This window comes from Brassica rapa, chromosome A03 (genome assembly GCF_000309985.2).
Source record: "Brassica rapa cultivar Chiifu-401-42 chromosome A03, CAAS_Brap_v3.01, whole genome shotgun sequence".
Taxonomy (NCBI): domain Eukaryota; kingdom Viridiplantae; phylum Streptophyta; class Magnoliopsida; order Brassicales; family Brassicaceae; genus Brassica; species Brassica rapa.
In genome coordinates this window covers 34799650-34928290 of record NC_024797.2, presented here as the reverse complement: position 1 = coordinate 34928290, position 128641 = coordinate 34799650, and the positions used below count along the sequence as shown (strand labels likewise).

Genomic DNA, 128641 nt, shown 5'->3' with positions numbered 1-128641 from the left:
CGATCGATACTACACCGCGTACGTCGATCGATAACGTGTCGTCAAAAATGGTAAACATATTATTCTAACTCAGGATGAGAACGGAAACCTGTATGACCAGGCCGGTCATCTGCGTAATGCAACAGGTCAGAAAATAGAAAATAGATGCTCAGGGAACTGTAATCCCTGATGCTGATGCTACAGGAGTTGCTAACCTGTAGATGAGGACGCTCGATCGAAACCACTGGCGACTACAATCGCCCAGATGAGTACTATTCCAACAGATCCTGATTCGACTTCCGGAGATCCAGAAGCAGAATTTCGAGCTGAAGCCTCAATACTACACTCTCGTGTCGCAGATACCCTACTCTGGGTTACCGCACGAGCATCCTATGGACCATTTGGAACGGTTCGAGGATCTAATCGCTGCCATTCGGATGGAAGGAGTCCCGAAGATTACCTGCTGTGCAAGCTCTTCAGATACACGCTGAATGGAGAAGCGATGCACTGGCTTAGGCAGCACCCACAGGATCTTTAACATCCTGGAGCGACATCAAGAATGCTTTCTTACGAAACTTCTTCGATGAGGCGCGCGCTGAAGAACTTCGGAACAAAATTTCCACATTCTCGCAGAAGGCTGGAGAGTCCTTCAAAGATGCGTGGATTAGATTTAGGTTTTCCAGCGAGACTGTCCACACCACGGATTTAATGAAGTGCAGCTGCTAGCACTTTCTTCCGAGGTCTCGCCTTACAGTATCAAATGGCTCTTGATACGGCGAGTGAAGGAAACTTCACTACTCGGAATCCGTTGGAAGCTGTGAGACTTATCGAAAACCTTGCTAACAGCAGCAGCACCAAAAACACTGACTCTGAACGGAAGAAGTCTGTAGCCTCTATCGGGAAGGAACAGATGGACGAAGTAAGAGCTAAGTTAGATGTGGTGCACGAACTTCTTAGGAAGCAAGTCTGTTCAGCTGAAGGAGAAGTAGCAGATACTGAAGGAGAAGAAGATGTGACTACATCGAAGGTACCGGATTCCAAAAATTTGGAAACCAGGGCGGAACAGAAACTTCTTTGGAAATGGCAAAGAAGTAACCAAAGTTCACAATTTCAAAAACCCTTCAACAACAGCAAGAGCTACTCGAACTCTTACTATCAAAATCCACCACCCCAAACTCAGGAAAGCAAGATCGAAGAATGCTTGATCGAGTATTGTTGGGACAACAACAAATCACCGTGGATTTCAACGGTAAGATAGACTCTGCCTACAACAATCTGAACACCAAAATCGAGACCTTAGGGACTCAGGTGAGAAAAACTTGAAACCCAAGTAATTCAGACGGGCGAGACTATTAAGAGGCAAGAAGCTTTTGCTAGAGAAGCAGGAGCCGACAAAGGGAAACACCACGTAAATGCCATCATAGATGATGAATTCTGGCAAGTGGTGAGAAAATGAAAACTTGAGGAAGGAGATTTCAAAATCGAAAGCTCCATGAGTCTCGGCGGATCCCAATGGTGTCGACCGATGTCGATGAACTCGCATCGATCAACAGACCATGATGAAGATCGATGGACGGATTACTCCAGACATCGATCGACGTCGTCTGCCGATTCGACTGAATGCAATGCGGTTCGAATTCTAACTCATGAAGAATTCGCAGCTAAGCATCCTCACCCACCTCCCCTTTCTATGAAAAAATCGATCGATCGGTTAACTCAACCATCGATCGACAGAGTGAGTCCGACGTCGATCGTCACAACACACCTCCCATCGATCGACAGGCACCTCTGACATACCGAGTGCGGTTACCCTCAATCGATAATGATTATCAAGCACTCAGACCACCACCTAAACCATTAGCAAACCCACCCGAACCAAACCCAACCCTTTAAATAGTTCAACAGAACCTGTTCAAGAAGAACAAGAATCTGAAGGGAGAAGGTTAAGGAAAAGAAGGAGAAGATTCCTAAAAACCTTAAGAGGGAAGCTAACGATAAGGAGATGGATGGTTTCACTAAACGAGTCCTCAGAATCCCAATCGAAAAACCTTTTGATGAAGCTTACTTCACACACCGGTTGTGGATGTTCTTCAGAGAAACAAAGGTAACTGAGGAGGACATTAGGAGAATGTTTCATCAAGTCAGGAAAGATGAAACACAGGATCACATTGACGAAGAAGAGTGATCCTGGGAAGTTTGCAATACCATGCATAGTCAAGGGTGTTGAATTTTCCCATTCAATGTGTGACACAGGAGCATCGGTTAGTATCCTCCCTAGGATCATGGCGGACCAGCTTGGTTTGACCATCGAACCCTCAACAGAATCCTTCACCTTCGTGGATCTTTCAGAGAAACGATCGGAGGATCATAAGAGATCTGGAGGTACTGATTGGTAATGCCCTTGTCCCTGTAGATTTTCATGTCTAGACATCGAGCTTAACTGGAACTCTTCACTTCTGCTTGGAAGATCCTTCCTAGCTACAGTAGGAGCTGTATGTGACATGAACAAAAACAAATTGTGTCTAACGCTCATAGACCCAAACATCCACTACGATCCCATCCGACCTAAGAGAAAGGTAATTAATTCTGTGGATTATGGGAAAGAACTTGGCTTCATTGGCGCATGCCATTGTGGAGCAGAGTATGAATCGGAGTACGAAACAGAGTACTCGGAATCGATCGACACCCCAACCTTTCCATCGATCGATTCCAATGTGTCAATGGTGACCGATGACCACAACAACACGTCACTCGACGTAATGCACCCACTTGACCATTTCGCTTCACCTAATCATTGCTACCAACATTTTGCCTTCCAACCTCCAACAGGAGAGGACATGATGATTATTCCATAGGCAGTTGGGCAGACAGTGGTTTCCATGAAAGTTTTGCAGTTGACAATGTAATTACTTCACCTCATGAGGAACATACCGAGGAATACGATGAGGATTACTGGAAAGAACGTGCAATAGAAATGTCTTTGCAGGATGAAAGACTAGAAATACACAATTTCACCAACACATTTCCAACATCGTTCGACGCTGTGCACTCCACTTCGGTCGATACCCACCCTCGTCCAGCAAAACAACCGCTCACATCGATCGACACACCAAAAGGAACATCGATCAATATTCACGCTGCAGCGAAAATTCAGGAGCAGGAGAATATTGATACCTATATAAATCATTTTTCACCTTCGAAACCACCTACACACATCAGAGCAAACACACAAGCAAATAAGATGAACACTCTTCCTTCTACATCAACAGAAAAATCCATGAAGAGCAATCATCTCAAGAACACAAGTTCTACATAAATTACTCTGCCATCGATCGATGTAACTGTATCTACATCGATCGATACTACTCTAAACCCTAATCTCTCTATTTCTAAAAAAAATAATTATGCAAACATTGATTACAGTTTTCTAACACCTGATGAATTTGGTATTTTCAGGGATCCAGATGGCAACGCACGTGCAATGGATGGAAGGATTTTACAAGTGTCCAGAGAGGACATAGCAGACATCCTTCAAGTAACCAATGGACCCGACAACCTGTTCTCACAGCAACGTGGCACTCCAGACGTCATTCTAACAAATCCCAACAACCACGCAGGAGTCACCACAACAGAGACCAACCCAGATCTATCACGCCAACCAAAAGGGCAAGCATCGATCGACGGTATATGGAGACATCGATCGACAGGGTAACACCAACGTCGATCGATATGGATAATCCGACGTCGATCGACAGACGCTATGAATGTGGGAGCCGCGCTTTCGACATGTATGGAGCCAGAAAGTTCACTTGGGAACAAAGGGACGAATATGGAGTCTACAGAGATGAGCGTGGACACGCACGAAGCGCAGCTGGTGAGATGATACCTGTCACAAAGGACAACATCAGGAAAATACTGGAAAGAGCATCTCTTTTTGAAGAGAGCCACATCTGTCTTCCAGAACATGCCACTTCCTTCACACTCACAAGACTGGCACCAGAACTCTACACCAAAGAAGAAATCGATGAAATGGTGTTTGGTATTTGTGGAGCTCAGGAGAAAGTGGGAGAGGAGCTCAAAACACTGGTAGATGAAACACATCAGCCTTTGGATAGAGGCTACAATGAGCTTTTCAGATGTATGGCAGAAATGAGGACAAAAATTGATAGTTTACGTCAGCAACTTGAGAAGGAAGCTACGACCTCAGCATCGATCGACGCACCATTTGCAACATCGATCGACGTTAGTCTTCCTACAGCTCAGACCCTTGTAGAACCGCGATGCTCAACACAACACAAGGATGAATGGGAAGTCTCATACATCGACACAAGGATAAACGACGTTTACTGCCCTCTCAACAACAACGTGGACTGGCTAAGCACCAAAATCGAGCTACTACAGCAAGACCTGGACACCATTCGCAAGAAGGACCAACATCCAGCCACATCGATCGACATGTGCACCTTCATATCGTTCGACGCCAAAGTCTCAGCAATGAATGAGAGGCTGAGGACTTACGAGGATATGCATGCCAGTTTTATATCACCAGTCATGATAGATTTAAACACATTGTCTAGTCAATTACTTGATGCCCAAAAGGATATTGAGAACATTACTAATCAAAGTTTATTGCAGGAAAAATCAGCATCGATCGACAGGCTAAGAGGACCCTGGATCGATGGCAAGAAACATGTGGAGTTACTTCCTTACACAGCAGCAGAAGTTGACAAGATCACATCCAAGATCTACACTGCTCTAGACAACATGGAGGAACTACTTGACAAACGCTGCGATGACATCTACTTTCCATTCGACAACAAAATCAGTGGACTAGACAACCACGCAGAATGGCTACGGAAAGAAGTCAAAGCCATTTAGAGGCAACTCGCAGCTCAACATCAGATATCAGCATCGATCAACAGGACAAAGCAAAAATCGATACCAAGATCTACCAACGAACACATAATCGCATCGATCGACGCCGAGTCTACAACAATCAACGAGCAGCTGATACACAAGACAGTGGAGTCAATGCAAAAGGAACTGACAGATCTTTCAGCATACGCCTATGACAACATAGGCTGGCACCAGGTCAGCATTGACAACATTCAAGAAAGGCTACAGAACATCTCCAATGTACTTGGGAAGATGGATGACAAATGGACAAGAAATGATGAGGCCACAAGAAGTTTCATTGCATCTTGGTCTAGAATGCACATAGATGACGTGGATGCTTGCTTTCCAACAAGCAGCTGCTTCTCCACCCAATAGCCAATCACTACCACAGTCAAGCTAAATGACTATAACCAAGCGCTGAGTGGGAGGCAACCCACTATTAGGTATTTTACTTTGGTTTTATTAGCTAGCATTTAATTTCTTTCGTTTTATTTCTTTCAGATTTAGGAGACCCAAGTAGGAGGACCTGAATATCGACCGACGACGAGACGTCGACATCGTTCGACATAGGCAACCACACGACGATCGATGTAACACTTACCCATCGACCGATATCTAACCCGGTCAGATGTATCTTACCTACTTGTTACATTTCGTACATCATACACTTTTCATCATAACTCCAGCTGAGTTACACTGGGACAGTGTAATTTAAGTCTGGGGGGAGATTTACTGATATAATTTATTTTATTCTTACGTAAAAAGGAACTTCAAATAAATTATGCTTAGCTATCGAAAATAGGGACTATAATCTTATATTGGTTTAAACATGAATATCTAACCAATCTTTAGCACCATTTTAGATTTACTGATTGCAGATAGCACTAAAGATGCTAAAGCAGATCAACCTATCAACTACACACTTTCCTTGAACCGTATGGAGTAACCAAAGCTGATTTCCAACACTAAACGTGACATAACCGCTTGTCTTGGGGCTTGGTATACATGGGATCGGATTCTTCAGATAGGTCTGGAAGGTAACGCCTGGTTTAGATTATTTATCACATTTTCTCTCTCTAGATTTCGACCCTAGATTAGTTATAAAAAAAAATAATATAATAATAAATAATAATAAATAAAAAAATATAAGAAAGATCTATTGTTTAATTAGGATGAGTCTGAACAGGACTTGGTGGCTAAAACCATTAAGGCTTGATTCATAAAGACTCAAATAAAAGAGTTCGAAACGGGACTTGGAGGCGGCAATCTTCAAGGCTCGCTTTCGCAAAGAACTCTTGGATATAGGTCAAAAAGAAGTGAACAGAACTTGGTGGCAACCACCATTAAGCTTTGATTCATGGAAGCCTGTCCAATCTTGGTCACTGATCCTGCAATGGAAGCAGACTTTAACTCAAGAGAGAAATTTAGAGAGAGAGAAACTAGGAACTAACTTTTACCTGCAGCTCCAGATACCTGTCTGAAATCCTTGCATCCTGTGATCGATACTCCCAAGGTAAAGCATTCACTTTATATTTATGCTAAGAAATGAAATCAGTAGAGGGGATGTCAGACGTGAATTGATGAGTTGTGTTATGTTAGAAATGGTTGCTAAGCTATGATTTTGCATAGTGTGCTTTTGTGATTAGGACTGTTTAAATGTGGTTGCAAAATTGTTGAGGAATGATATCTATGTTTTTAAAATCTTAAGTTCCCAAATATTTTTAAACCTCTTTCAGAGAGACTGCCTGTATGTTTTGCTTGAGAACAAGCAAAAGGGTAAGTCTGGGGGAGTTGATATACCTTGGATTTGACCCATTTTTATCCATGGTATATTATTATTTAACTATATATATATATATATCTATGTTTTCTACTCTTCTAGGTATTTTTTCAGGTTAAGGTGCATTTCGGAGTAAGCCATGACTTTGGAGCATTTTGGAGCATAAAGGACATTTCATCCGAACTGACCACTTAGAGGTCGACGAGAGGAAGAATAGTCGATCGATACGCATCAGTGCTGACGATCGATATCAGAAATGCCTCGACAGATGAAGATTAATATCGATCGATGTACACAAGTACCGTCGATCGATGTCGAGACACCAGACGCGACATTTTGGATTCAGCAGACTTAAAAACCAAGGCCAAGCCAAATTACCAAAATGCCCTGACGAGTTTTTAACCTAGTAGAATATATACTGCCTAAGTTTTTTACGGTAAAAAGAGCTTTTTCTTTTCTAGACCTAGTTTTGTTACAAGTTTCATTTGGGAGAAAAGATCACTTGTGATTGGAACTCCTTGTTTCATTTTCTTATCATCTATTCTATGAGTTTCTATTTATCCATTGATATGAATTGCTTTGCTATGTCTGAGTAGTTCAACTGTTAGATCCAGGGTTCAGATAGGTTTGTGGGATTAGCTCCAAACTATAGATCTGCCTTGTTGTGATATTCATGATAGATTTGTCTTCATTCCTTGTTTTAGCCTAGCTAACTAGAACATGATCATAGGATTGCATATTCAAGCACCCTTGTTATCCCATCCTGACATCTATCTATCATATTAGGATTGCTAGAGAGGGCTAACCGCTAATTTAGGATCTTAGTAGAGCATTTTCATACTCGCGCATAGGCCTGGCTAGAACCCGTCGATCGATGTCCTCAACTGACAATCGATCGATGTTGGCAAAAGTGTATCGGTCGACGTCTTAATAGACTATCGATCGACACTCTCTTGTGTGTGCATCTAACCGGTGAGACACAAGATCTAGTCTGTTAACTAGTGGTACATGCGACAGCTGATCACTGAGTTAAGCGAATGAGCTCTAATATATCATGCATGCAACAGTTAGGCATCTATAGGAATTATAATCTCCAACACCTGAATAGTGGCCCTGCATCTAATATCATTTCCAACATAAGTTACATTTATCATTTACTCGCTAGTTACTATTGCTATTTATTTAAAACATTACAACCTTTAAAATTAATAAACACTAGATTTAATTGTTCCCTAGCTCCTTGTGGATTCGATCCCTAAGTACTACATCTGAATCTCTTTTAATGAGAGGAACACTCCTTAGGGTATTTTGAGTGGTATCAGAGATATAGAGCAAAGAGCGACTCTTGAGAAGAATATAAACTTCTCCATCATTCCTCTTGGAAAAAGAAGTCACCATCGATCTACAGATACGGTTCAACATCGATCGACACTCAACCTCACCAACCAAACCAGCTTCGAGCATCGACCGACAAGACCTACTTCCCATCAATCGACACTAACGTGGACGCTACCAGAGACAGAGATTACTCAATTGGCAGTTGGACAGATGATCACTATCACGAGAGCTACGCAGTAGAGACAACATACTGTGATCAAGGAGATGATGAACTTCATGAGGGTTTCACATACGAGGAACTTCTCAACATGCAAAGACGCTATGAAACAGATCAGAATCGAGCATATGCTTCTTGGGAAAGAACACGTTTCAGCCATCCAATCGACAGGGAGAGCCGTCCATCGATCGACATCAATCATTCAACATCGATCGACATCAAAAATACAACACAATCGACATCCGTCCAATACCAAAAACCGCTGTAAGCGAAAAAGATAAATTTGATAACCAATATTTAACTCCAGACGAATTTGGTATTTTCAGGGACCCAAATGCCTACACAAGAGCAATAGACGGACGTACACTACACGTATCTCGAGAGGACATCGCAGACATCCTTCAGAGAGCTAATGGAGCAGACAACCTGTTCATACATCAACGCAACATTCCAGAACACCAACAGAAGGCTACAAAAGAGTTCCTTGACACAGCAGGTGGCATAGACAAAAGCTTCAAACAAAGGACTCGCTATCCAACTAAACCATCGATCGACGTTAACGTCCCAACATCGGTCGACAGACGGCCAGAATTCATTAGAAGAGCTTTCGATCTTTTGGGTATCAGGAGATTCTACTGGGAAGAGAAGAATGAGTATGGAATCTACAGAGATGATCAGGGATACGCCAGAGATCTAGATGGATACGCCATTCGTGTTCACAACAGATATATCAGAAGACTTCTGGAAAGAGCTTCAAGAGATGAGCCAAGCTATATATGTCTTCCTGAACGTCCTAGCTCATTCACACAAACCAAGCTAGTACCAGAGATCTAAACCAAAGACGAGATCAATGAAATGTTCTATGGAGTCTGTGGAGAAAAAGAGAAGAACAAAGAAGCCTTCCAGATGAAACTTGATGGTGTCTACTATTCACTGAATGATAGTATCATCTGGCTGACTACTGGCATGGAGGAGATGAAGCAAGACATAGCCAGAAGTCAGCGTGCGGCCGACATTTCTCGCCCTACATCGATCGACAACCGCTTACACACATCGATGGACAGTCGCTTGAACACATCGATCGACAACCACATACCAGCATCGGCCGATGACAATCCACCACACCCACATTCGATAGAGTCTCAACCAGATTTCACACCAGGGCAGAGATCGATAAGATAGTAGAAGGAATCTACAGAGCTCTGGAATCTACATAAGAGAGGCTTGATGGGAGATGTGTTGACATCTATTTCCCAATGGATCTTAGTATTAGTGCTTTGATCTCAAAGATAGAAGCTATTCAAGGGGAATTGGTGGAGATTCAGAGTTACATTGCCCGTCGACCAGAAGCATCGCCATCGATCAACAGACGCAACAACAAATCGATCGACATTCATCAACAGATATCAGTCGACAAAGCTTCAAACCGAGGGAGGCTAGTACAAAAGATAACAGCAGACATGTATGATAGACACAACCATGGAGAGGAAATCTCAGCTGACACATACGCCTGACTTATGAGACATCAGTTCAATCTGGAGAGTCTTGGAGATAGATTGCTGAAATAGAAGATGCAACTACAATAATGAAGGACAAATGGCGCAGAGGAGATGAAGCAATGAGAGACTTCACTTTTTAGATTTTTGCTTGTTATCTAACCACTCTTTAGCACCATTCTAGACTTACTGATTGCAGATAGTACTAAAGATACTAAATTGGATCAACCTGTCAACTATGTTACACTTGCTGAGATTGTTTGAAGGAACCAAAGCTGACCTCCAACGCTAAAATTGACATAACTACTTGTCATGGGGCTTGGTATACATGAGATCATGTTCTTCAAACAAGTCTGGTAGGTAAAGTCTTGTGTAGATAGATTTATCACCCTCTCTCTCTATTTTGGAAATAATAATAATAATAATAATAATATTTATATCTATTAAAGATTTATTTGGGAAGGAATTCGAACAGGACTTGGTGGTTACAACCATTAAAGCTGCTTCATATGAATTCTATAGGTAAAGGATTAGAACATGACTTGGTGGCTACAACCATTAAGGTTTGTTCACAAATAATCCTAGGATATAGGTCAAAAAGAAGTGAACATGACTTGGGGCAACCACCATTAAGGCTTGATTCATGGAAGCAAGTCCAATCTTAGTCAATGATCTTGGAAATATAAGCAGACTTTGACTAGGAGAGAAATTAGTAGAAAGAGAGGATAAGAACTAATGTTTACCTGCAGCTCCAGATACTTGTTTGAAATTCTTTGCATTCTGTGATCGATACTCCCAAGGTAAAGACTACACTTTTATTTATGCTAAGAAATGAGGTTGGTTGAGGGGAATGTCATATAAGATTTACTAAGTTGTTGGCTAGGTGAATTTGGATGCTAAGCTAAGATATGGTATAATGTGCTTTTGTGATTAAAACTTTTTAGATGTGGATTGCAATATTGTAAAGGTGATGATTCTAAGTTTTAAATCATGTGAGTCCCTACTGTTTTCAAACCTCTTTCAGAGAGACTGTCTGTTTGTTTTGCTTGAGGACAAGCAAAATGGTAAGTCTGAGGGAATTGATAGACCATGGATTTGGCTCATTTTCATCCATGTTTTATAGGTATTTTTACTATCTATTATTATAATAGAGTCTATTTATTATATTTATAAGATCAGGTGTGATTTGGAGATAAGTGGTGATTTTGGAGCATTTTGGAGATATTTGGAGCAAGCACCCGAGATGACCATCGAGCTCGACCATCGGTCGATATTGGAGGAGGAATATCGATCGATGTTCACACCTGAATATCGATCGACAGCGAAGAGTGCAGAAAGCATGTTTGGTCACAGCCGACTAGAAGCCCAAGTCTTCACCAATTTTCAAGATTGCCCCTGGCGAGTTTTAACCTAACTGTATAAGCTTTGCCACCATGTTAGAGGCAAAGTATATTTTCTGTTTTTAGTTTTACTACTTTCAGCAAAAGGTTTTAGAATTGTGATAGATTGGACAGAAGATCCAAAGTTATAATTTGTGATTGGAACTCCATTAATATCTATTTTACTATTCTATGAAGTTTTCTAACCTAATTGCTTTCATGAATTGCTTGGTCATGTCTGAGTAGTTCCACTGTTAGATTTAGGGTTTAAATAGTTTGTGAGGGATTAGCCCCAACTATAGATTGTTGAGTTGTGGTAATTGTCATTAGGATTTTTCATTAATGTATGTTTCTAGATTAGCTACCGAGAACTTGTCCTAGGATTGATAGATAAAAGCGAGAGCTTCATTTTCATCCTGAAAACATTCTAACTGAGTTAAGTTTCTTGCTAAGAGTAAGGCGAGAGTTGATCTATTGAGCTTAGTAAGCATTATTCAACCCGCACATAAAGCTTAACTAGAAGCGCGTCGATCGATATTCATATTGGATAATCGATCGACGGAGAAAAAGGTGTATCGATCGATATCCCTTTAGGATCATCGATTGACACTGCTATTGATCGAACACATTTGTTTGGGTCATTAGATCTAGTTAATAGACAAGTTCAAACATGCGATAGCTGATGAACTTGTTGAATTGATAGTTGAACTTTACATTATCATGCATGCACCTCATTAGGCATCTGTAGGATTATAATTCTAAGTTTCCTGAATAGAAACCATAAGTATAGCTATTTCATTTTAAGCACCAAAACCTCAACCAATCTATCTAGCAATTACTTGCTCAACCAAAACTGCAAATTTTCATTTTAAATCTTAAACTTCCTACTTAACAAATCATATTAGATCCATTAGGTTTCCTAGCTCCCTGTGAATTTGATTCCTAAGTAGTACAACTCGACCTCTTATTTGAGAGAGTATAAATCACTCTTTAGAGTAATTTGAGTGGTATCACTCCGCATGAAATAATATCCAAAATGCACTCTTTCTGCATGCGTCCCTTCAAGTGCTCCACAACCTAATGTAGACTTTTTATGACTCAAAAAGAACTAAAAAGACTGAAACAATTTAGAAAACATATATTCAATGTGTCAAAAACACAATTTATCAATTCTTCCAAACATAGATCCTTGTTTATCCTCAACAAATGGCAAGTACCAAGAATGGGGGAAAGGTTTAAAAGCGTGGAAACTCGTCTATTCTAATCAATCTTAGTTCAACCACGAATCTCTGAACCATACAAGCTGCAAAACTAGAACAACACACCCTAACCAAAACCCCACTGAACGCTTTTCAAACCGCCTCCATACTTAATATCATGTCTACTCTAAGCAAGGTCTGTCTATTCGCGTGGGTAGTAAGCGACACTAAGGAAGAGATGTTGATCGACACCTCTTCTGAATCTCGGCTCTGACCTCTGATTTTTTAAATAGTTACGAGATTCCTCATCCATAAGCTCTAAAATACTCCATAATCTCATCATTGCTCCAACACATCCATGAAATTGAAAAGACTCTAAATAGACTCCAAACATAACATAAAGACTCTAAAAAGGACATATACTATAGTTAAGAAACTGATAAATTTTATAGTATATCAACTCTCCCAAACTTATCTTTTTGCTTGTCCTCAAGCAAATCATATAATAGTCTTGTGAAAGAGGCTTGAAATTGCAGAGACTTACATATATTTTAACTACTACCTTCACTTCCGCAATGTTGCAATCCACATCAAATTAATGCCAACTTTAGAGGCACTTCCATGTTCTAAACCCAAGCTTAGCAACCATAGCATCCAGCACACAATCCACTAATAGCGTTTAACATATTCCTCTACTGACCTCATTTCTGTAAATAAATGTGTAGACTAAATCTTGGGAGTATCCATCACTGAACACATGGACTCTCATGCAAGCAAGGATCTGAACACACATGTAGTCGTCTATGTCCCTTCCTCTCTTTTTTTCCTTATGAACTGTGACTATGACACAGTGTCTATAGTGTTCATTTTTTTTTCTTTTTCAAAGTGTAGGCAAAGGATGGGGGGAAATGTTCCAACCCCTCGATTCTAACAATGTGTGATCATCTCTTTGAATTAGAATAGTGGGGTCATAGAAAATGTTCCTACTCTTATGCATCTCACGAAATCATCTCAATCTTTTCTTTTCTTAGTGCTGAAGAGAGGTGAGAGGAAAACCAGAAACACACCGAGTTTTACCTTCCATACTTGCAGGGGGAATCCGATCCAATGTATACCAAGCCCCAAAACAAGCGATTGTTGTTGTTTAAGGTTGGAAGTCAGTTTTGGTTCCTTCAGACATTCTCAGCAAGCGTAGATGTTACTGGTATGTGATCCAGTTTGGTGATTCTATTCAGACTTGCCATTTTCCATTCCTTTTTCCAACTACGACGGCATTGGTCAACCATTCTGGTTATTGCATCTCTTTTTTAAACCAAGCATTTAGTAGATTACTTACTTCATTGTTGATGATGGCGTCCCTTTCAAGAACAAATTTCCCGTCTCACTAGCTGGTGCAGAGGGTCGATATAGCTTCTGCATGATGATTTTTGGGTCTATTCTAGACATGTCTACACAAGATCATGCAAAGCAATTGAAGTTGTAGTGAAGGAAATGTATTAATCTCTACCTTAGATGTCCTGTAAGTTTGGATCCCACTTTGATATTCATGTTGAATTCCCCTTCGATCAATGGTACCTCGTCGAGTTCTTCAACCTCAGCCTCCTCGGTACGCGGGGCCATGGGTTTTTCTGTAGTTGCTAAAAGACCTTGGTCTTACCTTTTAGAGTTATTTGGTAAAAGGAGTGGGAGTTCTCCATATTCCCTTTGATTCCTTTGATGCCTAGAATTGGAAATTTGACTATCTGGTGGAGAGTAGAAGGGACGGCTCCCATATCATGGATTCAGGGACGCACAATTATCATGTTGTAGGATAAGGTGGATTCAATCATCACAATTTTTTGGATATTTTTACTACTTCTGGCCTAGACATGAAGTGTAACCTCTTCTACCATTTGCTTGACTTCACCACTGAACTCAATGAGTAATGTAATTTTCTGGGTCAACAAATATTTTCCACAGTTTAATATTTAGAATGGAAAATACAACCACAATATAGTCAAGATTTAAGCACACAAATTTTTTTTTTATCAGCAACAAAAACAGACTCATGTAAACTCTGCGTACAAATATTTTGTGCCTTTGTATCTAATATAATTTCGGGCAATTGTCAATAATAGCACATTTTGAGTTTTTGTCTCAAAAATGGCACTAGAAGGAGAAAGTCACAAAAATGACATTCATTAAAGGTTAAAATATCCCTAATACCCTTGGTTTAAAATTAAATAAACAAACAAAAATAAATAAAAATAAATAAAATAAAAATAAAAAAAATGAAAAAAAGAATTTTTTTTATAGTTTCAGATTATATGTTTTCAGATTCGAAATTTTTTATAATTTTGTTTTTTGAAAACCTTTTTTTTGAAATTTTTTATTTATTTTTTTTCAAATTTTCTTTTTATAATTCAAAAATAATTTTTGAAACTGTTTTTTAATTTCTATTTTTTAGTATTTATTTTTTATTTTATAAAATTTTAAACCCTAATTCTAAAACACCCACACCCCTTAACTCTAAACCCTAAGATTTGGATTAATTAACCCAAAGGGTATAAGTGTATATTTACCTCTTTAATGAAACCTATTTTAGTGACTTTGAGCCTTGAGTGATAGTTTGGGAACAAAAACTTGGTTTGATGCTATCCTAGTCTTTTTCTCTATAATTTTTAAGGATAGAATATATTAATTTAGAGCAACCTTAGCAGGAGAATCCACTTTGAATATATAAGCATGTAAAAAATGATTATTATATTTACATTTTGTTATAAGCAATCAAACTTTAATTATAAAAATACATTAAACCAATGAAAAAAGACGTGTGGATACAAAGTATCCTGACGGTATTTCATAAAGTCAATTTGAGATGTTCTATCTGACCGTTTCTCTCTTTTCTTGCTTTTATAATTGGAAAATTTTCAAAACAAATGACTCAAAACTTGATTTTAAATACAAAAATGATGTCATAAAAAAATATAAAAGTGTACATCAAATTCAATCAAATGCAAAAGTAATCTTATAGGCTAGTAAAATTATAATAACTCCCTTATGACAAAACACAAAATGTGTATTTAGTTTTACCTTTATAATCTTCCGTGTGAGAAGATTTCTTTGTAACTGTTCTCGATTTTACCAGATTGAACACCCCTAAATATGAGAATTTGTTATAAAGATCTTATATCCTGGGAAAAATTTTATGAATGTTTTAAATTTATTTTGAGATATTTATGTACAAAAATTAAAAATACAAACTATTCAACAAACTTTACTTAAATTTTTGTTATAAAGATCTTAGATGCATAAGTAAATGCATGAAGAATCATAATTATAGTTTATTTGATTAAGTGGGTCTCTTGAATAATTTATAATTGGGCATGTGAGAAAAATTATCAAATAAGTGCTTAAAAGCACGTGGTCGTCTTCTTCATTTGATGAAGTATAAAACCAGTAACGGAACCGATCCGAGCTATCACTTGTTACTCGCCGTGTTTTGTATTTACACAGCTCAGGCAGACTAAACTTGGACCACCGCCAAATATTGCCGATCACCCCTAAGTCGCCATGTCTAACTCCGATCAACGTATTCTCGTCCGCCTAATTTGTGAAACGGTCGATTTTTAGATCATGGAACGACATCCCCATACCTCTATCTTCAGTCTCTAGATTCCAATCGAATTTCCTGTTGATTCACATTATATTCATTGCTTCCTTAGACCTTAACTATATCATCTTTTTCAGTAAATTTTTGGTGTAGAGAAGCATAAAAATTCTAGATCCTATGGCGTCACATTGTAAACTCGGTCTACCCATAAACTTTTTATCGTGCCCTCACTACACGGAACATCTTCTCTGAAATGTCTCTTACAAGAGACGGCTGATGTGTTACTATCGTGATTCGTGCATCGTATGTAAAAACAGGGAACGTAGATATACATATATGTGTAACAACCCAGTTTGGTTACATAATTTGTTAGCATGCTAAAGTCGTTGCACATATCTAAAGTCCAAAAGTTTCTCTATAAATATCAGTTCATTAGTTATTTTTGTTCCAAAAATCAAAAGTTAAGAGAGATAGAAAGAAAAGAGTGTGAACCATTGTAGTGGAACCATCTGAAGTCGTCGCCGGAGCTACCACATGCAGAATCCACGTTGAGCTCGTCACCACCGTTTGCTGCAGCTTAGAATCGCCGGAAACCGCCATACATTTAAGCTTAGTTTCGTCTGTTTAGTAATTCATCTATAACTCTCTAACCGTTGCGAATATCGTGCATGCAAGGCCATCATCATGTTCCTCTCATCGAGACGAATACGTAGACACCGACCAAGCCGCAATCGGAGCACAGACGAAGCCGTACGCGCCTCCAGAGTTTAGCCGCGCGTTTCGTCCACGCGCCGCCGCCGGAAATCGCTTCCGTCGTCGTCCTCCGCCGCAACTCTGCCGCCGGCGAACTTCCCGGTAAGACGCCGCCGCCATTCGCCGGTGACCGACACCGGTGACTCGATAAACTCGGCCGAGTCAACTCAGTGAGTCAACTCGATTGACTCGGTAAACCGGTTGGTTGACTGGTTTGACCGGTTAAAATTGATTTAGATTTGGTTAGGGTAAACCGGTCGGTTTAGTCAAATCGATTTCTGGTCAAAGATTGACCGGGTTGACTTTGACCAGCGAGTTGACTTTTCCGCAAACCTTGACAGTTCCGTTTTTGACCGTTCGAAAGGCGTTCTGACTCAGAATTTCGATCTGATTTCAGATATGGAGTCTATTTGAGCAGCTGGAGTTCATAGACATCACTTCTCCTAGTTGCTAAGGTGAGGGTCTATTCCTGAACTTCTCGTACACGGCTTAGGACCTCGAATAAGTATAACTTATTTCTAATATGTTCCGTCTGCTTGAAATCGAGTCTTTCATTGTTTGTTTTAGTTCTAGGTTTATTGCTTAAACCGGAACTAGGGAGTTAGAGGATTCAACATCGATTGCTTCGCTTAATGTAAATTCGTAGTTAGAATTGTTTTTGCCGAATACAGAGACGGACTTCTGTATGCCGGATTATATGAGAGGCTACGGCCAGTCAGTCGACCAGCTGGACCGTAGTCTGGTGTGGTCGATAAAGCGTCCGAGGGCGGTGACACCGAGCACTCTCTCGGAAGTGTTGATTGGCCTGTTAGTGGGCAGCGAGTGTGCACCTTGCTAGGACCATTGTTTGTTGCTTGGGTACTTTAGGTACCGTGTTTGACATGTATTAGAATAAAATTATATTTATTCGGAGTGTTATATCCGGGTCCATAGACTACGGGGTAGCATCCTATACCTCACTGAGTGATTCGCCTGTCGCTCACACCCCTCACTCTTCCCCTTTTCAGGTGAGACAAATAAGTATGTGATATTTGGACGGACTTGGTGCTACTAGACTTTTTCTACAGATTTTTATTTGGGTTTTGGGTGAGTGTAATTGGGTCTATGGGCTTTTATATTACGGGATATTGTTGGTGGCCCGTTGTCCTTAGTGAGAAGGAGACGAGTGTCACTTTGTTGTATGATGACGCGTCGGGGGTGACACGCTGTCCTCCAGATAGGAGGTGACGGGTGTTGCAATTTTGGTATCAGAGCGGGGTTCCATCCCGGTTCCGTCTGGGATGGCGGTCAAGGGATTCGGGTTTCATCGGTTTTCAACGTTCTTTTTGTTTAAAAAAAATATTTATTTATGTATTTGGAAATTCTTTTAGCACCATTCTGTCTGGTAATTACTAACTCAAATGTCTCTTTCCATGATGATGAGTAAAATCATCGTCATTCGTCCTTCGACTTACTGGGTTCTCGCTAGATGTTCAGCAGTTGGGTGATGTTTAAGTTCGTCAGTTTTCTCAGGAGTTATCAGTTTCTTCGGTCATGATTTCGAGGTTATCCAGGAGTGGATAAGTGACGTTTATGCCACCAGCCCACTTCAAGCAATCATTCCATGAGTTTTGTTATTGGAGATTATGTGATGTGACGTATGAGCCATTGGTTGGAATGTGTACGAGTATATTGACTATTTTGGAGGTATATTTGTTTTGTGAATTCGTGGAGATCGCTTTTGAATTGGGATGCAGCAGCTTGGGTTGTGTGGATGTTGGAGTTACACTTGGTATGTTGCCAGTTGTGGCAGTGTTGATCGTTCAGAGATGTGTCGGTTCGGATGGCTGACATATGACAATGGGAGCTATTTATATTCATAATGTCGCACCAGTTATGCTTGGAGGAGTCGAGTTATCCGGAGCTCCGTCAGAGGGATAGAGCAGAGTTTTATGATGTTATTTTTGGGATGGATTGGTTGTCACGACAACGAGTAGTGTTGGATTGCCTGAGGGCAAGAGTTCATATAGCCAGAGCAGAGGAAAGTTTTTATTGTATGAATGCTACATGCTGAGGAGTTATGGAATATACGAACATAGAGATTTTTGGCTACCATTTCGATGGTTAAGGATGATGGACATCATGAGCTGCAGGATCTTCCGGTTATTGCAGAGTATGAAGATATATTAGTGACCTTTGGAATGGTCACTACAAGACACATGAGACGCTCTTGCGAATTGTTTGGAGCAAACAGCACTGGTTCCACGAGTTTCTTATCGTCTATCACAAGCAGGGATGACTGAGTTGAGAAAGCAATTGGAGGAACTCTTTGATAAGGGATTTATCAGATCTAATATTTCACTATGGGGAGCATCATTGTTGTTGTAAAGAAGAAAGGTGGGAGTTTCAGATTTTGTATCGACTACATAGACTTGAACATGGTAGCCATCATATTGATGAGTTGTTAGAAGAGCTTAATGGAGGTTCATCGTTCTCGAAGTTTGTCTTCGCATCAGGATACCATCAGTTTGCTATAGCTGAGGAATATGTACGGAATGCAGATTTCCGTTAGGGATATTATGAGTTCGTAGTGGTACCATTTGGGTGGACAAAGGCACCGTTGCATTCATGAAGATATGGATGACGTTTTCGTGAACATTTGGATAGGTGTACGATTGTATTCATCAACGACATCCTGATTTATTTTGTAGTAGAAAGGAGAGTTGTGAGCATTTCATGGATTGTGTGGATGAGCGTGGAGAGCATCAGTTGTTCGCTAAGTGGAGGAAGTGTAGCTTCTGACATTTTTTTGGGAAACATGGTTTTGGAAGCAGAATTTTGATAGATCTAAAGAAGATTAATACTGTTTCGGGGAGGTCGAAACCTAACAACGCTACAGAGATCTGTCATTCTTTTGGGTTAACAGTGTACTACTGGAAGTTCATCAAAGGTTTCACCGTTATAGTAATGTTGAAGATGCGGTCTACATGTAAAGACGTTAAGTGTGGTTGGATAGATTTTGTTTGAAGAATTCACTGAATAGAAGCACAACTAATGAAGACACCAGTTTTAGTTCTATTGAGGCTGAGGCTTACTTTTATGTGTCAGATACTGGCTTGGATTTAAATTTAGATAATAGGATTAAATCATTCATATGCATCACGCCAGAGAGATTGTAGTGGTATTTGCATTATAATTTTGGAGATCGTAATTGTATGAGAAGGAAGTCCAGATTCTATGGGATCATTAGAGTCTGACATTTATCTATACTCATTAAAAATTGTAATTGGGCACTGCAGTCGGATTGAGTTGGTAGCAGGCTACAGTTTGGATATCGCATACCATATGGTAAGGACAACCATGTGACAGATGCCTTGGGTAGGAACCTGAGCGACATATCGACAACCAAAAAGATTTAAGAGCTTATTAGGAGACTTGCTAGTCTCAGATTGTGTGCCGTTACTGTCAAAGCAAAGACATATGGCCTTGAGGATTGGAGCATGCAGTTTTGCTATGGAGGATACGTCATGCGCATGTTAGCGTTATGGTTTTGGTTGAATAGATCGAGATTGGGAGTATTGGATATCATACAGCTTTGAGCAGGATGCACCTATATCGAAACCGAGTTTGGGTGTTGGACGATAAGCTGTTAAGAAAAGGGATCTTACAGCAAACACATCACTCGTGTTACTCTACCCATCGAAAATATCAAGGAGTTCAAAGATATAAAGCGTTACTATCATTGACCTATTATGAAAAAGATTGTAGCTACATTGTGTCTATGTCAGATGGTTATGACAGAGGATCAGTTATCGATCATGTTATTTTGAGCTTGCTTTTGCTGAAGTGGAAAAGGAAAGGAGACATGGATATTATGGATATCGTTACTGGATTTTTTAAATCACCGGATGTGGAAAGGATGCCACATGGGTAGTCATGGATAGACTTACCAAGTCTGTCCATTTCCTAAATAATTTAGGAGGCATAGAGAGAGCTGATCAGTTGGCGTAGATTTATATCAGCATGATTTTGAGGTTGCATGGAGCTCTTGTCAGCATTGTATCGGATTGGGATTCAAAGTTCACCTCTACATTTTGGAGTAATTCATAAGGCGTTTGGGACAAGGGTCTACATGAATACCACTTATTATCAGCATACAAATGATCAGTCAGAGATGACTACTCAGAACTTAAAGGATATGTTTAGGGATTGCGTCTTCCAATGGGATGAAATTTCGGAAAGCATCGACCTCTAATAGACTTTGCCTATATCGACAATTATCATTCAAGCATTGAGATGGACCGTACGAGGCTGTTTATGGTAGGCTTTATCGTATACCACTTTGTTGGACCAAAGTGGGGGAGTGACATGACTTAAAATTATAAATGGTTCAAGAAACGGTAGAGCAAATGGATATGCTCAAAGATTGGTTTTAGAAAACCCATAGCCGCCAGAGGAGTTATGCAGCTAACCGCTGTAAGGATTTGAAGTTTCATATGAGCGATGTAGTATACCTGAAAATGAGAAAATTTCAGAGAGGATCTAAGACTTAGAAGCTAAAGCAGCTTAAACCATGGTACATGGGATTGTATCCTTCGAAGGAGCAGATTGGAGCAATTGCTTGCAACTGTTTTATCAGCAGTGTATCAGATTTTCACAATGTGGTTCATGTGTCAGCGTTGGGAAAAGTTGAAGGAAAACCAGAGTTATTTTGCAGGAGACGTCAAATCACCGCATGAAGATTGTACTCGCCTTGTCAGCTAGCGTAGAATTTGGATCATCAAGCGAAAGCAGTTTAGAGAATGTCGACTGTGTTTTATCAGAGTTTTTGAGACTAAGATGAAACCTGAGAGACCGAGCATATTGATTATTCAGAAGTTCGTTTCAATAATGTTGGGGAATTAACGGACGACTCGAATTCGGGGACGAATTCTTTGTAGTAGGGGATAATTGTAACGACCCAGTTTTGGTTACATAATTTGTTAGCATGCTAAGATCGTTGCACATATCTAAAGTCCAAAAGTTTCTCTATAAATATCAGCTCATTAGTTATTTTTGTTCCAAAAATCAGAAGTTAAGAGAGATAGAGAGAGAGAGAAGAAAAAGAAGAAAGAGTGTGAACCATTGGAGTGGAACCACCTGAGATCGTCGCCGGAGCTACCACACGCAGAGTCCACGTTGAGCTCGTCACAACCGTTCGCTGCAGCTTAGAATCGCCGGAAACTGCCGTACAGTTAAGCTTAGTTTCGTCCGTTTAGTAATTCATCGATACCTCTCTAACTGTTGTGAATCTCGTTTATGCAAACCTATCATCGTGTTCCTCTCGTCGTGACGAAACCGTAGACACCGACCACGCCGCAATCGGAGCTCAGACGAAGCCGTACGTGCTTCCAGAAGTTACGCCGACTGCGCGCGTTTCGTCCACGCGCCGCCGCTCGAAATCGCCTCTGCCGTCGTCCTCTGCCGCAACTCTGCCGCCGCCGGAAATCGCCTCCGCTGTTGCCGCCGGCGAACTTCCCGGTAAGATGCCGCCGCCGCCCTTCACCGTCGCCGCCAGTGACCGACACCGGTGACTCGTCGGTGGCTCGGTCAACTCGGCCGAGTCAACTCAGCGAGTCAACTCGGTTGACTCGGTAAACCGGTTGGTTGACTGGTTTGACCGGTTTAAATTGATATCGGTTTGGTTAGGGTAAGCCGGTCAGTTTAGTCAAATCGATTTCTGGTCAAAGCTTGACCGGGTTGACTTTGACCAGCGGGTTGACTTTTCCGCAAACCTTGACCAGTTCCGTTTTTGACCGTTCGAATAGGCGTTCTAACTCAGAATTTCGATCTGATTTCAGATATGGAGTCTATTTGAGCAGCTGGAGTTCATAGACATCACTTCTCCTAGTTGCTAAGGTGAGGGTCTATTCCCGAACTTCTCGTACATGGCTTAGGACCTCGAATAAGTATAACTTATTTCTAATATGTTCCGTCTGCTTGAAATCGAGTCTTTCATTGTTTGTTTTAGTTCTAGATTCATTGCTTAAACCAGAACTAGAGAGTTAGAGGATTCAACATTGACTGCTTCGCTTAATGTAAATTCTTAGTTAGAATTGTTTTTGCCGGATACAGAGACGGACTTTTGTATACCGTAGTCTGGTGTGGTCGATAAAGCGTCTGAGGGCGGTGACACCGAGCACTCTCTCGGAAGTGTTGATTGGCCTGTTAGTGGCAGCTAGTGTGCACCTTGCTAAGACCATTGTTTGTTGCTTGTGGACTTTAGGTACCGTGTTTGACATGTATTGGAATTAAATTATATTTATTCGGAGTGTTATGTCCGGGTCCATGGACTACGGGGTAGCATCCCTTACCTCACTGAGCGATTCCCCTGTCGCTCACCCCTCACTCTTTCCCTTTTCAGGTGAGACAAATAAGTATGTGATATTTGGACGGACTTGGTGCTACTGGACTTTTCCTACGGATTTTTATTTGGGTTTTGGGTGAGTGTAATTCGGTCTATGGACTTTTATATTACAGGATATTGTTGGTGACCCGTCGTCCTTAGTGAGAAGGAGACGAGTGTCACTTTGTTGTATGATGACGCGTCAGGGGTGACTTGCTGTCCTCCAGATAGGAGGTGACGGATGTCGCAATATGGTTCAGAGAGGTGTGATTGAAGGGTTGTGTTGATTGATTGTGAATGAAACCATTCAGCAAAGATGCCATATACTAAGGGTTGTGTTGTTTTTGAAGAGGAGACGATTGGGGAAATTGAATGACACAACAATTTTTTGATGACGTAAGCGACTCAAAGGAAGAGAACTTTTCATCCCTTAGATCAAAAATAACAGCAAACCTGACCGCTAGATTAAATTTTTATTTTCCTGTAAAAAAAATGATGATGTCATTGATCACAAAAAAATGGTTTGCTATTATAAATAGATTATTGATTAGAAAAAGTAAACGCAAGAAAATTATTCAATCTTAATTATTAATGAAACAACAAAGGTTTAATCAGTAATATGAGTTTACTAGTGGCATGCCCGCCCTACGGGCGGGGCGGTTGTATTTTTGGTGATATTTTTTTGTTTTTGATGTAGCCATGTTTTGGTGTTAGTTGTCTGTGGTGATTGAGATAAGTCGTAAGTCATAAGTCATTTTAATAACCCTGAAAACTTGGTTTCAAATAGTCATCAAGATTGCTGCGCTCTGTTTTTTTTCTACGTTCCTGCGTTCTTCAGTGAAAGCAAGCAACAACAATCCAGAGACAAAATGAGTCTGCAATGAGTAGTGCGTCATCAAGAGAAGAAGAAGAAGAAGAAAATGCAGATCATTCAGATGAGGTCTCAGTAAGTAATGCAAGTGACATCAACACAGAATAGGTAGAAGAAGACAAGCCGGTGTTTACATCACAATCGGAGCTTTACCAGATGGGACTCGCGAGCTTAGACGCGTTCGCTCCAGGTAAAAGAAAGAAAAAATATTACCCTTACTCTTGCTAAGAAAGCCTTTAAAACAAACAATTAACTACATTTTCATCTTGTAGCGGGGAGAGGTTTGGAGAGACGAATGCAAGATTGTGGTGGGAAGAGAGAAAAGTTCGGATGCAGCAGCACTATTTATTAAGAGAAGTTCGGATGCAGCAGCATATCAAGCTAACAAAACGTTAACTAAATAGTAAATTATAATAATTGTCTATAAGTTATGAGAAAACAGAATTACGAAGAAACCTGAAACAGTGATATTTTGGAAAATTACTAAGCTGATTACTAAGCGAAGAACTAAGTTCATAAAATTGAAAATACCTTTCAATTATGATATGCATTTTTACATAAACATATATGTATCACATACATCTATATCTATAGACATGCATCAGACGGTTCATATATGTTCTGAGTGATGGGTCCATAAGAGTTAGTCAATGTAATAAACGCAAAAGTAGATATTGAAAACCTCAAATGTCAAGCAAAAACACCAACGAAATAAGAAAGAAAAAAACGACAACGACGGAAATAACTTAGATAGTGGACCAACTGTCCTGATACAGACTGAGGAACAAAAGACAAGCATTGATGCCAAAGCATTATAAAAACAGAGTAAAAACAAAATAAGATGAAACTTAATGAATAAAACAGGAAAAAAAAAGGCTTGAATGCTTGGTTCTCTCAGTTGCAGACGTTTTGTTCGTTTACATCATGTAAACAAACTTTGTCAATTGCTTATAATAGAAGCACGTATCACAGCGCTCGTGAATATTGTCTCTGTGGCATGTGATGGTCTCTCCTGTGCTTCGGTAAGCAGTCATGTAAGACTCAAGTCTTGTGACTCTTATTCCATGGAGTGAGCGCTTGACCCTTCTCCAGCACCTGTCAGCTCGGTTTTTGCTTTGTCTCCATCCAAAGGTATCTAACATTGCTTGTCCAATTGCCGTTTCACCCTTAGCTAGCATTATTACACCATAAAGGTAAACAGCTTTCTCGTACGATCCTTCTGCTGCGATCTGAAGATGCAGCAAGCCTCCATCGACGTTTTGGTGGTGGAAATATTGTTGTATCCCCCGTACGTAATGAGCTTGCAAGTTACCGCTTGCGAGAGAATTTTCCATAAGACTTTGGTACCTTTGTAACGCAGCTCGTGGATGAACGGTTAACGGGTGGATATTGAGGTTCCTATAGACAATAGGAACTGCGGCCGAGCGGGCAAGAGGAGGGACCGCAGCCAAGAGATTTCGGACTGCTCTCCTGGAGTGCCTTGCTACACGTTGAATGATTTCTGTTTGCATATCAATTGGCAAGAGTTCGAGGTTAGAGAGATCTCTGTTTCCGGCCATTGTGATATGAGTTTTTTTTTTTTCTTCTGGTTAATTCATGTGGAACTTGCAGAGTTTATATATAGGTGACAATGGTTTGGTGTGATCAATATATGTCGAGCCATAGTTAGTGCTTGACGTGATCTGCTCTGTGTAATTGATTTTTTTAAAAGTTATTTCAGGAAGTGTGCTCTTTTCGTGGTGACTGTTTGATATTTTTTTGATAATCATTCAAACTTCATATATATTAGATTCCTCATATAGAAAGTACTCATAAAATCTCGTGTTTGAATGTTTGAATGTCTTGTGTTTGGATATTTCATATATATTATATTGTATTTAATAGTATAGATATGTATGAGAATTGTATTAATGGATTGGTTTTTTTTTTTTGAATTTTGAATGGTTTTTTTTTTTTGGAACTTGAATTTTGAATGACTAAGATTAGTTTTTATAAGTAACTAAACTTAGATTTTGTTTATAAATTTTGAATGACTAAGATTTCGGTTATGAATTTTGAATGATTAAGATTTTGTTTATGAATTTTGAAATGATAAAATTAATTATTATAAGTCAAATACATAGAAGAAACCCGTTTGGGATTAATATATTAAATCAGGTATGATGGTTTAGTATGGTGGTTTAGTACATGTTTTTATTAGTTTGTTTTAATTTATAAAAATCAGATTTGGGCTAAGTATCAGAAAATGAAACCAAGCTTTGAAGTCATCTAACTCATCCCGAGTTATTCTGAATATTTTCCGTAATAAGAAAAAGGAACACATGATTCATGAGCCAATGGCCTCATAGGACGGACTCTTGGTTTACAGACATGACGGAAGATAGAATGAGACTATGCAGCTGCTTAACAGGACTATGTCGCTTCGGTTATTTTTGGAGTCATTCGTTTTCTTTCTTGAACGCGTGTTCAGGTATATTTTAAGACAAAACCTAGATAAGCATCTTCTGTGCATGCTTTTGCATGCAGACGCGTAATATACGTACGTGACAGTTGACAAATTTCTGGATGAAGGTATTATTTAAAAAAAAAAAAATTAATTAGCAATTTGAAACCATTGATAAGATAATGTTTTTTAAAAAATATTGGAAGATATAACTAAATTGATAAAAATTAAAGCAAAATGATATATTAAGTCGGTCAAACCACCAAACGTGATAAGGACGTGGGATGTGGAATATTTTTTGTTTGTAGTTTGGATAAATATTTTTTGTAATAGTTTGGACAAAATATTTTAACAGTTCCGGTGTGTTGTAGGAAATATTGAGTGAGTAATTGTAATTTTAATTCTGATAATAATCGTAAAGAAAATGATGATAATAAGAAAAAAACCTCACATAGATACTTTTTAAACATCATGCAAAATAAGAAACTGATTAAAGAAAAAAAGAGAAACAACATAATAGGATAGGTAAACATAAGGAAACTTAAACATAGCAGCATGAACACTGGAGTGGACTACTGGATGAAGATGATAAATTTTTGCATCTGTTTGAAAATGTAACATCTTGCACAGCGGGTGTCAAGATCGTTCCAGTGGCAGGTTAGCGGTGGTGCGTTCGTCATCATATTTTGTATGTACTCAGGCTTCACTGTGATGATGAAGGTCCTTAGCGATATCTTGTTTTCCCTCCAGCAACGATCACCTCGGCGTCTGCTCGCCTCCCAACCAAGGGAACGTAAAACCATTGTCCCTTCTTCTTGATTTCCTGTGCATAGCAAAAGAATAGCGTAGAGGTATGTGCCATTGCCATAGGAACCTTCCGCTGATTTCCGAAGGTGGTACATGCCCAAAACTGTGTTGTCATAGACAAAATATTGCTTCACCCCTTCGATATAGTGGGCAGCTGGGTTGTCACTTCTAATACACTTGTCCATCAGGCTGTTGTATTGTACAAACGTTGTCTGAGGATTCATGGTTTGGGGACGCAAGTTTAGTTTGTTGAAGACACGTTCATCTTCAACGGCAGAGGAAATGGTTTTTGACACCAATAGGCAATTGCCGATATCTTCTCGTGATGAAGAGGCAACTCGTGAGAGTATTTCCCCAAGGAGATCTTGTGGAAGTGATTCTAAGAGGGAGAGATTGTTTTGAGCTGTCATTTTGGTGGAAAGTGTTTGAGATGATATTGTTTTGCAAAGAGCGAGAGATTTGATTTTATAATGGTTCACTTTTTTTTAATTTATTATGATGGTTTGACTAATTGCCTTATTATAGGGATTTTTAGGAAATTTTGAATCTATAATTAAATGTATGTTTTGAATTTGATTAACGTAGTTGATAACGTTTGGGTGCTGATTAATGTATAAGAATATTGTTGACATATTTTTGGTAGGCGATGAGTTAATGTTCTGGATGGTAGTAGGTTCCGTTGTATATTTTGTCGTAATTTTCGCTGTGATATATACGTGTAGATTTAGACTAAACAAAGACTCATATTTTTAACGAAAGATACATACGTGTAGAGATAATTGGAATGAAGATAGCAATGAACGATTCTGTATTTATTATGATTTTCTTTTTGATTTGCCTGATTTGAGTAGATATTTTGAAATGCTAATTTTTCTTTATAATGTATTGAACATAATATGTTTTTTATTTATTAATGATTTTTTTATATATAGTCAGTGTAGGAGATCGTTTATATATTTTTTAACTTACTTCAAGTATGTTTCCGGAATAAAAATTGGGGATTCAAATAAGACACCTTATATGTGAAAACATGAAATACTTTAATTTAGTAAAACGGTAACAGAAATTCAAACAAAGCAATAACAGAAATCTTAATTAAAACTGAAACAGAAATTCAAAGAAGGAAAACAGGAATGATAGCAGTAGATGGGCTTGACTCTGAAGCTCCCATCAAATAAAGTCAATAAACTTCAGCACTTGCTTGTAGTGAAAGCAACGCTTGCACCGAGTATCCAGATCATTGACGTGGCACCTTTTGGAGGGTTTAAGGAGCAGCATGTTTCTGACATACCGCTTCTTCCTGGAAATGTCAAAATGGCGCAGAGACCTCCTAATCCTCCTCCAGCAACGATCAACTTGTTGCTTGTTGTCCCTCCAGCCTAGAGTAGCCATGTACCGTTTCCCTTCTTCCAGGTTTCATCTGGACAGCATAAGCAGACCGTACATGTACGTAGCGTTTGCGTAATCTCCATCGGCGGAACTGCGAAGGTGGGATAGTCCTTTGGCAGTGTTCCCAAAGTGAAAATATTCCTTCAAGCCCTCTATGTAGTGGGCTTCAGGATTATTTTCCTTCAGACACATCTCCATTAGGGCAGTATGGTCTTCGAGCGTAGTGAGAGGGTGGTCGGAGAAATAGCCAAGGTCCAGATTTTTGAAAGACGGCGGTGATGCTGATCCTGGAACGACATTGTAGGACAGCGCTGAGTTTTCGGTATTTTCATGTTGGGTTGACACAGCCAAAGATGGGATTGTGTCGAGGGATTGGTTGGTTTCGTCAGGGAAGATGAGGTAGTCATCTTGTGGGGAAGCCATCGCTTTGTGTTTGTTTCTGAGTTTGTATATTTTGGGAGAGAAGCTTCAGTGTTATATATACTGTGGGATGCTTATAACAAATATCTCGCGAGTTAAATGTATATCGTGCGTTTTAAAAGAGGGTCTGATCTTACTGCCTAGTTATAGGGATTTGATTTACGCATGATCTTACTGTGTAATTTTTATGATTAGAGTTTATAAATCAATAATAAGCGGTCCTCACTTTCCTGAACTGGCAATCCATACTCTGCTATTAGGAATATGTGTATGTCGTGTTTTTAATATTTTAAATTTTTTGTAACATATAGAACCATTTTTTTAAGTTTTCTGAATAGTTAATTGTGGACCGACCTTGTGTACGTTGTCGTAAAGAATGAATGTTTGTAACAACAAAACTTGCCGTCAACGTTTAGTAAACGGCACGAATGTTTGTTGTTAAGAAAAGACAGCATGAATGTTGTAATAATATATTTCTGTTTTGTTGTTTCAGTAAACACTAAACAGCGTGATTGTTGTAATAATATATTTTAATTTAGGTGGTGTCGTAAGATTTTAAATTTCCAATCTGAATGGAGGCAAGAATCATATGTGTTGTTGTTTCGCGTGCCTGACAAGTTACATAAGGTGAACCATTCGAACAAACAATATTTTTAGCATTGGGCGAATAAATTCTATATCTCAACAGAGGACTCATATGTATCTACGCTCGCGTATATGTCAAGTAACCTAAAATGTGGATCTTTTGAATTAAGGAAATTAGTAACTCCAATAGAAGACAATAATATGCGAAAACGGAACTTTGTAATCTTTGTGAAATTTTTTCTAAAATAAGAGATTATAAAACCTAAAATTTATTTTAAAAGACAACAGCGGCTAATATTAATGAACATCATCTTTTTTCTCTATTGTTTCTTATCTCCCCGATGACCGTGTGCTGTTGTGGGATTGACCGTTAAGCACTGGATTGGTCACCCATCCTGCTTCCTGCAATGTATAAGTGTAAGCGTGGATTATATATAGTTGTTACGATTAAAATGTCATTATGAGATAGATTTGTTAGTATCTAACCTGTATTGAGATTACTGAAGATCTCTCTGTACACGATATTTGAAACTGCTTCCTTTGAAGTAGTAGTTTCTGTATCATCGAGAATTTTGAGACCTCCAGGTGTTGTCACTCTTGAGAGAGCAACATACAGTTGACCATGACTGAAAACTGGTCTCGGGAGATAGAGAGCGACCTGTTTGAGGCTTTGTCCTTGACTTTTATTTATAGTCATCGCATAGCAAACTTTAATGGGAAATTGTCGCCTTCGAAACGTGAATGGATGCGATGCGTCGTTAGGCGATAACTGAATCCTCGGGAGCAGAACGCTGTCGCCTACATGAGTCCCAGTAAGCACCTCGGCTTGTATTATTCTGTTACCTAGTCTTGAAACCATCATCCTCGTTCCATTGCAAAGTCCGTTTCGTTGGTTCAGGTTGCGTAGCATCATAACTGGGACGCCAACCTTGAGACTAAGTTTGTGGGTGGGCAAGCCTGGGAACTCGAGTGAGTTAAGGTATTCTTGTGTGTAGTTTGATGTCCAGTCATCTTCTGGTGTAGATTCGAAGGCAACACTATCAGCACTTAAGTAATCCTTCTCTGCAGATGGTACCTTGGACAAGAGGTAAGCGTTTATATCACGTGCACTTGCATTTGTAGGTGCCAATATCGCTCGCTCTGTTAAGTAACAACGATTCAAATAGTTCTTGACGAAGTCGGGGTATGCTGCCTCTGATAAAGACTGATGTGGATCATCATTTGTGGGGATCACGAATTCTTTCCCTATTAAAACCTGGTCACTCTCGTCATTAGTACATTCTCTACATCTTGCAGTCGCAGCTGTGCCATTGCCAACACTTAGTATCCATTCTGCAAATTCTTTATCTGCTTGACTAAGTCTCATGTTGATCGACAAAGTATAGACCTCTGCAGACGCCCATAGATAGGACTTGCTGATCGATGCTGCAACAGTGTCTTGGCGGGTTCCTTGAGGAATTACTGGTAATATTTGTCTGAAATCACCACCGAGAAGCACAGTTTTACCACCAAAAGGTTTTGAAGCAGCTTCTGGGTTTGCAGTGGACTGAAGATCTCTGAGCGTACGGTCCAGTGTTTCAAAAGCTTGACGATGTGCCATGGGTGCCTCGTCCCATATGATCAAGTCTGTCTTCACAATCAGCGCTGCCAGCATTGAGTTTTTCGGGATTTCACACATTGTCTCGTCAGTCAAGTTCAGGGGTAACTTAAAACGTGAGTGCGCAGTCCTTCCACCCGGGAGTAGGAGAGCTGCAATCCCAGCAGACGCAACAGGAATAACCACTTTACCAATTGACCTCAGCTTCGCGATAATGGTTCTGTAGACATACGTTTTACCAGTGCCTCCAGCCCCATATAAGAAGAATAGCTTTCCTGCTTGTTTATCAACTGAATCGATGACAGCGTTGTATATCTTCTTCTGGTCTTCGTTGGTGGTTGTGAATAGTTTTTCATGCTCAATCCTCTCTTTCTCGGTATCGTAATTGAGCTCTTGACGAAGAACTGTGTTAGAAATCTCCTTGAGAATAGTTTCGTCTGGCCGAGGCATTCCAGGGAAATCAGTGAGTGATTTATCATTCTCTTTCAAGAGTCTCTCAATCTCCATCAGAGTATATTGCTGAAGTTGCTCATCCTGAAGAATCAATTCCGGAAACCCGAATTCTTTCTGTTTCATATAGAGAATGTCTTCAGACAAAAACTTCCATGCATGTTCCCAGAGTTTAAAAGGATTAGCGACTTCACAGTAGATCAGTATGATGATAAACAACCTCCGTAGCTGCCATCCTGTTGCCCAGTGCGATGGTTCTTCGATAGCTTCATGCCATTCCTTGTCGTCATCAAGTAGACCACGGGCATAGCAAGCATCCCTGAACTCTTCATATACTGTACTGCCAACTGTACAGAGATATTCAAAACCAGTAGGTCCTTTGACAACATGAATGAGCATTCTCAGATAGTAAAGAGCTCCAGATGCTGGATGCACATAGGTGACTCTTCCTATGGAAGCCCCCGATTTTCTTGGTGTCCAGGTTTTACTGTCGGGGTGGTATGTAAACCTTGTTGGGAACTGAATGTACGTGAGTTCTCTTGCCTCCTCATAAGTCTGGCATGCCACAAAGAACGCAGTTAGCATTGTTTTTTCTACGTCCTCTTTTGACAGTACGTCCCTTAAGTTTTTATCTTCGTCATACACGAGCTTCTGCTTCCCAGGAAGGTGTAGTGCAAGCTTCATGACTGAAGGTTGGTTGTGATGAATGTGGAACGAAAAAAGTCTCCATGATGCTTCACAGGCGGAGATATACCTACAATCTTGAAACTTCTCGATCTCATCAACCTCGATCTTTTGCTTTTTCTTTTCACCATCTTCAACCGATTCTTCTCGAGTCTTTTTAAGCAGAACAGTGGATCTGTCAACCCCTTTCGTGATGTACTTAAACAGATACTTTATTGCATTTGTCTTGCAGCACCATTCAATGTTTATGTGCGCTTGGTATTTCTTGAGAAGGCTGAGGTTATGAGGCACAACATACTGATTACCAATAGTGGTATCACCTTTCAGAACAGAGCTTCGTTCATCAGCTCGCCTTTTATAAACCACAAAGCCTGATTTGTCAATCCTCGTATTATCTGAGTAAGACTTTGGGTAGTTCTTGGTGCACTCTCCCTTTTCCATACAGGGGGATTTTGGTCTGTCCCGGCCGCAGGGTCCGTGCATCATGTGCCGCTCTACCAATTCAAACCCTTCCCTGTCTGTCTCTTTGTTTGGTAGCTCCGCTGAGATGTACTGGTCTATTACAGCAGCACTTGGTTCTCCTTTAAATCCTTCGAACCATAACAGTATGTGGGCATGCGGGAGACCACGTTTCTGAAACTCAACGGTATATACAACTGCATTCATTTTTAAAAATATAGCTATCAGTTCATTAATCCGTTAGTTAGCTAAGATGCTGTTTAAATTCACATGCACTGTGAGAACTAATATAATATTGTACCTGCAGCTGGCTTAGGAAAGAACACGCCCTTTTTGAAATCAGACATCATTTCATCGAGCTTGAGCTTAAAAATACGGCATTCAAGGTCCGGTCTGTTGTTAGCTGTGTCACCACCGTAGACATCAAGGTGTTGTCTGAGTTCAACCCAGTTTGGGTTGGCAGTGAACGTTATGAATAAGTGAGGATTACCATGCCAACGACAGATGGCCATGGCATCTTGGTATTTCTCAGACATGTACCTTGGCCCAGCTGTGAATGATGAAGGCAGGATAATTCTTTTTCCTAATTCCTTAGCATCAGTATCACCGCTATTCACGGCGTCACATATGTTTGTATATAATTCAGCTCTGAGCTTTTTCTGATTTAATCTGATAAACCGCAACCTCTCTTGCTCAGTTGCAATGTAAGAATCGACAATATACTGATGAAGCAACCGACCTGACTTGATGATTGTCATACCCTCTGATGGTCTTGTCTGAAGCTGATAGGCATAAAATTCTCTCATTGTCATACATTCTCTTTTAACTCTGGAGTTTTATGTAACATGATATGGGATCCTTTCATGATAACCATATTCGCCATAAGGAAAAAGCAAAGGATACTGGAAGCTCATGTAAAGAGGATGCAAATCACTGATCCTCTGCAACTTCTTCGATTTAAACTCCACGACAATATCCTTGCCAGCTGAATTTGAAGATAAATCACCAACTATGAGACCACCAATTTCGTCAGAACTTGGTAGATCATATTGTCTACCCATCTGGCGGTTGCTTACAAAAGTGATGGTGAAATCATCTGAGTTGTTGGTCTCTATTCGATCGCGAGCATGCCTGAATGTTTGAGCCAAGTGGTTATGTCTGTCTAGCATCTCTATCAACTGAGCAAGCAAGTTGTCGTCAACTGCCACTTCAGATGTCCCTTTACTAAAAGCTTTCTTCCGGTTCTTCAATTCGTTGAGTTTGTCAACGATATACAACTGTAAATACTGAGGTGTTTTCCCATCTTCAGGAAGGAGGGAGCCAATTTGATGCAGAACTTGGCCATATACTCTGAATGCAAAAGGACCTGAAGTTCCAGTGACAGAATGATCAACATGACCTCCCATAGAAGTGAATGCTAACATTCCATTGAAGACGCGTATTTGCAAGCGGAAACTTGGTTTCTCTAAGAGTTCCTTCAGGGGCGATGGTGGTTCCTGACGTGGTGGAAGCTTTACACGTCCTTGTTGACAGCATATGCTAAATCTACAGGTTGAATTTCGGGTCTCTTTCACTACTGCTTCAGCTCTCCACACGTAAGCGTGACAATCTGGACAAGTAACCAAATCCCAGTTGCTAACAGGAGGCCGCTTTGAATGCCCTGCAATGTGTATAAAATATTGATGAATATCTAATTCAAGAGATTTTGCTAATGTTTAGATTAATAGTATCAGTTTTAGTACCACGACGACGGGTTCCACTCGTTGAAGCAACGTCTGCAATCAACAAAAAAAATTTAGTTCCGGTAACGGGTGTGAGGTCCTATGATAAAAATGATTATTTATTTGATAATAGTCAATGAAATCCAAACTGACTAAAATGAATTATTGTTTATTCAAAAATAAGAACAATATTCTAGCATTGTCAATTGTATAATTTCAGTATAAATCGACGTTTGATAGAATTACTAACCTTTGTTTGTTTGCAATTGTAACTTGCAAACTTTTTTCCTCACTCGTAAAGCTCGAGCCTTTTTAGCATCGTCTGCGTTATAAAGTATTAGTTAAGCTAACTATAACTTTCGTTGTAAAGACTCTGTTCTATACGAAAATATAAAGATTATATCTAACCCTTTTTTCTGCAACTTTCAGGGGTAATAGCTTCCGGAGCAAAGTTTGTTGTTAGACACGGTTCCATCTGGTTCATACTGAACGCCGCTGCTCCTGCTGGGCGTCTCTCTGTTCACAGACCAATGCAATCTTATATATTTTTCCATAAGACAAAGCACCAATCCCATTAATGTATTTCCTATAACCTGATACTGTTTGACGGTGTATCATAGGAGTAACTTGTTCATATAAGATTGGCTCTGTTACATAAACGGGGTCAGCTACATGGGTGGCGTTAGAGGTTGAGACATTGTCCGGTCTGTCACCACGTTTAGCTGCTCGGATTAGTTGTCTTCTTTTCCGAGCCTGTCTTGAAGCACATCTTGTTGACATAACTGATGGATAACGTTTGTTTCAGTAAGACAACCAACACAAAATCAATAAAATAATATAGTGAGTATGAAAACGTGTTAACCATTGTTATATGCTTCAACTGAATGGACTGGAATTAAGGTTGCCTCTATGAGAGGAAGATATTGGCTGTTAAGCCATGGCTGACGTAATTTACACGCTAGAAAGAACACAGAAAAAAAACAAAATAAAAATAAGAGGAAATGCCAGCAAACAGAAGAACAGAAGTTTGCGAATAACAAACTTGGTTTTCTTATGTAACCACTCTTCTTGACGGTTGATGCTGTTGAACTCGATGCTTCAGACTGAGGCTGATTATCTGAGACACCTCCTTTGCTGTTCTTGCATTTAGCTTTAGCGGTTGCCTTAACCATGCTTAAGAGTTTGTAATTTTAGAATAGTCTTGGGATATGTAATTGTGTTAGGTATATTAGATATTGATCCAGTAAAAGTATGTAACAGCTGAGTAATGTGTATTTAATTGACTAACGTTAAATGTAAAATAATGATGGTGTGTAGCTGAAAGACCTATCGTTAACCGTTACTGTTTTCTATAAACTTTTTTACTCTGCATGGTAAAGAGGCTAATCTATTTTTTTTTCTTTTAAGGTAAATCACAAAATAGCTCATACTTTATTTTAAAGTTAGTGCCCATGAATGTACGTTCGATCTTAAATAACTTCAGTGCCAAGCAATATCTGCTCCATATAAGTTAGTGTGCAGCGCATATAATAATTACGTGCCTACTCTTTGTTTTTTTTTTATCAGCACAGATACTTGGTGAAAACTTTAACACATAATTAGTTGGTTTAGGATTTAGAGTGTTTCTGGTTTAGAATTTACACGGAAAGCCCAATTTAAATGATTTTATGGTTGATTCAGCATGGCCACAAATATTAAACTTCGCCTTCAAATGATTTACATGAACTTTAAATTTAAAAATTGTTATGTCTTTATTTGTTTTTTGCAAACCGAAAGTACAATGCGTAGCATAAAGGATAACAAATATTTTGAGCATTTTAGGTTAATATCAAAGCACCAAAACGAAAGACTTTATAATATCGAAAGAAAAAGATCAGATTGCATTCATTAAAACATCCACCAGACATAGAATTCAAATCTATAATATTAGGAAAAAGAGACTAAAGAGTTTTAATTAAAAAGATGAACAAAAGATAGCATTTTTTGATAGATAAGCGGTGGGAAATGATGCAATCCAGATTGATCTACTCCTTGCGTGCCTTCTTCTGCATGTTCCCATCGTTGACAAGCTTCTGTTTGTCTGCAGCCTGAGAACCGTGATATGGGACATTTGATGCTGATGCATTGTTGCTGACAACGGTACTCTCATCAATCTTTGGTGCCACACCATCTCCATTGTCATCTGGTCCATGATCACCCCCCTGAAACCATTGTAACGGTGTCGATATAGTGCTGTAAATTTTGTAAACTATAACTTTAAAAATACTAACATCGTTAACAAACGCTGGCAATGGCGCTCTCTCGTGTTCACTTATTATACGGGAGACAGTGAAACTCTGGTGCTTGGAGGTGAAGTTGAACTGACCCAACTTGAGCTGGAAAGTGAAAGTTTTTCCAACTACTTCATTCAAGAACGGAGGGAAATCGCTGTCGACCCTAGCATTCACGCCCGCACCCTGCAAATAGAAGCTTAGGATTATGGAAATGGATCAAAGACACAGAAGCATGAGCTACTGTTAGATGTGCTGAGTACTTACCAAAATATGTGCAGCCTCAGATGCTTGGATGTTGGTTAGCTTAGCAATCTCTGTATCAAATGCTACAAAAACAGCCTCATCCGTATGGTCCGCCACCGAGAACTCCACTCGATACCTGTAAACAGGGTTGTGATAATGTGATAAACTAACGCACATGATATGAGACAACTTATCTGAAACAGTTGAATAAGATCATTGAAGAATCTCAACCTTAACACACCCGTAGCGTTCTCCCTATCACACGAGAGACAAGTGAAAGATGTTTCATCCCGCTGAAGCTTCTTTGCGCATTTGGAGCATCCGATATAGCACCATCCCTTCTCCGACTGAAGACTGGTCACCTCGGCCTTGCATAGAAACTCAATATCCTGAGACCAATAAGAATGCTCGTAGAATTAGAAGTAAAGACACGAAATAAAAGATTCTGTTTGGAATAATTTAACCTGTGGGTCAGCGGCAAGGACATATTGGTTCAGTTCAGCAACGGTCAAGGGCTCGATTTTCTGAGCTGAGACCACTTTTGATTTAGAAGAGCTCGAATTGGCTCCATCACCAACCAGCCTAGCGTGCAAACAACACGCAAGAGAAATCAGATGAAAACAAACTAATGAGGTGAACTATACCAATCTCAGCATAAAACACTTACTTTTCATAATGCTCTTTTCCAGCTGCTGTTTCACAGTCAAAATAAAAGTGCGTACCAGACGTAGCGTTGAGAAAAAGCTTCCCTGAAAGTGGAAAATGCGTAAGTGAACCGTGCTAATGAAGGGCTCTTAGGTGAAAACACGTATCTTACCTCCAACAACTTTGGGATTGATACTTGTAAACAGTATAACCCTTGGCTCAGAGACGTGCTCGTCAAACTTAGTTTGGAAAGTTACAGCACGATCATCAAACATACTGACACAGACATTGACATCCCTGATGCAATTTGATGTCGTGTTAGCAACAAAGACTATGTCAATTACTGGATAAACAAATATACAGCTTACCCTTCCAAACGCAGAGTCACCATTACACGCTGAGGACCGCGTAGACCGTCGGTGATCGTGCTCCTCACGGAACTTACTTCACCAACGATATCTTGAATTTTTTTAAAAAAAAAAAAAAAAAGAAAACAAACGTTAACAGAGGTGAGAAAAGGCAATTGGATAAGTGTATTAGTACAGAAGAGATAAACCTGGGAGTTCTCTGTTGGTATTTGCCAATGCCAGAAGCTGTTCATGGCTGCGAAACCTGAATAACTCAGTCGGAATGTCCTTGTCCGAGTCAGTTTTTGGCTCAAAAAAAGTTCCATCATTGAAGCGTATGGACACCGGAGAGTCAGAAAGTCGGAATTTTGGGTTAGCCCGTGCCACGTCGAAACCACTGAGAGAGTAGACGGAGCCTTCACTGAGCCGACTCCGGAAAGTGTCAACGCGGCTTGAGTTGATGCTCCCGTGTATCAGCGTAGACTGCGACGAGCCAAGAATAAACCAAACAATTAAACAGCAAGATCTAACTGACAGAAATAAGAAACAGAACACAATCGGATTTACCTGTTCATCAAGGAGAAGCATGTCAAGGCTCATAAGCTCTCCATCTTTCCTGACGTTGCGAGCTTCCCAGAATCTCAGAAGACGAACTTCAGCGGTGTTTGAGCAACGGCCTGCTCTCAAATTAGCGAGAAGAACATATGAAGACATATCGGAAGGCGCGTCGGATTGCTTAAGCTTTAAATCTCAGAGCTGTAGATCCTCATCGCTCCAAGACGCACTTATTTATAGCGCCAGCTTCGATCTGTTACAAAACCGGGTCGTCCATAAGAGTAAATGAGATGGAGTGGGAAGAGAGGTGGGGTGAACATTGATGATCGAATTAAGATCGATTTCAATGTCGAAGACTACGTTACAGAGAGTTGAGAGAGGAAAAACGGTGGAAAGAGGATGGCGGAGATGGCAACGCCGTGACCAGAAAACTATAACCCAAAAAAAATTCACTTGGGCCCAAAGCAAAAACAAAAGCCCAAAGCAAAAACAAAATCTCCTCCCGTAACAAAACTTTCGCGTAAGAAAAACTCAAAATCTCTCCCTCTGCGACACGTGTCAGCAAAACGAATGGGGTCTGATGACGTGGCAGCCTCTGGATCCTTTCTGTCCTACTTTATTAATATAGATATTCACAACCAATTTGCTCACATTTCATTCTATGCACTACAACCACACATCATATGGTTTTACATGAATTTTTTTATTTTTTATTATAAACCACGACAACTATACTAAACAAAACACTTGACTCCATCTCTTATAACATTTTTAAAATACAGTAACTGATGCGCCCTGGATTGTAGACCCGGACCAGGATGGTGCACAACTCGACCCAACCGAGGTTTCCCTATCGGATGATGCAACCATGGTCGAGCCAGAAGCTAACTTGGAAAAGAAAGAACTTAGGGAATGCATGCAACCCCGTGGATGCATATCTGTGGATGCCACACCTATGAAAGGAACTAAATGGGAGCAACGATCAATTAACCTTTGAAGATATCATTGAGCTAGACACACATGAACACTTTGGACGAGCTGGACAAAGTGACACTAACTTGGGCGAGCTGGTCGAGCTGAATTTAAGTGACACTTACATATCTGAGCTGGATAAGCTGAGTGACACTAGCTTGGAGCTGAATGAGCTAAGTGACATCGAAAATGGAGCTGGTTTAGTGTCTGGGCGAAATTGGCCTTTTTCAGCCCAAAGAAAAATTCATAACAAATTCAATTTGGGTCGGTTTTGCACCAAATTTGACCAGACGTTTTCTCAGTTCATTTCAAGCCCATTCTCATCAAGCATACCAAGAGGGAGTCAGCAAGGAAGTCTTAGTCGTGCATGGGAAAAATAATTCAACAAAAATCATTAATTTCGGTCTTTTGTCAACGTCTTCATTTCTAGTTTCTATTTCTTGTTTTTAGAACATTCTTCTTTGGATTTCTAACACTTGTAATCGTATAAATATGACCTATGAGCCACAAAATAAAGCAACATTTTCCCCCTTTTATTGAGTTTATCTCCTTTGTTCTTTGTAGAACACTTCTTGTTTCTTGGTGTGGTTAGCTCCAAGTAAACTTTTCTATTTCGTTGGACTTGTGCGTCATATCAAGCAACATATAGAAACCCTTCTTTTGTTCGACTTGTGCGTCATATCAAGCAACAACTGAAGTTTGGTGGTATCAAAAGACTTTCCACCCCTCTTGTGTCACCGTTCAATCCATCTGTTCTTCCTTTTGGCGAGTTCATATCCCTTAATCCTTCCCTATTTTAGGGCGTATCAAAGTGGTATAAGAGCCACTCATTCGGTACTATCTATCCATCTTCTCATCTTTCATTTTCTAAACACTTCATCTTCTCCTTTCTATCTCAAATCTGGGCCATTACCTTACCTATCGCCATTCTTCTATAAAAAAAAAGATCTATCAAAAAAAAGAGAAAAAAATAAAAGTTTGATTAATTTGACCTGGTGGTGGATGAGAAATCCTGCTGGCTGAGGAGAAATCCAGCCTTGGAGTGGTTAATACGAATTTCAAAACCAATTCTCTTATCTGCCTACCTTGTGTTCATCTCTTGTTTTCTTGAAGAAACCATTGGGTTACTTAATTTGTTCTCTTAGAACTTTGAGAGAAGGCTTTTGTGTGACCACTAAAATTCCAAGAGAAACACTTGCGTGGGAGAGATTAAACACTTGAGAGTGTGAGGATTATTTTTATATGTTAACATTTTGTGTTGAGAATTTTCAGGTTAAGATGTTTGAAGCTGATCAAAGAAGGCTTTTTAGTCAATTTGAAGTCCGTGAGTTTTGTGACAACCTTGTGGAGGTGTGGTAAAAGCCCTCAAGGACGTCAGTAAGATACAAAAAAAGAGCACAACCACACGTGCCCCTGTAGCTAAACCATCCTTATTCATTAATGAAAAACTTTAGGGTAAATCTGAAAACAACCTTGAAGATCTAAAAGATTTGTCAGATTCTTTACCAATCTTTGATGAGTATGATGAAGAGCTGATTGAAAGTTTGATGATTTGTGAGGATAATTGTGATCTTCCTTTCCCAAAACCTGATTTTTTGTTTGATAAAGAACAGACTATTGCAGAACTAACCTTTTTGCAACCGGAGCGTCCGAGTAGTCTTGTTCTATTTTCATAGGATTTTGAGGAAAAGCCATTCGACTACCCACATCAAGAACCGCTTCTTGGCACCAAGAGACCCATGGACGTTGATCTATATCCCATATTTGATGAGGAAAATGATCACTTGGACGAACTTGGTCCAATTGTTGATGAGGAAGCACCAAACCTAACGTCCATCAACATGGAGAATCATCTTTGCTTTGATCCCGGCACAACTCCTACTATGCCTTTGTCCACAGACATTCAAAAGCACTGTGAGAAACTTGATTTGATAAATTCTCTACCTGAAATGTTTGTTAAGATTAGTTCTCAAGATGTGAAAAGTTTTGGTTTTGACAAAGTAAAAAAATTTTGTGTTTCAAGCTTAGTTTTTGAAAACCTGATTAACTCTTTTAAATTGTTTGAACCTGATAAACTCTCTGATCAAAAATGTTTCCAATATGGCAATGACATCCCTTCTTTGTTTTGAGTTTTCATCAGTTTGTGAAACATAACAAAGGTTTTGATCATCTTGAAAAATCGTTTGAGCTTGTTTTACAACAACCAAATTTGTGTTTCCGAAAACCTTGTGATTCCTTTGTTTGGCTTAAGGATAATGGTTTTTATCTGAGTTTTTCTAGTCATGAACTGATAACTGGTAATTTGGTTGCCTCCACTTGTGTCTTGGACAAATTTATGGTTAAGACTTTGCTGGAACATAAATCACCTAGAGTCAAATCTGATTTTTGTGATTCTGTTTTGAAGCTTGATAGCTTGTGTGTTGAAACTGATAAACTTTGGCATAATCTAAGATCAATTCTTAAAAATTGTGTTGTTTTGAGCTTTGATGTTATCTTAGTTTACAACACTTTCTTTGAAAAATATTTTGAGCTTTTGATAAGTGATTCTCAGTCTGAACTTAAACTTTTGTGTTCTGATTTTGAAAAGGCTAAACACGATTTGAAGTTGCTCAATATTATCTCATGCTTTGATACCATTCTGGTATGTAATGCTTACTTTCATGTGCATTTTGAAAGGCTGAAATGTGAGCTACTTGTTCTTCGGAAAGAGACTTTGTTTTCTGATTTGAACAAGTACATGTCTTGCACATATGATCCTGGTATTTTAATGTCTGCTTTGAGTATCTAGGATAGACAGGTTTATTCTCGGATTCAGTCTCAGAGAAGTAAAAGCATAGACCGGGATTATAAGCCTCAGGTTTGGATATTCATGTACACAAGGAAAATGGCATCAATACTCCAAGAAAGTTTCTTTCCAAAATTTTCCTTCATTGAATTTTACATGAATTTTTAAAAATTTTGTCCGATTCATTTTTTTTTATTCAGGTAAAATGGATTTGAGGACAAAAAATTTTCAGGAGAGAGAGAATGATGCGCCCTGGATCGTAGACCCGGGCCAGGATGGTGCACAACTCGACCCAACCGAGGTTTCCCCATCGGATGATGCAACCATGGTCGAGCCAGAAGCTAACTTGGAAAAGAAAGGACTTAGGGAGTGGATGCAACCCTGTGGATGCATATCTGTGGATGCCACACCTATGGAAGGAACTAAGTGGGAGCAACAATCAATTGACCTTGAAGATATCATGGAACTAGACACACATGAACACTTTGGACGAGTTAGGCGAAGTGACACTTACTTGGGCGAGCTGGTCGAGCTGAATCAAAGTGACACTTATATATCTGAGCTGGAAGAGCTGAGTGAGCTAAGTGACTTTAGCTTGGAGCTGAATGAGCTGAGTGACACCGAAGATGGAGCTGGTTTAGTGTCTGGGCGAAATGGGTCTTTTCAGCCCAAAGAAAAATTCATAACAAATTCAATTTGGGTCGGTTTTACACCAAATTCTACCGGACCTTTCCTCAGTCCATTTTAAGCCTATTCTCCTCAAAAATTCCATGAAGGAGTCGGCAAGGAAGTCTTGGTCGTGCATGGGAAAAAGAATTCAACAAAAAACATTAATTTCGGTCTTTAGTCAAAGTCTTCATTTCTAGTCTCTATTTCTTGTTTTTAGCACATTCTTCTTTGTATTTCTAATACTTGTAATCCTATAAATAAGGCCTATGAGCCACGAAATAAAGCAACATTTTTTCTCTTTTTATTGAGTTTATCTCCATTCTTCTTTGTAAAACACTTCTTGTTTCTTGGTGTGGTTAGCTCCAAGTAAACTTCTCTATTTCGTTGGACTTGTGCGTCATATCAAGCAACGTATAGAAACCCTTCTTTTCTTGGACTTGTGTGTCATATCAAGCAACAACTGAAGTTTGATAGTATGAAGAAACTTTCTGCCCCTCTTGTGTCACCGGTCAATCCATATGTTCTCCCTTTGGCGAGTTCATATCCCTTAAGTCCGATTGAGTGATCCTTCCCTATTTTAGGACGTGTCAGTAACACATGCATTTGTTAATATCCCCGCGCTTACGCGGAGCTTTGCCCCCTAGTGGTCTATAAGATCAAAGATAAGTATTAGTTTTATTGGGCTATAAATGTCAACAACAAATTTGTTGGGGGACCATTCGACATATATATTTATCAAACAACCTTCAAATATATAGGCTTTGAATTAATTATTTCAATATTTTAATTTTGAGGTTAACAACACAATTAAACATTTTTCTGATATGTGATTAAAATATCACACTACAAAAAAAAGTTTTCCGTAACGACGAAAAGTTACGAGGAAAATTTTTCCTCGTAAACTTAAAAGTAGTTTATGAGGATGTTACGACAAAATGGAAATTCGTCGTAACGTAGACGTAAAATTATAAGGAAAACGTTTTGTCGTAAATGCCTTGTAAATTTACGATGAATGTACGTAGCGAACAATATTCGTCGTAAATTTACGACGATACTACGATGAAACATGTTACCGTTATTTATTGGTGAAAACGTGTATTCAATGCGCTTTGAATTGCCTAACTTCGTTGTAAATTCCTTGTAAAACTGATGTAAAAGAGATGTAAAACCCTAGTAATTTTTTTCTAGTAAAATCATGTTTATACTTCACCTACTAAACTCGAATTTTTTTCTATATATATGTCATTTCTCCTAATTCACACTCTCACAGCACACAAAGGAAAACAAGAAAAAAAAATTCCGAGAAATAAAAAACTTCAAAAAATTATAAAAAAAAATTCCCAAAACATTTCCAAAAACAAATTCCCTAAAAAAATTCTAAAAAAATGGCAGATGGCAGTAATATTTACGAGTTATGGAGTTGGATGTATTCCCATAAATATTCGAAAAGGAGAGTGATGAATGCATTTCTGAGAAGGCTAGAGACATTCATGTACCAGGCGGCCTCTACACCGATCACACGGGAAAGCGATAAGATGTTCTGCCTTTGTCGGAAATGCAAGAATTCAAAATTTGCACGTAGTGAAACTGTATGGAAGCATTTAGTAAACAAAGGATTTACACCACAGTATTATATTTGGTATCAACACAGAGAGGGTTACGGTGGAAATGAAGCTAGTAGTAGTAATAATAATTTTGAGGATGCTGGTAATAATGAAGAACCGAATCATTTGCATAATGAATCTAGTTACCATCAAAAAGAGCATATGGTAGATCATGATAGGGTTTCAGACATGATTACTGATGCATTTTTAGAAACAACTACAACAATAGCTGATGGAACTGAAAATGTAGAAGAACCTAATTTGGATGCAAAAATGTTTTATGAAATGCTGAATGCTGCAAATCAACCAATTTACACTGGTTGTAGAGATGGTCTCTCTAAATTGTCTCTAGTAGCTTGGATGATGAATATTAAAACATATCATAATTTACCTGAGAATTGCATGGATGCATGGGCGGAGTTGTTTAAAGAGTATTTACCAGAAGATAACGTGTCTGCTGATTCTTATTATGAGATTCTGATATTGGTATTTAGTCTTGGGTTGCCTTCGGAGATGATAGATGTTTGCATCGACAACTGCATGATGTACTGAAAAGATGATGAGAAGCTAGAAGAATGTCGATTCTGCAATAAACCACGATTCAAACCGCAAGGACGTGAGATGAATAGGGTACCATACCAAAGGATGTGGTACCTACCAATTACAGACAGGTTGAAAATGTTATATCAATCTGAGAGGACTGCTGCATCGATGAGGTGGCATGCCGAACATGTCCAGAGGGATGGCGAGTTCGCTCATCCATCAAATGCAAGAGCGTTGGAAACATTTCAACAAGGAACACCCAAATTTCAGTAGAAATATTTGGAATATCTATCTTGGGTTATGCACCGATGGATTTAGTCCATTCGGAATGTTTGGGAGATAATATTCTTTGTGTCCAGTCATTCTTACGCCGTACAATCCGCAATCGAAAATGTGCATGGAACAAGAATTTCTGTTCTTAAACATATTAATCCCTGGGCAGAAGCATCCAAAACGGTCGCTAGATGTTTTTCTTCAACCATTGATACAAGAGCTAAAGGAGTTGTGGTCAGAAGGGGTGAGGGCGTATGATTGTTTGTTGAAAAACAATTTTACGATGCGAGTAGTTTTGATGTGGACGATAAGTGATTTTTCTACTTCTGGGATGTTGTTTGGTTGGACAACACATGGAAGATTATCTTGTCCATATTGTCTTGGACTGATGGATGTCTTTCAACTGAAGAATGATAGGAAGAGTTGTTGGTTTGATTAACATCGTCGCTTTTTTCCCATTTCTCATCCGTACAGAAGAAGTAAGACATTGTTTATGTACAAAAGAGTTGTTAGAGATAGTCCTCGTCCATATCTCACCGGCCAACAGATCGAAGCTGGCATTGATTATTACAGAGATCAGGAAACAGTTAAGTGTGGAGGAAACTGGCATGTTCCTGGAAATATGCCTGATGGGTATGGTGTGGCGCACAATTGGTATAAGAAGAATATATTTTGGGAGTTGCCTTACTGGAAGGATCTTCTTTTACGTCACAACCTGGATGTGATGCATATAGAGAAATTTTTTTTGACAACATCATGAATACAATACTGAACATCCCTGTGAAGACAAAAGATAACAAGAAGTCAAGGATATACTTATCGAATATTTTCTCAAGAAGTGAGTTACATATCAAGAGCAATGGAACGTTCCTGCTCCTATCTTTCGGTTGTCATGAGAAGCCAAAATAACTTTGTTTGGCTGGGTTGTATCCGAAGTTAAGTTCCCTGATGGTTATGTTTCTAATAGGTCAAGATGTGTTGAACGAGGTCAAAAGTTCTCAGGAATGAAGAGTCATGATTGTCATGTGTTTATGCAACGACTACTTCCATTTGCTTTTGTCGAGCTCCTTCCAAAAAATGTACATGAAACAATTGCAGGTAAATATTAATTTATAATATATATACATATGTTATGAAATGTTATTAATTGGGTTACTTTTGTAATATACAGTCATCGAAGCCTTCTTCAAAGATCTTAGCACACGTACGTTCAAGGAAGAAGCCATCGGACAACTTCATCAGAACATTCCGATCATATTGTGCAATCTGGAGAAGATATTTTCACCTTCATTTTTTGACGTCATGGAGCATCTAGGTATCCACCTCCCGTATGAAATATTTCTTTGTGGACCTGTTCACAACGGATGGATGTATCCGTTTGAGCGTTCCATGAAACATTTGAAGGGAAAAGCAATAAATCTTGCAAAGGTCTAAGGTTCAATAGTTGCTAGGAGTTTGACAGCAGAAACATCTAATTTCACAACATACTACTTTGCTCCAACTGTTCGTATGAGAAAAAGAGTTCCTAGAAGATATGATGATGGAGGAGTACCGACATCATATGCAGTTGATGGTGTTTCTGATATTTTCTGTCAAATTGGACGGTTTGGTGGTAAACTGAAAGAAGTATGGTGGTCATATGAAGAAGATAAGCATAATGCCCACAATTATATTTTGCTCAACTGCAAGGGTGCATTAAATTCGTTCTTTTGAGAGGTAAATATTCTTGTGAATGTTAATTATATGAAAATGTTAATTATATATGCTCTAAAGCATTCATTTTATTTACAGCATGTTTGTATCTCAAGTTGAAGAAGCAATACCAGGAAAATCCTCAACTGAGGTGGACGCACGGAAAGATAAGCACTTTGTCAAGTTGTTAAAATCACAGGTATATATATATATATCATTTTAACAGTGATGCTATAAGATAATTTTAACGGTGATGCTTTTTGTAGGTTTAGTATGACGATCCATATTACCCCGTATGGTTTCACGATTTAGTCCAAGGTCTAGTAGCAAAGGTCACCACATCACCTATGTATTTTACACGAGAGTTTACCTTTCACACATACGAGTATGGGAGACATCGGGCAACAAGTAACTACGGAATATGTGTGAAAGGCGAAACAGACTTTTACTGGATCTTGCAGGAATTTATTGAAGTCGAATTTTCAGAGTTATTGAAGCTAAAATGCGTCATCTTCAAATGTGAATGGTTCGACCCTGCTGTGAACTGAGGTGTTTGAATTAATAAATTTGGTGTTGTGGATGTCAATTATGGGAGAATATACAACAAGTTCGAGCCTTTCATCCTATCTTCTCAAGCCGAGCAAGTTAGCTTCCTTCCATACCCTCGCCTTCGAAGTTCTGGGATAAACTGGTTAGCTGTAATAAAAATTACACCTCGTGGACGAATTGTTGCTGGAGAAGAACCACCTTTGCAAGAAGAAGACGCTATCAATGAAGTTGATGTACCTAGTCAACAACTTAATGAAATCCTTCTGATCGATCCGGAAAACCAACAATATGAAGATCTTCCTGAAGATGTGACAGATGAAGCACGTGAAGACGAGTTCAATGGAAGCGACGATGATCATTGTACTGATCTTGATGAAAATGAAAACGATTCAGAATGATGTAATCTATGTAACAAATGTTGTTTTTCTTTTTCATTTTCTCATTTTAATGTATGTGTAACATATGTTGTTTTATATAATATGTTTTCTTTTGGTTTTAAAAAATTAATTTGGAGTTTAGGGTTTAAGTTGGATAAAGAGATAAAGAGAAAAAAGATGGTGCTATAAGATAAGTAACTTTGGGGTTTAGGTTTTCAGGTTTCAGGGTTTAGGGTTAAGCCTCGTAAAGTCATCGTTAACAAAAACATGGGCCTGGTAAATTCGTCGTAAATGAAAAAAGCATAAGCGTTCCACGTAAATTCGTCATACATTTTCCACATAAATTCGTTGTAAACTGAAAAACACGGGCCTGGTAAATTCGTCGTAAATGAAAAAAGCGGGCCTGGTAACTTCATCGTAACTTTACGAGGAATGCCTTTTCTTACATATAGGTGACGCCTCAGAACGAGCAAAGCTCGTTCATTCCTCCCAAATCCCTCTCCACTCCTCTTAGGTAACCTCTCCCTCTCTCTAACTTTTTTTTAAAAAAAATTGTTTAGTTTTAGGTGGTTAGTATAGGTAATTAGTTTAAGTGATTAGTATAGGTAATTAGTTTAATTGGTTAGTATAGGTAATTAGTTTAGGTGATTAGTTAGGTATCAGAACAATATTTTTAAATTATGTTTTTAATGATAAAATTAACTGTAATTTTTTTAAAAAAATTAAATAGATCCTAAAAAATTAATGATAAAACTAACTGTACTTACTCTCAGATGTTTCATGATGGTGTCGAGACATTTTCTTCCGGTCCATCATCTTCCGAGGCAGTTCCGGGACTCTCAGACATCTCAGACAGTTTCTTGGAGTCCTCCTCCTCCTGCACCTCATATGCCTCCACCACCTCCTCCTCCAGCCGCTGCACCTCAGCTTGTCCCAGCAGGTGCAGTTCATCCAGATTTGCGTGTGCCTCCATCTGCCCCATACGCGAGATAAACAGTGGAGGATTTGCTCGCCCAGCCTGCACGAGGGGCTTGGATGTTCTGGATCCCGATAGACCGCCGGGAACTTATCGGTAACTTAATATTCTTTAGTACATTAAAATTAAAAAAAAAAATTTAACAATTAGGTTATCTTTTCAGGTTTGGGGCCAACAACCGTATTGGCCGGAGCGTGTCGGAGACCATCAAGGGCTACTACGACGGAGCCTACCCAAATTGGAGCAAGACTCCCGACCACGTTAAGACAACTTGGTTTAAATGTTTTGCAGGTAATATTTTTTTTAATCTAATTAAATATTTATATCTAATTAAATATTTATTTTAATTTTTTCAAAATTTTGTTTGTTTCGGCAAAGGTGGCACTGGTCCTTGGGAATAACCGAGAGGGTGAAGAGGGAGTTCGTTGCAAAGGCAAAAACCCGCCTTTGCAACACCATCTCCGATTGGAAGGACAAGTGGGAGATCTACGGTTATTACGGAAAGCCCACCGAGCTCACGAAGGAAGTATGGGATGATCTCATCCCCCATTGGAAGCTACCCTCTTCAATCCGTAAGGCCAACTCGTGCTCCGCTTCCCGAAGAACAAAGGACAAAGATGGTCATTTGCCCATGGTTCGTTGTTCCGCTGCACATGCTGGAATCCGTCTAGAAGCTGTAAGTTGTTTCTAATATTTAATTTAATTTATTTATTTTTGTTTGTAGTATGAGAAGACGGGAGTCTTACCATCTCTGTCTGATCTATTCAAGATGACTCACACCACATCAGACGGGATTTTTGTGGATCCGGCATCCGAGAAACTCTTCAACGCAGTGGCTTCTCGAGTTGAAGAGCGGGAGACGCAGTTAACCCAGCAGTTTCCCGATGGATTACCAATCAAACTGACCACCGAAGAGGTCGACATGATCTTCGAAGAGGTAAGACCTTATTAATATATTTTTATAGGTGGCTCCTAGAAAGAAGGGGCGGACAGTGGGCATAGGTTCTGTTAACAAAGTTGCCTTAGCAACTTCGTCATATGCTTCGAGACGGGATGAGGAGAACTCTCAGATGAGAGCTCGGATGGATAGCCAGCAGGATCGTTTAAACTCTCTTGAGGATCTGCTGGACGTGATGTTGGTGGGAAACCCGACTATGCAGCAAGCACTAAATGTGAGACGAGTAGCTCTCGGGATACCAATACAGAATCCCGAAGTTGCCGATCCTGACCGTTCTCAACCGAACACCACCACCGACTACTTCGATAATATGGAGTAGTTTTTTTTTATTTGTTTCGTTTTTATTATGAATTTAAATATTATGACTTTTAAATAGTGTTTAAAAATATGTTTTCATTGTCATATTTCATTTTATATTTAAAATTTCGAATTTTAAATAATATCTTATTTTAATTTAATATTAAATGGTAAGAAACGATGTAAATTCGTTGTAAACTTTACATGGAATTTACAAAGAAATCCTCGTAACATCGTCGTAACGTTTATGTGGAGCTTACATGGGTAGCATTGTAAAATCCTCGTAAATGTTACATGAAATTTACATCGAAATAATACGAGTACTTTACATCGAAATAATACGAGTACTTTACAATGAAATGTTACGTCTCGTTTACGATGAAATGTTTCCTTCCGTTTTACGAGGAAACAATTCCTCGTAAACATTACCACGTGTTTACGACGAAACCTCTGTTACGACGGACGTTTAACAAATAAACGGTTTTCAATGTTAATTTGTCGTAACACCCCTTTTACGACGAATTTACAAGGAATATTGCCCTCGTAAAAATATGTTTTCTTGTAGTGTCACATTTACAATTAATAAACATAAAAATGTATTTACAATATGGTTTTACATTATATTTCTAGACATTCTTAATTTAAAGTATATTACAAGTCTTTTAAATTTTAATAATATTACATTGCATTGTAAATATAATTATATTGCAAATATTTTTTAAGTTAATTTCTTACTAAAGTTTGCAACAATAAATTTCACAGCATTAATATTTTTATAGATAAAAAGGATCACATAAACATATGAAAACAACTGATAATCGAAATCAAAACAACTGATAAATTTTTATAGATCAAGTCAGTAATCTACAGTATTGTAAATTTCTGGAGCTCAGCTTTCATCCTCCCTATTGGTTGTCTAGACAAGATAGAGTCTTTGCAGCGCATTCCTCTGGTCAGGTTCTATTACACAGACTCACAGTGCTAAAGTCGCATGGTCAGATTTGTGTTACCCTAAAGAAGAAGGAGGATTAGGATTGAGAAGGTTCAGAGACACCACTAGGGTCTTTGCTCTAAGTCTAATTTGGCGTCTGTTTACAGGTAACTCGCTGTGGAAATCCTGGATTCAGTATTACCTCCTGTGGAATAGTTCTTTTTGGGATGTAAAAGAGAACTCCAAAGGTTCATGGATTTGGAGAAAGTTGTTGAAACTTCGCAGTGTTGCTTATCAATTTTTTCGGCATGAGGTACATAATGGTCAGTCGACTTTCTTTTGGTTTGACAACTGGTTGGATGTAGGGAAGCTTCTTGACATAACAGGCGAGCAAGGCACTCGTTAGCTAGGCATTTTGAGAAATGCTAGGGTATGTGATGCCTCTGATAACACACATTGGAGACTTGGAGGAGGAAGGACCCGTGTCTTCCAGGATATTATTGAGCAGATTCAAGAACGATCTGTACCTGTTAATGACCTAGGTCCAGACATTGTTCTATGGAAGCATAATCAAGATGATTATAAGGAGTTTTTTTCAGCAACTAGGACTTGGGAACAAATCAGAGTCAGACGTGAGAAAGTGGATTGGAGCACTGTGGTATGGTTCACGCAGTCTGTTCCTAGATTATCTTTCATTACTTGGCTTGCAATAAAGGATCGGCTATCTACAGGAGAACGTATGAGGGTGTGGGGTTTACATCAGGAGTGCTTGCTGTGTGGGAAGAGGAATGAGACTAGAGACCATCTATTTTTTGCATGCCCTTACAGCTATATGGTTTGGCTACGAGTGACGGGAAGACTTTTTGGTACTTGTATAACACCAGATTGGCAGGATACTGTTGCAAGGATACGTTATGATCGACGGTCAATGCTGGATACAGTCCTTGTCCGAATGGTCTTTCAAATGACAGTTTACCATATTTGGAGGGAGAGGAATGCAAGGAGACATGGGAAAGCTTGGATACCTTATGAGAAGCTGATTTCTCAGATCGATAAGACTATGAGGAACATAATCTCTTCTCTGAAATATTCCTCTGGGGATAAGCTAGCAGGACTGATGAGGCGTTGGTTTGAAGTGACGATGTGAGACAAGTTCTCTTTTAGCTAAATTAGAAATTTTTTCATTCTTTGTTCTCTCTGGATTAGAAACTAGTTACTTTTGTTTTCACTTTTTGTAAATTCCTATTATTTTGCTGATTATCAATAAATTTGAAATTTCATCAAAAAAAAATTTTTTTATGAAGAAACACATTTGTTATAATAATAGATATGTATAAATAAAAAATCCCGCATTTTAAAAGCGCGACTCAAAATCTAGTTACTCTCAAAATTGATGGATGTGTAACTTGAAACCGAGTCAAGATCAAGTATGATTAGTGTTCGTTCTGAAGTCCTTTCTATTCATTTAATGGTCTTGCCAACGTGTGTTCTCTATGAGAATGAGATAATATAATATATCTTATCAATTGTTAGTATGTTTGCTTATAGTTCCTGTTTGATGTTTTCAGGCAGTGAAGAAAGAATACACTATATTCTCTGGCACTAAAGCAACTGTGACAACTTGTCCTGCGGATCCCACACAGATCAATTGGTCACAATTTGTCTTGTGGAGAGTTGTTAAAGGCTGAGGTCTTGGATTCGAGTAACGTCAAGCGCATCAATGACCTACCGGTGGATGTGGAGGCAGTTCCTCCCACGGTCAGGGGTTAGAGTAGGTGCACTGCAGCGCTGTGAAATTTGTGTCCGCAGGACAGGTTGTCACATAAAAAGTTAACTTTTTATATGACAACCCATCCCGCTTACTCGGAATCCGACTCACAGCCCTGCAGGACACCGACCCCAACCCCTCCATTATGAGTTCTCTTGGACTCCATAATTAGGTTGTTGGTGAGTCTTGAACCCATGACTTCGCTCTTTAACAACACTCCTCCATGATGAGTTGTCACCAATTGACCCCAAATTGTAACACCCGTATTTTCAAAATAACTTAAGTAAATAAAAAGTCTGAAATCTTCATTTATTACTTCTCACAAGTCAACTCCAAAGCCATAAATCCAATAAATAACCATAAATCCCAAATAACATAATAAATCTCGAAAATATCGGTAAAAGAAATAAAACCGCAAGTCTGAAAAAGAAAGGAAATAAAACTCCCAAAGCACCAACCCGATAGCAATCACTCATGCTCGTCAGTCTCATCTGAAAGGGGAAGGAATAGGAGGGGTGAGTAATAGGGGAGTTACTCCATGAAGTATGGGATGCTAAAAACGCAAACCACTGACTTGAGTAAATAGAACTCCCACTATGGAAGCTTAGCTCTAACATGAACACACACAACGCCTAGCACAACACACAAACACAAACAATGCAATGATAGCATATAGCTAGTCCATACACCCCGTATCTCCTCATATGGATATCTGATACGTAGCGTCGCTAGTACAGTATGTCTCTGTACCCCCTCCCTCTCAAGTAGCATCCATGGTACAAACGTCTCTGCACCACACGCCCGCACCAGTAGCATCGCAAGTCCAGACGTCTCTGAATCCCTGCCTGCACAATCAAAGTAGCATCGCTAGCCCAGACATCTCTGAGCCCCCGCCCGCGCACATAGTCCCTACTAATAACTATGTATACATACATATATATATATCGCATCTCTTAACATCACACAATCCAATCAAAGTTTGAATCCTCTAGACCCCTAGTTCCAGTTTACAATGAATGAACTAACTAACAATCAAGACTCAATTCAAACAAACGGATCATGATTCGAAATCTAAACTACGATAGAGAGAATTCTACACTGGTACAGGATTTACAAAATAGACCCTCACTTTAGCCATGATCGGAACCGGAAACATGTTATAGAATAAAACATCTGTCTCGGCTTCTCACCATCAACACGAGGAGCACAACAAAGATGCACATGCATACCAGACATAAAATCATGACATAAGTTCCTCATTCACAACAAGGTGGCAAGCGTTTAATAAAATGGAAACGTGGAAGCTTGGTGCGCAATAAAGAGGTAAATCTTACCCTAGATCTCACTCTCTCCTTGGTTAACCACACGACACAATCTACAACAACACGGAAACGTCTATGGTGACAAGGGTTACACCACCGGTGGGTCACAACTGATGGTCAAGTAGATCGGTCACTACAAGAAAACAGGCGGATACTGACGGACAAAATCGTCAGAAGTTCGTCGGAATAGAGACAATTTGACGAATTTCTGACGAAAGTGGTCGTCGGTATCATTTCGTCGGAAAAAAATAATTCGTCGGAATTTCGTCAGAGTTTCCGACGACTTTCTGACGAATACCGAGAAACCACATTCTGACGAACTTCCGACGACACTCCGATAACATATTCCGAGAACTGAATACATCGGAAACACTATATTTTGAGGAATCTGGGTCGTCAGATTATACTGACAAATCAGAGTCGTCAAAATTTACCGACAAACCTGTTCGTCGAAATATACTGACGAATTGTAGTCGTCAGAATATTCCGACGACACAAGTTCGTCAGTATATTCTGACGACTTGTATTCGTCGGTATATTCCGACGACTATGATTCGTCAGTATATTGCGACGAACCGGTTTGTCGGTATATTCTGACAACTCAGATTCGTCAGAATATACCATTTTTAAATATGAATAAATTTTGCATCTATAATTATATTTTTTTATATTAAAATTTAATAATTACACAAAATCTGAAATTTAAAACTAATAATATTATAGAATTTAAATTCATACAAACTTAAATAGAAAAAATACATTCATCAAGTTTTAAAATTCATAAAAAACTAAGAACCCGAGGGAAACAAACGATCTAGCTATTCCAATATCTCGGCGTTGGTCTTCTTTTGGGATTCCAACTGAGCAAGGATAGTGGCATTCTAGAAAGGATAGTGGCGTTCTGCTCCTCTAATGCCACAATCCGTTCATCTTTGTTCTGTAGCTGCTCCAGAATCATGGGATTGGTATACGAAACTTGCGAAGAAGACGCCGGATACGAAGAAGCACGGCGGGCCTACCCAACGAAATGTCCTCCTTTCCTTTTAGGAACCGCCTACAAAAATATTTAAAGTTAGTAAACTACATTGTAAAATAAATATATTAATAAAAATTTTACTTTTTCGACCATCTCATGTATTTGCAATAGGAACATGTTGGTTGAAGCTCCCGTAGAATCGCCGTCATTAAAGAGAGGCTGGGAAGATAGAAGAGCTTCTTTTTGAGTTTCCACGAAGTCAACGAAGGATCTGATCACGGCGTCCTGAATTTGACCCGTCTTCTTGTTAGTGTGAGCCTCCTTAATAAGTTGAAGACTATCAACAGGATTACCGTCATTTGCTTTAAACTAAAAAACAGTCATTTGCCAAAGAATATATAAAAATATTTATTTATTTAAATAAATATAAAGATAAAAAAAATAAAACTTACAAGTTGATCCTCCTTAGAAGACATAGAGCAAGCGCCGAGGTTGTGCACATACATACCTTTCCCGCCACGATCGCTCTTCCGGTTCTTGGAGTTCTTACGAGACGTCGCTACAGTGTCGTCCTTCTCCCAATGGACTATCAACTGATCCCACACCGTCCCGTTGATATACCGTGGCCTCTTTTTCTTCTGCCATACTGTCTTCCAAGCGTTGATCTGCTTCGTATAAGAGTCCAAGGCCTTTTCGTTGAATTTCTGACGGACTGTTTCCGTGAGACCGGAATCCCAAGTGAACTCTTGCTACACAACACACATAATTTAATTAGTAGATATATATAAAAAAATTGGAAACTTCTTTAAAAAACACTGAAGAGTTACCGCAAACTGACGAAACCACAACTCCCTCTCTTGGAGAGGAATCACACTCCACTTCGAATATTCGGTATGGAGCATGGAATACATTATATTGTTGATGCTCCTGCTAATGCCATTGCTCGACTTATTGAACCTTAAGAAAAATGCATGTTAGAAAGTTAATTAATGGAAAAACACTACAAATAAAATAAAAATACTAACCAAGTTGTATGTCCCGGTCATGGGTTGGGATGGAGAACCGGGAGATGCTCTCGACCTGGTTGTTGAACCAATTGTTCAACTGACATGACCCCTGGATCCTCATGAGCAGCTGGATCGGGAACATATGGAGCAGGAGCGGGAGCGGGAACATATGCGGGCACCGAGTTTTGTTCGTGAGATGAACCCGATGGACGGGAACTGCTCGCCAAACTACCTCGGCCGCCGCGGGGTGCAGAACGACGGGATGCGGAATGGCGTGCTTCCTCGGACCTAAAAATAAATGTTAATACATCAAAAGATTGTTAAATATATTAAAAAATAATTTTCTATTTAAAATGTTTTAATTTATATATTTAAATCTAAAAATGATTTATATATATATGTATAAAAAAATTGTAAATGTTTTAAAAAAAACTATAAATGTAGAAATGGTTGTTAAATATATTAAAAATTATTTTTACATCTAAAAATTATTTATATATATATACGTTTTTATCTATATAAAAATATAAAATCGTTTTTTCTATAAAAAATATTTATAAAACGTTTATAAATATAGAAAAGGTTGTTAAATATATATATGACTTTTAAGAAACGTTTTATTATATATAATATATTACTGGAAACGCAAAAATAATTTTAAAAATACAAAAACGTTTTCAATCCAAAAAAAATTAAAACAACAATCCAAACAACAATCCTAACTAATAGATCCTAAACTATCCATTCAATCTTAAAGTTTTCAATCAAACAACCTTAAACCCTAAGATCTAACTTCCTAAACCCAAAAAAATTGAAATACACAAAGGTTTTATAGAATCTTACATGATTTGTGGAGTGGGGAAGAGATCTGACGGTGGGAAGAGGAATCGCCGGAGATGGGAGCTCGCAAATCGCCGGAGTCGCCGTCAAAGAGAGAGAAATCGGAGAGAGTTTAGAGAGAGAGGCAGAAATGACGAAGAAGGAAGTGTCTAGGGTCTTTATCTTTAATGATTCCGACGAACACGTGTACGTCGGAGTTTCGTCGGAATCATTAAATATAAACCAATTGGCGGTTCGCGAAAATTTTCACGTGGTTTGTTTTTCCCGGGTAATTTGATATTCCGACGGATTTAGTAAAGTCGTCGGTATTTCGTCGGATATTTAATCCGTCAGTAAGTCGTCGGTATTTTCCGAAGGATTATTGACGAGAGTTTCCTACGGAATTCCAACGACGTAGTGTTTAGGGGTTGAACACAAGTTTCTAAATGCAAAATCCAAATCTTTGATAATATATATAGTATTTGTATAAAGATTTAACTATAAAAATATTTACATAACACGATTTTACACAAAAACATTTTTGTAGTATAAGATTAGATGAATATGATTGTATAAGTATATGAGTGTTACGATGAGATGTTATGAAAACCATGATATACATACATAAATATTTTAATGAGTTGTTATATTTGAACGGTTACGATCTAATACTATATTAACACTTATTATGTGTTATTTTCATAGTTTCGGTATCCAAATTTATATATATTTTGATCTGAAATTTTTTAAAAACATAAGTCCTCGAAAATACCTCGGAATATACCGAGGACATTCCGACGAATTTAACAAGTTCATCGGAATGTCCTAGGTATATTCCAAGGTATTTCCGAGGAACATGGCCACTTAGAATGAAACCATATTTCGTCGCTATGTCGTCGGTATATAGTGACGGAATACCGACAGACTTGTTTTGAGAAAAAAAAACTTATGTAATTACAGCAACTAATAAATATAAGTCGAATAATAAGAATTCCTAATCAGAATCATCAGAATCTTCATCAAACTCCCCAACCTCAGCTTCGTCCTCTGAATGTACAACATCATCAAGTCCAAACTCGGTAAAATTCTCAACGAGTTCAACATCTGCCAAATCTTCAACTGCACTCAAGTTACTGGTAGAGTCTGGTTGTAATGGTTCATTATCAGAAGTTCCATCCACTCGTCCTCTTGGGTTGATTTGCGTTACAGTGACACATGGATCTTTATTGTACGTCACCCGAGGGTAACTGATGTAGCACACCTATCAATTATACAAAGTATTAGTAAAATATAAACCATTAATTATGAATAAATTGACGTACCTGATCAGCTTGCGAAGCAAGATTTAAGGGATCATAATATTGAAGTTTCCACCGCGAATGAACCGATGTAACACCAAACGCATCACTCTTCACTCCTCTATCTGGGGTGGTGTCATACCAATCACAATAGAACACTACACACCACAATCCAACCATACCAGGAAACTGGATTTCCAATATTTCTTCTATGTTGTCGTAGTAGACATCGTCACCAGAACAAGACGAAACACCATCATCATATGTTGTCCTAGAAATGACCGTTCTTTGTGAATGCATATCCTCGCGTACAATAGTTTGGATATGATTTGACCACATAGTTTGGTCCCCGCACAAATTCGCGTATCCAATCATTGAACACAAAACCTCTGGCCAAACTATCATTCACCTATAAAATTAAAAACATATATATATGAGTGAAAAATTAATTACTTTATATTAAATATAAACTAATCATATGCATAGGGTAATATGATATATGACTCACATAACTAAGAAGCCATGCGGCAAATCCGTTATGTCTGAGTTATTGAAGCTCATCTTCTATCGCATGCCTGTGAGTCATACGCAACTCTGCCATATAAACACTATATAAAAAGATATTATCAATATAAAATAAAATTATTGAATATTAATCAAAAATTTTAAATGAATAACTATTTTTACCTCTCATATTGTAGAACATCTTCATAGTTGGTGAGCAAATATGTTTACAAATGACCGTGCTCGGTCTCCGTAAGTCTCCGCTTCGTGGGTTTTCCACTAAGTCGTCCTATTTCCGTGAACATGCTTGGGACAGTAACATGATATGTTGCCCTCTCCCCTCTGTCATCATGCCGAGCAGGTCTTCGGTTTTTTGTATGCACTTCTGATGGAAAATAGTTTTCAGCAAAGATTGCAGTTTCTTCATTGATCACCTGGGCGACTATAGATCCTTCCACCTTGCTTAAATTTTTGACCTTCTTCTTCAGATGATGCTTATAACGCTCAAAAAGATACATCCATTGATACTGTACAGGACCACCAAGTTCCAATTCTCTTGCGAGATGAATAGCAAGATGTTCCATTACTTCAAAGAATGATGGAGGAAATATGTTGTCGAGGTTGCACATGCTGAATGGTATGTTTGCCTTCAGATTACTAATACCCTCCGCATTCACTGCTCTGGTGCATAAATCGCGGAAAAAACACTTATTTCTGCAGTTTCTTCATGAACATTACGTGGCAATAGTGCGAAAAAAGAAAACGGAAGGAGGCGCTGCATAATTACATAACAACCATGACTCTTCAAGCCAGTAAACTATCATTCGCTTCTATCAACGCAGTTTCGCAAATTTGATGAATAACCGTCTGGAAATTTCACTCTATCTGTAATCCAATCAAAGAATTCTTCTTTTCCAGCACCATCCAGCCGATAAATGGGAAAAGGGACCGTACCATTCTCATCGACGTGAAGTTCAGAACGATCACAGATATCGACTAAATCCAACCTTGACTTTAAATTATCCTTCGTTTTACCTTGGATGTTAAGGATTGTGTTCATCAGATTGTCGAAAAAGTTCTTCTCGACAAATTATCTTTGCGGATCCCCGCGTGTCCCGCGGGATACACCGAACCCATCCCGCTTCTGGCCCGATCCCGCACAAGCTCATCCCGCAAAGCCCGCTAAAAATTCGGGCCTGGATCTTAGTAACCAATCCCGCCCCGCAATAGGTTCAAACGGGCTAGGCCCGCGGGCAGGTTCAAATTTTGCCATCTCTAATGACATCTAAATTATGCCGCAATAGATGATCCTTCCAATATGGCAGATCCCAGAAAACGCTCTTTTTGTGCCAGTTATGTAGCTCTCCAACCGCATCGACTCGAATGTTTTCATCTCCACCTACGTCAGGCTTCCTATCTGCACCAAAATCCCTCAACTGCTTCCACAAATCTTCCCCACTAACTTCCTTAGGTGGACCATCCAACACCTGCTTGTTCTTCGTAAACAAAGTCTTACTCTTACGGTATGGATGATCAGGTGGTAGAAATCTTCTATGACAGTCAAACCAACATGTTTTCCTTCCGTGCTTTAGTTGGAAAGCATATGTTTCATCTTGACAATATGGACATGATAGCCTCCCATGTGTTGTCCATCTGGATAACATATCATATGCTGGAAAGTCACTTATTGTCCACATAAGTACTGTCCGCATATAAAAGTTTTCTTTGCACGAAACATCGTATGTCTCAAAACCATGCGCCCATAGTTGTTGCAACTCATATATCAATGGTTGAAGAAACACGTCTAGTGATCTCTTAGGATGCTCTGGCCCGAGGACGAGAATTGAGAGGAACAAAAACTCTCGTCGCATGCACAAGCTTGGCGGTAAGTTGTACGGTGTCACAATAACTGGCCATGGAGAATACTGTCTTCCACTCTTTCCAAATGGGCTGAAACCATCAGTACATAATCCAAGATAAACATTTCTTCTCTCTTCCGCAAATTCTGGATATGTTGACTGGAAATGTTTCCAAGCCTTCGCATCTGAAGGATGTCTAATCTCACCATTTGTGGAATGCTCTGCATGCCATCTCATTGTTTTTGCTGTGCGCTCACACTGATACAACCTCTTCAATCTTTCCGTCAAAGGCAAATAATACATCCTTTTGAACGGGATCGGAACTCTTCCCCTTGTCTCCTGATAAAGAGGTTTCCTAAATAATTTGCAGTTATCCCGTTTTCCTTATCTGCTCCCCAGTAGATCATGCAGTTGTCAATACATACATCTATCACTTCGTACGGTAGTTGAAGACCCGCAACAAGTTTCTGAACCTCGTAGTATGAACCATGTGCGAGATTATCCTCAGGTAGAATACCTTTGACAAAATCAGTAATCGCATCCACACATTCTTCAGCCAAATTATAGTCTGTCTTAATACTCATCAATCTAGTTGCAGATGATAAGGGTGAATGACCATCTCTACAACCTTTATACAAAGGTTGTTTTCCGGCATCCAACATGTCAAAGAATCTCCTAGATTCGGGATTTGGTTCTTCCCCTCTATAATGATCATGTACCATCTGCACAGTACCTACCCCATAATCTATATCCGGTCTAGGTTCTTCTAACCTAACTGAGGTTCGCTAACAGGCTGAGGTTCACTAGTACTACCATATTCATAACCAGTTTCCCCATGAAGATACCAAACTTTATAATTACGTGAAAATCTTCTCATATACAAATGAGTCCAAACATCAAATTCTTTTATAATCCTATTATTATTGCAAGTAGAGCAGGGACATCTTAACATACCGTTTTTTGCATCCGGTCGCTGTTCAACAAGCTTCATGAATTCTCCAATCCCTTGAACGTATTCGTCCGTAAGTAAATTGGTGTTGGGATCCATATGAGGTTTATCCATCCACAAACGATAATAAACTCCTAAAGACATGATTTTCTTGGAATTGTTGTGATTAGAGAGAGTGAAGAGAGAATGAGGAGTGAATGAGTTGAATGAGAAGAGGTTGTATTTATAGGAAATTGCTTACGGCAGTCCGACGACATTCCGATGACCCTAACGGTCATATCCTTCGGAATCCTGTCGATATTTTCCTATCTCAACGGCTATAAAACGGTCATATGTATTTGTCGGCGACGGTCAAAAGGTTCATCATCGGCATATACCGACGAACTTCCGACGACAGCAACAGTTATATTATTGATCGCAATGTCGTCGGAAAGTCGTCGGTATATACTAACGAATTTCCGACGAACGTAATGGTTATAGATTTCATCGGATTGTCGTCGGAATTGCGTCGGTATATAGCGACGCAAACTCTTTTGTCAGAAAGTCGTCGGTATATTCTGACGAATTTCCGACGATATAGTATTTTTTGTTTTCGTCGGAATGCCGTCGGAAAATCGTCAAATTTGTCCAATATAGGTTGTTTTCTTGTAGTGGGTGACGGTGGCGAGGTGATTAGATGCGGCAGCTCCGTCGCTCGTCTCTCCTCCACGTCTCAGCTCAGCTCCACTATACAACGCCAACAAGAGGAACGATGGTTCCATGGACATCAGCTACGATGGATGCGGTGGTGATCGGTGAAGAACATGCCTCCGGTGGTGGCTAGCGATCTGATTGGTGACATTGATGGTGTTCTTCCTTTCATTGCCATCAAAGCCTTAAAGATTAAGAGAGGTGAGTGATCGTTCGTGAAGGAGGAGAAGATGGAGGTGATTATGGTGGTGAAGCTCATTCTCTTCCACGATCTAAAAAGAAATGGAGGCTGAGCTTTGACGAAAACAAATATATATATAGGTACGCGTACACTGATAGGGCTAGGAAAATTGGTGGCTGGTTTGGTTTAATAATGATAATAATTTTACCCAGTTTGGTTAAGAAAAACCGGGAATATAGATACATTCGACAACAAATAAGTAGGTGATATGATTAATAATAATAATCAAAACTGAATGAAATTAAACCAATTGGTTCAGGAACGGTTTGCAAACAAGAAATAATATAAATAAAACCAAACTATTATTTAACAAAACCGGGTTACGGTCGTTACGGCAACTTCAGCTTGGTTTGAGGTAAAAAAATAGAAATTTATGAATGATTTCTATGCTGAAGCCTTAGACAGTTAAATTTATGTATTGTACTAACGGGTCTTGCTTCTTCCTCGACATCCATATGTATTAGCAAAGCTCAAGAACTCGATGAAACTCTGATTTTCATTAATGAGCTTAAAGTTTGTTACAACTATATATACCAACAAACTATTAAACCGTAAAAACTAAACCAGATTAACATCATAATTAGATAAATAAACCGGACAATTCCAGAACCCTTAAACCGGTCTAGAACCGTATTCTATTTAAACCAATAATAATAAGCCAAGAAGAATTCTTGGGAAGGATCTGAAAAAAACAGGCTAAGAATCAGTGGTGTATCTTTTTTATTTAATGAGATACATTTTTTACTTTTTATTGACACAAAAAGCCTCGACATGTAAAAGAAAGAAAGACGAACAGAACATATAATTTTTCAATCATCCTCTTCTTTCTTTGTTCTTCTCATGGTATGTTATCTTGATCAAAAATCACAGAAAGTTTCACATTTTTAAAAATTATTTGCTCTTATTTTCAATGGTTTGAAATATATTCACGGTTTTCCTAAGGAATGATTGTATTCTATATTATCTTGTCCTTTACATTTCAAATCTCAAATGCTGCATCTTTATATTTTGGTGTCATCTACGACCAATTAAGTTTGTATTTTTTTCTCTTTTAAGAACCTCTTTAAGATATACATGAATCAAAATCCCATAGTTATGGAGTTATGTAACTAACTAAAACACAGGGCAACACTTAGTCTTATTGAGTTTCCTCCAATAATATATTTGACAAGTTCTTCTCTGACTTATCTTCATGCCTTGCAATCCCATCATGAGTCTCAAGTTCGTTAATTTGTTTTTTTTTGTTCCCTTCCAACCTAAACTTAAGATACTTAGACAAATCTCGATTATGGACATCTGCCGATATAGTTATCAATGGAGTAATTGGGGGAATCTCAAAGAGCTTTTGAATTCAATTCAAGAAATCTTATATATAATGGGACACTTTCCTCTCTTCTGAGAGTGCCCACATCAGCGTTTTTTAATGATAATGGGGCCCACAGTCGTCTAGGTTTGGTTTGGTGATTGTGTTTTCGCGTTGATTTTTAAATTATTCGGTATGATTTCAGTTCTATTAATGTTTGGCTATGTTATTAAACACAGCGTTTAGTGTTCTGGTCATTTAGGTTTTTTCCTTTTTTATTCTTAGACTCTTTATCTTCGTCGTCTTCTCTGCAAGCACCAAACATTTTTTCTCCAAACTCTTAATCTTCCCTATCATTCAATGTATTCTCTTGATTTACAAGTTAAGTTTTTCGTCATTTAACTCAGAAGCAATGACGACATCTCTTCAAACCTATAAAACGGAGAGGGTTGATGATTGGCTGAATCTTCACAACCATTCTCTGTTAATTGATAGAATCTCACACACCAGTCAGAAGAAAAGAAAAAACTGCAGCGCCGTTTGCTACTCTTCCCCTATCTGCAGCGCCATCTCTCTCTCTCTTAAGCTCCCGATGTGATCCTAGCAGGTAAGCTTCTTTGAGTTGCTCTTTCGTAGGCTTCTCCGATTTTCTCACGCATAGGTTTCTTAGATTTAACCGTAGACCAATACTTGCTTTTGCTTCCTTCTCGCAAAGGTTACTTCTCTCACTTTCCTGTAGATCTCAAATTGCAGAAGTTGATATACGTAATTGTTCCCGTTTTGACCTTACCTAGATTAGTCGGGATCTGATTGTAATTGAACTGCAGGTGAACGGTGGTGTCGGCACAATGCCTTGCAGAACTTGGAGGGAAAGATTTTGTTTTCCAGTTGGCTTTGTGCATGACCAGCCCTATGGAGGTACCAATAACTTGGGTAGTTCGGAAGTGTAGCTCTGTCTTGTGTTCAGACTAAACTGATTTATTTTTGCTTACTGAAACAGGGAGCTGGGAAATCTGTAGTTCTGAACAGTCTTATTGGACATCCAGTTCTGGTAAGTAGTACGTTGAATCTTGTGGGAGTTTCTTATGTTAAATATTTATAGCCCGTATAGTAACTGCATTGGTTAATATGCTAAGCTTTGCAATACTCTTGGACCCATGATAAGAGTGACAGTATGTGTTCTATTGTAATGAACGTTACTTGGATTTGTTGTTTTCGAAGCCTGTTTAGTTTTTGTACTATGATAATTTACTTTCTTATGTGCGTTAACAACATTCGACGCATTCTACATTTTTTAATTTTAAATTTTAGATGCTCACTCTGTTAGAAGTAAGAGAACCGGGAAAGCAGTATGAAAGAACTAAGAGTGGGGAGGGGTTGCTGTGGTTCCCGTTGCTTGCACAATGCTAAGAGGATTGAAAAATTCCTAAGTTTCAAGAGAAATAGATGCCAAAGCCCTCCGGCTTAGAAAGAAGTTCAAAACCACTCAAGGTTGTGAGGTTTCAGTTAAAGAATAAGATACATGAGCTGAAAAAGCTCTTGATGATCTTGAACTCGAACCAAAAGGAGAAGTCTCAGGAAGAAAGAGACGGTTTGAATACTGCTGAAGAGGAGGTGGAAGTTAAGGTTGAAATCAAGATGACGAAGGAAAAAATCTCTAACTAAGACTATTATCTAACTGGGAATTGACAGCGTTTGAATTTCAAGCATGTGGTGGACCAGATCGCAAATGTCTCAGTTCATCATCCCCAAGTCGATGTGGTTGTGGTTACACTTCAAGCTTTTATAGTTATGCTTAGATGCTGTGAAAAAGATTACTATAAATGCGCACATTTTGTTGAAAATCGAGATACCATAACATCTCTGTTTCATGTCTCACTATGATCTTCTAAGCACATTTCTTTTATGTTTCTTATATGTACTACACAGACATTAATATGGTTTGGACATTTTTGCTTCTGCAGTTTTGTTTCAGATTTTTGTGTGGTTTAGACATTTTTGCTTATGTAGTTAAAAAGGGTTTGACTAAATTATACATATGCATTAATATGAATTTAGACATCTTTTCTCTTCGTGTTACAAAAAAAAAAAAAGACATATTTTCTCTTCTTCTTATACATCTCTTCTGATAATCACTACAATTATACTAAGCAAACTACTTGACTCCACCTTCTATAACATTTTAAACTAGAACAATACATATATTTTTTAACATCTCCGCGCTTGCGCGGAGCTCCACCTCTAGTAAATCAAACTAACATAAAAACAAAAACACACGTATCATATGTAGTAAAGTAACAAAAACACTAAAAATATCTTAAAATAAATATAAATACAATACTAAAAGGCAAATATAAGCCATGGAAAAAGTGTCCATGTAGGATAGAAAAATCAACCAATCAGAGAGTTCAAAGTTGCCACATCATCTGATTTATTATTTTTTTCGTAAAAAATGAAAAAAACAATGCAAAGGAAATGATCAAACCCGGGTTAGTATCACATACATATAGGACAGTTACCACTAAGCCATTGAAACTTTGTTGGACAGATATACAAGAATCACTAAGTATGTAATCACAAACTCTTATGTACAGTTACAATAATATGAATTCAACTTTCAAGACTCTGATACTTTGTTTTGTAAAAAAAAAAAAAGTAAGTGACTAAGCTAAAATAAGTAAACGATAAAATTCCAAAGGCCTAAAAGCCCGATAAAGATAAAAGCGATAGAAGCCCAAAAGCCCAATAGCACCAGTCCGATAATCATTCCTCCTCGTCGGTCTCACCTGAAAGGGGGGGAAGAGTGAGGGGTGAGCGAAAGAGAAATCGCCCAATGAGGTATGGGATGCTACAAGTCCATGAACCCGGACATAGCACTCCGAATAGATATAATTTAATTCTAATACATGTCAAACACGACACCTAAAGTACCCAAACAATAAGCAATGATTCTAGCGAGTTGCGCACTCGCTGCCCACTAACGGGCTAAACAAACACTTCCGAGAGAGAGTGCTCGGTGTCACCGCCCTCAGACGATTTATCGACCACACCAGACTATGGTCCTGCTGGTCGACTAACTGGCCGTAGCCTCTCATACATTCTGGCATACAGAAGTTTGTCTCTGTACCCGGCAAAAACAATTCTAACTAAGAATTTACATTAAGCGAAGCAATCAATGTTGAATCCCCTAACATCCTAATTCCGGTTTAAGCAAGGAACCTAATAACTAAACAAGTAATGACAGACTCAATTTCAAACAGACGGAACAAATTAGAAATAAGTTGTACTTATTCTAGGTCCTAAGCCGTGTACGAGAAGTTCGGGAATAAACCCTCACCTTAGCAATAGAGAAATGTGGTATCTATGAACTCCAGCTGCTCAAATAGACTCTAAATCTGAAATCAGAGCAAAATTCTAAGTCAAGACGGCTTTCGAACGGTTTAAAACAGGTTTGGTCAAAATCTACGAAAAAGTCAACACGTTGGTCAAAGGTCAACCCGGTCAACTCTGTCCCAAGCCGGTCAACCCTTGACCAGATTGGAATTGATTTAAACCAACCGGTTTTACTCAACCGAAATCAATTCCAATTGGACCATCTGGTTTATCTTAACCATCAACTTAGCTGTTTTCTTAATCATTTTTGGGTAGATTAAAAAATTTACTCAACCGAAATCAATTCCAACCGAATTCGAATTGATTTTAACGGGCGGTATAACCTAACCAACCCTAAATCAATTTAAACCAGTCAAAACCAACCGGTTGACCGAGTCACCGAGTTGACTCACCGGGTCGACTCGGCGGAGTTGGCGAGTCGCCGGCAATAGTCACCGGCGGCGACGGCGGAGGGTGGCAGCTGCCTACCGGAAAATCAACAGCGGCGATGGCGGAGAGGCGGTGATGCGGCGGCAGTTTCTCGGCAGCGAACGGATGGTGGCCGGGCACGGCAGTTCCGGTGGACGTTGGTCGGAGACGGTGGTGTGTGGCCGGAATGCGCGGTGGCTCCGGCGGACTGCGACAGCACGTGCGTTTCACGCTCACGCAGAGGTGAAACTTCAGGAGGCTCTAGTGGTTTGTCCGGGCTCCGATTGCGGCGTGGTTGGTGTGTATGGCTTCGTCTCGACGAGATGAGCACGATGGTGGTCTTGCATGCACGAAATTCTCAACGGTGAGGAAGTTATGGGCGATTTACTAAACGGACCCGAAACTGAAGCTAATGCATGTGGTTTCCGGTGTTACCTTGGGCAGTTAACGGTGGTGGCGAGCTCGACATCGTCACGGCGAGAGAAAGCTCTGCTGAACTCTGGTGGTGGCTCAGGTTCTGCAACAATTCCCCATTTCTCCCATTAACTCTTTCTCTCTAACCTTTTCTTGGTGAATAAAACAAAGTGGAGAGCGAGTTTTTTATAGAAAATACTATGGACTTCTGGGGATAGGTTTGGGCCTCGACCTGAATTCATTGGGCCAGAATGTGGGTCATTACATCTTTGGCATAACGCAATTAGCAACTCTAAGAGTTAATTTTCAATCAAAACAATGATACATTAGAACCTCTAAAAATTAAAAATGTTGGGACTTTGAAATTTTATTAATTTATAGAAATATTAATTTACAAAAGTTTCATTATTTAGATTTCTTATTTTAAGATATGTTTATTCTAAGATAAGAAAAATATTTGATTTTAGTTTATAGATATTAATTGTTACTTTTATTAAATTTGACATTTATATTAATTTTATTATATTATTTGGTGTATATAATATAGATTGCATGGAACTTAAATATGCTTTTAGATATAATATTACTAAATCTTATCAAAAATATATTAGGTGATAAGAGAATATAAAGATAATTCCATTGTAAATGAAAAAAACAAATAGTATAAAAATAGGTTCTTACTTATATAAAATATGTATACATATAAATTATTAATTTATAATTTTAATGGGACCATATTTTACATAGAATTTTCTAAAAAAATATTATCTTATAATTTTATTGATTTGTGTCAAATTTTGAACCGACACAAGTTTGGACCGGCGAAATTTATTAATTTATAGAGATTATTAATTTATGGACTATTAACTTATAGATGTTCTACTCTATTTAACAACAAAAATTAAGAAGAAAATTATACAAAATGGTAAAAAATTTGCACGAAGCGCGGACAAACCACTAGTAGAACATAACTTCTAGCATAATAATTGTATTAGAAAAACTTATTTAACAGAGACTGAAGTTATATAACATAACATCCAACAACAGTACCCAAAAATGATTAAGAAAACAGCTAAGTAAATTTGCACATAATATATAATCAAAATTAAAAGACAAATGTTAAACAAAATGTCAAAATTAAAGAGGAAATTTTGAAGAAGGAGAAAAATATTTCGATAAGCTGTACTGGGAAGATAGTCAATTTAAGTCCAATCAATGCTTGAGTATGATTAATAATTCACTTACTAGATTCATGATCCCTTTGAAGACAAAGCATTTAACCTATACTGCCACAATGGAGGCCCCAAAAAATTGCCACATCTTTGAGTATGTGAGGATTGTTACTACTTTATTAGGATGAAACAAATTTTTTTCTTCCTTCAAAGATGATAATCACAAAAACAAATTTACATATTTTCCTTCTAAAATATCAATTGTACTTTATGTTTAAATTTCAACTAAATTAACTTTGTTACGACTATCAGCTTTTAATTCTATTTTTATTGAATTGATCAGTCACTTATGATATTTCACTTTGAACTAAGCAACTTTAGAAAAATTTATACACTATGGTCGCTAACCACTATCAAATAGATCATAAAAAATCATTATTTCAACATATTTTCTCATTTTCATATTTTTGAACATATTTGTTTTACAAAGACAATAAAATAAATTGTAAATTCATTTAAGAATAAAACATACGAATCTGGCGCGTAGCACCGGAAAACCACTAGTTTTACTATAAATATCAGTAGTTACTAATTATTTTGTGACAAAATCATGATTAGTTTTCTACCTTGTCATAAATATTTGGTACCAAAAACATAACTATTTATAGCCATGTTTCTCCTGTGAATATTTCATACTTTTTGTATAAAATTAATGCATTCGTGGCTAACAGAAAATTCTACCAGGGTTAGAAACGAAGGTTTGAATGGTAACGACAGATTTGGTAAAATAAATTGGGTGTAATTAAAGTGTGATGCGGTGCAACAACGGTTAATCAGTTTTGCGCGATAAATACAGTTTTAATTAAAAAAAATAGTGTGAATTTGATTAAAAAGATAATGCAGTTTTGATAAAAAATATAATGTAAAATAAATATATTAATACAGTTATAAATTGAATTTGTTTGTTTATTCATAATTTCATACTAATTTTTATTTTTATAGTTTAAATATTCAAATATATATATATATATATATATATATATATATATATATATATCCTTTATTTCATAATTGTAACTACTAATATTTAAAAGAAACAAAAATTCAAATTTATATAAAATATACTTATTAAGAATAATAGTATTGAATGTTTTTACTAATAATACTTATTAAGTAAGAGAATCACTTTAAGAATAGTATGAAACAAATACTAAATAAACTTGAACAATATATAACCAAATACTAGAAGAAAAGAACAGAATTGATTATATTTGAGATACTTTATGTCAAAATATTAATTTCAGTTCATATGTTTTATGCTCAGTTTATTTCTCTATTATTCGGTTAAAAATATTAAAGAGTTATTACAATTGTGATCCACAAAATATTAGTAATGTTTATTTAATAGTGATGGAAGAGATATTTTGAATAAAAATAAATAGTTATATAATTTTATCAACAACGCAAAAAAAACTTTAATATTTCGAAATCGCTTAGTAGTAGCAAAATTCCGAAATGAGTATATATATTTAAAATGAATAAAAACATATTTACCATATAACTATTTTAACTGCAATTTATTAAAGAATTTTTTGTCCATCGCGGATTTCGACTCATACCGCTATATATAATTGGTGGTTCGAAAGCAAGTGTGTGTTGTGTTCGAAAAAAAGCAAGTGCATTTTTGTTCATTAATAGAGCTCTACACAAAGTGCACTCTATTTTTTTTTCTTACAAACATCATTTGAAATATTAAGAATAATATTGAATGTTTTTACTGAATATACTTATTAAGTACTAGAATCACATTAAAAATAGTATGAAATAGATCTATCTATCTATCTATATATATAAAGAAGAAGAGAGTCTCTTCTCATGCTGCCGCGTCAGCGTGCTAAGAAGGAGAGAGTGCCACGTAAGTCTTTTAGAATTAAGTATTAACCAACGTTTTTGTTATTTACAAGTTTTGTGATTTCATAATTCTTACATTTGGGCTCAAATGGGCTGCGAGTCCATAGTTAGAACTAATTTCAACTCATTTTTTAATCAGTCCAGTCAAAATTATTTTCATCGTCTCCTCTGCCGACGTTGAAAAATCCTTAATCTCATTCTCTTGGCCGTTTCGTAGACCTGAGTAACAGATCACCGAACTAAAAACGAAGCCATTAAACCTACCATTCAATCTCAGTTAAGTCGATCCCCACTACGTCTTATTACTTCACCACCTCCTTCCTCTTCGGCTTCTTCCCCCTATCAGACCTAAAAATAGGCATCGCCAGCTTGATGGTTTTTACAAATTCAACGCTCCTCTCTACTCAAATATTAGAAATGCTCGAACTATGGCTGCTTCCCAGATATCTCTTTCCGAGATGGAACCAAAGCGTTGTACTCGAACCATTGTCATGGCCGTACTCTGGTTTCGGGAAGCTAAGAATGTAAAGAAAAGTGGTGAATTAATGGGGTCAATATGCCTGCTCTTGGATGATCAGGACCTGATCATCAGGTAGTTATTTTACATAATTTATTGAATTAATTGCTCCAGTGCTCCTCAAAAAAACGTATTCTCGAGTACTCCTCCCTTTTTTAATGATTTATTAATTTTTTATTTAAATAGGAAAATTTGGTAAAAAACAACGAAAACAAGAGAAACTTATATAATTACAATTCTACCTAGCACCATCCAAACCCGAACCTAATACCAACCAAACAAAATCGGATACACACTTCCAGTAATTAAAAAATATCGAATACGTTTCCCCTTTCTTCTCCTTATTGGTTGAAAATTGAGGTTGAAAAGTAAAGTAATAAATGAACTTGTAAAAATAATAATAAGGCAAGGTTTCACTGTCTCTAACTCATTTCTTCCTGTCTCGACCATTCGTCTTTTTCTTGAAATTCTGAAAACCCTACCCAATCGCAAATCCTCAATCGAGAATCAAAACCTAAAAAATGTTGAATCGAGACGATCCAAAGGCGAAAGAAGACAGCTCGAGTAATGTAGGAGGAGAAGAAACGACGATGGTTCCAGAATCAGGAGAAGCAAGTAGGGATTAAGCAAACCCAAGCACCATCGACAAATCTGTCGCCGCGGGAACAGAGCAAAGTCCCCGAGATGCAGATGAAAGCGAAGAAAATGCAAATGAGAAAGAGGAAGAGAAGGAATCAAGTGATAAAGTGGAAGAGAAGGAATCAAGTGAAGTAGAAACTGTTGTTGATGACCTAGATGCGTGTATAAAGTTCCCTTGGGGGCGGTATGCATTCGAACATAACTTGAAGGATGTCTCTAGCTTCTTGGAGAAATGCGACACGGTTGTGCCAACGAGTTGGGTTTTTACAAGCTTTCCTATTCCTTTGGAGGTATTATTAAGCTCTATTGTACTTAATTGTCTTATTGTTAAGTTTATGGGAATGTCTTTTTGTTGTGTTCGTAGTTGTTGGCGCTTGAGGCAATTCCAAGCTTGAGGAACCATTTCCGAGAAAGTGTGAATGGTGCACGCCCTGGGTACACGCCCTGGTTGCCCGTGGACGTGCAAGATGCAGTACAAAGGCAAAGGTGGAACCAAGGCATTCAGTTTGAATGCAGTGAACATGAATCTTGGTGATAGTAAGGTAATTGATGTTTTATGTGTAGTCGAAACAAGGAGAAGAGACTTATGAAAACTTGGTGAAACTAAGGTAAGTAATGTTTTATGTGTATTTGGCACATGATATTGCGAGTATCTTGGTAGCAACAGCAGCTGAGAAGGAACTTCTGGAAAGCATAGGGATGGGCAAGGAAAGTTGTGGGGCCGATGACAACGTGGTGCATCAGTCGATCGTTGGACCAAGATAATACAGAAAGGGAAGAAACAAGTTTTTTTTGAAGAGCAGTTTGGTATCGATTTTGCGGCTCGTACAGCTCAGGTTGAAGGTCCCACCATTCCTGCTATTGGAGGAGGATCCAATAATGCCAAATCTGGACAGACTGATGCATATTCGGTGGAGGCTCCTGGAGTTGAGCCTTTAACAGCGATGGAAGGTTGGCTTATGAATGCAATCTCGGATGGTACGAAGGAAGTTAACAAAAAAGTCAAGTCATTGTCTGACCGGCTAACTCTTGTAGAAAACGAAGTGAAAAGTCTTAGGGTAAGTGTTTCCGGAATGAGGGAACTGTCGTCGGAAGGGGAAAGTGATAATCCGTTCGACCAAGATGGTAGTGATAATCCGCCAGAGGAAGATGGTAGTGATACTCCGTCGGAGGAAGATGGTGGTGATACATTATCGGAGGCACATAAAGATGGTGGTTCTAAGGATGATAGTGTTCTTGCTATTCCAAACCAAGTGCAGAGTGAACATGGTAATCACTACAAAAAAATATAGATATTGTGACAAAACTTTGTGACAAAAATTATTTGTCACAAATCTGTGACATTTTGGAGACGATAGGTGACTAATTTTTCTATGTCACAACTTCGTAGCTGTTTTGTCACAATATTGTGACGTCCTAAGTAGTAATCAATTTTTGTCGCAATTGTTTACCTAAGAGTGACGATAATAAATAACGTATTAACCGTGACATATTTGTGACTATATTTACGGTGGTAATTGTGACGAATCTGTGATGGAATGGTAAGTCTCATATTGTGACAAGAAATACTAAATATTTGTGACGAATTGGTAAAAAATTATAACTGGCATTTTTTTATAAGTTATGACTAAACAATATAGTAAGTATCTTATTTTAAACTGGAAACGTTTTAGCATAGTCGTGAGTATAGTGTAATATGTAATGTATAGTATATGTGGTTGACTCAGCAATCAAGATACATGTAAGAGAGGTATAGAATTTCTTAACCAATAATTTGGGTTTCACTACAATGTAACGTGAAACTGTGAAAGTGATGATCCAGTGTTGTTTATGCTAATGTTCAACTAACACTATAAATTCTTGTTCTAGCCAAAGTTAGCAATATTAAACTAAAGAGTTATATTTGTTCGAGAATTATATTACTCATAATGTTTTTTTTTGTCAAGGAATCAGTTTTCACTTACTAGGATGAAGATCTACACAGAGTAAAAATAATAAATATCTAATCATTTAAAGAAAGAGGAAAGAAAACCAAAACAAAACCTACTTATTTTCAAAACTTAATAGGAGAATCAAGAATCCCGGTAAAAGAGGATTTAAATTTGGGTTGTTACCATCCTCATCTAATACCCTAATATTTCAACTAATACACCGTATATATATAAATAAATTAATAACTCCTCCTACACTTCAAATGGGAAGGCCGACATCCTCTCTTTCAGTTTTACCCTAAAAACTCTTCTCACACAAAATTAAAGCCGTCCTTCATTTTTCTATGAACTTTTCATGATTTCAAAGAGTACATTACGTGTGGCTAATCTCCTGATTTAGGTGTATATTTTCGCAATCAATTATTTAAACAGCTTATTGTTCTGAAAGTCAAAACGATTTCTTACTTTCGGATTTTTCTTTTCATATGCCAACTTTCTTTGGTTATTCATCCTTCTCTAATTTGTTTGTTTGTCAACTGTAGATGTAACTTCGAATTGTGAATGTGCTTTTGTATGAGAGAGGACTGAAAAGGACAAGGCATAATTTGGAGATGGTGATGATGACAATAAGAGCTATGTAATACGTCGGTTAATAAGATCGGGATTCTTTTCGTGTAATACACAACAATTTCTCTTGACAAAGGAACTATGAAGATAATTAAGAAGACATGCCTTGATGAATCTTCACAATGGTTTTCATCTACTTTTGGGATCTCCGTCTTCGTTTAGTTTTTTTTCTGCTATGATTTTTGTCTTTTTTGTTAATATTTATCATGACTTAAAATCTATTGTATTATGATGTATGTTTCTATGTATGGATTGTATATTTCTGAAAACATTCATAAATAATAAAAATAGCCAAAATGTTGTAAGACTCTAAACTATTTTCACTATTAGTAGCTAACAGAGAAGGCTAAGAAAATCTGTGAGCTGTGACAAAAATGTGACTGGATTTTTAGTAATAATGAATTGACGGAATTAAAAATTGTAATAGTCAAATAATTTGATGGATGAAAGTGTTACGGATTGGTGATGACGTTGTAGTTTCTATTTGTAACAATATGTTACTAAACTTTCGTTGTATTCTGCTACAGAACCTGCACTGTCTAATCGTCTCCAAAGGAGACAATTTTAAGACGATTTTTTTCGTCAATAATTGTAACGCTGTTGTTACTGCTGATTTTCATCACTGTTACTAACAAACTAGTTACAAAATAATTTTGTTACAAATTATGACGTTTTTTGTTACGATGAAAATTTGTGACGCTCTTATTGTAACCGTTCATAACTTGTCACAATTCTGTCACAATAATTATATTGTTACGAAATTATGCTCATTGTGACAAAAAAATTTGTCACAATATAATTATTTTCTTGTAGTGAATGGTGATGACGACATGTACTGCAGAGATGTCTGCAGCGGCTGAGCAGCTCGAGACTGAGATGCTTGAGAAGGAAAATACTGAGAAGAACAAAAAGAAAAGGGCGAGAAAAGATGATGGAAAAGAATTACTTCCTTCGAAACAGCCGAAGGTTTGCGGTAGGGGGAGGAGTCCCATTTGGACAAGAGCCCAAGAGGAGGCAGCTCAGAAGGAGGCAGCTCGGAAGGAGGCAGCCCAGAAGAAGGACGCCAAGCAGAAGGGAGGTGAAAAGAAGCAGACGAAGAACACAGCTGAGAAGAAGGCAGCTCAGAAGGAGGCAGCAGCCCAGAAGAAGGCAGCCAAGAAGATGAAGACATGTAGAAAGAACAAGCAGACAAAGAAGAGAGGTAAGAAGACGTTGTGAAATCCGTGTGTGGTTGTTTTAATAATGTCACAAGTAATCGGTTGAACTATATTCGGTTTGTATGACTTCCTTGAATTCCCCTATGACTTTTTTGTTTGTTGTTGAAGACTTATGTTGTTTGGGACTTTTTGGTTTGTTGTCGAAGACTTGTGTTATTTGTAGAACTGTTTAGAGTAGGTGAAACTTTTCAAAGTTTCAGTTTCATCTTCGTCAACTTCGTCAAACTAAAGTAAATTGGAACTGCGTAAAGTAGGTGAAACTTTTCAAAGTACGGGAATGAGCAAGTAGGGGAATGAGCAAGTATGAGAAACTGTGTAAAGTTAAACTTTTATCTTAGTCTAACTTCGTGTAACTAAAGTAATTCATGAAAGAGCAAAAGGAGCAAGTATGGGAAACTGTGTAAAGTTAAACTTTCATCTTAGTATTACTTCGTGAAACTAAAGTAATTCGTGAAAGAGCAGAAAGAGCAAGTATGAGAAACTGTGTAAAGTTAAACTTTCATCTTAGTCTACCTTCGTGTAACTAAAGTAATTCATGAAAGAGCAAAAAGAGCAAGTATGAGAAATTGTGTAAAGTTAAACTTTCATCTTAGTCTTACTTTGTAAGACTAAAGTAATTTGTGAAAAAGCAAAAATAGCAAGTATGGGAAACTGTGTAAAGTTAAACTTTCATCTTAGTCTTACTTCATGAAACTAAAGTAATTTGTGAAAGAGAAAAAAGAGCAAGTATGGGAAACTGTGTAAAGTTAAACTTTCATCTTAGTCTTACTTCGTGAAACTAAAGTAATTCGTGAAAGAGCAAAAAGAGCAAGTATTGGAAACTGTGTAAAGTTAAACTTTCATCTTAGGCTTACTTCGTGAAACTTTTAAATTGATTGTCTTCGATAACAATTATACCATAACATAAGATAATAGGAACATGATCCGATCTTTCAACATCATCCTTAAGCAAATAACAGAGATATTCCACAAGGACAACAACAAAAGAAAGACTTGCTAAGAGCCAACACATGTCGTGGATTGAACGCATGTCATGGAGTGGTAGGATTCAGACGGTTAAGCTTATACTTGAGTTCAGTAATCTCTGCAGCCATCACATCAACACGCTTCCTTAACAGTTGAACCTTTTCCTGGACACCTGAAAGTATCAAAATCTGTACAAAAAACCCGAAAGAATCCAAAAATTACCTCGAAATTTTTGCAAGTGAAGTATTTTCTCCCTGGTAAAGTGTCAAAATCGGTTTGATACTTCAGATCCCGTGACACCTCGTTGATGATTCCCCCCCCCCCGCCCAACAAGGGCATCTGGTCGGAATCCCACACTCGGCATCCATCACGAAGTCAAGCATGTCGATGTCATCCTTCAACGCCTTCATCTCCCTGTCCTCCTCATATGGATGAGTCATGATTCTGAGTATCCGAGTTAGGAAGAAAGAAGAAAGCTCGAGAAGAGAGGGTTTGAAGAGAAATCTGAAATCTCGAGAGAGAAGAGAAATCTAGAGAGAGACTGAATAGTGGATAAATGAATGGGGGAAACAAAAAAAAAGGAGTCGATTCGATTCCGCATCGATTTTTGGGGAGAGTCAAAACTCAAAAAAATGGGTGGAAAAATTCGAAAAGCTCGGTGGAAAAAAGTTTATGTGCTTATAGTTTCACATAGTTTGTAGTTATACAAAAACCTTTACAGTTTTACTTTTCTGTTATTTGCAATTGTTTTAGTTTTACTGTACTTAGATGATTAGTGTTATAGTTATACCAGCTATATTATGTTTTCTATATGCATTTCTAATCTGGACATGTAAAAATAATTTTGATTTCCTGATATATATAACTTTTCTAATCGCACAATGTAAATAATGTCCATCCTACGTGTGGACGAGTATATCAGCAGCGAAGAAGCTTTTGCTTTTGGGTATTAGGAGTAAAGTGCACTCAGGATATGAAATCAATGTCTGGCAGGATCTGTGGATTCCCTCGACGCCAGCTAGGCCGGCCCGCCCTAGGGTGCCAGTCGTAAATCCAAAGATGCTTGTAAGTAGTCTTATAAGTTCGGAATCAAAGGAGTGGGATGCTAGGATACTGGCACAGTATGTTGAGCAAGAGGATATACAGCTGATTATGAGTTTGGCCATAAGCCCAACACATCGCAGAGATTCTTTCTGCTGGAGCTATACTAAAAACGGCCAATACACGGTTAAGTCTGGGTATTGGGTTGCTACAAATATATTGGATGCGGAGGAGGAAGCTGAAGTCAAACAACCTAGCATCACCGAACTTCAAGCCTTTGCTTGGAAAGTGAACGCTCCTCAGAAAATTCGCCATCTTATATGGCAATTAATTTCGGGGCAGGTTGCAGTAACAAGGAACTTAATACGTCGTAATCTGCGGTGTGATGATTACTGCCCAAGATGTGGAGAGCCAGAGGAAAATGTAACCCATGCGATCTTTGAATGTCCCCCAGCGTTACAAGCATGGGAGCTATCATCTACGCCGTCAAACCCCCAAACTTTCCCCATATCGAGTTTGTACGCCAATATGGACTACCTTTTCTGGAGGAAAAATACTATTAGAAGGCCAGAAGGTGATAGAGACCCTTATCCCTGGATAATCTGGTACATCTGGAAGGCGAGGAATGATAAGTTATTCAGAGGGATTGACAGGGATCCTCTGGAACTGGTCAGGTATGCAGAGAGTGAATGTCAGGCTTGGTATAATGCTAAGGAGTCTATACCTAATCCCCCTCAGGCACCAAACACTGAAGTGATACAAGCCTTAAGCTTGAATAATATGTGCATGGTGGATGGCTCTTGGACATCCACAGATCTATTCAGTGGAATTGGTTGGGTATGGAAGGATAATACGGGAAAGATCCAACTTATGGGAACACGGAATTTGAGGAGACGGGAGACAGCACTACACTCGGAATTGGAAGCATTAAAATGGGCATTGGAAAGTATGCTCCAACATTCAAACTGCCAACACTTTGGTACATATTGCAAGGACCTGATAGCTATGATAACGGAACCCCAAGCCTGGCCAAAGTTTTCAACGGAGCTGGAAGCCATTCAAATCATCCTCATGTGTTATTCGGACTTCAAGATCACCTACGTGCCAAGAACACAGAATGAAATTGCTGATTCTTTAGCTAGGAATGCTCGATCTTTTCACAGATCTCTTTGTTTTATTGGTTGTTCTATTCCGGTCTGGCTACCCAGACCACCTCATGTTTGAGTAATAGAATAGCCGTTTGTTGACAAAAAAATAAAATAAAATAATGTCCACGAAAAAAATCTATCATAACAATGTATTTCCTCCCCGATTATTAGAAAATGTGATCCAGATATTAAAAATTTCCAGTTAACGTGATCCGGATTTCAGAACTATGAATAAGTAACGTGATCGAATAAGTACTGTGATCTAAAGTGCCAGAAACATGATCGAAGTGAAATATAAATCATCAATAATATAAGGAAGTTTCACCAAGTTGTACAATCATACAACGCAGTCACGTAACGCAGGTTTCACAAAGTTTTACAATCATATAGCGCAGGTTTCACCAAGTTTTACAATAATATAACGCAGGTTTTCACCAAGTTTAACAATAATATAACGCAGGTTTCACAAAGTTTTCCTTGAGTTCCATGTGTTCCTTAAATTGCTTGTGATCCATGTGTACCTTCAGTCATTTTTGTTCCTTGCGATCCTTGAGTCCCTTGTGATCCATGTGTTCCTTGTGTTCCATGCGATCCTTATGTTCCCTGCGAGCAGTTGAACCAGCGACCCAAATTCCTATTCGGCACATACTTATTAGGATGGAGCCGCCTTTCTCCTGCCGAAGGAAACCTTTTTTCTGAGTTCTTCCCTTTTTTCATAGTATGGTGGTAAGGGGCACTTTTCCTCGACTTCTTTTGGAATGATCCAATCAGACATATGAGGGACTGGATATATAGTCTTTCGATACACCAAAGCCCACATACTAATCAAGTAATAATGTGAGATTATATCATACATGTCACTCAACTCTATTGGTTAATCATGCTTCTAACACTTAACGGCAGCGCCTATTGCATGGACACATGGGTATCTATCTATATCAAACATCGTTAAACTGCACGTTTCATTCTGCAAATCCACCAAATAAGTCTTCCCGTCTTTTCCAATAACACTGTATTCAAGCTTAAAAGTGTTCAGCGGAGTCACTGTAAGTTTTTCACTTTTCGGTACTCTCTTATGCATTTTGTTCTCCACTAAAGGAACCAATTTTCGAGATGACGGTCCGGCTGCTGCATCCTTCCTATGTCTGTTGAACCACTCAGCCATTTTATCAATAACTGTATCAAGCATAGGCAGTAAAGACATCTTTTGTGCCTTTTCAAATAACGCATTCAAAGATTCCGCACAATTAGAAGTGTCTATGTTGTACCTTGCATCGGGGAAATGACACTTCGCCCATTTTTTGACATCGACACTTTTATCAAGATACGTAGCACACGATGGATACCTCTCCCTAAAGTCTTGATACTTCTGTTCAAACTCTGCCTCTAAATAAACTTATGCAACTTTCATGAATTGTTATGCAACCTCGTCCGGCCGTATCTGACATGACCTTTCACATTGTGCGATAGATGCCATATACAATACCCATGTTTAGACATCGGATACACTTCAGTAACGGCTTTAATGAGACTTGGATTTCTGTCTGAAACGAACACCAATTCGTCGAATTCGGTATAACAATTTTCAGAGTTGTGAAAAACCAATTCCAGCTTACCTTTTTCTCCCCATCAACAACAATAAAAGCTATAGGATAATGGTGATGGTTTGGATCCTGAGCCGTGGCAATAATTAAAACACCACCTTCAACAGTCTTCAGAAAAGTTGCATCCACAGTGATGACTTTCCTCATGTATTCAAACTCTTGAATAGAAGCTCCCAACGTAACCAATAGGTATTTGAACCTTTTGTTTTCATCCAATAACAAACTTGTTTTTGTATTTGGGTTCACCTTCTCTAACATATACAAATAAGAAGGCAATCTTTTGTATCCTTCCTCGAGACTATCACGCAAATCCGCAACAGCTTGTTGTTTCCCTCTCCAACATGTCGCATACGACACTTCCACACTGAAGTGATCCTGGATAGATTGATCACGTCCCTGAATGATCATCCAACGATTGTGATGATGAAATAAGAAGTGGATTGAGATGATACTTCTAAGAGTTGCGGAATTGGCTCTCAGACTATCGAGTTTTGCTTGCAATGTAAGGATGAATCTGAAATACACTAGACAAGCTTTGATCAAACAAGATTCAAAGATAATTTTTATTAGAAAAGAGTTTGATGATTTTATTGAGGAATTTCGTCCATAATATATAGAGAAGAAGACTGTACATGCAAAACTTCTTCGAAACACAACATAATTAATGAAAATAAAGACTAAAGTTCAAATTTAAAAGATAGGCTTATGGATACTTCTTCATGGACGAAAATGGGACAAGAAATTAGCATGGTTTCATCAAGAGGCTCATGTGTAGTTTTGTGTCCAAGCCTCATGAAAAACATTGTTTGGGAAACCCAGTGGGACAAAACCAAACCAAGGAAAAGAGTGCAAGTCACAACACCTCTCTTGATGAATGAGCTAGACGGCTTGAATCACAACCAGTGTGGTTGGATCAGCACACTCTAGACTGCCCTGGATAGTGTGTAGGAGTTGGTGAAGAGCTTGCTGCAACCTTGCTTGCTTAGATCGAGTCATCAGACCAAGTGGTATGTGTAAATCGTCATAATGGCATCCACGGGGTTGCATCCACTCAGTTGCATCAACAGAATCGTATCCACTGGATTGCATCCCTTCTGTAGCATCCACCAAGTCGCATTCTTTGCCTTCCTTAAGTTCTGGTACAAGCTGTTGTATCTCTTTAGTTGCATCAGTTCCTTTGCTTGCCAAGATCACATCATCCTCTCCCACTTGAGAAGGATTTGACCTCAAATCCGTTTCATCTGCATGATAAGGAACTAGATCAGTAACATTGAAGCTTGAACTTACATTTTACTTATCTTAGAGATCCAGTTGATAGGCATTGTTGTTGATCTTCCTGATGATTTTGAAAGGACCATCTAATCTAGGCATGTGTTTAGATTTTCTTTCGTTAGGGAATCTGTCCTTCCTCAGGTAAATCATCTACTTTCTCCCTTTGTTAGCTTGCTTAGCGTACAGCTTGGTCTTGTTTTCTATATTGCTCCGTGCCTTCTCATGTATCTGCTTAACAAGTTCAGCTTTCTTTTGTCCATCCAAGCTAACTCTTTCACTCAAAGGTAAAGGCACTAGATCCAAAGGTGATAAAGGATTAAAACCATAAACAATTTCGAAAGGAGAGAACTTAGATGCAGAATGCTTAGCATGATTATAAGCAAATTCTACATGTGGCAAACATTCTTCCCAAGTTTTAATGTTCTTTTTAATCAATGCACGCAACAAGGTAGACAAAGTTCTATTGACAACTTCTGTTTGCCCATCAGACTATGGATGACAAGTAGTAGAGAAACACAACTTAGTTCCTAACTTAGACCATAAGGTTTTGCAAAAGAAACTAAGAAACTTGGTGTCTCTATCAGAAACAATTGTCCTAGGCATTCCATGAAGTCTAACAATTTCCTTAAAGAACAAACTAGCAACATTTATAGCATCATATGTCTTATGACATGGAATAAAATGGGCCATCTTAGAGAACCTATCCACAACTACAAACACATAATATTTTTCAGTTTTAGTTCTAGGTAATCCAACAACAAAATCCATTGAGATGTCATGCCATGGATGCAAAGGAATGGGTAGAGGAGTATACAGACCGTGGTTTTGGACTTTGGACTTAGCCTGTTTGCAAGTGACACACCTTACACAAGCTCTTTCTACATCTCTTCTCATGTGTGGCCAATAGAAGTGATCTTGCATTACTTTCATTGTCTTACCCACGCCAAAATGTCCTCCAAGTCCACCTGCGTGAGCTTCCTTGACAAATAGTTCTCTCAAAGAAGAGTTAGGCACACATAGTCTATTTTCAAAGAAGAGAAAACCATCATTCTTGAAATATTTACCACTACCAAACTTCTCACAAGAAGCATATATATCCTTAAAATCAGAATCAGTGGCATATCAAGTTTTGATATGTTCAAATCTAAGTAGTTTGGTTTCAAGAGTGTTTAAGAGAATATACCTTCGAGATAGTGCATCAGCAACTATATTTTCCTTACATTTCTTGTACTTGATCACATAAGGAAAGGTTTCTATGAATTCAATCCATCTAGCATGTCTCTTGTTCAGTTTCTGTTGTCCTTGGAGATGTTTGAGAGACTCATGATCAGTGTGAATGACGAACTCCTTTGGCCAAAGATAGTGTTGCCATGTTTGCAAGGCCCTCACAAGCGCATAGAGCTCTTTGTCATACGTTGGATAGTTTAGAGTAGCCCCTCCAAGCTTTTCACTAAAGAAAGCTACAGGTTTCTTCTCCTGCATAAGCACAACACCTATACCAACACCACATGCATCACATTATATTTCAAATGTTTTAGAAAAGTCAGGGAGAGAAAAAACTGGTGAATTGGTGAGTTTCTCTTTCAAGGCTTGGAATGTTTCTTCCTGTGCTTGCTCCCACTTGAACCCAACGTTTTTCTTGATTACTTCAGTCAGTGGTGCAGCCAAAGTACTAAAATCTTTGACAAATCTTCTGTAGAAACCGGCTAGACCATGAAAGCTTCTCACTTCACCAACTGTCTTTGGGCTTGGCCATTCTTTGATTGCTTTAATCTTTTCCTCATCAACCTGAATACCTTCTGCACTCACAACAAAACCTAAAAAGACAAGGTTACCTGCTCCAAAAGTACATTTCTTTAGATTAGCAAACAAGGATTCTTTTCTAAGTACTTCTAGAACCTTTCTAAGATGCTCAATATGCTCATCCAAGTTCTTACTGTAGATCAGAATGTCATCAAAGTAAACCACAACGAAATGACCTATAAATGATCTAAGAACATGGTTCATTAGTCTCATGAAAGTACTAGGTGTATTAGTCAGCCCAAATGGCATTACTAACCATTCATATAACCCATGTTTCGTTTTAAATGCATTTTTCCACTCATCACCTTCTTTCATTCTAATCTGGTGATATCCACTTTTCAAATCAACTTTAGAAAATATGCTATAACCATGCAACTCATCAAGCATATCATCTAATCTAGGAATTGGATGTCGATACTTTACAGTGATATTATATATGGCTCTGCAATCGACACACATTATCCAGCTACCATCATTCTCTGGTACAAGCAAGACTGGGACTGCACATGGGCTCATGCTCTCACGGATATGACCTTTCTCCATAAGCTCAGTGACTTGTTGTTGTAGTTCCTTGGTCTCCAAAGGATTAGTTCTATAGGCTGGCTTGTTTGGAAGTGAAGCTCATGGAATAAAATCGATTTGATGCTCTATTCCTCTGATAGGTGGTAATCCTTGTGGAGCTTCTTCTGGAAAAACATCTCTGAATTCCTGCAAAAGCATCTGTATTTTGCTAGGAAGATCCTGCACTAGCTTTGTTATGTTTAAGCATTGTTTAAAAACAAACAGCAAGTGAGGTAAAGACTTCCCTTTGGTGGAAGCAACAGATTGACAGGTTGTTTTGTCTTTGATTCTGATGAAGCTTTATTCTTCTTCAAGGCTTGATCAAGATGGACTTCATGCGGTGTTAAAAGAACTAAGACAATCTTCTTTCTCTTGTACTCAAGACAATATCTGTTTGTGAACCCATCATAAAGAGTTCTTCTATCGGATTGCCAAGGCCTTCCACGCAGTATGTGTCCAGCATCGACTGGTAAGACATCACACAATATCTCATCCTCATACTTCCCAATAGACAATGGTATCTTGACTTGGTGTTTCACCTCCAGCTCTCCTTCATCATTAAGCCATTGTAACTTGTAGGTGGTTGGTCTTTTCATGATCTTCAGACCAAGTTTCTCAACCATGGTTTCACTTGCAGCGTTGGTACAACTTCCTCCATCTATAACCAAACTGCACACCTTGCCTTGAACCATACAGCGAGTATGAAACAGATTCTCTCTTTGCTCATCTCCAACAGTCTTGGCTTGCAGATTCAGTGTTCTTCTTGCGACAAGTAACTCTTCACGAGCTGGCATCTCCACTCTTTCTTCTTCAGACTCAGATTTTTTCTTCTTCCTCTGATTCAATCTCTCCATTATCTCTGATGAGTATTACCCTTTTGTTGGAGCAGCTACTTGCATAGTGTCCATAACCTTTACACTTGTAGCACTATATGTGTCTGGTTTTGGATGCAGTGACTACTTCCTTTCCTTTAATACTCTGTTCCTCCACTTTAGGCTTGGAGAATGGTTTGGATTCTCTGGTCTTTTCGTCCTTCTGGTACTGTGGCTTGCTGGCTCCATAGCTAGACTTGTAACTTCTTCTTTTCAACTGCTGTTCAAACATAATTGCCTTGTGCAGAAGCTCTTCCATCTCAACATAATGATGAACTTCAAGTCTGTCCATGATGTCTCGGTTCAGACCACCCATGAATCTGGCCATTGTTGCTTCTCTGTCTTCTTGTATGTCAGTTCTCAGCATAAGGGTTTCCATCTTCTTATAATATTCTTCAACTGATTTACTTCCTTGAGACAGTGTTCTGAGTTTGAAGTGCAGCTCTCTGTGGTAATGGCTCGACACAAATCTCTTCCTCATAATCACATTCATCTGGTTCCATGTTTCAACATGAAAATCTCCAGCCCTTCTTCTTGCTGTAACCAAGTTATCCCACCAGCTTAGTGCATACTCTTTGAACTCAGTAGGAGCAAGCTTCATCTTGTACTCTTGAGTGTAGTCTCTGCAATTGAACACAAGTTGAATCTTCTTTTCACACTCTAAATATTCTTCTGGATCAGCGGTGCCTTTAAACTCAGGAATCTTCAGTTTCAAACCACCAAGAGAATCATTGGTTTGTGGCCTATCTCCTCTGTCTTGCCTTCTTCTTCTAGAGCCACTAGATCGGTTTGAATGGCTATAATAACTTTCTATAGCAGGTTGGCTCGCAATTCCTCTGGGTCTCTCCCGATCTGAATGCACAACCTCAGCCCTGAAGTTCTCTATTCTCTGATCCATCAAAGTACTCATGCGTGTAGTCAAAGCATCAAGTAGCAATTGATCCATTCCATTGTTCTGATTGTCTTCTTCTTCCATGGTTCCTGTTGATTTTCCAAACACAAACCCAGTAAAAGAGATCACAGAAACATAATATAACAGAAAGTAATGGAATAGAATCTAGAATAATCAGATTCAAATTTTTTTCAATAAGAACCCTAATTCTTTTCTCTGTAATTTTTTGTGAATCAAGTTCAATTATTTAGTAATTTCAACACTTGATCTAGGTAGATCTGATCTTAATCAACACGGATCTAACAAGATCTGGATAGATTAATCACAAATCTAACAAGATCTAAACTTTAGAACAGATCTGAAAACAGAAAACCAAAAGCCTAAAAGTTGCAGAACAGGAAAAACACAACCTGATGATGGAGATATGCTCTGATACCACTTGAAGTGATCCTGGATAGATTGATCACGTCCCTGAATGTTCTGCAACGATTGTGATGATGAAATAAGAAGTGGATTGAGATGATACTTCTAAGAGTTGCGGAATTGGCTCTCATACTATCGGATTTTGCTTGCAATGTCAGGATGAATCTGAAATACACTAGACAAGCTTTGATCAAACAAGATTCAGAGAGAATTTTTACTAGAAAAGAGTGTGATGATTTTATTGAGGAATTTCGTCCATAATATATAGAGAAGAAGACTTTACATGCACAGCTTCTTAAAAACACAAAATAATTAATGAAAATAAAGACTAAAGTTCAAATTTAAAAGATATGCTTATGGATACTTCTTCATGGATGAAAATGGGACAGAAAATGAGCATGGTTTCATCAAGAGGCTCATGTGTAGTGTTGTGTCCAAGCCTCATTAAAAACCTTGTTTGGAAAACCCAGTGGGACAAAACCAAACCAAGGAAAAGAGTGCAAGTGACAACACCTCTCTTGATGAATGAGCTAGACGGCTTGAATCACAACCAGTGTGGTTGGATCAGCACACTCTAGACTGCCCTGGATAGTGTGTAGGAGTTGGTGAAGAGCTTACTGCAACCTTGCTTGCTTAGACCGATTCATCGGACCAAGTGGCATGTGTAAATCGTCATAATGGCATCCACGGGGTTGCATTCACTCACTTGCATCCACAGAATCATATCCACTGGATTGCATCCCTTATGTAGCATCCACCGAGTCGCATTCTTTGACTTCCTTAAGTTCTGGTACAAGCTGTTGTATCTCCTTAGTTGCATTATTTCTTTTGCTTGCCAAGATCACATCACACACCTAATGTCCTTTGCACCAGACCGACCGGGGTTTTTGCAGTTGGTGTCTCATATAGTCCGGGATAATCCGTATGCACTATAGCTGCAACACATCTTGGTGTAGGTTTCCTTTTCGTTTCAGTACTTGACGTTGCGCGAGAGAATGAATGCATCCCTGTGTATGTTCTAATCGAGAACGCTTCAGAATTATTTATCTTTGTAGCTCTCACAAGCCATATACAACCCTCAGCTGCTCCCCGACATTTCACCACATATCGACTCTTATCTGACTTGGCGATACTGATTCCGAAACAGTTTTGATGTGATGCTCTATCAATAATATTGTAACGTCCATGACCCAAGGAGGGAGAGGCCCGTTTGTATTTTTTTAAATTAAAACCCAAAACCCTTTTTTTTCCTTAACTTTGTCCCACATTGGAAATTAGAAAACCTTCCTCCCTTCCCTTCTCCTATATAAGAAACTCTACCCTTTCTTTTTATTCTCATAAAGTCAAAGTATTTCTTTGCGCGTGACGAGTTGTTGTTGAATTATCCGACGACCAGTCGCTAGTGAATTTTTCAGGTGGAATTTCTGGGCGAGCTTCCGACGGGATAATTGGGTGAGCTTCCGGCGAGTTTTTCTAGTAAGTTTGTCGCCTTCATATTTCTAGTTATTGGAATATTTTAGGAAAGATTCTAATTTAGAAAATAAGTTATATTAGGGAAGTTTCTATTTTTGGAAACTTGCTATTTTAGGAGAGTTTCTATTTTAGGAAAGTTTCTATTTTGGGAAACTTTATTTCTTGAGACTCTGAGCCTATATCGTTGACTTTCGTGTTGCAGTTGACCATCTTCCGTTGTGCATTTCAGCCAGTTGCTAAGGTGAGGGCTATTCTGTTAAATCCTGAGCTAGTTTAGTACTACTATTTTATGGAAAGTTTAGTTTCGAAACATGATTCGTCTCTGTGAATCGAGTCTGTTTGAGAGTCTTGTTTGTTTATTATTATTTTTGAATGTTAAACTGAAAATAGAATAATAGAGGATTAAACAGTTGTGTGAAATGATTGCTGTTAAAGACTGTTATATATATATACTAGTGGTTTTCCGGCGCTACGCGCCGGATTTTTATAATAATTTAAATACATAGTTTAGATATGAAAATATATTTTAATAGATTTATCAAATTTTATTATCATTTTAAAAATTATTTGTCAAAATTATAAATTTTTTTAATTTTAGGTTTAATTCCTACATCATTGATTAGGGGATTTAGAGAAATGGAATAGTTAGTAAAATTTAAATATATGCATGGAAGGCATATTAATCTTCATATGAAATATATTATAACTTTAGGTATTAGTTTGTGTTGCTTTCGTAAGACTTTGTAATAACTATCTTATATTTTGGAAATGGTCAATCAAAACAAAAATATTTTTCAAATCACCAATATTCTAAAATTGTGTATTATAAAAAAAAATAGATTTTAAAAGGTTGTATTAACCCTTTTTATTATAAAGCATCTGAAAATTTAAAATCAATGTGAGATATATTTAATAGATGAATTAAACTGTTTTGACTATTATATAATTATACATATAAACTGTGACTTAAATTATAAAAATATAAAAACCAAATTAATTCCATATTTGAGTATTTGTTGTTTCATTAATATAATTAATTTAAATCAATGGAAAACTTGATTATCATAAATGACATAATTTTTACTTCATATAAGTTAATAGATTAACTGAAACAACATTTCAGTTATTATTTGTTGTTTTATATTTGTATTGGCTGCCTGTTTATAGTTGTGCTGTGCCAGTTAACATTTCTTGGGTGATTAATTGCGTTTATGTAGTGTATTGTGGATTGTGGTGTTGGTTGTTTGTATAAACTTCAAAGCATGTCTTTAGCTATGTGGAATGGGAGGGCTTGCTATTCAACATTTCCTCACAACTCTTTGAGATTGCTATGTATTATGTTCTCCAAACTCCACCAGATCTTTTCTCCACCATTGCTAGAGAAAGATAAGAATCTTTTCACTCAAGGTTTTTACAAAGTGTATTATTTTTAATGGTGGCTGCTATTAATTGTTGGTAACTGATAAAAAGGCAGTGGCTAAGTTTAACCTTCAAATCAGTTTCGCCACTCATGCAAGGTAGGAGTTTTTATTTAAATATGTTTAAAACTGAACACGCGAAGAAATCAGTTGTACTACAATTTCATTATTATGCTAAATTTTATAAAAACATGGACTGCACCGTAGGTGTGAGAGTCGACTTTTGTACACTCCTTTGTTAGCCAATATGCAGTGTGAAGCCCACGATTGGTGTTAAGTTGCACATAAGTGACAAATTCAGAGAGAGAAAAACAACAATCACAACTATGATGTTCCAAGAGTGAATCAGGAGATTTGTCAATCTTAAGGTAAACTGTAGAACTTTAGTATTAAAACTGCCAGGAGAGAAGCTTAGAACTATAGTATAAACAGCTAAGAAGAACTACAATATTCAGTCAGACTTTTATATATAGTTGCCAAGCGTGAATCGTAAGCTGTCTAAAGCCTTAGGTTAACTTATGTTAAGCAAATATGTAGACTATAGTAGAGAAGATAAACTCAAGACAATAGCATATATAGCATAGCAGATTGTAACTTCTCACCTCCAACTAACTTAGGGTTGATATTTCTAGCAACGTACACCTTTGGTTCTACACCAGAGGCAAACAAATTTTCATGCAGGAGCATGGCAAGGCCGTCGAATAAACTCAGAAATTTACTTGCGTCCCTGCATAGACAAAGAGTAACACTATTATCCATGTGGAACCAAGAAGTGAACAACTATGCTTAACGGGTCATGAAAATTAAAGCTGGAAGTTGTCGTAGACCTTTCAATCATTATGGTTGCCGTGATGCGTTGAGTACTATGTTTCTCTTCTTTGAAAATGATTTTAATATACATAACTTTTCCTACGATAAATGCGAGCAGATAAACTATGTAGGCTACTTGACAGGGTACTGGATAATCAATATATGGACTATGGAGTTTTTCATTCTTGTAAGGGAAGTTAACTAAAACAAACCTGGCAGATCTGTTTTCGTATTGGCTATTAACATGAGTTGATCATAGTTGCGGGACCTAAAGCTCTCAGTTGGGATCGGTGCAATTGTTTCCGCAAGTTCAAGGAAAATGGTTTGTTCCATGACTCAGTACATTTTTTTCCAAAAATACTGATCTTCTTCTGTGATTCTGTTTCAGTTATAATCATTTTTTTTGGTAATACCTGCAGTATTCAACAATTGGACAGATTCCTAAGATATTACTTGGCTTATATAACTGACCATGAGAGAAGAAAGAATTGATGATGATGTTTAGTTAAACCACCTTTGCTTTTGATGGAGAAGGCTCCTCCAACGTGTTTGCTTTTGATTTCTACTACGACCTGCAAAGAGAGAAAATTCAATGTCAAATATATAATGTGATAAGTGATAATCATAGAACTTTGTTTGTTTGCTTTAATATTTTGACCCTGGATGTTTAATCAGTCAATTGATGATCAAATCAATCTGCATTCACCCAAACAAAAAGAAGCCAGAAACATATTCTTACTACCAAACACCAAACTGATGATCAAATCAATCTGCATTGAATCTTGTAGTTTCTGAAATCTGACAACAGTTTTAGTTTTATCAAGCATTTCGACAAAAAAAAACAGGTTATCGGTTTACCTGTTGCTTCTGCAGCCGTTAGAGTCAACAAATCGCCAGATCCACGAACATGAAAAACACTTAACTCATGAATCGAGCCTTCTTTCAAGATGTGTTTGAAAGCGTTAAGACGGTTAACATTGATAGATACATGGGTGTGCATCGCCTGCAAGGAGAAGAAGATTCATAAACAACTTCTTCGAAATCTATAAACCTGAAAGTAATAGTTGAGAAAAGGAAGAGGCGGACCTTCTCATCAGTTAGAAGCATGTCAATATCAATAAGTTCACCTTGTCTCAACCATCTGTCGGCATCGGTCAGGACTCAGACTTCAACTTAGAAAAATGTATTCAAGAAGTCGCCATGGTCGGAAGGTTTCTGTGAGATAGAACTCGAGCTTTGGATTCAGGAAAAGGAAAAGGCTTTAGCGGAGTCTCTCAGACGGTGTGTATGTATAATGAATGAGCTGCTTAAGGTGATAATTAAAGCTCCATTGAAGAGGACTTGGCGGAATTAGTGGGTTAATTTCATTTCTTGACATTACTACAAAGTGAAACGTAAGCAGCTACGGTGAATGGGAATCAGCAGCGCGTCGGTTAGACATCTCCAACAAAAGTCGAGCAATTTTTCATACCAGCTATAATGGACAAACCCTAAGAACATGTGGGCTCGTAAAGAAATTAATAAAAGCCCACCAGAGTTCAGTTGCCCACTTAAGAAACCAACGCGAGAAAGTTGGAAAATTTGTTGCCACGTGGTAAAAATTGCCCTATGCTCTGATGCTGAGGTGGCTCAAGGAGAAGAGAGCACAAGTCTACTTTATTATATAAGATATACTAGGGTAAAACCCGCCCTATGGACGGGTAAACAAATGAAAACTATTTAAATAAATTAATTGGTAAAATACATTTAAAAATATTTAGTTTACTTTGTATTGGAAGATTATATTGACTATTTTGTTACTCTATTTATGCGTTTTATACTATTGTTTTGAATACATTGAGTTTCTCTTATAGATTTTATTTTAAACATATTGATTTAGATATTATAAAAATAGTAATCGATGCACAATAGTTTTTTTATTAGGTAGATAATACCAAAAATATAATACTGATTGTTACTATTTAAAAATATACATGTTTATTTGAAAAACATTATCCATACTGATTAGTTTTAAAAATATATATTATTGTTTAGTTCTCAGAATATAATTAGTGATTGTTTTATTTTCATTCTATTACTTTTTGTATTTGATTTTATATTGATTTTATTTGTATATAAATAATCAATTATTTATTTAACAAATTAAAAAAAAACGTTTTAACTTTTATTAATATTTGGACTTATTTAAAATAATAAATATATCATGGATATAAAGAATACAATTCTCCCTTTAAGCTGCCATGTAATGAAGAAAACACACTCAAGCTTGTTCGTTTATCAAGCTGGCAACAGTATTAATCAAATATTAATCTCAATTACATCCAAGCAACACCCAGCTACGTAGTAACAAACAAAAATAAAGAAACCGACCTTCCATTTTGTCTAAAATGTTGTGTGAACTCTCTTGAATTTGATATATCGCATGTTTTCAAAAAATAAAACATAGAGAGCATTATTTCTCCACAGCCTCGTTGATTCCATTTGAAATTGTTTGTTCGTTCTCCCTTCCTTTCTTCTTAGAAAGTAACTGCGACAAAAAACAAAACAATACTCTTTGGGAACTATTCATATACTATTGTGCATCGATTAGGTTCAGAAGATGCTACATTTATTCAGAAGTTTTCCTTTAAAAGATGCTACATTTTCAAGAAACAGAACCATGAAAGATAGAGAAGGAAGAATGAGTTCAGACCTAGGTTCTGAAGCTGTTATTTTCAGAAATCACTTGGGATTTCTAAAAGCTATATTTTTAGAAATATTGGCTGTTTTCAGAAATATTTCAGAATGAGTTCAGCCAATTTTTCAGAATGAGTTCAGACAATATTTTCAGAAATATTGGCTATTTCTAAAAGCTATACTTTTCAGTGAAATTGGTGGCCGCAAGGAGATGCTTGCTTTGCTTTGTCTTAAGGCCGTAAACTCTACATGAAATTGGAAGGTGAAAATGTGATTGCTCACCAAAATTACTTGTGCATCAAGGAGAAGCATATCAACACCCATAAAGTCACCGGATTCCTTCACAATCCCAGCGTCCCATAATCTGAGGGAGATTCAATGGTGGAGCTACAAAGGCCGGGCTTCAAATCGGTGAGTAAAATGGATGAGGTCGCCATAACCGTCGCTGCTGTAAAAGTGTAAAAGGAAGTAAATGAGAGGAATGAATTAATGTTTTTTTTTCTGCATAGGATAGGAGACATACATAGTTATAGTGGAGGATTCAAGCAAATGATTCAATGAGATTCATTGAATGATAGATCTTGTGAGTAGTGGGAAATTAGTGTTAATGTGATCATCAATGAGGATGCATTAATCCATCCGTCTTCCAAAACGATTACGAAATTATATCAAGAGTAAAAGGAGTCGAAGCGTACAACAAAATACGATGCTTTCCAACTGACCTTGATCAGGACTCAGCGTCACCAAGAGAGTTTGATCTGAAGTTTCTAGTTGCAAGTCTGATTTCATTGAAGGTAAAGCTTTTAAAGTTTGCTCAGTATCTCTCCTTCTCTCTTATGAAATTCCGATGATGATGATGATTGAACACTTGAAAGATGAGACCACTACTCTTATCTGCAGAAACACACAAAGGGTTGACTGAAGTAAAAAATGATGACAATTGAATAAGACTGAGACTGTTTTAATTAGATTACTTGAAGATTCTCACAAAGTTCTTTCCTTTTCTTAGAACCCATCATTGATAAACTGATAAAAGATCAAATTTGCAGAGAGACACTTGAAACTAAAATCGTAAAAAAATTCTGGGAAATTCCACAAACGAAGAAATTAAAAAGAGACAGATAGAATGTACACTCAACACTAAAGCTGAGGTAAGATCCCATTAATAGAAAATGGAATTAAACGAAAAAAAGCTTAAAATAAGAAACGTTACGGCACCTGGCGAACTTCGACGGTGGTGCTACACTTTGCCCGACTTTCAAGTCAGCGGGAAGGAGAGCGAAGTTGGCCATTCTAATCTGCAGAAGTTTTGGATTTATATGAGAGGAAATCAAATGATGAATTTTACGGATACAAACTCACCTATTTATAGCTGCAGATTCAGAGAACAGAAGATAGTGAAGGATGCATTGTATGAAGAATCATGGATGGAGTGGGGAGAAGGAGTTAAGAAGGTTGTTAATGACAACGATTGAATGCAGTCCGTTTGCCGGTGAGAAGAAAACCAGCCGAATCGACACGAACGACAAAATCCATGGTCGTTTAAGAAATCAGAAGTTGAAGAACATCATGAACCCTAGAAATTAATACAATTTTAGAAGACCGATAATGTGTGTATTGGGCTTTCATAATGATAAAGATCAGCCCATAACAATTAAACCCTTAAAACCCTAACATTTTAACGAAAAAGAAAAAAAAATCAGAAAGCTGGACACGTGTCGCGCTCTCCTACTCCTATTTGATGAGGTGGCAAGAGGAGAAGAGAGTTAACTTCTACTTTATAGTGTATATAAGATACTAGATTTTGACCCGTGCTTTTAAAGCGCGGGTTTAATATTATTATTTTTTCAATTGATAAATATTTAGTAAATGTCATATTTTTATATATTTGTGTTTTATTTTATAAAAGACTTAAACTTTTTATCTTTATTTATCGTATTTCATTTTAAATGACTATTTATGTTTAAAAAATTAAACATTATTTCTTTAATGAATTAAGTTGGTATAACTCTGATAAATTAATTTTATTATGTGGTTAATATTTTAATAAAAAAAATTATATATTTTTATTAAGATTTATACTTTTCAATGTAAAAATTCAATTTTTTTTATGAATTCTTAAATTATATTAAGAAAAGAAAAAAATAATAATTAAGAATAGTTGAAAAAAAATTATTTGAACTTGGACTCAGTGGCCCAAAAGAAAAAAAATGTGAGAATTGGATCTGATTTCTTAATTGGCCCAAATGACCCAAGAGATATCTGATGTGGGTTCGATCTGAAAAAATGACCTAATATAAATGTGTTATTAATATTACTTGATTGCCCTTAATAAAACATGCAATGTTATTAAAGAAAATGGCAGACTAAGGTAAAATAGACAATAAGATTCTGCTTTGATAGTATAGATTTATAGTGTTAATTTTTTATATTACATTAATTTAAAATCTCCACGAATTTATTTAACTTAATAGCATAGATTACATAGTTTGAATGTTTAATATAACAATCCTTTCTTAAAAATGAAACATTAATTTATTTATAAGCATAAGATCAAACTTATGGTTTGTAGGTATGTTAGGGTTTAGGGGTTGTGCTGCTCAAAGTTAGATTGTAATGATTTAGGGTATGAACTGTATTTATTAGGGTGTATAGTTTGTATGTTTTCAAATAATGCTTGAATGTAACGGTTTGAATTATTGAATGTAGTTGGTCTTAAAAACCGACACAAAATATTAAATAATGCTTTTATGTAATTGCAGTAATTTAGAGACTGGTGTTATATTGCAGTGATTTAGAGACTGGAATCGTGTTATTCTGTATTGTTTGTATGTTTTTATAATAATGGCTGAATGTAACTGGTTTGACTTTTTGCAGGTAATTGGTTTGGAAATAATCGAGAGAAAGACGGGAAGTATATTAAATAATGCTTTAATGTAATTGTTTTGCAGAAGGTAAATTACGATTGGTTGTAATCAATGGTAGTGTTTAAAAAAAATAGAAAGAAAAAACAATGGCAGTTTCTTGTAAATAACCTGAAAGTTTAAGGGCAGAATCCTAGTAGGGATTCTGCTTTAATAGTATAGATATATATATATAGTTATATAGTAAGGACTATGTGATGAGTGCGGGGACCCAGAAAAATCTGGGCTAGCGATGCATATGAGTATGGAGGCCAGAGAAATCTGAGCTAGCGACGTATAGAGTACGGGGGCCAGAGAAATCTGAGCTAGCGACGCATAGAGTGCGAGGGCACAGAGACATCTGAGTTAGCGACGCATATGTGATGAGTACGGAGGCCCAGAGATATCTGAGCTAGCGACGTATATGTTGTGTGGTGCGGGGTACATAGACGTTTGCATGTCGATGCATATTGGTGGAGTGTGGGGGTCCAAAGAAGTCTGGACTAGCGACGCATATTATATTATCGTATATCCGTATGAGGAGAATGTGGGGTGTGTGGACTAGCTATGTACCATCAGCGCATTGTTTGTTCCGTGTGTTGCGCTAGGCATCTTATTTGTTCATGCTAGAGCTATGCCTACATAGTCGTAGTGCTATGTACTGAGTCAGTGGTTTGCGGCTTAGCATCCCATACCTCACTGGATGACTCCCCTGTTGCTCAACCCTCTTTCTTCCCATTGCAGGTGACTTGTCGAGTAATTGGATATCTGGACGGTTTGGTGTCTGGGGATCATCATATTTTTATTTTGGTTTTCATTTGATTTATTTGACGTATTTTTATAAATCAATTTAGAGATGTATTTCCTTCAGATTTATTTTATTAAATGTGTTTGATATTTTATTCGGTTTTAAATAAACTCGGTTTGATTCGGTACTTTTCTGTAAGTGGCACGCCGGTCTCGAGAGAGGAAGAGACGGGTGTTACAAATATCTTTGACAACTTATTTACTCAGAAATTCCTGCAACAACTGAAAACCCAAACCATCTTCCCACTCTTTAACCACTGAAATTTCTTTTGCAACACGTGACAGCTCAATATAGTCGCTAATTGGACGAACACCCATAGAGTTATCCACGTCGCCCTTATTCTCCACGCTGTCCATTTTATCCAAACCAATGCCCCCTTTGTCGCCATCATTCTCCACGCTGTCCAAGTTATCCAAACCAATTCCCCCTTTGTCGCCCTCATTCTCCACGCTGTCCATGTTATCCAAACCAATGCCCCCTTTGTCGCCTTCTCCATTAACAACACTATCCACCCGTTCAGCACCCGCTAGATATCATTCTGCTTCTTCAATGTGAGTAAATAGAGTGACTGCCCCTGGATTAACTTCAACTTTGGGTAATCCACTCGCAAGCTCACTATAGTTCCCACCATATGAACTTTTTTTCTCACCTCTTGAATGTTGCTTCGTTATTGGAACTATTTCCATTTCTTCGATGACCTCTACATGCAAAATACTTCTTCTTCCCTCTTTATCCACTGATGTCAGATACACAAACACATCTTCATCATCCAAAATAGATGATTGCCTCTTAGGTTCTACTACCAGTGGAATGTAACTCAGATTCAGCCTCTTTGTACACGAATCTATGGTCTTCTTCTTGCATATCCTCTCCTTCAAAAACGAATAAGTGATCTCATCCAATGATGATGTCTTAAAGGATATAGCATACAAATGACCATCGCTTGGAATCCATTCACAATCATCTCCAGATTTCTCATAATGTCCATCATAGTCAAAGTGTATGTTCGTCGAAGAATAACCCATTATCTGTTGTACAAAAAAAATAAAACTCTTAAAGTTATTCCTAGTTATCCAGTTTTGCTATTGAAGTTATACTAAGTTATATCTTGTTACACATTTTTGTCAGGGAGTAAAGTTTCACCTACTTAAACTTTTCTAGTCTACCAGTTTCACACTATTCAACCCATTCATTCGGGAAATTCAGCTTTGATCCCCGACTTTTCTTGTTGATTATCCAATTCCACAAACCACCCAACTCCCACACTTTCCCATTATCCCCTAATTGACAACCCAAATATGAAATATACTGTCTCATTAACCGAACGAGCTTTTCATTCCACTTTGATGGGGTTATAAGATACAAACCAGAACCAAGATAATGCTTTACCTGAAGTTGGGGATCCATTGCTCAATGATTCAGCATCCAAGCGAGCAGCCGCCGTCTAATTTAGAATCGAAGAATCGCTGGTTTCGATTTCAGGGCAAGAGAGCTCCTCTCGCACCAAACCTAGTAATAACCGTATTGGAGGAGAGAGAAACAAACAATAAATCCGAATAGAGAGAGAGAGAAACAATAAGAAAACAATAAACTCATAAATCCACATGGACAGGAGAGAAAAATCGCGCTTGCTTTTGATTGGTCATAAAGAGAGGGGCACTTTCGACTTTGCCCATCGATATGAAGAGTATCATAATAGACAAGAGTACACCAGAATTCGTAAGAGTAAGCCATAATACTTTTTGCCTCATTAAGAGCATCTGAGATTATTCCCTAATATCTTCCATGTGTGTTGTTATGTCGTTTATGTTTACTATTAACTTTTTTTAATTCTAAACCTCCTTATTCTGCAGTCCTCTCTCATCCAAGAATCTATTTTTTTCCATTGCCTAAACACTTTTCGAGAACTGCTTAGGGAGGGAGCTATGTACGAGCTTAGTTTCTTCGATGTCACGAGAAGCAACCATCATTTCAAGCTGTGCAATTCCTTTGTTTCCATCCATCTTAACAAATCTAGAAGATTGTTGAAGTGTCTGTTGTTGCTATGTTCAGATTCTGAAATGTTAAGAAACTCATGTCCTTAGCTAATGCTAATGTATGTCTTCATCTGTACGTCCAAGGTCATAAGTTAAATATGTTAACATCTTATACCAGACAACCCTTCCCTTTCAGATATCACTGGTGGGGTTTGTGACGTCAGGGAAACATACAATGAGTCAATGACCACACTCAGACTACTCAACGAGTATGGTTAACATCCGAGTAGATAAGTAATTTCTCAACTCACCTATTACTCAGTGATTGGTCAGCTGTGTTTGTTGCTTTCGGCGCAGCTATGACTAAGCTCTTACAAATGTACGGGCTGCAGAGGTTGTTAACCCCATGGTTTGTGGCATCGCCATAAAATGAGTACTATAGTTTTACGTTTTTGAAAAGCAATTAACTGACTTGGATTTGATTAATATCAGGGACATGGTCGGCAGGAAACGACAAGATATGATCTCCCTTACTTCCTCCAGGACATTGTTGGGAAGAGCTACTCATTTCATCTCAAGCTTTTTGAGCCTGTGATCGCATCAATCGCCTCCTAGGACCTACCTTTGCACCGCATGTAAATTCTCTCAAATTTTCTCATCCTTTGTCTCTTTAACCTAATAAATACTAACACGTTTTTTTTGTTTGTGGACAGGGTGGCGATTTCAACCTTGGAGATGATATGCCTAGAGCTAATTGTGCTTCTTTCAAGAACCATGCTGGTGACCTCTCCTCCAAGGACAAGCATACCCCTTGAGCTAATGATGGAACATGTGAACTTGCAGATGCGGTGAAAACAACATCAAGTAATAGCCCGCTGAAATCTATTACCAATCATTTTGATAATCCACAGGTGAGGGAACCCATCCAAGAACGCTCGCAAAGCTTAGTTTCATGCATAGAGCAGTATATTCGTTTCCATCCATGCTTTTGTCTTATGAATCTAATTCTATGTTTTGGGAATAAGGGTTAGGACACTTAGACAGAGCAGTGCCTATAGGTAAATGAAAATGGCAATGACCTTAACAAGATTATTGACAGTATAAGCAACTGGTATTTAGTCAATTCGCCTGGTTAGATTTTGAGTTTTATCTTCTCAATAAATATATTTTCTTTTCTTTTATCTTTTCGTGTTCATCTTCTCGTTTTTTTATTTATATTGTAGTTGCATGTTTTGCGATATTTGCAGTAATTTATAGGGCATTTGTATGTATAGATTAGGAAAATTAGTGAATACTTTTGTTATGATAAAAAAGAATTAAATATATTTTCTTATAAAATACTCCCTCCGTTTTTTTGTATAAGTCGTTTTACAGCTATGCACGTAGATTAAGAAAACCATCAATTTCTTATATTTTCTAAACAAAAAATCATTAATTATTTACCTAACCACAATTCAACCAATAGAAAAATAAAAAATATATTACCATTGGTCATACAACATTAATTACTAATAAATTTTACATAGAAAATCGAAAACGACATATAATTTGGAACAAAAACATTTCTCTACAACGACTTATATTAAAAAACGGAGGGAGTAATTTTTAAAACCATTAATAAAAAGGTTTGACTTTGAAATAAATGCATATATAAGAAGACTTTGAAATAAATGCATTTTTTGTAGCTATATCACTGATTTCTTGTAGTGTTTCCGTATAACAGACGTCTTCCAAAGATATCTGCATCTTACATATTCCATGTACACCAAACACCTGCTTTTCATGGGCAAGAAAAAAATCTGACTCCAACACCCACAAAACAAGCTCCGGCTTGAAAGAGTTAAAACAGAGCTCAAAGCTGGAGTCTCATGAACTCCACAGATCGGTCACAATACTCATTGAACAAAACTTACAGTCCCGCGCGTAGAGCGGTCAAGCCCCTAGTACTAAATAAACTTGACAATATATAACCAAATACTAGAAAGAGAAAAACATAATTGATTATATTTGAGATACTTTATTTCAAAATATTAATATTAATTCATATATTTTATGTTCAGTTTATTTCTCTATTATCCGGTTAAAAATATTAAAGAGTTATTACAAATGTGATCCACAAATTATTATTAATGTTTATTTAATAGTGATAGAAGAAATATTTTGAATAAAAATAAATAGTTATATAAATTTATCAACTACGCAAAAAAAACTTTAATGTTTTGGAAATCGAGTAGTAGTATCAAAATTCAGAAATGAGTATATATATATATATATATATTTAAATATATTTAAATTGAATAAAAACATATTTACCATATAAATATTTAAACTGCTATTTATTAAAGAAAATTTTGTCCATTGCGGATTTGGACTCAAGCCGCTATATATAATTGGTTGTTCAAAAGCATGTGTTTTTTTTGTTCGAAAAAAAAGAAAGTGCGTTTTTGCTCATTAATAGAGCTCTACACTTAGAAAAAAAACCGAATTCTCTCTCAAGCGGCTCTTTAGACGATTTCCAAAACCACCGTCAAACACTTTTTTCTTCACCGAGATTTCCGAGTCCGGCGGCTTCGGCCGTCGGATTTTCTTGTTTATTCTCTTTCTAGTTAGTATTAGGTTAGTAATCAACCCAATTCATGTTGAATTGGACATCAAGTTTCTCGATTTGGGAGAAACCAAAGCTTGTTTGGTTGCTGTCTCACCATTTGCGGCCATCCTGGCTTCTTCACCGGCAAATATCATGTATGATGTTGGTTATATCAGTCATAATCTGGACAATCCTGAGAAACTGGACGAGCAGATCAATGGGGATTCGTGGAATGTTGGGCGTGTGTCTTTTCTCCCAAGTGGAGTGTTATTCTCCGATATTGGAATCTGTGGTCAGAAATTACAGTATTGATGGACTTCCTTTGCACATGTTGCAAGTTTGTATAATCTCTCGAGGATCTCGATTTGAGCACACACAAAATCAACATCAAAAGCCGCCATGGCCAGGAGATGTCAAGAGATTGATGCACTTTCCACAAACGGGGACGAAGAATGGCTTGGGGACAATAAGGAGAAATACGCAGATGTTTCTACAACAAAACAATTTGAAGATAGGATTTTATTGGTTTTGAAGCAAAAGAATTTCAATGCCATGGACAGTTTCAACAAACCATGTTATCTTCTGCAGCGGGAGTGTTTGGGACGGATCGCGATGTAACAGATGGATCACATCCAATGATCTTCTTAGAGAAAAAAAGCGTTTACTCACAAGAATTAAGAGCCACAAGAAAGATCTTATAAGACCATGTTATCTTCTGCAGCGGGAGTGTTTGGGACGGATCGCGATGTAACAGATGGATCACATCCAATGATCTTCTTAGAGAAAAAAGGCGTTTACTCACAAGAATTAAGAGCCACAAGAAAGATCTTATAAGACCAAGAACGAAATGGAGGAAAGCTAGCGAATCAGCCTATCCTACGAATGCGTTAGGAAGCATCGTGTTACTGCTGTCTCTGCTAAATGTTCGTTTTAACAACATGTTTGTTGTAATTTATGTTTCATGTAATATGTTACATTGATTTGATATCAATAAAGTTAGGAGTTAAAAAAAAAAAATAGAGGTCTACACAAAATGCACTCTCTTTTTTATTTTTTTCTTACAAACAGCAAAAAATTTTTGTGTCGACTAAACATTCATTGATGTTGGGCCAATGGACAGTTACATTTGGTATCGGTTTTACAGATATTAAGGAGGTCCAAATAGATTATTATCAAATTACAGCCCAAAAGAAAAGAAACTGGAAGCTTCAGTTTGTACACGTGTCATTTTCTTAGCCTTTGGTAGACACGTAACAAGTCCACACGTCTCACATGCGATCTCCGGCAATCACAGCCGTCTCGCAAAAGTTCTCCGCCGCAAACGTGCATGAACTGCTTCGCAATTCTTCTCTTTCTCACGGCATCTCTCATTTGTTCTCTGTTCTGTAAGACCACCGGTACCATAATAGGTAGAATCTCTTCTGTCACCCTCTTTTCTCATCTTCAAACTTCCTTTGCAGCTGGCTGGAGCATGTCTGTGTCTTTGATATTGAAGAATCGAAGATCTTTAAGACTCCCCCACTAAGGATTGCGGTCAGAAACAGACACAAAATTACCCAATCCAAAACTGAAAATTTTGATTGAAGAGAGATTAAATGGAATCTAATCAAACCCAGAGATCTACACTAATATCTCCTGGAATACAGAGAGCTAACCCCAAAATCCGATCAAAAGACCTAAACTTTATTTATTCAAATCAAACCAAAGAAAAAAACAAAATACTTGAAGAACAGCTTCAATTTGATTTGAAAAGTCACAACAAAATTCGGCTAAACCGAAGCACAATCGCCAACGCAAACTGGAATCTGCAAGCAGAAGTATAATATCGACGATCAAACTATTTTATAGACAAAAGATGCTCAGCTCAATCTCTCCCCCTCTGAAAGATGGAATTTTGATAAGAGGGGTCGAGAGAAATTTATTTTCTAAGCTTACAAACAGCAAACTAAAAAAGAAATATGGTGATTGGTGAAAGTAATTGATTTTCTAGAAAACGTAATTAAAACCTGCTACCGTTCATTACCAAAATCTCATATAACCGTCTCAAGAAAAATATTAAATATAAATAATATAAGGCAAAAGGTATACTGGTTTAAATTTAAAATTCAATTATAAACTTTTTTTCCGTCTTTCATTAGGGTTCAAAGGTCAAAAATTACAACTAATTAGGTTTAAACATTAAGGGCCAAACAAAATTACATAAAATTTAAGTCCAACTAGAGATTGACCCGTGAGTATTGGTTATTATATTATTATACATTGATATTTGATTTTCATGCTTAATGTTATATATTTTATATTGATTGTAATATAACAAATTGTATTCAAATGACCTACACCGAATCGGGTAATATGGTTATTTTTTGTACAAATATACGAATCCGTTTCTGATACATTTGTTATTTAGATATTTTGAAGTTCTTATACATCAGAACCGAACTCATCCAGACCCAGAAGGATCAACTCAAACCCACACATAAATTTATAATATACAAGTGGGGTTAAAAAAAAATATCCGAAAAGAACAACCTGTACCTAAATGGATAGCAATATGCATGCCTAACTGATTTTATAAAGTAATAAAAAGACATTTTTATGTGTTTGGCTAAACTAAGTGAAATATAAAGGGTTTTTATTCAGTAAAATAATTATATGGAGCGAAAAATTAAGTGACAATAAATGTAATACATTTTTATTCTTTTGATTTAAGTTATTATTTTATTCACAAAACATGTATTTGAATTATGTTTTTAGCTACGTTATTTTCCACCGATTGCAGCTAAAATTAAAATAAAGTTTTAGTAAAATAAACTAAATCGAACTTTTAATCATATGCAAAATCCAGTTGCTTTTTTACATTTTTGATTTTATAATTGGCATAAATTTAATGTTGATTAACTAATACATATATATCTACACTATTATTATTGTGATAATATCATTAATGATGTGATGTATTGTTAAGGTAATATAATTAATAAAATTGATAAACTGAGTGAAATAGAGAAATACAATTAATGCAATTATATTAATGAAATTACTAAAAAGACATTATTTTTTTTATACAGATATCCATGTTTCCAAACAATTCTCATTTATACTGGTATTCATGTTTCCCAACAGTACGAAAAGGTACTTTAACTTTAATAATATAGATGCCACACCATGTTATTTTACATTTTGATTTTATAATTGACACAAATTTAAAGTTGATTAAATAATAAATAAAATATGGAATATTATTATTAAGATAATATAATTACTATTACTGTTAAGACAATTTAATTAATAAACATTTTAAACTGAGTGAAATATGGAAAGACATTTAATATAATTATTATAATTAAATTATTAAAAGGACACAATTTTTTTATATTGCTATTCTTGTTTCCAATTTATACTTATATCCAAGTCTACAAACAATATCAAAAAGTACTTCAGTTTTAATAATATACTAGATCATGATCCGCGCACCCGCGCGGGTTTTATTTTTGGTTGTATACATTTTGAGTTTGTCCAATTCCTTTTTTTGTTGAAAGAACAATATTTAAACTGTGTTTTGTGTTAGTAGTTTTTCATCGGTATATTAGAGATATTTCCGTGCAGTGAAAAGACTAACATAATATAAAGAAATACGATTTGGATGAAAATAACTGTGTATTATAGATGTTCAGTGAAACACTAACCTAATAGTAACCAATACAATTTGGATTAACATATCAGTGTATTATAAACATAGACATAAGGTGAAAATACTAATTTAATATTAACGAAAACGATATACACTAACATCTCTGAAGTCATCATTATTATTATAATAAAATAATTGTAATAATAAAATAGATAAACAAACAAAAGTGTAAATTTTTTTAAAAACTTAATTAATGGATTAACCTCATGCGGATATATAAATGTTTTAATTGATAGATATAACAATTTGTTTTGTTTAAGTAATGTAAATAGAAGTGTACTAATCGAAAAAAATAATAGCTTACAATTTTTTTATTAATAGAATAGTATTTTCAATGTGTATGCAAGAATTATAAGAAATAAAGAAACAAAATGTGTTTGGTTAAGAAATTAAGTGCAATCATATAATTGTTTTTGTTTTATAATTAATGGCAATCTAACTATTATGATCCATAAAGCAAAAATTTATTGTAATCCACAAGTCCATATCAAAACAATAAGCCCATAAGTAACAGCATTAGTCCAGGAAAAGAAATAATAAAAACGGTTATCTTTTATTTTCCTTTTTCTTACTTTATTTTGTTCTACGAACATAAACGTGTCTTCTTTTTTTTTTGGAAGCATTACATGTACCTCTTTGAAATCATCGATTCAAGTTGAAAGAACCCGATCAATGTTTTAACTTTCAGAGAGCACCGAAATTTCTTTCTTCATTCTCGTAAACAGAGCAAGCTCATCGATAGATATACTCCAAAGGTTAGAATCTATATTCTTAAGAATTGTTTTCATCCGGTCTTCAATCGAGGCTGATATTCTTGTTCTTATAGAGATTGATTTGTTTGTGGCTAGATTTATCGATTCCTATAAGATCGGCTATCAATATCCTCGATTGAGAAATTCACGGGTTCTTACATTCTCTGTAAGTTTTCTTTGTCGGTGTCTCTCTCTGATCTGTTCGTCTTCCTCGATATTCATAATAATCAAAGATAAAAAAAATAAGATACAAATCTAGACTGAAATACAGATTTATGTTAATACAAAACTGTTGAATTTGATACTCGAGCTATCGAGTAAAGGTTGGACTATCAATCGTTTTTATTTTTTCGGTTAAAAGTATCGTCATTCTTTCTATCAGTTTTACATTTTGTTCTCTGATCAAGATAGTTAGATTGCTACCAGGAGTTTTCCATGGCCACTCACAGCCGTTCCTGAACTGTCCCTAGTTTTCCGTCTGGAAATCTTCTAAAAGTATTCTTATGGTCTTTGTTTTTGTTTTATTTTGTAGTATCCTAACAAAACGGGAGAAGCATAAACGGGAGAAGCATCATGGAGATACATAAAAGCAATTCAGGAGTTTTCCATGGCGACAATGTCTTGCATCAAAATATAAAGTAAGTTGTCTGGGAAATTTAGATTACTTTTAGAAGATTTAAGTGGAACTGTAAATAGTAGATAGGTTTTTCCCTGGAGAATGTTTGATGTGCTGAAATGTTTGTACTGTTTTAGATGAAAATTATCAAGCAAATAATGAATTATTATGATATGTATTTAGAAACGTATGTCAACAAAGCGTGAAAGACAAATAGATAGTTGTAAAAAACCAAAACTAACGAAAAAAACTGATTCTGGATAGTAGCAATTCTCACGCTTCCACACTTCTCACGTTTCCACAGCTCTCACGCTTCCAAACCAGAAACTCACTGCGGTTTAAAAAGATAGATAAAATACAACACACCTTAACAATATAGATTAGCAAAATAGAGAGTAGGTAATTTAAATCAAAATGACTAATCATTGCCTAACCTTGTCGACTTCTGAATTTAGTCTCCAAGGTTGTTGAAAACCTCTTTGAAAACAACATTCATTGTTTTTCGCTGAGGTTTTCCATCTTTGTCGACGATCAGAATCTTCAGACCCTTTTTCGATGTCACTCTAGAAATAGCTACATAAAGATGTCCATGTGAGAACACTGGTCTTGGTAAATAAATTCCAACTTCCGAGAGTGATTGACCTTGGCTTTTGTTGATTGTTATTGCAAAAGCCACAGCCAGTGGAAGTTGCCTTCTACGCATTTTGAAAGGCAATTTGGTGTCTGATGGTGTGATCAATAACCTAGGAATGTAGACAGTATCACCAACTTTTTCCCCTGTAAGTATCTTAGCTCCCACCATAAACGGCATTAGTTCAGTAGTCACTAATCTTGTTCCGTTCATTAATCCTTCTGTAGGAGCAATATTCCTCAGTACCATGACTGGACATCCAATCTTCAGTCTTATACTATGATTTGGCAAACCAGAGACCTTAATGCTGTTTAGAAAATCTGGACCTAGGCCTTCATCGTTAACTGATCTTACATCAGACGGATCAATACTATCAGAGCTTAGATAAATCTTTTCTTCACCTGCGTTTTATAAAAATCTTAGTTATATACTCTCAGAGCTCAGATAAATACAATATATAATTTAGTATATTGAAGACGAAATATGAGTATTTACCATCAAGTTTATCCAACATGTATTCGTTAATAGTATTGACATCCTCGTTTGTTGGACATAGAATAGCTCTCTCCTGGAAAAACTTTGGGTTATTGTTTCCTTGTAACAAAGATGATTCTCCATACACTGCCTTGCTTATCGCTTCTATAGGCTCATTTGTGTCTAATATGAGAAACTCTTCTGGTATATCGATTAGAGCCTCACCATCATTAGGCTCAGATAGTTTACCATCTCCAACATCTAATATCCATTCAGAAAAATCCTTAATATCAGTAGCCTCTTCAGGAGTTAGACCAACAGACAACAATAGCATATTCTTTGTCAATTTGAGAATTTTGCAATGCTCCCAAGGATACGACGAATTCAAAGAAGCCAAAACTATATCAGCCCGACTGCCACCATATTTTACTGGAAGTATCTGTCTAAAATCACCTCCAAAAACCACCACCTTTCCTCCAAAAGGCTTCTTGGTTTTACTTCCAACAATATCTTTTAGACTCCTATCCAAAGCCTCAAAACAATGCTTGCTCATCATAGGAGCTTCATCCCATATGATGAGAGAAGCTTCTTTCACTAAGTTCCCTTGATCTGTTCCATGAGTCATAGTACATGTTGAAAACTCATCAGGACTTAAAGGTATCCCAAATCCCACCTGGTAACAATAAAGATGCAATCCCACTTGATGCAACGTTAAGAACAATATCACCTCTAGATCGGATTGCTGCAGATAGTAATTTTCAGATAAAAGTTTTTCCAGTGCCACCAAATCCATAAACAAAGAACATTCCACCTTTGTCTTCTTTAACAGCATCGGTGATCTCATTATAAACTTTCCTCTGTTCGGCAGTCATCTTCTGAAGATCACTATCAAGAGTAGCTATCAGTTCTTCACGATTGTAGTTACGTTCGTCTACTATCAGGACATTGGAGTCGTGATTACTACTCCTATTTAGTTTGGGCATAGATTCATACTGTGAAAGAGAACTCCCATTTCGTCTCATAATCTTTTCAATCTCTTGGAGAGCAAACTGTTTTTTGTCATCATCACTTAATATGAGACCTACAAATTCAATGTCAGGTAGTGTTAAAATGCAAAATCAACACTAACTTTACTGAGTGTTTAATATGCAAAATACAATTAGTTTATTAAATTCTTACCAGGCCTATTCAGAAGAAGTCGCCTATTATGCTCAATATCTTCAGCCAAACACTCCCATGTTTTTTCCCAAACATCCTCCGGTGTAGACAAACTACCAGAAAGCAGCATCATGACAAAAACATGTCTTAGTGAACTAGCAAAACCGTCAAAACTTCTCCTTCTTATATCCTGGATATACTCTTCATCATCATCTAGCAACCCACGCGCAAAACATGCCTCTTTATAGCTAGGATATAGAACAGTATTAAATGTCTTCATGTCGTCATAACAGGTAGGGCCTCTGACAACGTTCAGCAACACTCGCAGATAATAAGAATTCTCTGGATTCCGTGGAGCATAATTTATTCTGCCTATGCTGAATCCTTTTTTTCGCTTACTGAACTTCTTCTTCGTTTTATCATAAGTATAGAAGTTCGGAATTTGAGCATAAGTAAGAGTTCTTGCAAATTCATCAACTTTACACAAATCAAACCATGCCAAAAACATGGTATGTGTGATAAGCTTACGATTGACGACTTCTTCAATCTTATCTTTGCCTTTGAAAAAAACAGTCTGTTTTCCAGGAAGATGGAATTGAAGCTTCTCAACTGATGTAGATCGATAATGTATTGGGAATGCAAAAGTTTGCCATGAAGCTTCACAAGAAGAAACATATCTGCAAAAAACACAAACGATTATCATGTTATAAGATAGGGCATAATGCTTTAAAACCGAGTTTCAATTAACATTTAGGAATTCAGATACCTGCAATCAAAAAAATCTTGGAATTCATTTTTTTCTTCTCAACGTTAGCTTCACCATTACTGCCACCATTAGATTCACCACAACCTGATGGTTCCACAACGACAGTGACACGATCACTACCCTTGTTGATGTACTTAAATAAGTACTTGATAGAGCATGTTTGGTTGCACCACTCCACATTAATATGAGCTCTGTATAGAAGAGAGAGTTTCTTGTTGTATGGGATCACAAATCTGTTATCACATTTGATGCCATTCTTCATTACAAAATTATCAGACTGCTCTTGCCTTCTATAAACAGGGAAACCTTCTTTAGTTACTGTAGTCTTCTCAGCATAAGATTTCGGATACAACTTAGAACATTTACCATTCTCCATATATGGTGCATTCCTATTAGCGTGACCACACGGTCCGTGAATCATCATATCTTTAATAACACCATACAGCTCTGGTTCAGTGTCCTTAATAGGAATTTCCGCCGTTATAATCTTGTCAATATCATCAGTCGTGGGAAACTTGCATGTAGGATGCATGAACAGGAGAATATGAGCATGTGGCAGCCCCCGCTTTTGGAACTTAATTGTGTACATAGCTGAAACATTATAAACAGTGAAAAAAAAACTTAAATAATCAAATAATTGTAAACTTATAAATCAATTTGAATTAATAAAGAATGTAAAATTATAACTTACACGCAACCGTCTTTCCTAGCAGATTTTTCTTAGTTAAAGCATCCATAAAAGAGTCGAGTTTGATCTTAAACATCCTAGAAATGATTTCTGGTATGTCCTCTGATGTTAACTTGCGCTCATTTAGATATCTTGTGATCTCTGGCCATTTAGGATTGCACGTGAATGTAATGAAGAGATCTGGAAAACCAAAATGCTTGCATATAGCCATTGCATCCAAGTAATAATTCTTCATATATCTAGGACCTCCTGTAAACGTAGCTGGTATCACATATTCCCTACCTTCCTCATGCATATCGGTGGCCCCTGCACTTGCTGACTCTTTCAGTGAATCAAAACTATCTGATCGCAGAGATGCCTGATTAAATTTCAAATAGCGTAGACGATTGGACTCTATGGTAGTATAGGCATCAACCAAGAATTTCTGGAATAGGCGCCTAGAAATTAAAAGAGTGTGAGACTCGTTCTTTCGTTCATGGAGACGAAATGCAAAGAATTGTCTCATGGAGATAGTCTGTCTTTTTTGCTTTTTTGTAGCTTCGGTGACTCCTTTATTAATCCCAAGTCTATATCCATCCTCTCCATATATAAATATTAGAGGATATTGAAGTGTGAAATAGGCAGCATGAATCTCGCTGATCCGCATAAGCTTTCCAGAATGTTTCTGTAAAACGATATCCCTTTTATCCATGTCAAGATTGAAATCCCCTAGAATCAATGCTGCAATTTCAGATGCTGTAGGAGTGTTATACGTCCTTCCATCTTTAAAACGATCACTAACAATCCTCATGTGAAAAGTCTCTTCCGGATGTTCTCTAAATCTGTCCCTTGCAGATCTAAACTCCTTTACATATGGATTAACTGCATTTAACACCTCAATTAAAGACTGGATAATCTCCTTCTTCAAGTTATCTTTCTTCTTGTGTTAGCCACTATTTTTACCTTTGCTTGTTAAAGAAATTAACAAAGAATGTGATAAACTAAAACCCAATAATGCATTAGAAGCTTGATTTTTATAAAATGACAACAACATACCTCAATGCGTTTGCTCTGTTTTCAGCTTCATTTTCAGTATCAACAATATACAGTTTTCCAAACTTGGCAACTGCTCCATCATTTGGCTTTAAACTACCCACTAAATGATAGTTTTCACCATGAATCTGAAACATTTGTGGTCCACGGCCCTTTTGAGCAGCTCTTTCACAGTTTCCACCAATCGATGTAAAACAAAAAACCATGTTGTAAGGTCTTGTGTTTTTCTGGAAATTCTTGCTCAGTGGGTCATCTCCAGTAAGCAATCTTGTAATTATTTCGGGGGGTTCCTTTAGTAGCGGCAACTGAACCTGTCCTTGCATACAACACAGCGAAAAGATGGGCTTGCGTGTCTTTCGACTTTTATTAATACGTTCTCCAAACCACATTATAGCTCCACAATGACTGCAAGTATAGGTAGGATCACCGTCATCTATATAACCTATAAAGGAAGATCAAAATATAAGAAATGTTAATTATATTGTAGAAAAAAAATCTTTGTTAGCTTTTACAGGAAGAAAGAGATTTTAGTACCTAATTCTTTACAATTTGTTTGCTTAGCACATGAGTTTCTACCAGTAAAAGCCATTTGTAGTAAAGCTTCCATCCTGCTTAAAACTGACTGCTTGCGTTCTGATTCAGTCTTCTTGACATTGTGATCATCATAATTTTCAGTCTCTGAATCAACCTAAGACTCAGAATCAGTATTCTCAGGGGTGGTACAGTCAAAGTACTGATCTTCATTCACATAATGAGAGCCTTGATAAACACAAATATGACCAGAATGATTATATTGTTTAGAAATTTATAATAATATACTCGATAAATAGAATTTATATATATCTCACCTTCAATAGCAAAATTGTCATCTTCTTCTGATTCTTCTTCTTTGTCTGTCGTTTCACCAGGTGATGGATTTGATCTTTTCATGTTATCATTGACTTTTCTTGGTCTCTTATTGATAATCTGAGTTCCATTTTCTTGTTCTAACGAAATATTGGTGATGTCATTGAAAACAGTCCTGCTTCTCTTTCTAGGATCTATTGAATCAGCATGCCTTACAGTAGTCAATCCTGATTTACAACTCTGGTTTGCTAGTAAAGATAGAATCAATGTTTCAGTCCTCGAAAAATAGTATGAATCAAAGAACTTGAGATAGTTATCAAAACATTTGGTTTAACAAATATATGAAATGTATTCTCAACGCACTTGACTTTGGTTGTGAATATGTATGTCTCTTTGCCATTTCAGATGATTGACAATTTTCCTTTCCCATCTCACCTATAGATATAACAGATTATGAGCAGATAAATATCAATTAGTGGTAACTGAATTTCATATTTAAAAAAACTTACCAACTGAAAGGTTTAGGCTAGTGACCGGTGTGAATGGGATCCTTGGGCTGTTCAATACATCATTGAAAAATCTATCAAAGATAGATCTAACCGGTATAGATAGCGCACTTGTGGGAGAGCAGACATCTGTGTATCATGACATATATCTCTTCGCTGATGCTTGTCCATTTGATTTGCTAGTATATGAAGTAAATTTAAAAGTCTCAAACAATGCGTATCTGTTAATGTAAAACATGAGAAATTATACTCAAACTTCAATGTCATCTTACATGAGTTTGGATGTGAATACCGAGTTCTCTTTGCCGATTGTGATGATTGACCATTTTCCTTTCCCATTTCTTGAAAAAAAAGGATAAGTATGTTCTTCACTGTAAATATTACTTCCTATATTATTACAAAGTACTTACCTCTGGATCTTTTAAAATTGTTGACCGGTGTTGTAGGTGTTGTAGTCCTGTTTGTGACATCATTGAAAACTCTGTTGGGAACAGATCGATCCGTTAAACCACGGTGGCTGCGAACTGACAATTCATCAGTTGCCCGATTTTCTTTTTTTCTCTTCATTAGGTCAGGCTATGAGGATGAAAAGAAATATCGATTAGAAAGAGTAATAAGGCTTATGTTTATACTTTGAAAAGAGCCTTGGTACATATCTTACTAACAACTATGAACCTTTTCAATCTGCTGCTTGAATAGTTTGTATGAATTGTCTGTGAATACTTATGCTCTGGTTAAGATAGCGGCTCACGATGAAAGCTTTTTGTTTTAGGTCATGTTCATTGGTGATTATGTGGGTTAATGATGATTATGCAATCGTTGCAAAATGTTATTTGTTTTTAATATCTAATTATTTGGTATATTTGCTTGTTTCTTTTTTTTGTTCAAGTTAGATTGAATATGAAAACACTACACGGTGAAACTTCCAACCGTGCGGGAAATATTGTGTCAACTACATCATCAAAAATATCAGGTATGTTCCAAAACTCTCATAGCTATAGATAATTAGTATGTTTGATAATTAGGATAAGTTTTTCTTATGCCGATGGTAAGCCGCAATTGTAGTGATTACTGAAGCACATTGTGGTGTAGAATAATATAGAAAAAACCAATTTTATTTTTAAAAATTAGGGGAAAAAACCATCCAAAACCCAATGAAATGAAAATCACGCATACAACATTAAAATAGATAAAAATAAAAGCTCCCAAATTTCAAAAGACATCAAATCATCAAGGTCATCAACTACTCTTCAGTCTTTGTATTGTCCATCTTGATCTTCTGAGTGCAAGGTTTCTTAGACGTAGATGTCATGTCCAATAGATCAGCATCTGCTTCTTTGCGCTTTGAGAATGGGGTTGAAAAACCTTCAGATGAACTTTCTTTGTTTGAATCTACCAGGGAAACCTAAGCATCAACGCATGTGTTAGAGTTTGAATGCGGATTGTCCAATTACTGATACTGATGTATCATGGGAATAAATTAAATAAGTAACAAACTAAAATAATTTACCTCACCACCAGAAAGAGTTGACGAATAAGTGTCCAGCAAGGAGCATGGCTCTGTCTGAGATTCAATTTTCTGAATTTTATCTCCAGACCAGACCTCAGACACTTTAAAAATGGTGTTTCTATTGTTTACATTGTCAGTGCTTAGCGAAATACCAAAACAAAAGGATTTTCCAACTAAACTTTCAATAGGCTGAGATAGGATAGTTGGATCTTCAATCTAAAAGACGAATGCCAAAAAACTTTAGATTTTAGGATAGACATAGTGGATCAAAAATACTCATAATAAAAGAAAAAAAGTACCTCATCATAGGAACCATCCCAAAGTTCAGTTGCAGCACTACCAATAATAGATTGAGCAACAGAGTCAAGCATCATTACTATGCATGAATCGCTATCATCTTTAACAAACAAATGAAGTTTGTACCTAACAGTACAAAATACATTTTTAGTATTCAAAATACTTACTGCAGTAAATTAACTTAAAGACAAACAACAGAAAATGCTCTATCACTTACTTTGGAGAGACATCAGGTGTAATCCCACGACATATGTCACAATAGAAAAGTGGTTTCTGGCTGGGATTTGACATTACAGAACCAGCAATAGCAAGTTTAGGAACTTGCTTAGTAACACGTCGGTTGTGTCGGTTTCGGTTACAACCAAAGTAGAACCAACCCCAATCAGTGTCTATTGACTCAATAGAACAAATGATTTTGCAACTCTCAACCTGACAAATAATACACACGCAGAATTAGATTAGAGATACAATATATTTAAAACAATCAAAGAATTGGAATCATCTGCAATTTACCTCAGTAGCTTCCAATATCTCAAAAATTGCTCTAACAGGAATCTCATCCCAATCTTGTTTTTGTTTCTTGGTAAGTTTCTTTTCCTCTCTTTTCTCAATAAGAGCCAGAGGAAGATCATTCGCCAAAATCCTAACATGGATGTTTTAATATATGATTAGACTTATATAAGTACAAATAAATAAAGGCTCTAGCATCATAAAATAGTAATATGAACTTACTTTTCTTTCAGTTCAATTGCTTCCTCCAATTTTGGGTTTATAGCCACGATTGAAGCATCAAAAGCATTGCTGACTTGTACTTCACCTAAAGATGAATGCAAATGTTTAATTAAATAAAACAACTTAAGGATTTAGATATAGTGGATGGTTTGAAATCATATAATGTATACCTCTGAAAAAGGTGATCTTAGCAAACCTTATCAAGCAAATAACAATTTCATTGTTGTTATCTTGGAACACTTGGTCGAGTTGTTCCGCGAACCTCCCCCACAAGCAACACGCAACATCATCACCACTTGATGTTTACAGATTGAAACGCAAACAAAGTCAAAGTCAAATTGATGTAGTTAGTATGAAACTACAGATACCAAAAATAACATTAACTATATATGATGATTATAATTAACCTGGCGTCGCAACGAAACTGAACTCTCTGCTCGTCTTTCCCCCTAGCTTGAACAGTTTGAATTCCATCTAGATCTACAACTTGTCCAATAACATCTGTGTGGAAATAATCATAAAGAATCGTTGTTAATATATCCACCGTATTCGACATTCATAATATATTATAAAACATCCATACCTTTAAGGAAAAAATTCTTCTTCTCATCGATTTTCCTTAGATCATCGTAACTTGCTAGAGAAAGATAGTGATCATCAGATAGAACTTGACATTTTGTTATCATGGTTTCTTCTGAAAAAGACAACTTGTATCGATGGGTTGTTGGGCGATACTATCCAGAAATACCCAAAACTGCAAACGTATCAATTATTTTCCACTCTCCAACTGGTAATTCACGTTGAAGGCGAGAAATCTGATTCCTTTTGCACGATGCTGCTATCTCCACACCCTAGAAAGCAGGCAAAAATAGACGTTAGATCACGAATAGAAAAAGAGTTATAAAAAAGAAACTATAAGCAATATGTACAGTTTCATCAGCAAGGATGAACTCTAATGTGTTGCCTGCAAAAGCTGTGGTTTGTTTCCAAGAGTGAAGCACTTTAACTAGAATTTTCCAATTGTGCCTGACATGTTTCACACCATCGATTAGAACTTTTGTGCTTGGTTTAGACATTTCTTTTGGGGAACTTTTTGTGGATGTCGAATGATGAATAAGAAGAGAAGTATTTATGGAGACATTGAAGTGGGAGGTAAAGAATATTCTCTAACCTATTAGGTTAGTTATAATAAATACAAAATCTCTAGATTTTATTCTAACCGGGAGTTTAGGTTTAGTAGAACAAACTTGGAGAAGGGGGTTTTCCATATCCGAGATTTTTGGCATATATGCACAACTTGGGGAAGGGGTTTTGTTATAAATGTTTTTTATAAAGTATAAAGTGATGTTTCTGTTATTGAAATAAGAATATACGGTTGAAATCAAATCTTCTGTTTTAAATGGAAATATTCTCGGGATCAAATCTTCTGTTTTAAATGAAAATATACTCGGGTTTTGTTATCTTCTGTTTTAAATGGAAATATACTCGGGGTTTTGTTATAAAAGTTTTTTGTTAGGCATTATGAAGTTAAACTTCATACGACCATATCTGTATTTTAAACTATAATTCATACGACCATATGAGTATTGTAACATATGAAGTTTTGTAACCTATGAAGTATTTTAAAATATAATGACTAATCAATGCCTAAACGTGATATGGACCAGTGTAAAGAGAGGGTTTTTTATATAGTGTAACTTTGATATAATATAAGTATGACAATGTGAGAGTGTAAAGATAGGGTTTTTTATATAGTGTAACTTTGATATATATGTACGTTAACGTTTCACATTAGAGGGAGGGGTTTTTAACAGATGTATATTTTTATGGTGGAGTTTGATACGGTGGATATAAATAGATATTAGATGATGGAGTTAAATGGACTATATTGAACCGATAAAGGAAATATTTAAATGTATGGTTAGGCTAAGAATAATAATGTGATGTCCAACTTAAAAATCCACCTAGAAGAAGTTGTAATGTTTCTGTTTTAATAAGATAGATACCGACTTGACTTCCAGGATGCACATGCATGAAAGCTTTAATCATCTCCGCCGCTTCTATACTGTTGTTCTGCCTTCTTGAATTGACCTTCATTAAATTTGTGCCTTTGTGAGAACAAATCCAAACCATGTAGGAAGGAGTGCAGACGTATGCCCTCAGGAGATTGATGAATCAAGTTGGGAGTTGCAAGCCTTGGAGACAGGAGAAGAGAAAATTCCAGGAGAGTGTATAAAATGCCTTTGCGATATCTACCTTAATGGTAATTCACTTCTGCCCTTTGTTCTTATGATACCCATTAACTAGTTCTCCCACCAGTGTAGTGTTCTCCATCAATAACCGTCCTTTCACAAAGGCTCTTTGACTAGGCAATATCAAGCTTGGTAGTATAGGCTTCAATCTCTTTACCAAAAGTCTTGAGATAACTTTGTATATAGTGTTCAAACAGGATATTGGCCTAAACGCTGTTATCTTTGAGGCTCCTGGAAACTTTGAGACTAAGGTGAGTATTGTTGCATTTGCAGTTGAGGGGAGAAAAGCATATGCGAAGAAGTTCTTAATGGAGACCACCACTCATGTCCTACAGTTTTCCAACTAGCCTTGAAGAAAGCTGAAGTTAAACCGTCGGACCCTGGTGCTTTATTAGCATTCAACTTGAACAATCAGGATCTGATTTCCTCTGTCGTAGGAAAGAGTGGCATCTGTTGGAGTTAATCATGAGGGAAGATGAAACCAGTGAGTTCTACGATCCAGTGTGGTGCTGAGACGATCCCTGGATAGTGATTATTTGTAGGGCCGAGAACAGACTGAAAGTGATTAACAGCGTTCTCACTCATCTCTTGCGGTTCCGTTATCCATTGATCAACTCCTATGAGAAAAGCCCTGATTGCATTATAGCTTGTGCGGGTTTGGCATATCCGATGAAAGTAGGTTGTGTTGAAGTCTCCCTCTCTCAAATTGGCAATATTTCCAAACTGAATCCAAGCGTCATGTATTAGCTGAACGAATTGTGGGTGTTTGGTTAGGTAATTGGGGAATATGAATGGTTTGGAACCCGCAGTAGGTAGCTTTACCGCCAGGTCCAGTATACAAGGTGAGTTGTCTGAGAATAGGGGGTAGGAAGGAAGCAAGGGCATGAGGAGAAGAGGCTATTGTGTTATTATTCACCAGCAATCTGTCAAGCTTTTGGAAATAGGTTCAGAGGGTTGGCTGTTAGTCCAAGTATGACAGGCACCAATGTAGCGTAGATCAAAAAGCCCCAGATGTGTCAAACAATCACGCATCTGGTACATTTGGCTATCAGGGCATTGACAGTTGGGGCAGAGTACTCCGAATGGTATATAATCTGATTTAAATCCCCTCCCTGAGTCCAAGCAGTATTTTCCAGAGACAAGGTGGAGCTCAAATGTATAATCTCTGCCCAAAGATCTGTCCTTTCGGCGCTAAGATTGGAAGCATATACTTCTGAGTAGTATAAGGAAGGCTGGTTAGGGAAATCGATCTTGCAAGTGATGCACTGACGGGTTTGGTGAAGGATTTGGACATTGAGGGAGTTTCTGCAAATAAGTATTATACGACCATCGGGATCAGCCAGGTGGTTTGAAAAATAACTCCAGTTAGGGCATAGAGAAGACATGATAGAACTCAAAAAAGGCTCTTTGATATATGATTATAGGATAGCACCAAAAAGAGACTTATGTTGATCAAGCCAAGAGACAAAAGGTTTGTGCTTGTTCGGATCATTTAGGCCTCGAACATTCCAAAAAAGAGTTTTACACTCATTAAGCTAAAGAGGAGGGGTCTTCCGAAAGAATGGAAGAACCGCCAGTAACCGAAGGAACATAAACAGTATTTGCACGAGAGGGGTGAAAGGCTTTGAAGACAAAAAGGTGATAGAGGAAGGGGATCAAAAGAAAATTTGGAGGTTGTGGTTTGGTGAGAAAAAGGGTTATGATTTTCTAAAAGAAGAGGAGGGGATAGGGTTGGGGAGGATCTCGATCTCTTAAGGGAAGGTCTTGGACAGGCTCTGGAGTTGAAAAAGAGTTTATGGATAAAAGGGGGCTTTCTTAGGAGGGGGAATAGGATGAGAATTAGTTGAGGAAGGAGGGAGGGTAGCTGAAAGGGAGGGGGAATTAACAGTTAACTGAGAGGGGGTAGGGATAATGGTATTTGGTAAGGTTGATTGACTAGCAGTAGAGGTGGAGGGGTTAAGATTTTTAGATTTGTCAACAGGCTGGTAACTTTGCTGAGGCTTCGCTTTTTGCTTTACATGTTCCTTTGCCGCATGCGCCTTTTTCTGAGCCGAAGGAGTAGCACTGGAGCAGAAGTATAGGTTAGAAAGTTGCGCTGAATATGACTCAGTTCATGACAATGAGTGCAAGTTGGTGGCACCCAAGGATAACTGACAGCAACCTCAACAACTTCTCCATCCTCTCTTTCAAACTCCACCACAGATGGGAGAGGCACAGTGAGGTCTACTTCTACCTTGACATGAGATAGGGTAAGGCTTATAAGGTTTTTTGTGAAGACGTCAGTTTCTTTAGGTTCACCGATAAGACCAGCTATAAGGCCATAGCCTTCATCATGTCTCAGGTCTAGAGGAATGCCCGTGATGTGCGCCCAAATCTGTATTGCACGAAGGGGAGGCGTTGATTTTGAGTGAGATGAAGACCATTGGACTGTATGGAACATGAAATCTCCAACATACCAGATGTTGTTCTCAAGTATCTTCTGCCTGAGGTAATCACTAGGGATTCTCACAATAGTAGATCGATTAAGAGGATTGTTATGAATCTCTAATCTTCTTCCTTTTCTCCACATATGATTGAATACACTCTGAATCTGGTGAAAAGGAGGAGCCTTTCCATTAAAATAGCATACAATGAAATTTTTATGAATTTCGGTTTCTTTCTTGAACACAGAATCAGGTATAGTAACTCTGGGCCTTCCTGCTGGTGCTATAATGACTGGGACGAGTCTTTTGAGCTTTTTATTCTCAGAAGCTATGAGCCTTTCTACCAAGGAAGGCTTAGACACATGAGATGGTAATTCTGTCTCCATTGTGGGAGCAGTTTGAGACAAGGGGACAAATGGTTCCTGTAAGGTGGAGGTTTCATTTGTTTTCAGGGAGGGGACAGAGGTGGTTTGAGGGTCGATTTCCATGGGACTTTTTTCAAAAAGGTTGTGGTTTGGGAGAATGGTTGAGGACGCAATATTGATATGGATGGGGAAGTGTTTTTTGGTGGAAGGGTTGTGAAGTCACTGCTCAAGTTTTTCACATTGGTGGTGACTTTGTCAGTTTGTTCTTCAGATCTAGTTATAGGACGAGTTGTTTGCTCGTTGCAGCTTCTACAGGCTTAGCATTTCGTGCTGAAGTAGTTGCAGCTGGAGTTTTAAAAGCTCCTGCAGTTCAGTGGGCTGACTTTTTTTTTGAGATGAAGTCAGAACAGTGCAAGATCTGGTGGAAGTTAAAGATAAGGGTGGAAAGTTTTGCGGTGAAAGAGGGGTTGTGGGATGTGGTAGGTCAGGAGGGTGCAGGTTGGGGTCGGACGGAGGAACAAGAGGGACAGGGGGTTCGCCAGCGGCAACTGACGGTGGATTGTATTCTGACCGGAACTCTATGCATCAAAACTCGTGTGCTATGCATCGAAACTCGTGTCAGAGAGATTGTGACTTTTCCACAATTTAAAGTTTATTGTGCTAAGACATGTTTTTGGTGGACAATTTAAAGTTTATTGTGAAGGTTTTCCTGTCCCCTTATTTTGATGTCCCTTAAGATAAAAAAAACATACATTATAACAAAAGAGCTTTCACACAATATACAATCATAATTTACTCACAGGACTAGAAGGCAATTAAACAAGAGCCCCATTAAACCTAAGCCAACCATAACTCTTAGTGACGTTGCTTCACCACTTGAGAAGCTTCCACCTGGAGTACTTGTGGTCAACACAACTACCATCCACTCTTTCTCCGAACCAACACCAGCTCCAACATACCTTGAATCGTTAAGATACTGAGCATAACTAGTGTGGGTGTAATTAGTTAGAACTAGTGTAGGTACCCGGTTAGGGATACAAACTGGTAAGATCAATCCGTCACGGGTACTGTTTGGGTCGACCTTGCACTCAGAGAGAATGTCTTGGTAGTTCGATAACCGTGGAGGGACAGAACCAGGAGTAATTGTGCTGACTGTGGTGTGGTTTGTGCATGGCTCATCTTCAAGCTTGTCGGCGATCTCATCTGCCACGCAATCAGCCTTATCGTTCTTTGCAAAAGGTGGAACGCTTTGTGCAGTCCTGTAGCTGTTCAGTCCTTGAAGAAGATTATCCTCCTCCTCTACAACATTCCAAAGACAGTGAAGAGGGATATAGTACTAGAAGGATGCATCTATTAATACTAATAAGAAAAATGTAAATAACATGCAAACATGAAGAATAATAAACATGCATGGGATGGAATTCTTCACTCGTATATTTTGGGCTTTGAAACTTATGGCCAACAACCCCAAGAAAGTTATAAAATACAGCTATTCCTCTGTAGCTGTACTCCATAAGATGCACCTAACATCTTTATTCCAGGCAAAATATGTTCTGCTCCCAGTATAGAAATTGATAAATGGAATGACGCACGTGATTATTTATTTTGTTGTACGCATTTTCTCAAATACATAGCATAGTTACCCTACTAATAGCGAAGGAGAGAGAGAGCGTACGGTTGCTGATAACGTAAGTGGAAATCAAGGAGAATATGAGAAGATGAACGATGTACAGAGAGAGCGACATCTTGGTAATCATCAAGACCCTTCCGCTTCACAGAATTTTAGATTTGTTTTCTTGGTTCTCTGGTAATAAAACGAGAGCAAAGGCAAAGAGAATAAATCGTGTTGAGCAGTACCCTTTTTCGTTTATAACATCTTCAGATTTAAAAATATTATTTTCTTGATAAGATCCACCAAAACTCGCAACATTTGGCGCATATGTATCTTTATTTTGCCACTAGAGGACATGTATTCATGCAACACCTCTTTACGTGTCGGGCATGTACAAAAGCAAAATACAAATACAACGAAAATATATATTTATGTTACACTGAATAAATTTTTACTGTATCTATGGTATAATCTATGTATTAAACTTAGATATAATATGTTTTAGTTAATGAATATTTGTCCGTCTATCTTCAATATCTAATTTTTTTGTCAATGAATATATTGTTAATAAATAAATGTAAGTTTTCAAATATTTCAGTATATTTTCTGATTAATTAAAAAAATTAAATTTTGATACAACAATTAAAGTAAACAAAACTATCAACGAAATAAATACAAATATACAATAAAAAATAGCAATAAAACATGATAATAAAAAGATATTTTATGAACAAAGAAAAGTGATTTAAAAAAGATCAAATAAGTGTTTGTGTATTATTTAAAACTCCTTAGAAATATCAATTTGGATTGTACAGCCATTAAGATACTTTGAAATCTTTTTTTAAAAGTTTATAGAAACACCTCCAACTTAAGCAAGATTTTTAAAGTTAGGAAGACCATCATTGTTCGTAGCCAAGAAAATAAAGAGTTCAAAACTTTGTTGGTCCAGCTATTTTTAATGAGAGGTGAGAACAAGACTATATGAAAAAATTCATACTGTCGATTTCTGTTTAAATAAGGAAAGTAGGAAAATCCTAGTTTCTTAAAGATTCCGGATATCTGCTAATACCACACGCTAAGTAATCAGAACACGAGATAACAACGACAAAGTATAAAAATCGTAAAAAAAGAGCAAAGAGAAGTCTTATTCCGAATTTGCATATGAGCATTTACAACAAGGTATAAGCATGGGCTCGAGAGCTGTCGGCGAGATTCCTAGTTCTAGCAACCCTAAGACGGCTAAACCTAATTGGGTCGCATCTCGAAATAACAAAAACGGAAAGTTGCCTAATTGCTCTAAGTGCTAAGTTTGCTGTGAAAAAGTTCCCTTTTATGCCTATCACCTAGGACTCCTTATATACTTCCTCCTACGTTGGTTTACGTCTTTCTCCTTCTGCCCTTAAGCCGTCGTAGTCAAAAATGGAGATATTCCATTTTTCCCGATCTTCGTAATTATCTTCCAAAATTTCGTATTTATCCGCGGAAACTTGAAATTTATCTTTCCTTGCGAACCAAGCGTAAACTGTTTTATGGTTTACGGACTGTTGGTTAAGAAATCGTAAAGTAGGCTTCGAGGCATGTCTTAGGTCCTTTTGGGCCGTCTTTTATCGTAAAGTTTGATTGATGACCTCAAATGTCGAGAAACATGAAATGGGTTTGCTACGGTCTTCGGGAGATAGCATCAAATAGTAGACGAGAATGCATAGATTCGTGTCGTATTCGAGGTCTTAGAAAAGCTCGATCGCTTCGTAATGATCAAAACGTGCATGTGCTCGGTCGTTATGTAGCGACCGAGCTTGGCTCGAGCTCGGTCGCTACGTAGCGACTGAGTGGGACGCTTGCTCGGTCGCTACGTAGTGACCGAGCAGGATGCGTGCTCGGTCGCTACGTAGCGAACGAGCTTGGCTCGAGCTTGGTCGCTACGTAGCGACCGAGCAGTGCGCGTGCTCGGTCGCTATGTAGCGACCGAGCTTGGCTCGAGCTCGATCGCTATGGAGCGACCAAGCAGTGTGCATGTCTGGTAGCTGCGTAGCGATCGTGCTTGGCTTGTATGTGGTCCGATCGCCATACTCGAGCTTGTCCGTGGCTGGTTTTGGTACGTGTTTGTTGCCTTGGGACAATCTGTATTTGGCTCGACCGATATTCGAATAAGATTTTACCGCAAGGCTCTTCGTAAAGATTTCTTTAAGATGATTACTTTTCGTAAAAACGTTCATGCCGATTTTTATGGACTTTCAGACATTGATTCCGTCGTGACCGATTTTGACCCCAACAGTTAGCCCCCCAGCTCGTTAGAACCATGAGCTTCTAGCGTGAGGTTTTAGCGAGTGGCTAGGCAAGTTAGGCAAGTTAGGTGAGTTAGGCGGAATTAATGGTTGAAAAGGTTCGTGGTAAGTGGTATTCTCGCTCTTCTAAAAGTTGAACGCGATAAGATTGGGGCTGCGCCTTATGACGGCTGCCTACGTACCCTTGTTGAAGGGATCAAGCTTTTCGTAGGTCGTCTTAGAGTTAAGGTTCTTATGACTAGTTTTCCAGCGAGACCTTTACGGTCTAGTTTTTATGTAGAGGTTATCAGGTGTGTTGCTGCCGATGACACTTTATATGGGTGTAGAAGGAAGACTAAGAGTTGTCATTTCGTAATCTAACTCTGTGTGAACTGCTATATCTGTGATCTGTTTCGAGAGTTTTCCGCAGTGTGTAAACTTGCGGGATTTGTGAAGACGCTCGAATATTGAGACAAATTTTGGGATCTCGTATAAGGGTGTTTGATACTATGCCTAGAGATGTTTGAGACCAGTGCGCTAGGTTTAGGGCAAAACCTAGGTTTTCTCCTGGTTTTAGAGGGTGCGATGACTAATTCGACTTACGTATCCCGTTTCAGTACCATCCTGATTCCATACCGATTTAAAGTACCAATAGGTTCTCGGCTTATACAACTTGTATGGTTGGAACCGAGCATCTCTCCTAGGATAATTTTTAAGCCTCCTGGAAGTGCTGACCAAAAATTTTGGGTTTCTTTTATAGCGCTATAATCCTTGTGTCGGATGTACGAGAGTCATCTCTACGAGATGGCTAAATCTGTTTAGGACGTTAAGAGTTTAGTGTGATCAGCAACAAACTTAATGGTAAAAATTACCATTTTGAGTCTTCGCGAAGGATATTTTTTGAGAAGATGTTAGTGCGTATGACTGTCTGGTCTTCCAAGAAGGTGTTTTTATCAAGGAAGAAAATTTCATCGAAGAATGAATCTTCAGGCGTCTGCGACGTCTCGCGATGTTGAAGATTTGTTATTCTTTCGTATGCCGCGTTTCGTGCTTGAAGTGTTCGTGGGCTTGAAGATGTTGCAAGGGTTTAGTCTTAGCCCTGCGTTTGAGAAACATTCTGGTTTAACTACGGAAGTTCGCAGCCAAAATTATTGTTCCTGTTTGGATGCTAATAATTTGATTTGCGATTGAGGAATTAGGACTGAGGTGTCGCGTAAATTTGTCCAAGGGAAGAAACATTTTCCTTCATATTGCTTTGTGAAGCGTTGGCCTTCCGAGATCTATTTCGTGGATTTTTGAGGATGTTTCGTATAGCTCTAGAAGCTTTGTTACAAATTTTTCCTTACATGCCACGTATTATGGGTAAAACGTTGCAGGCTTAAAGTGAATTGTGGAGCGTATTGAACTTGGTCAATTTTCGAAAAGTTTAGATTTTCTGTTAACTGTTTGGTTGTTAGGACAAAGTTTCGTTACGAATAATTTATCATATGACTTCCGACTGTGGGCTATACGATAATTATTCTCTTAATAGTCACACGACGTTTTTAGACAAATTGTAGATTGTCGTTTAGCCGTTAAGTGATGGAGTGATGGTTTCTCAAATAGTTTGGCTTGGCGTGAGGGATGTTTTCACTCAGATAGCCAATGATGTTGTAGGTCACGGATTAGACCATGGTACTTTAACATTTAAGGTCATGTTAGTTTACGATCATCTTTAAAGGGGATGTCAAATATTGGTTTGGACCTTTAGTGGAAGGCGTAATTGACCGAGGGCCAAAGAGCGCTTGTCGAGATTGATAGGCCAAGTTTACCGGGGTTATCCATGCTAATATGGCCGATAGTCGTAGAAAACGATTCTCCGCTCTAGGTTTCAGTTATACGACGAATATTTCGTATAATGTGACCTATAGTCTTATGAAAATCGAGTCTTTTTCATCTGAGGAAGACGAAGCCCAAGAGGGTTGCTACATAACCAGTGTGGAATCAGCGGCGGGATGACTGCCTTCTCGGATGTGACCGAGGGTAAATAAAAGCAGAAGCTAGCAGGCCGCAGGGTTTTTCATAAAGCATGTTATTTTAGCTTTAGAAAGTTTTTTCGTAAGACTTGGTCTGATTGTACGAAGGATTTTTCGCGTATGTAACGGGGACCGGTTTTACGAAGGTTGTAAATCGGTGATATGTACACATATGTCAAAGTAGCGTTGTTTCTGCGAGTTTTACGAGAAAAGTTTCTGCTATGATTTTTATCTTAAGTGAAAGTTGCTTGGAATTACTCATGGAGTGCTACCGAAGTTTATTTCAATACGATCTAGTCGCATAACGTTTTTCATAGAGTTTTTTGAGAGGATTCTCATGACAAATTCGTTTCTTCAACGAATGGGTCAACCAGAGGTGGATCTAGCTAACCATCGGGAGGAAAGTGCTCCTTTTAATGTGCACGATGCTACATCTATTCTCGAGTTTTCTTCGTCACAAATGTTTTCGATGCTTTTCCGGGACTCACTTGGTACAACAGAAACCTAAAGAAATTCTTTGGTAATTGAAGATTTCTCGTTGAAATTTTTAAACGAAACTGGCTTTCTAAAGCTGGAAAGGGCTTCAATACTTTGGTTAATCGTCGAGTTTCAGTTTGATATTGGTACAGGTTTTCTGTACGCATGATTGCGACAAGAAATGATGTATAATCTTTGAGATTATGTTCATGGTCGTCTGGATATGTTGCTAGCGTTTAGACGAATTTTAGATTGTCATTTGCCTATTTGCGACGATTTGCTTTGACGAAATCGTTTTCTTGACGATTTGCAAAAGTTTTTTGAAGTTTGGGAGTATACGAGTATAGTATACGTACCTACTCCCCCTTTTTTTACGAAAGAAAACGGTTGAACCGATACTTTGAAGGGTGGTGTATGTTTCTTCTTCTGAGGTATGGAATGATCGATAATCCGGGACGATTTAAAGACGACGCTTGGACTGTGATTTGGTTGTTTCCACATTGACGACTTGGAATGTGTCAGTTCCGAGAAAATTGCTAGAAACGAATCGGTTTTAAGATGACGTTCATGTCTTTAGTTTTTTCTCTCTTTAGGAAGCGAGCTTGATATGCGTGGCGATCATTTCTCGATTTTCTGAGAGTTTAGATCGGTTAGCAAGATCTGGATGAACAGTTATGGAACAATATATCAAGACAGGAAAAATTGCCTTAGACTTAGTTCGCTTGACTATCCACCTAGGTTTTACGTTCCCTAAACTTCTATGGCAGTCTCCAAGGCGTTTTTATTTCTTAGTAATTTCCTACAAAAATTCCAAGTGTGATTTCAAAAGTTTCAAGTCAGAAATACCTTAGTTCTCTCGAAGTTGCAGTTTTGTCTCTTCTCTGGTTTGCTTGCTTATTTTCCCTTCCTCTTCTCGTGTATGTTCGCCATTTTTGATATTGGTGTTTGTCCTTTGAAACTTGACATCTATTTTTCGAACTTGATTGTTATCTTCTCCTTATATACGACGTCAATTTTTATAAAAAGGTTCAACGTAATCGTATAGTTGAGGTGGCTAAGGTGTTAAGTTAACAGTTGTCGTTTTATACGATTAATCTGAATCCATGCGAGAAAACAAGTCTTTGAGGGTTTTTTTTATCGTAAAGTTTCAATGGTAACTCAAATCGAGACGAAACAAGAGAAATTTGAGATTTGAAGGAGAATACAAAGATGGAGGTAAGGGCGAGTAGGAGCAAGCAAAGAAGTTTAGACGAGTCTAACTTATTTTCGTCGTAAAATCTCAACGGAAAATCCGATTGAGACAAAACGAAAAGCGTTTCGATCGGGATTCAAAAGAGAACACAAAGGAGGAGCTTTTTGAGGCATGACAGGTTGTAAAATCTCAACGGAAACTCCGTTGAGACGAAACGAAAAGCGTTTCGATGAGAATTCAAAAGAGAATGCAAAGGAGGACCTTTCTGAGGCCTGACAAGTCGCTATGTAGCGTTTGGAGGTCTGACATGTCGCTACACAGCGAGTAGAAGCAAATCAAGAAGAGTCTTACTTGTTTTCGTCGTAAAGTCTCAACGGAAACTCCGATTAGGACGAAACGAAAAGCATTTCGATGAGGATTAAAAAGAGAACACAAAGGAGGACCTTTCGGAGGCGTGACAGGTCACTACGAAGCAACCAAGCTGTGTGCGTGCTCGGTCGCTACGTAGCGACCGAGCTGTGTGTGTGCTCGGTCGTTACGTAGCGACCGAGCTTGGCTGGAGAACCAAAACTGTGGGATCCGAAATTTGCACTGTCGATTTCCGTTTAAATAAGGAAAGTAGGAGAACCCTAGTTTCCCAAAGGTCCCGGATATCTGCTAATACCACACGCTAAGCAATCAGAACACGAGATAACAACGACAAAGTATAAAAATCGTAAAAAGAGAGCAAAGAGAAGTCTTATTCCGAATTTGCGTATGAGCGTTTACAACAAAGTATAAGCCTGGGCTCGAGAGCTGTCGGCAAGATTCCTAGTTCTAGCAACCCTAAGACGGCTAATCCTAATTGAGTCGCAGCTCGAAATAACAAAAACGGAAAGTTGCCTAAATTACTCTAAGTGCTAAGTTTACTGTGAAAAAGTTCTCTCATATGCCTCTCACCTAGGACTCCTTATATACTTCCTCCAAGGCCGGTTTACGCCTTTTCCCTTCTGTCCTTAAGCCGTCATAGTCAAAAATGGAGATATTCTATTTTTCC

The 128641-nt window shown here is 37.7% G+C and overlaps 10 protein-coding genes, 2 long non-coding RNA genes, 1 other non-coding gene and 1 pseudogene across 27 annotated transcripts; 3 read left to right on the top strand and 11 right to left on the bottom strand.

The window, feature by feature from the left end:
- Positions 1-580: 580 nt before the first annotated feature.
- On the bottom strand, positions 581-685 carry LOC117133162. Its single transcript, XR_004457003.1, has one exon. It is a non-coding gene; the product is annotated as a small nucleolar RNA R71 (small nucleolar RNA).
- A 7003-nt stretch (positions 686-7688) lies between these two features.
- Positions 7689-24130, bottom strand: LOC117132864. Its single transcript, XR_004456547.1, has 4 exons — positions 20012-24130; positions 13878-13883; positions 8583-8586; positions 7689-7699 (listed from the first exon to the last, which is right to left on the bottom strand). It is a non-coding gene; the product is annotated as an uncharacterized LOC117132864 (long non-coding RNA).
- A 651-nt stretch (positions 24131-24781) lies between these two features.
- LOC103848288 (F-box protein At2g35280-like) lies at positions 24782-25423 on the bottom strand. The gene has a single exon (XM_009125222.1). It carries the CDS (start codon positions 25421-25423, stop codon positions 24782-24784), a length of 642 nt encoding a protein of 213 aa, XP_009123470.1.
- Positions 25424-25783: 360 nt separating this feature from the next.
- Positions 25784-28936, bottom strand: LOC117132855 (F-box protein At2g35280-like). The gene has a single exon (XM_033288241.1). The coding sequence runs from the start codon at positions 27522-27524 to the stop codon at positions 26880-26882; it is 645 nt and encodes a 214-aa protein (XP_033144132.1). The 5' UTR covers positions 27525-28936; the 3' UTR covers positions 25784-26879.
- LOC103848289 (F-box protein At2g35280) lies at positions 28531-28926 on the bottom strand. Its single transcript, XM_009125223.1, has one exon. It carries the CDS (start codon positions 28924-28926, stop codon positions 28531-28533), a length of 396 nt encoding a protein of 131 aa, XP_009123471.1.
- A 425-nt stretch (positions 28937-29361) lies between the features above and the next one.
- On the bottom strand, positions 29362-32950 carry LOC103848290. Its single transcript, XM_033288220.1, has one exon. It carries the CDS (start codon positions 32903-32905, stop codon positions 29990-29992), a length of 2916 nt encoding a protein of 971 aa, XP_033144111.1. The 5' UTR covers positions 32906-32950; the 3' UTR covers positions 29362-29989.
- A 3097-nt stretch (positions 32951-36047) lies between these two features.
- On the bottom strand, positions 36048-54211 carry LOC103848292. The gene is made up of 8 exons (XM_033288228.1): positions 38495-54211; positions 38250-38410; positions 38137-38207; positions 37949-38039; positions 37753-37877; positions 37603-37684; positions 37400-37517; positions 36048-37324 (listed from the first exon to the last, which is right to left on the bottom strand). Exons 1-8 carry the CDS (start codon positions 38639-38641, stop codon positions 37019-37021), a joined length of 1101 nt encoding a protein of 366 aa, XP_033144119.1. The 5' UTR covers positions 38642-54211; the 3' UTR covers positions 36048-37018.
- LOC103848293 lies at positions 51417-52255 on the top strand. The gene is made up of 2 exons (XM_009125226.1): positions 51417-51421; positions 51538-52255. Exons 1-2 carry the CDS (start codon positions 51417-51419, stop codon positions 52253-52255), a joined length of 723 nt encoding a protein of 240 aa, XP_009123474.1.
- A 654-nt stretch (positions 54212-54865) lies between the features above and the next one.
- On the bottom strand, positions 54866-61016 carry LOC103848279 (probable transposase-like protein At4g04430). Of its 9 annotated transcripts, XM_033288240.1 has the most exons (4): positions 56002-56125; positions 55627-55923; positions 55316-55543; positions 54866-55252 (listed from the first exon to the last, which is right to left on the bottom strand). In XM_033288240.1, the coding sequence occupies exons 1-4, from the start codon at positions 56083-56085 to the stop codon at positions 55214-55216; spliced, it is 648 nt and encodes a 215-aa protein (XP_033144131.1). In that variant the 5' UTR covers positions 56086-56125; the 3' UTR covers positions 54866-55213. The 9 variants fall into 9 exon arrangements, 1 of the variants encoding a protein (XP_033144131.1); XR_004456513.1 differs by adding exons at positions 58807-58906; positions 58986-61016 and having other exon boundaries at positions 54866-58707; XR_004456515.1 differs by adding an exon at positions 56200-61016 and having other exon boundaries at positions 54895-55923; positions 56002-56131.
- A 3193-nt stretch (positions 61017-64209) lies between these two features.
- Positions 64210-79327, top strand: LOC103848280. 4 transcript variants are annotated; one of them, XM_033288225.1, is made up of 4 exons: positions 64210-64451; positions 64672-64762; positions 64845-64895; positions 65172-79327. In XM_033288225.1, the coding sequence occupies exon 4, from the start codon at positions 78099-78101 to the stop codon at positions 79302-79304; it is 1206 nt and encodes a 401-aa protein (XP_033144116.1). In that variant the 5' UTR covers positions 64210-64451; positions 64672-64762; positions 64845-64895; positions 65172-78098; the 3' UTR covers positions 79305-79327. The 4 variants fall into 4 exon arrangements, with proteins under 4 accessions (XP_033144116.1, XP_033144115.1, XP_033144114.1 ...); XM_033288224.1 differs by having other exon boundaries at positions 65156-79327; XM_033288223.1 differs by having other exon boundaries at positions 64845-79327.
- Positions 79328-80114: 787 nt separating this feature from the next.
- LOC103848296 lies at positions 80115-81240 on the bottom strand. The gene is made up of 3 exons (XM_009125230.1): positions 80845-81240; positions 80715-80772; positions 80115-80614 (listed from the first exon to the last, which is right to left on the bottom strand). Exons 1-3 carry the CDS (start codon positions 81238-81240, stop codon positions 80115-80117), a joined length of 954 nt encoding a protein of 317 aa, XP_009123478.1.
- A 15536-nt stretch (positions 81241-96776) lies between these two features.
- LOC103848282 lies at positions 96777-113310 on the bottom strand (annotated as a pseudogene).
- LOC103848283 lies at positions 106287-120823 on the top strand. 3 transcript variants are annotated; one of them, XR_004456537.1, is made up of 4 exons: positions 106287-106387; positions 113356-113439; positions 117143-117268; positions 117531-120823. It is a non-coding gene; the product is annotated as an uncharacterized LOC103848283 (long non-coding RNA). The 3 variants fall into 3 exon arrangements; XR_004456535.1 differs by having other exon boundaries at positions 117143-120823; XR_004456536.1 differs by having other exon boundaries at positions 106304-106387; positions 113360-113439; positions 117143-120823.
- On the bottom strand, positions 113564-117152 carry LOC103848281. 2 transcript variants are annotated; one of them, XM_009125216.3, is made up of 10 exons: positions 115935-117152; positions 115589-115856; positions 115413-115506; positions 115176-115300; positions 115006-115090; positions 114787-114916; positions 114491-114702; positions 114276-114399; positions 113977-114192; positions 113564-113871 (listed from the first exon to the last, which is right to left on the bottom strand). In XM_009125216.3, the coding sequence occupies exons 2-10, from the start codon at positions 115689-115691 to the stop codon at positions 113710-113712; spliced, it is 1251 nt and encodes a 416-aa protein (XP_009123464.1). In that variant the 5' UTR covers positions 115692-115856; positions 115935-117152; the 3' UTR covers positions 113564-113709. The 2 variants fall into 2 exon arrangements, with proteins under 2 accessions (XP_009123464.1, XP_033144113.1); XM_033288222.1 differs by having other exon boundaries at positions 115589-117152.
- Positions 120824-128641: the final 7818 nt, after the last annotated feature.

What these genes read in the sequence shown, in the direction of transcription:
- LOC103848288 (XM_009125222.1), bottom strand. Translation starts at nt 25,423, where the DNA reads ATGGCCGGAAACAGAGATCTCTCTAACCTCGAACTCTTGCCAATTGAT.
- LOC117132855 (XM_033288241.1), bottom strand. Translation starts at nt 27,524, where the DNA reads ATGACAGCTCAAAACAATCTCTCCCTCTTAGAATCACTTCCACAAGAT.
- LOC103848289 (XM_009125223.1), bottom strand. Translation starts at nt 28,926, where the DNA reads ATGGCTTCCCCACAAGATGACTACCTCATCTTCCCTGACGAAACCAAC.
- LOC103848290 (XM_033288220.1), bottom strand. Translation starts at nt 32,905, where the DNA reads ATGAATGCAGTTGTATATACCGTTGAGTTTCAGAAACGTGGTCTCCCG.
- LOC103848292 (XM_033288228.1), bottom strand. Translation starts at nt 38,641, where the DNA reads ATGTCTTCATATGTTCTTCTCGCTAATTTGAGAGCAGGCCGTTGCTCA. An exon ending in CAATCCCAAAGTTGTTGGAG is followed by an intron (nt 37,685 to 37,752) that starts GTAAGATACGTG and finishes TTCCACTTTCAG; the next exon opens with GGAAGCTTTTTCTCAACGCT. An exon ending in GGAAAAGAGCATTATGAAAA is followed by an intron (nt 37,518 to 37,602) that starts GTAAGTGTTTTA and finishes TTTGCACGCTAG; the next exon opens with GCTGGTTGGTGATGGAGCCA.
- LOC103848279 (XM_033288240.1), bottom strand. Translation starts at nt 56,085, where the DNA reads ATGTATTCCATGCTCCATACCGAATATTCGAAGTGGAGTGTGATTCCT. An exon ending in CTTCTAAGGAGGATCAACTT is followed by an intron (nt 55,544 to 55,626) that starts GTAAGTTTTATT and finishes ACTGTTTTTTAG; the next exon opens with TTTAAAGCAAATGACGGTAA. An exon ending in TACATGAGATGGTCGAAAAA is followed by an intron (nt 55,253 to 55,315) that starts GTAAAATTTTTA and finishes ATATTTTTGTAG; the next exon opens with GCGGTTCCTAAAAGGAAAGG.
- LOC103848280 (XM_033288225.1), top strand. Translation starts at nt 78,099, where the DNA reads ATGCTTGTAAGTAGTCTTATAAGTTCGGAATCAAAGGAGTGGGATGCT.
- LOC103848296 (XM_009125230.1), bottom strand. Translation starts at nt 81,240, where the DNA reads ATGATCATTCAGGGACGTGATCAATCTATCCAGGATCACTTCAGTGTG. An exon ending in TTGTTGATGGGGAGAAAAAG is followed by an intron (nt 80,773 to 80,844) that starts GTAAGCTGGAAT and finishes TGTTCGTTTCAG; the next exon opens with ACAGAAATCCAAGTCTCATT. An exon ending in TATCCGATGTCTAAACATGG is followed by an intron (nt 80,615 to 80,714) that starts GTATTGTATATG and finishes AAGTTTATTTAG; the next exon opens with AGGCAGAGTTTGAACAGAAG.
- LOC103848281 (XM_033288222.1), bottom strand. Translation starts at nt 115,691, where the DNA reads ATGATAACAAAATGTCAAGTTCTATCTGATGATCACTATCTTTCTCTA. An exon ending in GAAGAATTTTTTCCTTAAAG is followed by an intron (nt 115,507 to 115,588) that starts GTATGGATGTTT and finishes ATTTCCACACAG; the next exon opens with ATGTTATTGGACAAGTTGTA. An exon ending in TAAGATCACCTTTTTCAGAG is followed by an intron (nt 115,091 to 115,175) that starts GTATACATTATA and finishes ATTCATCTTTAG; the next exon opens with GTGAAGTACAAGTCAGCAAT.